This window comes from Lynx rufus, unplaced genomic scaffold (assembly GCF_022079265.1).
Source record: "Lynx rufus isolate CCGP_SWC_20201006 ecotype Redwood Valley unplaced genomic scaffold, mLynRuf1.p SCAF_25, whole genome shotgun sequence".
NCBI lineage: Eukaryota > Metazoa > Chordata > Mammalia > Carnivora > Felidae > Lynx > Lynx rufus.
In genome coordinates this window covers 18,504,076-18,648,254 of record NW_025814840.1, presented here as the reverse complement: position 1 = coordinate 18,648,254, position 144,179 = coordinate 18,504,076, and the positions used below count along the sequence as shown (strand labels likewise).

The 144,179-nt window shown below is 45.1% G+C and overlaps 3 protein-coding genes across 5 annotated transcripts; all 3 read right to left on the bottom strand.

Moving 5' to 3' along the window:
- Window positions 1–31,471: 31,471 nt before the first annotated feature.
- On the bottom strand, window positions 31,472–33,121 carry ACTA1 (actin alpha 1, skeletal muscle). 2 transcript variants are annotated; one of them, XM_047088682.1, is made up of 6 exons: window positions 32,993–33,121; window positions 32,550–32,874; window positions 32,264–32,425; window positions 31,976–32,167; window positions 31,699–31,880; window positions 31,472–31,615 (listed from the first exon to the last, which is right to left on the bottom strand). In XM_047088682.1, the coding sequence occupies exons 1-6, from the start codon at window positions 33,119–33,121 to the stop codon at window positions 31,472–31,474; spliced, it is 1,134 nt and encodes a 377-aa protein (XP_046944638.1). The 2 variants fall into 2 exon arrangements, with proteins under 2 accessions (XP_046944638.1, XP_046944639.1); XM_047088683.1 differs by having other exon boundaries at window positions 32,550–32,745.
- Window positions 33,122–40,445: 7,324 nt separating this feature from the next.
- Window positions 40,446–94,603, bottom strand: NUP133 (nucleoporin 133). Its single transcript, XM_047088699.1, has 26 exons — window positions 94,360–94,603; window positions 91,689–91,807; window positions 89,592–89,695; window positions 87,893–88,000; window positions 86,123–86,257; window positions 85,327–85,497; window positions 83,527–83,682; window positions 83,148–83,218; window positions 77,172–77,319; window positions 75,470–75,617; window positions 74,162–74,319; window positions 70,506–70,597; window positions 68,733–68,896; window positions 67,378–67,472; window positions 61,896–62,120; window positions 59,000–59,122; window positions 58,323–58,419; window positions 57,387–57,638; window positions 56,600–56,733; window positions 53,902–54,060; window positions 52,936–53,071; window positions 48,333–48,451; window positions 47,266–47,346; window positions 45,928–45,992; window positions 44,575–44,663; window positions 40,446–40,717 (listed from the first exon to the last, which is right to left on the bottom strand). The coding sequence occupies exons 1-26, from the start codon at window positions 94,539–94,541 to the stop codon at window positions 40,581–40,583; spliced, it is 3,468 nt and encodes a 1,155-aa protein (XP_046944655.1). The 5' UTR covers window positions 94,542–94,603; the 3' UTR covers window positions 40,446–40,580.
- A 4,353-nt stretch (window positions 94,604–98,956) lies between these two features.
- ABCB10 (ATP binding cassette subfamily B member 10) lies at window positions 98,957–133,128 on the bottom strand. 2 transcript variants are annotated; one of them, XM_047088637.1, is made up of 13 exons: window positions 132,495–133,128; window positions 122,405–122,605; window positions 121,322–121,524; window positions 117,211–117,345; window positions 116,012–116,158; window positions 114,853–114,988; window positions 109,802–109,897; window positions 108,225–108,434; window positions 105,875–105,954; window positions 104,208–104,388; window positions 102,748–102,791; window positions 101,280–101,314; window positions 98,957–100,830 (listed from the first exon to the last, which is right to left on the bottom strand). In XM_047088637.1, the coding sequence occupies exons 1-13, from the start codon at window positions 133,009–133,011 to the stop codon at window positions 100,611–100,613; spliced, it is 2,205 nt and encodes a 734-aa protein (XP_046944593.1). In that variant the 5' UTR covers window positions 133,012–133,128; the 3' UTR covers window positions 98,957–100,610. The 2 variants fall into 2 exon arrangements, with proteins under 2 accessions (XP_046944593.1, XP_046944594.1); XM_047088638.1 differs by having other exon boundaries at window positions 108,225–108,431.
- Window positions 133,129–144,179: the final 11,051 nt, after the last annotated feature.

The following is a 144,179-nucleotide window of genomic DNA, read 5'->3' as shown; positions in this document are numbered from 1 at the left end:
CTACCTCTGGCTCCCTCTCTCTCAAAATAAATAAGTAACCTTAAAAAAAATGCATCAAGTTCCAGCCCCGCGTTGGGCTCCGTGCTGACAGCTCAGAGCCTGGAGCCTGCTTCGGTTCTGGGTCTTCCTCTCTCTCTGCCCCTCCCCCGCTCACGCTGTCTCTCTCCGTCTCTCAAAAATAAATCCACATTAAAAAAAAAAAAAGAATTGTGATAGATGAAAAAAAGCAGTGTTTGTATTTCTTTGTTTACTAGTGACATTGAACTTTACTTTTGGTGGAGTGTGTGTAGAATATGCTTACTTGCTAAATTTGTCCTCTTGGGACTAACCCTTTGCCCGTTTGTTGAACTGCACACCCACTTTTCCTGCGAGCTTGCGAGAACCGTCTCCGTGCCCATTTCTGGGCTGGTTTCTCTGCTGCAATCACGTTTCACGGCCCCTCGTTGCAGGGCGGCTCCTTTCTGAACCGCAAAGTTGAAGTGGATTTGCAATTATTTACACATTATCAGTTAGCGTAGGTGCGTGCCGTTGTCCTTGGCTGGCGTCGAGTTTCGGGTTTCACGCTGGCGGGAGAAGCCCTTGTCACCAGGGATGAGACGCTTGCTTCCCTCAAGTGTCTTTCCGTGACCGGGGCCGAGAGAGAGCACTCGATGGGTTTCCGCAGCTCTTAGGGCACCCTTGCTGGTTGGGCGAGAAGGGAGAAGGGGCCGCAGAGCTCAGAGTGACGTGAACCTAGACGGGAGGACGGAAGCGGTGAGATTTGGGCAAGTAGCGGAATTTCTCTGGGCCTCTGTGACCTCACCTAAAAAGTGAGGGGATGATACGAAGGGGGAACGCTGTGCATTTACAGAGGTTAGCTGGGCGGAGAGAGTGGGGGTGGGGTCTATCACTAACATTTCACTCCACTTTATCAACTACCCATTCCGCTACCCGCCCTTCAGTCCATCTGAGTTTTTTTTTTAATTAATTTTTTTTTATTTGAGAGAGAGAGAGAGACAGCACAGAAGCGCATGAGCAGGGGGGAGGTGCAGAGGGAGACTAAGAGAGAGAACCTTAAGCAGTCTCCACACTCAGCGTGAAGCCCAACGAGGGGTTCGATCCCATGACCCTGGGATCATGACCTGATCTGAAACCAGGAGTCGGACACTCGACTGAGTGAGCCACCCAGGTGCCCCCGATCCATCTGAGTTTTTGATACATTTTTTTTAACGTTTATTTTTTATTTTTGAGACAGAGAGAGACAGAGCACGAATGGGGGAGTGGCAGAGAGAGATGCAGACACAGAATCTGAAACAGGGTCCAGGCTCTGAGCTGTCAGCACAGGGCCCGACGCGGGGCTCGAACTCATGGACCGCGAGATCATGACCTGAGCCGAAGTCGGCCGCTCAACTAACCCAGGCGCCCTGCCTATCTCATTTCTAAAGAGAAAAGTGATCATAACCCCGGTGTGAGAGGCGCCCACACATCTCCACCTGCCCCTTCTCTTCACTTTTTTATCCTTTTCTTCCTTCTGCAGCTAGGGGTTGGCCGCTTACCTGTCTTGAGTCCTCATTTCCTTCCCGTCCCAGGAGACTCCGCAGCCTAATTTGAAACCTCTACTTTGACGCCACAGCCAAAGGGAATTCGTCCACGTTTGGGGACATGCCAGCTGCACATTAGGCCAGTTTGGAGAATTATGTGGCCGGGGAGTTAATTCTACAGGAATTAGCACAAGCATTATTTCCCATTAGAAGGCTTGGTCTAGAAAATATTCAGCTGGAGACGACACGTCCCTTCAGTGAAAGTGCAACCTTCCCACAGTCTTGCCATTTTCGCAGCAAAAAATGCCCCTGGGAAAAAAAAAAAGGAAAAGGAGCTGGTACGAAAATAGGACAGGAGTGACAGGTGTTCTGGCCTACCTTCATCCCATTCAGTACCCCCCCCCATCGCTGAAGTCATGACTGGGAACATTTGTCAAAACATTCGGGAGATCTGACAGCATGTGGGGCAGGACAACATTTTGGAACAGTCAGCAACTGAGAGCAGTCCGTCCAATTAACAGAAAAAATTACAGGGGCGCCTGGGTGGCTCAGTCGGTTAAGCCTCCAACTCTTGATTTCGGCTCAGGTCATGATCTCGTGGTTCATGAGTTCAAGCCCCGCGTTGGGCTCCGCGCTGACCGAATGGAGCCCGCTTGGGATTCTCTCTCTCTCTCCCTCCCTCTCTCTCTGCTCGTCCCCTCTTTGCACGCTACCTCTCTCTCTCAAAAAAAATTATACTTAAAGAGAAAATAATGAAAATAAATAAATAGATAGATAGATGGATGCACCGTTGGGGTATTAGCATAACAGACCTTAAAATTTCAGAGATTGCCCACACCCACACAATCTGATTCATGTATTCATCAATTCACTATTTATTGAGCATCTAAGTTTTACTTTATTTTAGTTGTTTGATTCATTTGATTTGATTTGATTTGATTCGATTTCATAGAGAGAGAGGAGCGCGCGTGGGAGAGAGAAGCAGAAGGAGACAGAGAGAGTCTTACGCAGGCTCCGCGCTCTGGGATCGTGACCTGAGCGGAAATCACGAGTTGGACGCTCGACCAACTGGGCCACCCAGGTGGCCCGGCATCTACTGAGTTTTAGCCACCGGGGATACACGGGGAAAGAAGACAGACATGGCTCCTCCCCCCCCCCCCCACCAGAGCTTCCGTTTTAGCAAAGGAAACAGACCAAACTGGAAGAAAGGTAGGAAATATAATAAGCATTATCATCCTGGGAAGGCTTCCATAGTAACCTTATCTTTTATTTTCTGTGCTCTGATGCTGTCACACCTGGGGCCTTGCTGACCTGGAGGGACTGCCCCTTCCAGGGTCACACAACCCCTGCACACAGTAAACAACGTGCCCCAAGGGGGTGCTTTTCCGATGTGAACCTACTGACCCAGAGCCCACACCTCTGACCTCCTCCTCTATGGGGCTGTCACACTCAGGATCCCTGCCACCTGCTCTACTCACTCCCTGGCAAGACAGCCAGGGACACCCCCGCCCCAGAGTCCACAGACACCATTCAAACCAGCCACTTGCCTTCCCACAGAAACCGTAATAATGGCTCGTGCCCACATTTTCCCCTTTGCTCCCTCTGTGTCCTGTCAAAACCTGGTGCTTCCTGAGTGGCCCTGCAGAGCTTGGGGTGTCTATTTCTGGGAAACTGCCAGAATAAAACCCTTTTTTTTCTCCACAGTCATCCCCATGTCTGCGTGCCTTACCACACCTGATTAACGCAAAGCCTCGGCCCCTTGAGACAGCCTCTCTGCAAGGTGGTGCTTCAGCCGCTCTCCCAAGGATGGGAAGGAGCCAACATTCCCAGACCTTGGGGAAGTTGGGTCCATAGAAAATAGAGACAGCAGGAGCCGAGGCCTCAAGGCGGGAAAGAGATGGGCTTATGTGAGGACCGGAAGTGACCCGGCGGCAGGAACATGGTGGGGGGGACCCGGAAGTGACCCAGTGGCAGGAACATGGTGGCAGGGGGGGGACCCGGAAGTGACCCAGTGGCAGGAACATGGTGGTGGGGGGGGACCCGGAAGTGACCCAGTGGGAGCAAAACGGAGGGGGGGGCAGAAGTGACCCAGTGGCAGGAACATGGTGGCGGGGGGGGGGGGGACCCGGAAGTGACCCAGTGGGAGAAAAACGGGGGGGGGGTATCCAGAAGTGACCCAGTGGCAGGAACATGGTGGCGGGGGGGGGGACCCGGAAATGACCCAGTGGCAGGAACATGGTGGTGGTGGGGGGGACCTGGAAGTGACCCAGTGGGAGAAAAACGGGGGGGGGGGGGCAGAAGTGACCCAGTGGCTGGAACATGGTGGGGGGGACCCGGAAGTGACCCAATGGCAGGAAAATGGGGGGGGAGGGACCTGGAAGTGACCCAGTGGGAGAAAAATGGGGGGGACCCAGATGTGACCCAGTGGCAGGAATATGGTGGGGGGGGACCCAGAAGTGACCCAATGGCAGGAAAATGGGGGGGAGGGGGCTGGAAGTGACCCAGTGGCAGGAACATGGTGGGGGTAGGGAGGTTCCATCCAGCAAGGTGCATCCCCCACATGTGCTTCCTGTACTGAGATACGGAAGCCTGTGCTACCCCGAGCTCCTTCTTAGAGTCTGTGATGACAGGAGCACAGCACAAATCCAAACAGAATGTCCTCCTGGGGCTATAGAGATCGCCACGAATTCCTCCCACACCACGGTGACGGGAGGGCTCTCTGTGCACGAACTCATGCTCACAAACAACCTGGCACAGGACTAGATTCTCTTAGAACTTCCACGAAAATTCCTTTAGAGGATATTTTACAGCAGTTAGCATGGTGTTAATAACCAAGGGCAGAAGGAATCTTTCCAATATTAAACACTCATGTCCATTCTCCCGGCCATCTGTTTTCTTGTAAAATAGTCCCTCAGTAGTATTACCTGTTGCATTCTGCTTTAAGATTCGGCAGTTGAGTCGACTTTCGGAATTTAGTTTTGACTTCTAAGGTCTCTGGTGTGAGCAACGGAACTTTCTTAAGGCCAAATGGGCTACTGGTCACAACATTTCCAGCAATTCAGATGCCTCTAGAGTCCTCTTTCAGGCATTAGATCCCCCAAGAATAGTGACTATCCTAATTTTTCTTTTTTTTTCTCATTTTTCTTATTGAGATGAAATGAACATAACATAAATCAACCATCTTGTTGTATTATTTTTTAAATTTAAATTCAAGTTTAACATACGACCTACAGTGTAGTCTTGGCTTCAGGAGTAGAACCCCGTGATACATCTCTTACATAGGACACCCAGTGCTCATCCTGAAAAGTACCCTCCTTAATGCCCATCACCCATTTAACCCATCCCCCCACCCACCTCCCCTCCAGCAACGCTCAGTTTGTTCTATTTAAGAGTCTCTTATGGATTGCCCCCCTCTCTATTTTTATCTTGGTTTTCCTTCCCTTCCCCTATGTTCACCTGTTGTATTTCTCAAATTCCACATTCTTTCTCAAGAATTCTCAAATTCTTTCTCTGACTAATTTCTCTTAGCATAAAGCCCTCCATCCACGTTGTTGCAAATGGCAAGATTTCATTCTTTTTCATCCCCTAGTAGTATTCCATTGCGTACATGTACCACATCTTCTTTATCCATTCATCAGTCAATGGACATTTGGGCTCTTTCCACATTTGGGCTATTGTTGATAGTGCTGCTGTGAACATTGGGCTGTATGTGCCCCTTCAAATCAGCATTTTTGTGCCCTTTGGATAAATACCTAGTAGTGCAATTGCTGGGTCACAGGGTGGTGCTGGTTTTAATTTTTGAGGAATCTCCATAAAAATCAACCTTTTTAAAAACAATTTTTAATGTTTATTTTTGAGGGAGACAGACAGATCATGAGTGGGGGAGGGGCAGAGAGAGAGGGAGGCACAGAATCCGAAGCAGGCTCCAGGCTCTGAGCTGTCAGCGCGGAGCCTGTTGTGGGGCTCGAACTCAAGAACCATGAGATCATGACCTGAGCCGAAGTCGGATGCTTAACTGAGCCAGCCAGGCGCCCCCAGATCAACCGTTTTAGTGAACAATTCAGTGGCATTTAGTACACTCACAATGCTGTGAGGTCACCACCTCTATCTAGTTCCAAAACATTATCGTTACTCCAAAACCCCATACCTACTCCCCATTACTCTCCATTACTCCCCATTACTCCTCTCCCCACCCCCCCACCCCCCAGCTCCTGGACTCCACCTACTTTCTGTTTTTATGGATTTATTCATCCTGGATATTTTTATATAAATGGGATCATACAATATGTGACCTTTTGGGTCTGGCTTCTTTCGCTTAGAATAAGGTTTTCAAAGTTCAGGTACATTAGAGCATGTGTCCGTGCTACAGTCTTTTTTGTGGCCGAATAATATTCCACGTGTATGGACGGACTACATTTTGTTTATCCATTCATCTGTTAATAGCCAATTGGGTTATTTTCACTCTTTGGCTGTTATGAATGGTGCTGCTATGACCATTCATGCGCACGTATTTGCTTAAGCGCCTGTTCTCAAGTCGTTTGGATGTAAATCAAGGAGCAGAATTTCTGGGTCATCGGACAATGCTATGTTTAACTTTTTGGTGAGCTGCAAAACTGTTTTCCAGAGTGGCTAGCCCATTTTACATTCCTACTGGCCACGCATGAGTTCCCATTTCCCCACGTCTGTGCCAATACTTGATATTGTCTGTCTTTATTCACATCCTAGTGGGTATGCAGTGGTATCTCATTGTGGTTTTGGTTCACATTTCCATAATGACAAACGATGTGGAGGGTCAAGTGCTTACTGGCCGTTGGATTTTGTGTTGTTTTGTTTTCGGGAGAAAAAATCCATTCAAATCCTTTCCCCGTTTTTAATGAGGGGATTTATTTTTTATTGTTGAATTTTAAGTTATTTATCTATTCTGGATACACGTCCCTGCAGCGCAAGCCTTACTTGTTTGTTTCCTTTTTCCCTTTTTGTAATTCAAGTGTTTGACTTTCGCTTTCATGGCTTAAGTATCCATTTCAAAGATGACTCTCTTGAATAAACATGTTGCCAGCCTGAGTAGATGATTAGATTAAAAGCCAGGCCACCTCCCTTCGCTGAGGCTCCATTGTTTCAGACATCTTGGTTAATTTTGGTAACTGGCCATTTGAGTCACTTGTCTCTTCCCTTCCTGTACATGTCCACTCTTATGGTTTAAACTTACCAACAAACAGTGAGCCTGTGAAATCCTAGGCCCCCACCCTTGATCCCAATAAAAGCAGAACTCCTGATTTGTGCACTCTCTCCCCCAACAACCTTTCTATGTGGCCCCAGGTATGCTGTGTAATTTCCAGGTGTTGGAAGTAATAAACTTCTATTTTTTCATCGCTTCCTGCTGGTTGTTGCTGAAGCACATCTTGCAATATTATGAACCATAAAAGCCAGTCCAACCACAACACTGGTTATTGGTAAGCTGAGGCCAAAACTGTCCCTTATCAGATATATAATTGTAAATACTTTCTTCCGTTCTGTGGGTTGTCTTTTTACTTTGTTGATGGTGTCGTTTGAGGCACACATTTTTAACTTTTGGACTTCCAGTTCAAGATGGCAACTCACTTCCTCTCATGAACACACTGCATCTACAGCTGTGAATGGAACAATGCCCTCTGGCAGGGTGGGGACTAGCTGAGTGACCCTTACACAGCAGGTGGATGAGAAAAATCCACAAAGAAACTGGTAGTAGAGTTAATTTTTGTGTATGGTGTGAGGTAGGGGTCCAAATTCATTCTTTCATACATGGATACCCAGTTGTCCCAGAACCATTGTTGACAAGCCTGTTCTTTCCTCCATTGAATTGCCTTGGCCCTTTTGTTGAAAATCAACTGACCATTAGCCAAAGACTACAGATGACACAAGCTAATCCAACCACAGTTCTAGGCCCCAGAGCGAGGCAAATGATACACCTGACGTGGGTTTAGGACACACACCTGCTTCAAAGGGATGCTGTGAGGCCTTCCACCATGGAGGGCACCGTTCTAAGACCCTTACAAACATCATCTCTTGTCAGTCTCATGGGAATCCCCTGAGGGCAAATACAGTTATTCTCTCCTACGGTGGAGGAAACTGAGCCACAGAGGCTAAGCAATGTGGGCAAAGCCATTCAGCTGGTAAAGGGTGAGGGTAAAAGGGGGAAGCTAGGAGTCACATCCAGGGCTCCCAACCACTATACCAGGCAGGAAGCATAGCACAGCCCCTGCCGTGTCTCAAGCTCTCAGAAAAGACCAAAAGAGTAGCGATTATTTATAAAATGAAAATAATAGCATCTACATTACAGGTTTTCGACGATGTGTGCGAGTGCTGTTTTACAGACTCTAAAGTGCCATTTTCCCGGTGTAGGCGACATGTAGCTTTAGGCATTTCCACTGGTTACATCTGTGACATAACACAGGACTTTTTTTTTTTTTAATTTTTTAACGTTTATTTATTATTTTTGAGACAGAGAGAGACAGAGCATGAACAGGGGAGGGGCAGAGAGAGAGGGAGACACAGAATCTGAAGCAGACTCCAGGCTCCGAGCTGTCAGCACAGAGCCCGACACGGGGCTCGAACCCACGGACCGTGAGATCATGACCTGAGCCGAAGTCGGACGCTTAACCAACCAAGCCAGCCAGGCGCCCCAGGACTTTTTTTTTTTTAATGTTTATTTATTTTTGAGAGAGAGAGAGAGAGAAAGCGAACACACGTGGGGGAGGGGCAGAGAGAGAGGGAGACACAGTGTCCGAAGCAGGCTCCAGGCTCTGAGCTGTCAGCACAGAGCCTTACACGGGGCTCGAACTCACAAACTGTGAGATCATGACCTGAGCCAAAGTCAGAGGCTTTACTGACTGAGCCACCCAGGTGCCCGCCCCAGACTTCTTTTTGTGGACGTTCTGCTGGCCGAAGAGCCTCATCTAAAGGGATGTATTTCTGCTCCAATCTTAAACCAGCAATGATGCACAGAGAATAACGTAGGCTTGTTGTTTTGAAAGCTTCTTCAGTCTCATGGAAAGTTTGGTTCGTCTATTTCTGGAGAGGTTTCGAATACACGGAACCCACACCCTCACAGACACGCGCACACACAGACCCGCATGCCCCGGTCGGGGAAGCCTTTCCCTTGAGACACTTTATTATTTAGAAAGGAAAAGCAACGCGTGAAAATAAGTCTTCAGGTTGCAGAGAATTTATCTGCCGACTACTGTTCTCATCCTGATATTCAGGAAATAAAGATGCCCTAAATAGCAAAGGCAGATAATTACTGCCTTCCAAAAAGAAGTTGGCAAGAACTTCAAAGAAAGGAAAGCAAGTTCGCTTCTGTCAAGTACGGTTGCAGGTGATAAATTTGCTGTGGACGTGGAGCGTAAGCGTCAATGTCAATTACCCTCGGCTGTTCCAGACTCCCGGGTCACCTGTACGCAATGCAGGTGTTTGTGATGCCGATCCTAAGGCAAATTTGCCTCCTTTACCACAGGGACCCTTGCTTTTGTGGCAAGTTGGCCTGTGCCAGGAAGAGGGAAGTCAGCCCCAGAAAGGATCACTCTTCTTGACCCTTGTAGTTTCCTATTGTGGCTGCCTAACGTTGTAGTGAGTCACCCCAAACTTAGTGGCGTGAACAATATGAACTTACCGCCTTGCATTTCTGGAGGTCAGAAGTCTAAAGTGGATCTCAAATCAAGGGGTTGGCGGGTCTGCGTTCCTTCTGGAGGCTGTAAGGGAAGATTCCATTTCCTCAGAGGCGTCTTTCCTTGGCTCTTGGTCCCCTTCTGGCCCTGTGGCACTCCCGTCTCTGCCCCCAACCATCACGTCTCCCTCTCTCACTCAGAACCCCTGCCTCCCTCCTGTAAGGACTCTTGTGACTATTTTGGATAATCCAGGATAACCTCCCCATCTCAAGATCCTTACCTTGCTCACATCTGCGAAGGCTCGTTTGGCCATAGAAGCTAACGGGGGGTACGGGTCCTGGGATTGCAAGATCTTTGGGGGCCGTTATTCTGTCCATCACCCCATGATAGGCTCTTGTACTTCCAAGGGAACAGGTAAGGAGCCCAGTTTGCTACAAGTTGAGGCAAGAACAGATGGGCACAAAGTTGTAGTTGCGTTCCCAAGGGAGCAGGCATCCTGGAAGATGACCCAAGGGCACGTGGGAGAGTAGCCAGAGCAGGTGGCCTTGGCCTTGGCCTTCTCTTTTATTTATTTTTTAAAGAAATTTTTGATTTTAGAGTATTTTTTAAGGTTTGTTTCTTTGAGAGACACTTGAAAGAGAGAGAGCACACACAGGAGCTGGGGAGGGATGGAGAGATCAGAGAGAGAGAATCCCAAGCAGGCTCCGAGCTGTCAACGCAGAGTCTGATGTAAGGCTCGATCCCATGAACCGTGAGATCCCGACCTGAGCTGGAATCAAGAATTGGACGCTCAACCAACTAAGCCACCCAGGTGCCCTTAAAGTAGTTTTTGATTTACAGAGAAGTTGTGAAGATAGTATAGAAGGTTCCCATATACTTCATACCCAATACCCCTGTTATTAGCATCTTAAATTAGTGTGGTACATTAGTTACAATGAACTAACATTGATACATTATTATTAACTAAAGTTCATTCTTTATTTAGATTTCCCTAGTTTTTTGTTTTGTTTAAAAATTTTTCTAACGTTTATTCATTTTTGAGAGAGACAGAGCATGAGTGGGGGAGGGGCGGAGAGAGAGGGAGACACAGAATCCGAAGGAGGCTCCAGGCTCCGAGCCGTCACACAGAGCCCGACGCGGGGCTCGAACCCACAAACCCTGAGATCATGACCTGAGCCGAAGTCAGACGCTTAATCCATGGAGCCACCCAGGCGCCCCTAGATTTCCTTAGTTTTTATCCAGTGTCCCTGTTCTGTTCTAGGATCCCGTATTTCCTTTAATTCTTGGGTCTTGGGGCGCCTGGGTGGCTCAGTCGGTTAAGCGTCCGACTTCGGCCCGGGTCACGATCTCGCGGTCCATGAGTTCGAGCCCCGCGTCGGGCTCTGGGCTGATGGCTCAGAGCCTGGAGCCTGCTTCCGATTCTGTGTCTCCCTCTCTCTCTGCCCCTCCCCCGTTCATGCTCTGTCTCAAAAATAAATAAACATTAAAAAAAAAATTAATTCTCAGGTCTTCTTGGGTTCCTCTTAGTTGTGACATTTTCTCAGACTTCCCTCGTTTTTGATAACCTTGACAGTCTTGGGAAGTGCTGGTCAGGTATTTCATAGACTGCCCTTCGGTTGGGATCTCGTCTGACGTCTTTCTCGTAATTATATGGGGGTCGTGCATTTTTTGGAGGAAGAGCACAGATGGAAGGGGCCATTTTCATCACACCAAGGTTACGCACATCAGCATATTATCTTGGTCACTTGGCTGTTCGTCAGGTAACGTACTACAGCTGGAGACACGAACTCGTTTCACGAACGAACTCGTTTCACGCACGAACGCGTTAGGCAACGCGTTTAATATACGTGTTGCCTAATACAGCGATATTTACAGTTGTGTGTATCCACAGGGTGTAGAGTGCATAGTTTCTTGCTCTGCCAGCTGAGAGGCCCTCTAAGCAATGATACCCACGTAGCAATAAGTACAGCCAGCCCCAGAACTCTGCGTCCTAAGACCATTCTCCGATAAAAGGAACCCGAACTCCCTGGAGAAATGGCTGAGTCTAGGACTAGGACAGAAGATACACAAGGGCAGCCTGGAGTATCTCGTCGTGCCAGCAGGTAAAGGAGTGATCAAAAAAATCCCAGTGAGGGCATAGATCAAACTGACACGGGAACCAGTAGCCAAAACGGGGAGAATCTGGCCTTGTCTTTTAAATAGCGGGGATGGCTGCTACCAGGAACCGAATGGTATTTCACAACCAGCCAAGGCTACGCAGACATCACCACGTCAGTCCTCACAATATCCTTGCAAATATTTTTCTGTTTATGGACAAGGAAGCGGAGGCTGGGGATGGTGAAGTGAACCCCCCGCCCCAAGATCACACATCTGGGAAGCGACCTCTAAGACTCATGGCTTCCAGATTCAGGGTCTGCTCCCAAATGTCACTCACTGCCCGCTCCCGCAGCCTCCGGAGAGCCCACAGAGGTCTCATAGGCCAGGACTCCTACCTCTGGTGGGGTTTCTTGTGCATCTCACCTTCTCCAGGGGACAGTGGGCTTGTCGGGGCAAAACAGATGTCTCCCTTTCGCTTGCTCTCTCCCCCAGGCCTGGTGAGGCCTTCTCTAAGAGGTTTAAAGCAGAAGGCAGACTTATCATGCCTTTCTCTGTTTTGCAAGTCACATCTCTAAAGACTCTCTGCGCTTCAGGGGGTGCCCAGGTGGCTCAGTTGGGTAAGCGTCTGACTTCGGCTCAGGTCATGATCTCACGGTTCATGAGTTCGAGCCCCGCGTCGGGCGTATGCTGACAGCTCGGAGCCTGGAGCCTGCTTGGGATTCTGTGTCTCCCTGTCTCACTCTCTCTCTCTCTCTCTCTCTGCCCTTCCCCACTCGTGCTCTGTCTGTCTGTCTCTCTCTCTCAAAAATAAACATTAAAAAAAAAAAGATGCTTGGTGCTTCAAGCCAAGATTCCTTTCCCTTTAATTTAGAAGCTTCCAGAACCTATGAGCCCTGCATGTCCCTCAGATAGGTCCTCTGTCCTGACTTAAAGAGGGAGACAAGAAGCTGGAGCCCTTCGTGCCCCTGCAGAGGAGGGGGAGCTGGTAAGGGGAGCGGGGCTCCTGCAGCCAGCTGCGCCCCACCACCTGCCACAAAGTCCCTTTAAACAGGTCATGGTGGGGGGAGGGGGCCCTAGGTGGCTCAGTCCTGATGTTGGCTCAGGTCATGATCTCATGGTCCGTGGGTTCGAGCCCCCCATCAGGCTCTGCACTGACAGCACAGAGCCTGCTTAGGATTTCCTCCCTCCCTCTTTCTCTCTGCCCCTTCCTCTATACCCCCACCCAAAAATAAATGAATAAACATGAAAAAAAAAAAAGTAAACAGGTCACGGTGGCTGGCAGCCAGTCACCGCCATCTGTCCCAAAGTTGAAGGCAGAGCTCAGCATAACGGTAAAGCCTGGGCCACCTTCAGACTGGGGAACCAGAAAGCCAACCTTGCCTGGTCTGGACTGGCTTTTGCCTAAAGGAGGGAAGACCAGGTTTCTTGTGATCCTTGTGGTGCTTCCCCACCCAGGCAAGGGGGTCTGTGGGCCCTGATGACCTGCCCAGGGTATCCAGAAGTTTCAGAGCAAGGATAGCTTGTCTGCTGAAGGTGCCGGAATCTAAGATTGTTAAGTCCCCCCCAGGCACAGTAGGGGGGAAAGACATGCCCAGAGGACCCACACCCAGCTGCTTGGACAGCACTGTCTTCCTACCCTTAATAGAGCTGGCTCTGGAAGGAGGGAACGTTTCACTTTCTTTACGTGAGGACGTGTCATTTCAGTCTATCTCCATCTGTCTCTATGCGATGGCAGACAACTGGCTGAAAAGTGAACAAAGCAATTAAATGTTCTCTCTGTCAGCTAAATGTCAGCTGGGCTTGTGTGGTCTCCTAAGATTGAACTAAGATAGGCTTGGGGCGCCTGCGTGGCTCAGTCGGTTGAGCGTCCGCCTTCGGCTCAGGTCATGATCTCACAGTCTGTGGGTTCGAGCCCCGCGTCGGGCTCTGTGCTGACCGCTCGGAGCCTGGAGCCGGCTTCAGATTCTGTGTCTTCCTCTCTCTCTACCCCTCCCCTGCTCATGCTCTGTCTCTGTCTCAAAAATAAATAAAATCATTAAAAAAAAATTAAAAAAAAAACACAGAAAGAAGGAAGATAGACTTGAAGCTTCATTCCATCCCGCGCAAAATCCAATATCCTCCCTCCACAGCTCAGGAATAGAGACTCTTGTCTTCATGTCCATACTTTTCTCTGAGCTAGCCAGATTCATTCAAATCCTGCATCATTTAAAACTCCGTTAGAGTCAGAGATACCAGTAAGAAGCCACGTTTAACCTAACACATATGTCACATAGATGCAAACGCATACGTGGAAACAGTTACAGATGTACGTATGTACGTGGGCTAACGTACACACACATCATTATTCCCGAGCGCTGCCTACCCAGAGGGCCTAGACGCGAGAACAAACACCCCAGGAACAACGAGCACCCCAGCGCCAGATCTTGGTTTCTAAAGATCCAGGAAAAGGCACCACGGCTCCTTGGCGAAGTGGTTGATTCTAGAGCCGGTGGGGGCGGGGGGGGGAGGGAATACACCACGTGGCTGGAGCAGATCACGGTAGGAGCAAGCAAGCAAGTGCTTGCTGAACAGCAGTTTGTGACGCCAGAGGAACAGGGGAGCCAGCCCGAAAGAGCACCTGACGGCCAAGGCCGGAATGATTTGACAGCGAAATAAATAACGTGACATTGGATTATAGCCCAAAGCATAAAATACAGATGTCTCCACGCAGATGTAGATTACGACTGAATTCGTGAATAAGGAGTGAAGAGGGGCAGCCCCTCCTTACGAAAGATTCCAAGCAATATATGGGGAGACTCTCCACTCCGGGCTGTGGGTGGAGCTTCATCCCCTCCTCTAAGCTCTAAGCCTGGGTTCCGGAAAACACCGTAGGGAAAGTACAAAACAGCCACTTCGGGTGGAGAAAGCTGGCAGACAGCCCCTTGGCCACGGGAGGAGGGTAAATGCCACCAGGGATAACGTGTGGATCTCATGCGTCCCTCTCTAGGATGGGATGGAAAGGGCACTTGGCCTCTTTCATATTCTTTCCCCATAACGCGTGTCTGATCATGAGAAAAACACGAGAGAAACCCAAATTGAGAGCTCCCCTATGGTGGCCCCTGGGTGGCTCAGTCGGTTAAGCGTCCGACTTCAGCCAGGTCACGATCTCGCGGTCCGTGAGTTCGAGCCCCGCGACGGGCTCTGTGCTGATGGCTCGGAGCCTGGAGCCTGCTTCCTAGTCTGTGTCTCCTTCTCTCTCTGCCCTTCCCCTGCTCATGCTGTCTCTCTCTGTCTCTCAAAAATAAATAAACATTAAAAATTTTTTTCTAAAAAAGAAAAGAAAACATGATAATTAGATGCACCAGGGCTCCCTGGGTGGGGTCCTGGAGCAGAAAGGATATTCATGGGGAAACTGCTAAAACCCAAATAAAGTTCTGGAGTTCAGTTAATAGTAACGCACTTTGTGGGCCTTTCCTAAAGATTTGGAGACATGGAGAGTTTTCCCGGCTCCAAGCTGAGCGTCAGAGGGCTCATCTCCCCCAAGCAGAGCTCCTGCCACTGCCCCCTCTCCTCTTCTCCCCTTCCCTCCCACCCTAGTTCCTGGGCATAGCTCAGGCAGAGGAATTTAACCTCTCTTATTTACTGCCCACCACCCCCGCCCTCGTCTATGTGAGGGGAATTTTTACAATTGGCCTTTCTTCCCCACAGTGCGCAGACTGGCCCGAGACTGGAGTTCTCAGTTGGCAGGGGAACAGCCCCGCACACAAGAAAAGCCCTGCATTAACTCATTTAGAGGTGGGGCAGTGCCAGCCAGGGAGGGCACCGAGCTTCTAGAGGGGAGGCGGGCCGAGGATCTCCCAGGACTACCATGGGCCAAGATGGCATTCGGGAGCCCTGTGTGTCCCAGAGCGGTAACTGTAGGCTGGCTTCAGAGCTTCAGGACAGAAAGGGACCCTGGAGGTGACTATTTTGTCCCTTGTTTTACAGATGCGGAAGATAAAGCCCAAGGTGGGAGCACTGAGTCATAGAGGAATTGTCCCAGAGTGAGGTCGGGGGAACCAGGATAACTCAGCCTGGAAGGAAGGAAGGAAGGAAGGAAGGAAGGAAGGAAGGAAGGAAGGAAAGAAGGAGGGAAGGAAGGAGGGAGGGAGGAAGGGAAGAAGGAAGGGAGGGAGGAAGAAAGGAGGGAGGGAGGGAGGGAGGGAGGGAGGAAAGAAGGAGGGAAGGGAGGGAGGAAGTGAGGGAGGAAGGGAGGAAGGAAGAAAGGAGGGAGGGAGGAAGGAGGGAAGGAAGAAAGGAGGGAGGGAGGAAGGAGGGAAGGGAGAAAGAAAAGAAGGAGGGAAGGAAGGAGGGAGGGAGGAAGGAAGGAAGGAACAAAGGGAGGAAAGAAGGAAGGGAGGAAGTGAGGGAGGAAGGGAGGGAAGAAGGAAGGAAGACAGAAAATCAAAGTGCCCTGCCCATGAGGCCCGACCTTGGCTGTGAGCCCCTGGAGAGGCAGAGGGCAGGCCTCTCTCCCGCTAAACGCAGCCAGTGAAAGGGGCGCGTATCCTCTCCTCCTGTCACCTAAAGACGCCGGTCACTTCTGGTGGCAGAGGTCCACAGCCTGTCTGCTGCCACCAGCCATTGTCAAATAGTCCGGGGGCTGGGGCAGGAAGCAAAACTGTGTGCATCCCTCCATCCCAAAGCTTGGCAGCTCAGGGACCCCCGAGCGGGGGGCCGGGTGGGCTCTGTGCCCTGGGAGGGGCCTCCTCCCGCACCCTCCGGGGCAGTACGGCCCCCATTTCCCAAATTAACTCTCCTTGTAGAGCCATGGCATTAAGCGCCCTAGTAAACATGCCCATATGTTACCAGAGAGAGAAAGCAATTAAGCCCAGATCAGCCACAAACTAGGTCAATTTATATTACAGAAACAAGCCCCGGGGTGGGTGGGGGGCAGAAGGGGGCCGTGGGGCCAGGCAGGCCCACGTGTGAGCTCGGGGGCAGGTGGGGGCACACAGCAAGGGAACGAGGAAAGGCACTGACAGATGTACGAAAGGCACCTTCTTCATTTTGCCCGGAGGCAGCCCCGGGGACCCCCAACCAAGCTCAGGTTCAGGGATAAACTCCCTCCAGGACCGGATCGCACCCCGCCCCCCCCCCCCCCCCCCCCCCCCGCCACTGAGGCTCACCCATGGCCGCCGGAGTCCCTGGGACCTAATAATACACGCAAATCAGAAGGCAGGCTGCAGGCCCTGGCCATGCAAGGAGAGGAAGAAAGCTGACACCTGGCCCAGCCTGTCCCCACTGGCCTTGCCCTAAAGCAGCAGGGTGTCCGGCCCCAGAGCCAGAGGCCCCCTGCCTGGGTGTGCCAGAAGCACCCTATATTGAGAGGATGAGCGCGCCAGGGGGAATGGCAGGCATGTGGCCCGTGGCAGGCATGTGGGGTGAGCTGTCACAGCGAGCCCAGCCCAGGAAGGCTGCCCGCTCCCCACACCCTCCTTCCTGCCCCCAGGCCCCCAAGCCAGCTCCCAGGCTCCCAGAGGATAACAAACCCTGCGACATGGAAAATCAGGCTGTGGAGGGAGCGGAGGCCACCAGGAAGACTGAAAAATTAAAACCCCGCCTAAGGAAGGTGGGCTGAACACTGACTCTGATTGAAGGGATCTAAAAGAGAATGTGTCCTCTTGTCTCTTTCACCAGGAAGCGGCCTGACAGCTCCCCGTTTCCAGGGTTACCCTGGACTCCTCCACAATCTCCACCACGACGTTCTGGGGGGGGGGGGCAGTCCCGTGGCTCAGGGGAAGTGACGGGCCAGTGATGGAGGAAGAACAGCCTGGGACTGTGTGATCGACTCTCGGCCTTGTCTTTCAAACCGGCAGGACGGGACTACGGCTAGCTTTCCTCCTGGGCAGGGTGCTCCTTGGCCACAAGAGAAGGTCCCCTCCCTCTAGTCCACGATGGGCGAGACTCTGTAAGGCCTGCCGCTCGCCCGGCAGCCCCTCACTGAGCCAGCCCTGGAGGGAGGAACCACAGGGGCCCTGGGGCCCCTTTCTGAGGGGGAGAGTGTCTCGAACATTCCAGCCAGGCTGCGATGCCCCCTGGGGCCGCGAACTACACAGGAAAGGGAAAACGACCAGACACAGGATGGGAAAGGGGGGGGGGGGTTCTTGCGGTGGGGTGAGCATGTGGGAGCCAGGCACCTGAGGCTGTGTCTGGGAGAATGGGGCCCTGGGCTCCTGCCACAGTGCTCAGATAGGTAGGGGAAGGGGGAGGGGAGGGCAGGGCAGGAGAGGACAGCGTGTGCGTGGAGCCTGACTGGCAGCATCTGGAGGTTCTGGACTGTTCCCCAGGGCCTACCAGGGCCACTCACGGCCTTAAGGTTTGAGTTCAGGGCTGCCCGCATGGCTCAGTCGACTTCGGCTCAGGTCATGATCTCACAGTTTGTGGGTTCGAGCCCCGCATCAGGCTCTGTGCTGACCGTTAGCTCGGAGCCTGGAGCCTGCTTCAGATTCCGTGTCTCCTTCGCTCTCTGCCCCTCCCCCGCTCACGCTTTGTCTCACTCTGTTTCTCAAAATTAAATAAATGTAAAAAAAAAAAAATTTAAATAAAATAAAGTTTGAGTTTAAATCTGTGCCTAGTTGGACAAGAAGAAAGGGGGAGAAAACAGGCCCCTTGTCAGTGTCCCTGGGCTTCCTTCTAGGGTCAGGCAGTGTATGAAGGAGAGGGCAGCTGCCTGTTCTGGGGGTCCCCAGAAAGGAGAAGACTGTGCCAGCGGCCAGGCGCCTGCTCCTACAGGCATGACTCTCGGGGCACCTGACGCTGCACTGGGTCCGGGGCTCAGCCTACCTGGCCCGCAGCCTCAGGGCACAGGCAGGTCCTGGGCCCCTGGGTCACCAGGATCTTGCTCTGAACGTGGGGATCCTTGCCATGGAGAGACCAGAAATGCTCACGCCTCTTCTCCACCAGGCCCAGGAGCCGGGAAAGAACCGTGGGACCGGCGTCGATCCTGGGGACACAAGGACACACGGACACACGTGAGTTCTAGCTGTGCATTCGGTGCAAAGCATGGCAAAAAGGACGCACGGGTCCCAGCTCCCCCAGCTCTTCCTGGCAAGAGCGAGCTCTAACTCTCCTCTGCCCAGCACCTCTAAAGCACCAGGATTGACGTCACCAAGATTCACCCCACGATCTGACGCAAGCAGGTGAACTTCAGAAGGCAGGGCTCAAACAGACGTCTCTGATCAGGACGCGTCACATAACCGGACGTCAGAGGAGGAATGTCATCCCGGAGAGTCTCCAAATGGAAGAAAATCCAGAGAGGCTCAAAGACACATTGGCAGAGCGCCTCTTGCCCTTGACCCCTGCTCAGAAAGGCTGGTATAACCATCACAGATCCCAGAGAAAGCAGCACTCATTCTCTAGCAGGTGCGGGGAAGCAGAGCTCTTCTGCGGACACCGCCGGAAGAAGCCCCGGGCCCAGCAGCCCCCTGGGCGCACCCGACTCGGACACGGGGTGTCCCTGCAATCCTCCAACCCCACGAGGCTGAGCGCACTACCCGCCCCCCGCCATTTCACAGCTGAGGGAACTGAGGCTCGGGGCCATTGAATTACTTGCACAAGGTGACCTGGCTTGCGGGCCGGTGGCCCCCTCCCCCATGTGACCGCCAGCCCCAGTCTCTCGCATTTGTCTGTGACCATCTGCGGTGCGCTCCCGCTGGCTTGCTGGGTGGGAGGGCACAGCCTTCCCGCTGGCTGCGGACGGGGCCTATTGTGCTGGGTGTCACCGGCAGGTGCGATGGGCGCACCTTCCCCAGCCCCTCCCGCAGCTGCCACCACCCTCTGGGGCCAGAGCCCCGGCTGCTGGGATCCTGGGATCATTCGTGTGGCCGCTGCCCAAGGCCTCGCAGGTCTCCCCTCCCCTGTGCGGCAGCAGCTTAAAGCGCCTGGTTGTTAAAAAGGCGAAGATCTCCTAATAAGAGAGAGGGATCGCTTTATGATTCCTATTTAGACTTCTACATTATTCCCTCGGTCCTCATTCTCTGCCATCAGATTCCCCTCCTCCAGTTGGGAGGCTTATTTAACGAGTCAGATATGAGCAGGCGCTGATATAAAAATAGAGGCAGGCGGTGGGAGCTGGCACCGTGACTCACCGGGTGGCAGGCGGTGGCGCTGGGCAGACAGCTGCGGCCCTCCTCCCCTCCCCTCCTCCTCCTCCCCCTCGGCCCCATCCCTTTTCCCCCTTTCCCTTCTCCCCTTCCTCCCTTTCCTCCTTCCCCCCCACCTCGCCTTTCCCTATCTTGCTCCGCCCCCTCCCTCCCCCTCTCCCCTCTCCCCTCCCCAGTGCACAAAGCACCGTCCTCAGAGCAGACACTGGATAGAGCGGTGCTATTTGAGGCAGGTTCCCCCCAAGGCTCATTTACCATTTAAGATTCCTCTGCATTAGTGCCTGAGGAGGAAACGCCAAAATAGCACGAACTCTCGTTCTCCTGTGCTCTTTCCGGATTTTCTACGGAGAACATTCCAGTTCTAATGACCCTCTGTGCCAGCTCCAAGGTGGGGATAGACGGGGAGGAAGTGAAAAGGCTGCAGCCCAGGGGCACCCCACCTCAGGACCCAGGCCCCGCCCCCACCGCAGGAGCCAGGCCCCGCCCCCACCTCAGGACCCAGGCCCCGCCCCCACCGCAGGAGCCGGGCCCCGCCCCCACCTCAGGAGCCAGGCCCCACCCCCACCGCAGGATCCAGGCCCCGCCCCCACCGCAGGAGCCAGGCCCCGCCCCCACCGCAGGAGCCAGGCCCCGCCCCCACCTCAGGCCCCAGGCCCCACCCCCACCTCAGGACCCAGGCCCCGCCCCCACCTCAGGAGCCGGGCCCCGCCCCCACCTCAGGAGCCAGGCCCCACCCCCACCTCAGGACCCAGGCCCCGCCCCCACCTCAGGACCCAGGCCCCGCCCCCACCTCAGGACCCAGGCCCCGCCCCCACCTCAGGAGCCGGGCCCCGCCCCCACCTCAGGACCCAGGCCCCGCCCCCACCCCAGGACCCAGGACCCGCCCCCACCTCAGCACCCAGGATGTACCCCCATCTCAGGACCCAGGCCCCATCCCCAACTCAGGCCCCAGGATGCACCCGCATCTCAGGCCCCAGTCCCCGCCCCCACCTCAGGCCCCAGGCTCGCCCTGCCCTCCCCACCTGCCGCTCCTGCTCCGGGACCGCCAACTGCCTGGCTGCCGCACCAGCCGCAGCGCACACTGGCTCCCGTGTTCCCATGACTGTGGGTGAATGTGGGTCAGGGGCCGGAGAGCCGCCACGGCGTCTGTCCCGCCGCCTCCGGTGATGCCCGGTTTTCTCTCTGTCTCTGCCTAAAACACGTCAGTGGCTTTCCACTCTTAGATCAAGGAAAAACTACATCCTCCGCAAGGGAGGGTCTGCTCAAGCTGGGGGCGCCTCCCGCTGCACCCTCACCCCGCACCGCCCTACACCCCAGCCTCGCCCGGCCCTCCTGGGGGCTGGGGGCTCCACCCTCCACCCCACCCTGGTCTTGAATGAGCTGCTCCTTCGCCCTTCGCCTGCTAACTTCTCTCGACCCTTCAGACGTACCTCCACCTGCACTTGCTCATTGAACCCTTCTGTGTGGCCCTTGGCTCGCTCTGTATTGTCACACGCCACACCTCTCTTTTGTCGCATGTGCCAGATTTACGGACTTACGTTGATTTGTGTTATGTAACTGACATGTCTCCCTTCACCCTGATACTCTAAGGCCCCTGAGGACTGAGCCCCTGAGTCCTTTGGCTCACCCTTTTATCCCCTAGCACCGTGCCTGGCACACAGGAAGTGCTCAATAAGTGTTTGTTGAATGAATCAGCACATTAATTGCTGACTGGTGGGTAGGCCCCTAAGCAGGCAATAGTCGAGGGACAGCGCTCTAGATCCTTTTGGAAAAGGAGCTAAGGAATGAGCAGGGGGCGCCTCGGTGGCTCAGTCAGTTAAGCGTCCGACTTCAGCTCAGGTCACCATCTCACAATTTGTGAGTTTGGGCCCCTCATGGGGCACCGTGGTTTCAGCTCGGAGCCTGCTTTAGATCCTCTGTCCCGCGCCGCACCCCCCCTCCCCTCTGCCCCTCCCCTGCTCACACTCTCTGTCTCAAAAATAAATAAAACCTTTTGTAAAAAGGCAAGATGCAATTATAAACAACAACAACAACAAAAGAATCAGGACTAGGTTGGGGATGTCTTGATTTCTCAGACTTATGAGGACAGCCCCCACGCCTGTGTCCTTGGACAACCAGGAAGTTGGGTGGAGGAAAAGGATACTTCCCTGGCAGTGGACCATGACCCTGTGTTCTCCCGTGGCCTGGGACAAATCTGTTTGCCTCACAGTGGCCACATTGCCCTTTGGAAAAAATAGAGACATTCGGCTCAGGGCTGGGATGAGGGTGTGGCAAACACAATGCCCCGGGGCTCAGGGACTTGAGGAAGAGCCCGCTCTGAGGACAGTGCTCCCCCTCATCCTGGCCCAGACCAGAGGGTCTTCCTCTGTGAAGTCCCTTGAATTCGAGAGGCCCTGAGACCCTGGCTTTCAGATTCCTGACCTCCAGTGCCCGTGCGGTGCGGGAAGAAACACGGGGCTCCCCTGAGGTGGCAGACGCAGGCCGGCGGATTCAAGCCTCAGTGTCCCTGGTGGTCTGAGCGCACCTGACTCTACACCCACGCCCCCGCACCCCCACCCCGCCATCCCGCTCTCCACCCGTGTGCTCGGCACTACACTCTAGAGTCTAAAAAATTAGAGGCAAATCCAGGTTCCAGAGAAGCTTCCAGAGATAGATGTGAAGCATGTAAGGCATCCCTTTTAAGCATTTGGAACCCGGACTAGAATTCAGTGTCTGGGACCCCAGGGACTCTTTCCTCACTGCTGTCTGCCAAGTTCACCCAGGACTGCTCTGGAGCTCAGCAAGTTTAGCTCCTTTCAGCAGGTGCCGCCTTGGGCTCTTGCATGACACGGTGGCCCTGTGATCCACTGCCCAGCCCAAACCCCAAGGTTCCTCCATCTGTCTCAGGAGCCCAGCCTCTGGTCACCAGCCGGGTTGTGAATGGATCTGCCCAAACTTGTCCCTGCTGCCGAAAATACTATCCAGGGCTACTGGGCAATGGGGGCCTTTTCTCTTCTGTTTGTTTGTTTTGTTTTGTTTCTCATTTTCTTCCTGACTATATTTAATATTGACATAATATGCATTTCCTGAAGAAAAATAAAGTTGGAAGAAATATTGAGGCATAAAAAAGGCAGGGGAAAAAATCGCCCACCAACATCAACCTTGCAGAACCTGCTGCGATGACTTACCACTTTGACCTAGTTCCTTTGTCCCTGTCGCCCTTCATTCATTTTTGTTTTGTTTTGTTTCTCGTGGTTCAGCTGATCCCTGGTGACACATGGCACGTTCTCATAGGGGCTGCAAGGGCTCCAGGCACCTCTGCCTCCCAGCTGGTACCCTGTCATCCCGGGGAATAGTTCAGAGCCAGAGCACTTTTAGGTCCAAGGAAAAAATAACAGCCTTGAAATAAGGCAGCAGAACTTGAGGCAAAATTCCTGAAGCTTGTATATGAGGTTTGTGCTGTTTTTCAGAGGTGGCTAAAGCCAAGCCTGAGAAGTAAGAGACGTTGAGTTCTATTTTTAGAGAACATGGCAGGCTAAATTCTCAGAATGAACACTCCTGTTGAAAACAGCTTTAAAAAAAAAAAAAAAAAAGCCAGATAAAGTATTTAAAAAATCTTACAGGCCCTGAAGAGTTGACAAGATAGTAAAGAATTACTAGGGCCAAAATCCAAGGAAAGCCAGAAACGCAGCAATTCTAGGAACAGCTCTTTCCTGGAGAGGGTTTATCTTGATTACCTTGCACTTGGGGTTTAACAGCTTTGTAAAGCTTGGGGCCCCTAAGGGCTACACCACAGGGTGGGAGTGAAGGAGTTACCCAGAAGTAAACCCTACCCTGCGCTGACACTCAAGTCCCCGGAAGGTAAGTGGCCTTGACACTGAGCATGTGGTGGTAGTGGTGTGGGGTGCGGATTTCGGAGAAATCGTGAACACAGCTGAGCCCTCACGTGTGTCTGTAGTCCCAATCCGTATCGCCTGGGAGGACCAAAAGACCTCAGGCTGTGAATTTTACCATCATTGCAGATTACTAGTAGCCTAGGAGCTCTCTGGCAGAAGCAAATACAAATCGTTTCTGGAGAGAGTCACTTTTATTCTGTTTCCAAGTATTCTACAAGTAATTCTTTCAGGACGGTGAACATGGCGTTGTTAACAAGAAAACACATGGAAACAAGGTAGTATGGACAAGAATCGAAACAACGGATAACAGAAACAAACTCCAAGACTCCAGCTACTGGGATTATTAGGTACACGTTGTGAAAAACCAAAACCAAAAACAAAACGAAACAAAATTATGCGTGCTCCATCAAGGAAGTAGGAGAAAAGCTAACAAATATCCCCTGGGAACAGAAAATATAAAAACATGACCTCGTTGATTTGGAAAAGAACAAAGCAATTTCTAAAAATTTCTATCAGTGAGAAAGTTAATAACAGAGACTTGAAAGTGAACGAAGGAACTTCATGATAGATCAAGTAAGAGGAAGAATTAGTGGGTTGGAAGATCAGTTGGAGGAATTACCCAAAATGCCCTTTGGAAAAAATACAGACACTCAGCACAGGGCTGGGATGAGGGTATGGCAAACACAGTGCCCAGGGGGCAGGGACTTGAGGAAGAGCCCGCTCTGAGGACAGTGCTCACCCTCAATAATTAGAGCAAAATATATATAACATAAAATGTTTTATTTGAACCATCTGTCAGTGTACAGTTTGTGGCATGAAGTTCATTCACCTTATTGTGCAACCCCCACCACCATCCATCTCCAGAACTTTTTCATCTTCCCCAACTGAAACTTGGTGCCCATTAAACACTGACCCTCCCTTCCCTTGTCCCCCCAGTCTCTGGAAACCACCCTTTCACTTTCTTCCTCTGTGCATTTGACTACACTAGGTACATCATATAAGTGGAACCATACGGTATTTGTCTTCACGGGACTGTTTGATTTCACTTAGTGTAATGCTCTCAGAGTTCCTCCATGTTGTAGTATGTGTGAGAATTTCCTTCCCCTTTAAGGGTGAATAATATTCCGTTGTCCGCATATACCATATTTTGTGTATCCAATCATCCATCAATGGACACTTGGGCTGCTTCTATCTCGCGACTCTTGTGAACCACGGCGCTATGAACGCGGTTGTGCAAATATGTCTTTGAGTCCCTGCTTGTATTGCTTTGGGGATGTGCCCAGAAATAGAAATCGCTGGATTCTATCTTTGATTTTTTTTTTAGGAATTGCCATAGCGTTTTCCACAGAGGCTCCACCATTTTGCAGTACTACCAGCAATGATCAAGAGTTCCAGTTTCTCCACATTCTTACCAACACTCGTTATTCTGTTGTAGTTGGTTTTCTGTGTGTTTTTACTATAGCCATCCTAACAAGTATGATCATGCGCTTATCTTATTAGCCATTTACAGATCTTCTTTTGTGAAGTGTCTATTCAAACTATTTTGCCCATTTTATTGCATTTTTATCTGTTTGTTATTGAAGTGTAGGGGTTCTTTCTATAGCCTGGATATCACACCTTTGTCAAATATGTTTTGCAGACGTTTCCTCCCCGTATTAGGTTTGGCTATTCATTTTTTAAATGGTGTCCTTTGATGAACAGGCATTTAAATTTTGGGGAAGCCCAATTGATCAATTCTTCAGAACGAAAGGAGAGAAAAAATGGGACCGGAGCCAGTATTTGAAAAAAATAATGGTTGGTGACTTCCCACACCTGTTGAAAAGACACCAATCCACATATTCAAAAAGCTCATAAATTCTAAGGAAGTAAAAAAATAAATCCACAATTAGGTACATCATAGAGAAACTGCAGAATACCAAAGACAAGGAGAAATCTTAAAAAAAAATGAAGCAAAACAAAATAAAAATACTGAGAGGCAGGGAGAGGGAAATGCAAATTGCCTCAAAGAAACCCCAGGATGACTGTTGACTTCTCGACAGCAAAAATGGCACTCAGAAGATAGAGAAATGTCATTTTCAATATGCTGAAAGAAGTAACTGTCAACCAGGAATTCTGTATTCAGAAAAAAAAAATCTTTCAAGAATGAGGGAGAAACAAACAAAAAGTGAGATATATTGCAACCAACAGAGTCTCATGAAAGACATTGTAAAGACTTCGTGCTTCGGGTAGAAAAAAAACGATCCCACTTGGAAAGGATCCATAAAGAGGAAGAAATGGGCAAAGAAAATTATTAATATACAAGTAAATCTAAACTGACAATTATAATACTTTGAGGAAGTTAAAGCCATGACTGATGTATAACAAATGATAATGTCTGGGGGGTTATAGTTTTTTTTAATCTTTATTTATTTTTGAGAGAGACAGAGTGCAAGCAGGGGAGGAACAGAGAGAGAGGGAGACACAGATTCTGAAGCAGGCTCCAGGCTCCGAGCTGTCAGCACAGGGCTGGGTGTGGGGCTCGAACTCACAAAACACCGGGAGATCATGACCTGAGCGAAACTCTGACGCTTAATGGACTGAGCCACCCAGGCGCGCCTGGGGGTTTAAAAAGATAGAATGAAAATACATGACAAGTCAGGAGGAAGGTAAATTGTTGGAATGACAGTCCTCAGAGGGTCTCATATTGTACCAGGAGGGAGAAGTGATTAATTTTAGACTTTGAACAGCCGAATCTAATGGAACAAAATGAAATGGTAGACTTAACCCAAATATGTCAGCAATTACATCAGATACCACATGGGTCAAGTGTTTCAATTAAAAGACAAATTTGTGAAGCTGGAGAAACTACGTAACCATATGCTGTTTATAAGAAATACCTATAAAACACCAGGTTTTATATATTGAAAATAAAAGAATAGAGTCGAGAGTTCCACGTTCAAGTCTTTACCACATTTCCTAATTTATTTATTTATTTATTCATTTATTTATTCATTTATTTATCTATTTATTTATTGAGAGAACGAGAGAGCAGGGGAGAGGGGCAGAGGGAAAGAGAGAGAGAGAGAAAGAGAGAATCCCAAGAAGGCTCCATACTCACTGCAGAGCCCAACTTGGGGTTGGATCCCATGACCCCGGGATCAGGACCTGAGCTGAAATCAAGAGTCGGACACTCAATCAACTAAGCCACCCAGGCGCCCCTCCCTTTTCCTAATTTATAAACTTAGGCAAGTCATTCAATCTTGAAACCTCACCTTTATCATTTATGAAAGTGGAACCGTACTCTCTACTCTAGCTACCTTATAAACTCAAATGAGTTCATGCATTTGAAGGTGCTTCATATAGCATAAGACACAATATTAGCATAAGGGCTTCAGGACCTATTATAATGAATTACTAATGTAGGGGCACCTGGTTGGCTCCCTCCGTTAAGTGTCCGACTTCGACTCATGTAAGAATCTCCAGTTCATGAGTTCGGGCCCTGCGTCGGGCTCTGTGCCGACAGCTAGGAGCCTGGAGCCTGCTTCGGATTCTGTGTCTCCTTCTCTCCTTCCCCTTCCAATGGCTCTCACTCTGTCTCTCCCTCAAAAATAAACATTAGAAAATTAAAAAAAAATAAAATTAATTATTGGTGTTAATATAAATTAATTGTTATAGGGCCTTTTAGGTACCATAGTGGGTCAAATTGTTGCTCCCTATTTTGGGCTGAATTGTGTATCCTCACTCATTCATATGTTGAAGTCCTAACACACCCAGTACCTCTGAATGTGACTATATTTGGAGATGGTGTCTTTATTTTTATTTTTTTTAATGTTTATTTTTGAGAGAGAGAGAGAGAGAGAGAGAATGTGAGCGGAGGAGGGGCAGCAAGCGAGGGAAACACAGAATCCGAAGCAGCCTCCAGGCTCCGAGCGGTCAGCACAGAGCCCGAGGCGGGGCTCGAACCCATGAACCGTGAGATCATGACCTGAGCTGAAGTCAGACACTTAACGGACTGAGCCACCCACGGGCCCCTGAAGATGGGGGTCTTTAAAGAGATAATTAAATTAAAACGAAGTCATTAGGGTGGACACTAAATCCAACATAACTGGTGTTCTCTAAGAGGAAATTTGGACCCAGACGTGGAAAGAGGGAAGATGAAATGAAGACACAGGGAGAAGATGGCCATCTACAAGCCAAGGAGAGAGAAACCAGTCCCCACCGCCACCTTGACCTCGAACTTGTAGCTTCCAGAACTGTGAAGAAGGCAATTCCTGTTGTTCCAAGTCACCTACTTCGTGGTAATTTGTTACAGCAGCCACAAGAGCCCAACATAGGTACCGTGAAGGAACTAAGTGAGGACACGGTGGGATGAGGATTCAAGGGTGTCACGGCTGTCCCTTGACCCATGCTATAATCTGCCGTTCCTGAGGCCAGCTGTGGTGACCAGCAACTCCGCACAACGATGAGGCTTAAGAAACTCCAATCGTTATCACATAAAAGGCAATCCTGATTCTATTGACACATAGGAGAACCACCAATGTCCTCTTTGCACCTTCCTCCATCTTTTACTCGCTCACTAATCACCCCCAGGACCTGTTGAACGTCAGGATAAGCCATTAAGAAACTGCTAATGGGGGAAGGGTCACTTAGAGGTCTCAGGGCTTATCATCGGCTTACGGTAATTACACAAAAGAACTATGACATCTCCATGGTGCTAAAATGGGTGCCTTCCAAAGGACGGTGCAGGGCAGGAAGGAAATGAAAGTGACAGAAGCGAGACGAAGAGGAGAAGGAGGCAGTCAGGTAGGCAGGCTGACCACACAAATGCCCACATGGCCGTGCCGGTCTGGTGACGTGAGCCCCTCCCCACCTCCCGCCCTCGGGGCTGAGGCACCCCCAGGTAAGGGGCCGTGCTACTCTGTGTCCCCAACACCACAGGCAGGACAACCTGCTTGAGCACCATGAGGGACGTGTATCCCCATAAGCACCATATTTGGAACCCATCGAGCCTTGTCGGAAAACAATGGGAGGGAAGCCGGCCTCATGGTGGCAATTGACTGAACAGGCAACAAAACAGCCACTGTGTCCACAGCATCTGATGGCTCCCAGTGCGGCGTGTGCCGGCCTCCCTCACCGCCCGCAGAGCGGCTCCAACAGCCTTCGTGGTGATCAGAGTCAAGGCATAAGGTGCCTGGCGATCCTGGGGATCAGGGCCCCAAACGCGTAAGGATGGGACCATATCTTAGCCCTCTCTGTACCCCTTGCACATGGTACGTGGGCAAGAAAATATTTTATTAACCTTTGGTGGGTTCTACCACATCTGGGGTGATGGGTCACGGGACAGATGCAGCTGGGAGGGACCCTGATATCCCCCGGTCTAATTCGAGCTTCCAAAGGTTTAAGTGATAGAGCCTAGCATGTGCCGTGGTACTGACTACTTTCAATTCTCCCTCTCAGCCTTAATCTTTTTTTTTTTTAAGTTTATTTATTTATTTTGAGAGAGAGAGACAGAGACAGAGACAGCGTGAATGGGGGAGGGGCAGGAAGAGAGGGAGACAGAGAATCCCAAGCAGGCTCCACACTGTGGACACTGACGGGGGGGCTCGAACCCACAAAACCGTGCCATCGTGACCTGAGCCGAAATCCAGGGTCAGACGCTTAACTGACCGAGCCTCCCAGGCGCCCTCATCCTTCATTTCAATCCCGACACACTCTCTCTGCCCATTTTCTTCCCTATTCCTTCCTTCTTCGACAGAACACTGGTAACATAGATTCAGCGAAAACAAATTGGTGGCAACTTACCAAGGTTTGTGAGAAGGAAATAAGATCCCCGATAAGCCTACTGCCAAGTCTAGGGAAACACACCAAAAGCAACGGGGGGTGGGGTAGGGGGTGGATTCTTTGCTGCTTTCAATTCTCTCACTGCTCCAGCAACGGATTCCCCGAGATGGCTTTTCGGTGGGGAATCAGATGTAACATTATTCACTCTAGCGCTAAGGGTACTGCCACCACACAGGGACTTCTCGACTGTTACTACTACAGACACTCATAGAGCTGCCGGAAATAGTTCTTTCTCCCCTCGCCCGGCACAGACATTTGTATACGCTCTAGATATATATTCTCAACAGACTCATTCTTTATTACACCACACCCACCACTCTCTTTCAGGACAAACATAGGTAATAGACCTGATAGGAAAGTACAGAACGCCAATAAAATGCCTGTTTTTTGTTTGTTTGTTTGTTAGAGGTGTCAGTAAAGGAAAGGTAATTTTTAGATTTGGCACATTCCCAGTGAAACCACGCAATTGATAGTTTTTGCACGTTTTGTCCATAGAAATGTCAGAGGCAATGCATGAGGAAACGTTACCAGATTATATCGAAAACTTCTGTGAATCCTAAAAGATCATGAGCTATGTAATGATTATGATCGCCGGGAAAATGTGTTGTTACCCCCTTACACACCTTACTGAAGTCTTAATTAAGTGATGTTGGCTTTTGGTTAAAAAACACTTAACATGAGCATCGGGCTCTCTGCTGTCAGCACAGAGCCCACTTTGGACCCTCTGTCTCCCTCTGTCTCTGCCTGTCTCACTCGTGCTTACTCTCTCTCTCTCTCTCAGAAACAAATCTTTTTTAAATTAGAAAAACAACAACATGACAATTAGCTAACTCATGTAATTCTGACATTTTTTTTCCAGGCTGCTGGCTACATGATTATTCGGGCTGTGTGTGTGTTTTGTTTGATCATATATGCCTATGTATATTTACTGTTATCAGTAAAACCTAGATTCCTCTGAGAGACTAGGATGTAGCCCATTTTAAACATTTATCCACCCTTGGTGGGCAATAACACATAGTATCATATGCTTGTTTTATTAACGTTTTAAATTCTACTGAATTATTGGTTTTCTTGATCTCTGCATTTGGCAGTCATTCCCACCTTAGAGGCCTCAAGGATTTCAGAACCTTTTCAAAAAGGAAAGGAGAGAATGAATAAACACATGGCTACGTGGCATATAACACTGCATATTGTTAATTCTACTTATAAGCCTATCTCCAAAAGAGTTTGTTACCTGCCTTGAGTCAAAATCGATTTTATTTAGGTACCACTGTCCTTGGTAATCTTGACTAGAAGACATTAAGGTAGTTCTGTTTTTGTTTTAAAGAAGACGGCTGTGCTGTCCCATAGAAATTCCTAGTCTGTTAGTATATTTCGTGCCTTCTGGAACATTGCGAGTGCTGGGAGGGAGGACGGTCGTCTTCCTTCTTCCCTGTTTACTCCTCTTCACTACTCCTGCTCCACTGGCACCAGCGCCAGTGCCAGTCTCAGCTCCACTCCCCGCAGACCCCTCCTTGCTGGGCCGCCCTCCGTGCCCGGCCCAGCCCTGCACGCGCCGCCCTTTCTGGAAAGCGCATGTGTCCCTTACCCTCCTCCCACCTCTGGGCGGCGCTCCTCCCCAGCCCCCACCCTGGAAGAGGCACTTCCGTCGCCTTGGCACGAAGCAAAGGACTTCCCAGTCGGGAAGAGAAGTGACCGCCTTCCCTTGCAGATGAAAGCTGGTTCATTAAATGCAGCGCGCCACTTTTTCAGTTAGGTGTCCAGATGCAGTAGGGAAGGCCGATCCCTTAAGGTGGGACGGAAATGCGCTCTGAGGGGCGGCTCCCGGCGCCAGCACCGTGGACAGCGCCCGCCGCCGGCCGCTGGCCAGAGCCACCCGCCCGCCGGCGGCCACCCCAGAGCCTGCGGTGGGAGAGATGGCCTCACCACCGACCAGAGGGGCGGGCCTGCCAGTGTTTGGGAATGGATCTGATCCAGAGGGGGAGACCGCGAGCAAGGGAAGACTTAACTAAGGCGTCGCAAGGAGCGCGCTCATTCCGAGTATCGTGAAAAGTCACGCAGGAAGGTGGGGGTCCCTCTTCCTCCCTTGCCCCCTGCGACTCCCCCCGCCCCGGCAAATAAACACAACGAACAACTTTACGCAACAGACAGAATGGCTGAGTTTAATGCTTCAAGTTTTCCATTTCCTTCCACAGGGCTTTGTTTTAAAAATAACAAAATGAGGTAAATAAGTTAATGTATGTACACGTTATAAACATTGTGTCGGATTGCGGCTGCGGCAACTCAAGTTGTTAGAGACGAAGTTGCTGCGCGGTGGCTCGAGGTCAGCCACCTGCAACCTGAGCAGATTTGTCGTCCTGAGGAGAATTCGCACGCTGTTGGTGGAATGGGGTCTAGAAGCATTTGCGGTGGACGATGGAGGGGCCAGCCTCGTCGTACTCCTGCTTGGTGATCCACATCTGCTGGAAGGTGGACAGCGAGGCCAGGATGGAGCCGCCGATCCACACCGAGTACTTGCGCTCAGGCGGGGCGATGATCTGTAAGACAGGGAGCGCGTCAGGCCGGCGAGGGCCGCACCCCGGGGCCCACCCGCGGGCAGGGGGCGCGGGCCGCCGCCAACCTTGATCTTCATGGTGCTGGGGGCCAGAGCCGTGATCTCCTTCTGCATGCGGTCAGCGATACCCGGGTACATGGTGGTGCCCCCCGACATGACGTTGTTGGCGTACAGGTCCTTCCTGATGTCGATGTCGCACTTCATGATGCTGTTGTAGGTGGTCTCGTGGATGCCCGCCGACTCCATGCCTGGGGGCCGCAGGGAGGAGCGTGAGCCGGCGGGTGCGAGCCGGGGTCCGGGCGGGGCCCCGGGGCTCCCGGGAAGGCCGGCGAGCGGGACTCACCGATGAAGGAGGGCTGGAAGAGCGTCTCCGGGCAACGGAAGCGCTCGTTACCGATGGTGATGACCTGTCCGTCGGGCAGCTCGTAGCTCTTCTCCAGGGAGGAGGAGGAGGCGGCCGTCGCCATCTCGTTCTCGAAGTCCAGGGCCACGTAGCACAGCTTCTCCTTGATGTCGCGCACGATCTCGCGCTCAGCTGTGGGGGGGCAGGGGCAGGAGAGGCGCCCTCAGCGCAGGGCCCCGCGGCCCGCGCGCCACCCCGCCCGCCCGGGGAGCCCGGAGCGCCGCGCACCTGTGGTCACGAAGGAGTAGCCGCGCTCAGTGAGGATCTTCATCAGGTAGTCGGTGAGGTCGCGGCCGGCCAAGTCCAGGCGCATGATGGCGTGCGGCAGGGCGTAGCCCTCATAGATGGGCACGTTGTGGGTGACGCCGTCGCCGGAGTCGAGCACGATGCCTGCGCGGGGGGCGGGGCGGGGCACACGGCGGCGGTGAGCGCGCGCCCCCGAGGCCGGGCGCGGGCGCGCGCGGCGGGCGGGAGCGGGGGAGCGGGGGAGCGGGGCGGCCCCGCGCGCACTCACCGGTGGTACGGCCGGAGGCGTAGAGGGACAGCACGGCCTGGATGGCCACGTACATGGCGGGCACGTTGAAGGTCTCAAACATGATCTGGGTCATCTTCTCGCGGTTGGCCTTGGGGTTGAGGGGGGCCTCGGTGAGCAGGGTGGGGTGCTCCTCGGGGGCCACGCGGAGCTCGTTGTAGAAGGTGTGGTGCCAGATCTTCTCCATGTCGTCCCAGTTGGTGATGATGCCGTGCTCAATGGGGTACTTCAGGGTCAGGATGCCTCTCTTGCTCTGCGCCTCGTCGCCCACGTAGGAATCTTTCTGACCCATACCCACCATGACGCCCTGCGGAGCGGAGACACCACGCCCACGTTACCGCGGCTCCCGCGACGGCGGCTGGCCTACGCGGGGGGATGGGGGTGGGGACCCCCTCCCGGCTCCCTCCGCGGACGGGAAGCCTGACCTGGTGGCGAGGGCGGCCCACGATGGAAGGGAACACGGCCCTAGGGGCGTCGTCGCCGGCGAAGCCGGCTTTCACCAGGCCGGAGCCATTGTCGCACACGAGGGCGGTGGTCTCGTCTTCGTCACACATGGTGTCTGGTTTCTGTAAAGGACAGGAAGGCCGTGGAGACGCACGACGCGACAGCGCAGGAGTCCCCGACGGCCCGAGCGCCCTCCCTTCCCGGGGACCGACGGACGTCCCCAGCCCCGAGCCGCGCGCCGCCGGCCAGGGGAGCGGCGGAGGGCACCCTGGCGGGCTTCGCTCCCCGGGCTCAGGGCCGCGCTGCGGAGAATCTCGGAGAACTTTCTCCACCCCGGGAACCCCGGCACAGTGTCCGCCGGGACACCTCTGCCTTCGCTGCAGGCTACCTGACGCAGGAGCCGGGCGCTGGCGCCCCAGGCCTCGGCGCCTCGGCGGCCTAGTCTGGGCGGTTGAGGCGGGCGATACCTGCTCGCCGGGCGAGCGCGGGGGCCGAAGGAGATGCCCGTGGGAAGGGCTTTGGTGCGCCGTGCCGAGAGGAGTGGCCCATTCCGGACCCCCACGACATTGCAACCTCAGAACAGAGGCACCGTTTCGCCTGATGGCGACCCCAGAGAATTGCGGCCTTTGCTGCTCCTGGGCTCCGGCCTTCCTCGGGAAGGCATATTGCCCTTGGGACGACTAAAGCAAAACCTCTAATCCACCCGGCACATACGAAACGCCAGGTAAAGGAGCCCAAAGGGGCTGGGGATAAATTTGGAGATGTTTCCCAAAGCTGATGGCCTCGGGCCTCCTCTATAAAGCGCGTGTGGCTCTGAGGACCAAGCCACGGGGTGGGCGGGCAGAAAGCAGGCCTGGGGGCTGATCAGGTGAGTCGGTTGGGTTCTACCCCGGAGTTCTCCAGGCTCCCCTCGGTGGTGCCCTGTCACCTTGTCCCCCTGTCCTATTGTTCTCCTGTCCCCGGCCCCCTGCCCCACTCCCGCCCTACCTGGGCGGGTGGCTACACCTGCTGCTCTCCGACTCGGGCCCTGGTCGCCGCGGGAGGGAAGCGAGGCTTCTCTCGGCGCTGTCCGCTGCGGTGGCCGCTGGTCCTCGCGCTCAGGTTTTATATAGCCCGCGGGCGCTCCCCCCCGCGCCGCCCCGCAGGAATGTCGCTCCCCTTCTCGAGCCATATTTGGGTGTTGGGCACTGGAGCCCCGTCCCCCAGCCGGCTCGCGGCCTGGGTCCCCGCCCGGGTCCCCTGCGCTGACCAAAGAAGGAGCGGCCTGGCCCGAGCCCAGGTAACGCGGGCCGGGCCGTATATGGAGTGTCTCCCCGGCCGGTCGGCCCCTCCCGACCCGGCCCAGTTGCCCGCCCGAGGGGATGGGGTGGGGCGAGGGTCACCGCGAGCGCCAGTGGGTGCGCGTGTGCGCCTGCGCTCCCGGAGCTGCACCTGTCCGCAAGGCCTCCCCACCCTGTCCGCTCTGCTCGCACAGGGCGCTCCGGAGGGTGCCTCCCACATTTCATCCCTTCTTTGGGTTTACTCAGACCCTCAGAGCCCCACGTGCGGCTACAGGGAGGAGGGAGCCGTGTCCCAGTGGTGGGACAAGAGAGGATGGGAGAAGCGGTCCCAGGAAGGGAAGGAAGGCGACCGCCGCTCCCCGGTGAACTTCGCCTCTCCCTTCCCACCCCTGAGCTCCCCGATTCGGAGGGCTGACCCGCCCCCACCGCGGAGAGGGCCACCGGCGGCGGGAGGGCGCGCAGCTGTCGCGGGCCAGACAGCTGGCGGCGGGAGGAGAGGGCGGAGAGGCGGGGAGGAGGAGGAGGAGGGCTCCCGGGGACAGGCCGGGGCGGCGGCCCCGGCCGCGCCAGGCACAACGCCAGGGCAGCCGGAGCTGTTCCTCTCAGTGACACGCAGCGCACTCGGGTGTTCGTGAGGGGAGTGAATTTGGCGGTGCTGGTGGTGGGTGTTCTCTTCCTCCCGGACTGAACCCGCCCCAGGTTGGGTGGGCTGGGCTGAGGCCCCAAACCGCCACCTCCCTGGTGGGACTAAGAGTGTCCCTGTCCTGGGGCTGAAAGGCAGGGGTCACAACTCCCGACCCGGTGGTGGAACGGGCGAAGCGCCCTTACTAAATGAGACCTTGCTCGACCTTCCTCCCAGTAAAGAGGACAAGGACATTGCACTCTAGGATGGGTAGCGATTTTTCCTTCCGCAAAGGCTGAACAAACTCATCTTTCTATTTAGAGGGTGCAGCCTTGCCAAGGCCAGGCTGCTTCCCAGTCCACCTTGGAGCAACTCACCCTCTACCAGAGCCTGCTGAAGCGGTTCTATTTATACCACTGATACATGGGGATATGCCTTTCAGATTTTCTAGAAGGATTTGGATCTACTTATGGTAAGGTGGAGCGAGGGTCAGAAGAGGTTATCCAGTCGGTGCCGGACTCGCATTTTCGGCAGGGGTGGGGGTGGGGGAACAACCGCAGTCCTAACCCTGCCATCGAAGGCAGAAGGAGAGACCGTTTTCTGTGATGAACCCAGTGCCATGCTTGGAGCGGGTACATCGGTGCTGTGGTGCCAGCGCGAATGGAATCATTCATTTTTCTGATGTGCTTAAGTGTTCCCAAAATAGTTGCAATTCGCATTTGGTCGTGGAGCTGGGCAAGGGGGACAGGTGTGGGTTCTCCGGAGGACGGATATAAAGGCACATGTAACCCTCCTCGGTAGCCCACATCATGGCAGCCCTTCCTAAACCATCAAAGTCCATTAAAAAAATGAAGTTTGTTTAGCAGGGGGCCTATGTCGTGAGTATAAAGAGTCAGCTGAAAGCTGCTGTAGTTTCTCTCACATGTAGCTTTTTCAGTTGTTGCAGAGAACGAGTGAGTAACAGACAGAGCTACGTGTCCTTTTTAATACCTTCTGTTCTGCTGTCCGTGGGTAGTGAAGATGCTAGGAAGGAAACAAACAAAAAGACGCCCCCCCCCAAAAAAAAAACAAAACAAAAATCCAAAAAAACCCTGCAAATGCACTGTATGCACAATTTTGAGGGGTAAAGCTTAAATTCTGGCCTGAAAATAGGAAGGATACCTAAGAATTTGTTGCTTTTTTAAAAAGGGGAACTGGGCTGCCACTATCTTCCAAACCTCTTGCTCAGTGTGGTTCCTCTCTCTCCCATAGCAAGCTTTTCTGAGCCCGGAGTCTATCGGTTTCAAAGACACGTGAAAAGCTATGAAGAAAACCCAAGGGAAGGAAACCTCGGGAGCTGGGGCCCGAGAACACAGGGCCGGACATCTGCTCTCTGCCCACGGTTGGGGCTGTTTAAATGGCCTCTTGACGGGTCACCACGGGGCCACCCAATCCCATCCTGGTCTTGTTGAGTTCTCATTGGCCTAGGGAATAGACCTAACGGGTGAGTGCAAAGGCCACCTCCATACATGTACGGTTTTGGGGAACACAGCAGTGCTCTGCTCTCGCCTAGTAAGCGGGTGGCTGCCCGCAGAGCCTTTTGAGAACTATCGCCAAGTAAAGCTCAGCCACGGAGGGAATGCTTGACAGAGCGCGTCGGCTTCTAAGTTTTCCCTGGCTCTTGACACTCTGACGGGGCCTTGGGCTGCCGCTCAGCTGTCTTCTCCACAGCCCTGTCCCCTCGGTTCCTCACTCATCTGTGAGCCACCTTGCTGGGTCTCAGCCTCCCACTGTTATTTCCTACTGATTCAAATATGAATTCATAGAATGCCTTATGTGCTTTCACGTGGCTCCCTCGGATGCTTGTAACTATTCTGAGGGAAATAAGACCCGTACTAGTCATGCCATTCAATGTTAAAACTCAGAATAAGGCTCGGTGAGTCAGACCACAGGGCCCCCGGGGTCCCACAGCTGGGGCTTGGGCGACTCCCCCTCCCACCAGGAGCAGTTGGGGGTGGGACCCCTTTCTCCCTTCCTTCAATCCTCCCCAACACTTGGTTTCGTTCTGGAAACATAAAAGATCCTCAAGGGATCTTTTCCAACAGGAGCCAAGGACATCCAGAAATGAAGTCACGGCTTCCGCCCTGGCCACCTCTAAGGGCCGTCACCTCTCGTTCTGCCCCCACTACCTCCTAATATCTGGCATAAGAACCTGGTGAAAAATCTGCACTTGGCATTTCTGGGTATGCCCCTCACCCCTTCTGAATGGCTGTGTGGCCTTGGGCAGGTCATTTCAAGAAAGACTGTATTCTCAACTGAGGGTACTACCTACTCCTTAAGACCGACTTGGACAGAAGTGCCTGGGACAGAAGTGCTCAATAAATAGTACAATATCTTTCTTCTGAGTGTCTGGAGGAGGTGGGGTGGGGGGTGGTGAGGTGGGTAGGTGAGCAAAGGACATTCAAAATGATTACAACTGTTCACTAAACGTGTATAAGCATCATCACAAACTGAACAGGAAAAGTCATGTAATTTTAAAGGAACTTGGAGCACACAAAGATTTTTGTAGAAAGATTTATTCTATTATTTAAAATGGCAAAAACAAACAAACAAACAAGAAAAACCCAACCCAAACCCAAACCATGAACTCAAATGTTAAGATCATTAAGAAGGGAGAACTGTTAAATAAACCATGGCATAGACATGTGGTAAAGTGTCAGGCACTCATTAGAAAATTTTATCTTGAAAAATCATGCATTCTTAAAGGGGGGAAACTGTTTCTTGGGGGGTGTGAAAAAAACTTAGATATTACAATGATTTGTGGCCTCCAAAGGCATAGTACATTATGTGTGTGTGTGTGTGTGTGTGTGTGTGTGTGTGTGTGTCTGTCTATCTATCTATCTATCTGCAGTATTAAATTTTCATGGAGGGATGGGGGTGGAGTGATTAGGGCAAAAGTGTCTAAAAAGATCCCTTAGGGATGCCAATGGGAAAAAGGCTGGGAAACATTGGATTAAGGATATATGGAGATGCTCATAATATACACTGGGTTATAAAATATGGACAGTCCCAAATAGTCTAAGATACATTTCTTTTTTTTTTTTTTTTTTACGTTTATTTAAGTCATCTCTACACCCAACATGGAGCGCGAACCCATGACGCCGAGATCCAGAGATTCACGCTCTTCCAACAGAGCCAGCCAGGTGCCTCTAAAATGCATTCTAAGCTGGTAACTGAAATGATTTCTGGCTGGTGGTATTACAGGGGTTTATGTTCCACATACTTTAAAAAAAAAATAGGTTTTACATTTTCTACAGCTTTTCATAATTTTAGAATTACACAAAATTATTTTTTAAAGTTGCATTTTTGTATTTAATGAGTGGATTTTACATAGGAGTACGTAAAACTACTTTCTCTTCAGGCATTCTCCAATAAAAGGTCCAGGAATGAAAAGGTGGGACTACCTTTTTTTGTAGTTATCAGCCTCAAGATGTACAAGTGTGATGGATCACAAGAGATCAAGAAGGAGCCTGACGACATTATGACGTGGCTTTCCGTCTGTTCCCGCTACTAGAGAGAGCGATCCACCTGGAAGGGGAAATGTGCCGTGTGCCCTTCGCGCGTGCCTCGTGTGCTTGGTGGGTGACAGACTTCAGCATTTTGATTCAGACCCCGAAGTCAAAGAAAGAATCCAATTTCGAGGGCTTCTTCAAAAACAAAATCCCTGTGACAGAGGGTGTCCGTAGCCTTTTACTTCGCTAAGGGTTTCAAGCAAGTCCCTTACGTGTATCTCAAGTTCTACCTTCATCCTTGATACATTCACAAAGTCTTAAAACAAAACATACCAGAGCACGAAGCTGGCTGCTATCAAAAACTGCGTTGCTTCATTTAATTGAGGCTGCAAACTGTGACTTTCAGAACAGCAAAGACAGGGGTGAAAAAAACCCCTTCCCAAGGCAGTAATGTTCTCTTTCCTTAGAAAACACGCTCACCTTTATAATGTGCCTTTATTACTCAATTTATACAAAAATCAGTAATTCTTTGATAAAGACTACACTGTGAAACAACTTTTTAAAATTTAGAAAAGCTACTTAAAACCTTAGACCTTAATTTTATTAATTTTAAAAAACCCAACCATTTTGGTGCCACGCTAAGAGATAGAGCTAGAAGAGTGAGGCTTCTCCTCCCTCAACATAAGACAACTATGCATTACACCGTGAGAGCAGCAATTTGACATCAGGCAATCAACGGGGCCAGGGTCACCGTCAGACTGGCTTTCCTGTCACATTAGGGATACTTAGATTTGTGGTAGCATGTGAAGGGGGCACAGTCTTATGTTCCCAGAGCACACGAGTATCTAAAAAGGATCATACAGGCAAGAACTGTTAATGTCTATGTAAAAGCAAAGCCTCGGCTTAGAACACAAGAGTTCAACCATTTCTTCCCTGCCACCTGACAAGTTCTTCCTACCTTCCCTTAGCACCGCACCCTTCCATATACTCCTAACTGGGACCCTCATGCTGTCCCAGCACACAAGCTGCAAACAGAAAAAGACAAGACTGCTAGTGTCTTTCCTCTGGTTATTAACGTAACGAGCTCCATTAACCTGTCCCTGCCAACATGTTCAAAGGCTGGATTTGAAGCCTAGAGGGGAAGAGGGCACGGGAAGAGAGGCACGATGGCCGCACTTTGTGAAACCAGGCACCGGACTCTTTACCATATTTAACTTCTGACCTTTTCAGCTGTTGGAGCAAGTTGTTTAGTGAGCATTCAACTAGGCCAGAATCTGAATATGCCAGCAACACCCTGTCCAACCTCTAGTCTTTATTTAAAGCTGAGAAAAACTGAGTAATGACACTAGTCAGAACAATGAAGCTCTGAGAGCCACTACTTTTCAGTAAATCAGATGCCGTGTTAAGAAAACCTATAACGGCTTCTAGCGTAACACATGCTCTATGTTAGCCAGACTGTGGCAAAGCAGGAATTCAGTGTAAATCACCTTGAAAATACAGCTTGAATCCCCATACTGAAAGGCCATAACTAACTTTAATACTACAAATTTACCATATGGTACTTGCAGGTAGGTTACCACTTAAGTGTTTTTACTCACTACTCTAATACTCTATTTACATGGAAATGTATACTATTTTCCCAGTGAATTAAGCAGTTCTCAAACTCACAGGAATTATGCCCACTTGTTTTGTCTTTCGGTCCTACAGCAAGTCACCAAATCTGACATCTGTCTTACTGGACATTTCGCAGCAGCCCTAACCCAAACGGATACCAGACTCCCAATTCTCCTCAGTGCACACACAATCTCCAGAGCGACAGCAATCTCAGAGACAATCAGTGCAATCCTGTCATGTTCAGAGTTATAGGGACTGAGGCCTAGAAGTGCTTTGTGCAAACAAATAGCCACAACTAGAACGAGAACTCCAGAGCCCTTGATGGAATGAGAAGGGTAGCCAGCAGGGAAATAACAAGTGATGAATCGATGGCAAAAGGAGAAAAGATCTTGTAACTAAAAAACAAAAAACTACAGTCACACGGCTGTTTCCAAATAAAGTACCAAAAATTCAGTAATTCATGTTATAAAGCTGTACAAACTTTTCGATATTTAAGGTCTAAGATTTTTCTAAGGACGAGCCTGTACAAATTTTTAGCAGCAGCGACCATTTTCAGAAGAAGTTACACTTGTCCGCGGACATAGTATTCATAGTTTGCTTTCAAAACAAACGCAAAGTAGGGATTAGACTTGAGGCTCCCGAGCTGGTCTGCCTGTAGGAGGTCTTTCGCCTCTGGCAGGTATTCACTGAGCTGAACGCCTACAAACACAAACACAGAAAGTCCTTTTTTACTTTGATAAAACTCTCAAATGAATTAAGATGATTGATGATAACAGCATCTGTGCTTCTATTTAAAATATAATGTCACTCCACTATTGGGAAATACTCTGTTCCAAATTCCTTCCACGGTCAAACATACTTGCAGGTCTAACGACACGACACGCTTTACTCAGAAGAGGTTGCTTGAGTGTTTTTTTCCCCCTAGTGGTCAAAACAGCCAATCTAATTAAAGTCTTTAATAAGACCTGAAATATTTTCATTTTTCTCTACAGTTTAAGTCATTTATTTCTTCAACGTGGGAGTTTTTAACTAACAATCACCTGAGAACAAGTATTTCAAACAATTATATATTCCAACAATTATGTATTCAGGTATTTCAAATATCTTATAGTTACATATTCAAATATTTCGACAGTTATATATATTAAATATGTATCCAATTATATGTATAGGGAAATAATTCAGTAAATGCCATGTCATGAAAGCTAGCTACAGTCTCTCAAAATATATATTATAGTTAAAAGTGAGATAGGTAGAGAACCATTTCATTAGTCCTCTAAAAGCCAGAAAGCCAATGAGCACTGATGAGACAGAACTGCTGAAATCAAGATCTGTGTAGTTACAAAAAGGCATGTACAGTTTTCTCGCTTGATAAAGAAAACTGGAAAAAAAAAATTTTCATATAAGACAGTATTTTATAATCTGTTACATTAGCATAAGGGTCTCAAAAATCAAAGGCCCTCAAAGTGCCTAGCACCGTCTTTTGTACTTAATTGTAATATAATAAAAATCTGGTTAATGAATGTTATGAGGCTAAATTCAAAATATTTATACATCATTTATTATGATTAAAATACTTCCAATAAAGACTTTTTATCTATAAAACAGTATTAAACTTGTGAAAATACATTAGTTTCTAAAAGATCAATTCTCTAAAAAAATGTAACATCTTATTTGGCTTCTATTTTTATGAGGCACGCCCTCTGTTTAGAACTAACATTTGGTGGATTTCTTTTCGTTACAGCTGGGGCCAAAAACTCCGGCAGGTGGTATGAGGAAGGTGGCCTCGGGGACGTTGGTAAACTTAGAGCCAATGCCTCATCCAAAGGGGGCAGTGCTCATCAGATCCAGTTTACTGTTGCCAGATAAATATATCAGTTCAGTTTAGGTAAACAGTTTGATTCTTAAGAGAATTAAGAAAATAAGAATTTTGTGGGGCGCCTGGGTGGCTCAGTCGGTTGAGTGTCCGACTTCGGCTCAGGTCATGATCTCACAGCTCGTGAGTTCGAGCCCCGCGTCGGGCTCTGTGCTGACAGCTCAGAGCCTGGAGGCGGCTTCGGATTCTGTGTCTCCCTCTCTCTCTCTGCCCCTCCCCCGCTCATGCTCTGTCTCTCTGTCAAAAAAAACAAACATTAAAAAAAATTTAAAAAAGAAAAGAAGACTTTTGTAAGAACTCTTCTCAACTATCAAATACTGGTGACTAATTAGAAAAAAATTTAAACTCCATATATAATGATACGTGCATTTTATTTTGTGTGGATAACGTACTTCAATAATATATAAAAACAAACTGAAAAGCTCTGTATGGGTAAGTTAAATATATCTGGAGGATGAATACATTTCCACAAGCTGAAGTAATTGTTGGCTGTCAGAGCTTACGAAATATGAGGCTATCTATAACTCTCTATCTTCAGGATCTGTCTTTAAAAATATTTACCATTGTATATAGTAACTATATTATTAAAAAGGTTCCAAAAATAAATGTCTTTGGCTTCTTGTTGTATATAATACGTATACCTTTAATTTGTACATGTATGTATGTAAATGTGTCTGAATGTACTATATATATATGTATTATATATATTTATATATACTTATATATATTTCTATAATATAATATTTCTACTTGTTTTTGTCCTTTGGTCACAGTGTAATAATTCTTCACAACTTTACGTTCCTGTTGTCCTTATGAGTAAGATCTAAGAATAACAAAAACAGCAAAGTCACCTTTAAAGAGCACCACTTGGGGTACCTGGGTGGCTCAGTCGGTTAAGCGTCCGACTTCGGCTCAAGTCATGATCTCGTGGTTTGTGGTTTCAAGCCCTGCGTCAAGCTCTGTGCTGTCAGCTTAGAGCCAGGAGCCTGCTTCGGATTCAGTGTCTCCCTCTCTCTCTGTCCCTCCCCTGCTCACGCTCTGTCTCTCTCAAAAATAAATAAACATTAAAAAAGAATTAAAACACAGGACTGCAGAATACAATCTATTGCAGAGGAGCTGGGGCTATGAGTCCTATGAATCTGCAAAATACTTCTAGGCATTCAAAGGACAAACGTCTATTGAGTGACTACAATGTATCAGAGACTGGATTTGGCATGTTTTCGTAGATTAAATAATGTACCTTGCATATGTATATATAGAAACCTTTCAAATGTGTGTAAATGTCAGTATGATGGATAGAAGTCCCATCCATTTAGAAGGACTGCTGAATTTACAACTTTTTATCACTGTGTATTTTTTCCATTTGATATAAAAGAGAGTGTCCTTATATTTGAAAAGATTGGTGAACACTAAGTTAGCCTATTTTGCACATTGCCTGAATTTAGTAGCATATGTTTTGATATAATTCTATAATACGAGTCACATAGGTATAAAATGTGCAAAATTGCTCATCTCTACCTAACATTCTCCATATATTAAGCTCCCAGTAATATAAAAAATGGTAAAAGTAAAAATACAGCTGATCCCTGAACAACACGGGTTTGAACTGCAAGGGTCCACTTACGTGCGAATTTTTTTTTTTTTTTAAATACAGTACAGTACTATGCAAGTATTTTCTCTTTATGATTTTCTTAAGAACATTTTCATTTCTCTATGCTTACTTTATGATAAGAATACAGTATATAACACACATATAATATATGTGTTAACTGTGTTACTGGTAAGGCTTCTGGTCAATAGCAGACCACAGCAGTTAGGTTTTTAGGGAGTCAAATGTTATACGTAGATTTTCAACTGTGCTGGGGATCAGTGCCCATCATCGACACACTGTTCAAGGGTCAACTGCATCCTCTAATTCATATACCTCCCTAAGAACAGCATTTTGTCCATAAAAGCTTCTTTACTTAATTTGTGTCTCAATCAGCAAATGAATTTTGCTCACTGCTTTAGTATGGGAGTATGTGCAGAACACATTCCCTTCTTGTTTCTTTTTATTTTGTTCCTAAAATGAATTTTAGAGTATTAACATCCAAAATGGATTTGAAAAAGCATTTGTAATTTATTCTTAAGCATAGTATGGTCAGTTATATAACAAAAAGTTACATCTCATTTATCATATACATTTCTGGTGTCACAACCAACACTTGAATCTATTCCTTGTCCAATCAGCACGGAGACTTTGCCCACTAGAGTCCCCCAGGATCCACGTGGATGGAGACTTCACCTTGACACGTGCTCCCCCAATTGGAGAGGAAAGAAAAAAACCCTTCATTTTAATATTTGTGTATTTTTGAGAGAGAGCGCGTGAGCAGGGGAGGGGCAGGGAGAGAGGGAGACACAGAATCCAAAGCAGGCTCCAGGCTCCGAGCCGTCAGCACAGAGTCTGATGCGGGGCTTGAACTCATGAGCCGTGAGATCATGACCTGAGGAGAGGTCGGACGCTTAACCGACTGAGCCACCCAGGCACCCGAACCCTCCTTCATTTTAAACAAATCGAATTCTGAGTATGGTAGTGTTTAATCTTAAACTGCCCTCGCATTGACACCTTGGCAAATCCTATTCTCAGATTTCTAAAACTGAGGAGCGATACCAGAATTTCTAGTGTTAACAAACTACTTACCATCTTTTAAAAGTTTCTGTAAGATTTTCACAAATATACTGCCTTTAGATACTTCAATTGGATCATCCTTACCATCTGAACTGGACCAGCTAGAAAACAAAATTGCAATGGGAAGAAAATGAAATCGTGAACATATCTGAAATAAAGGACTTCTGTTTGCTACCATAGTCTTGTTCTAATGGTCGTGCTGGGGAGGGGTTGGGGGGTCAGGTGGAGAATCTTAAGTTTTTGTGATACTGTTTCAAATTATTAAAATAAGGGAGCTTTAAATGTTGAACACACTTAGAGTCTTTATAGTAGATACAAGATGTTACACTCAAGTAGCTATCTGCCCAACATAACCATACCTATGCGATGTCAAAACCAAGTAGTGAGGTATCTGTTCCCAAAAAACGCTATAAATATATAACAAATCTAGTAAGGACTCCAAAGTATGATCTTCGGAGCACAATAGTTACAGTATATTGTAACAGATTCTGCTTTTCATAAAAGTAAAAGGGTAACTGGTGTCTAATACAATGTAAGTTTTATCTAGATGAGATTATCTACTGCTGAAATACACACACACAGAACCACTACTCTGTATCATCAATGGATATATCTCACGATACCTTAAAGTTTTTAAACATAAAGCCATGAAAAGAATTCCAGCCAAATGATGGCATACTTTTTTTTAGATTAGGAAGGAGAATCAAGTGGCAGAGCTAGATGCTTCAGAGAGTGACCTCCAAGACCAAGCAGAACAATGTGAACCATTTGGGAGTGATCAGAGGAAGAAATGCTTTAGTAAAAATAGTTCTACTGTAATTTCTCAGCACGATATAAAAAGGAAAGTTGTGGGTAGGGAAGGACGTTAACACTCAAGTCACATTCTCTTTAAAATTCTTTTTCCCCAAAGCAATTTGATTCTCAGTCTTTCACAGCCACCACCTTTCTTTGCCACCATTTCCAGCAGAAATCTCCCCCCTTAAGAAGGAGATAATGTGAGAGGTCTCAATAACTTACAAGACAGTACTGATACTCTAATAAACTTTTTATTTAAAACAACAGCAGCTTGTTTGGCAGAATTGGCCTAACTTGTGTGAAAATCAGGAACACAGGCATTTCTGTGCAAACTGACAGTCTAAATTTTAAAACCAAAAGTAGAGACGTATTATACCAGTGGTCCTAAGTCCTTAAACTCTCCCTTAATTATTGAATGAAAAATTTAGATTACTAACGCAACCATTACAATTTTCATAGTATATGTTATAAAACAATTAGGCTACAAGACCATTTGATGTATGGTATCATAATCTTCCTAAAGAATCCTTTCCCAAAACCGTACCTTAGATTCATGCTATTAGAACTTACTTATCTCTCTGAAGAGCTTTGCAAAGGATTTCCAGTTTTAGATCATTTATATTTACATCTTCCTCCTTTATGGTGAAACAAAAAAATTCTCATTAAGTCCTGATTTTAAGAAATACATGCTTACATTTGAGTTGTATCAGTTTCTAATTCTACATAAATATTGCTTTACTTTTGATTCATAATTTTAAAAAATTTCCTTTTAAGACATTAATACGCAGAAGAGTAAGCCAATTAATAACCCTGTGTGAATCAGTTTCTGATTATTCTGTGATAATCTGATGTTATCAGGAACCCTGAAAAGGTTAAGATTTTAAACAAGGTAACATAAAAGCCAATCCATTACATTTTTTAAATCTACCAAACTACTTTCAATTGCAAGGCCAATTCTTATCCTACAGAATTATCATCATAATCTTTTTTTTCCCCCCAAAGAAGGCTGAGAAACAGCTCCTCTTAGGGTGAATACTATGAAAAATAAATTGATAAAGCAACGTATCAGAATGAAGAATAATGACTTAATAAATGAAAGAAACAAATTACCTCAGGACTCTGAAAAGCCGTGTTTTTTATTCGTGCACAGAAAAAGACACCAGGGAACATGTGAGAATTATCAGGAAAGCGACTCTCCTGACAACTTTTCTAAAGAGCTACACATTCCAAGAGTTAGGAATAGCTGAACCAGAGAGTCTTTTTTAAAATTAAAAAAAAAAAAAAAAAAACATTTATTTATTTTTGAGAGAGAGAGAGACTGAGAGAGAGAGAGAACAAGTGGGGGAGGGGCAGAGAGAGAGGGAAACAGAATCTGAAGCCGGCTCCAGGCTCTGAGCTGTGAGCACAGAGCCTGATGTGGGGCTCGAACTCATGAACTGTGAGATCACGACCTGAGCCAGAGTCGGACGCTTTAACTGACTGAGCCACCCAGGCACCAGGGAGTCTTTTTTATATTTTTTAATTAAAAAAAAAAAAAAAAAAAAAAAAAAAAAAAAAAAATTTTTTTAACGTTTATTCATTTTTTGATAGAGACAGAGTGTGAGGGGGGAGAGGCAAAGAGAGAGGGAGACACAGAATCCGAAGCAAGCTCCAGGCTCTGAACTGACAGCACAGAGCCTGACGCGGGGCTCGAACTCACAGACTGCGAGATCGTGACCTGAGCCGAAGTCGGACGCTTAACAGACTGAGCCACCCAAGCGCCCCACCGGGAGTCTTTTTTAATTAACACATTGTCATGATTGGCTAAAAGAAGTTATCTTTTCTTTTTTAATACGTTTTCAACTCTACAGCAAACCAAATATATAATTGTGATACTTGCCTTTGATCGTCTCCAGGGATTTTACTCACCTCATCGATATATTCCAGCAAGTCCAAAGCTTTCTTGAAATCATATTCATTAGCTCTTCTGTTTTCTTCACAGATATATAGCTATGGGAAATTCAAATAAGGCTGAGGATTATTTTAAGTAATCATACAACTAAGACTAGAGAAATTTAGGGAGAAAATAAGTCATTATGTCTTCCAAGTAAGTCACAGGTATTTGTATTTTATACTAAGAAGACTGTCACATTTGGAAATCACATTCCATCTATCCTCACGATCAACTTTCTTTTAAAACATGCCTACACTCAACAGTACTTAATTTGTGTAATTTGGTATATATACTTTAAAAACATCAGTAAATTCATATTCTTAGGTTCAATATAATGTAACATACTTCAGTATTCTTTTGGGCATATTCTTTGCAATATGCTATATAAAGAGAGGCTGTTGTGGGCTCAATTACAGGAAATCTGTTACCAATAATGACTAAAATACTGAAGTTTTGGAATTGTCTTCTGTTACTACAATTAGAGCGATTCCAAAGTGATCCTACATCACTCTTGTATTGGGATGCTCTGCTGAAGGGCAAAGGGCGAAGCAGAGTTAAGGCTACAAGTACAGTACATAACACTGAGACCGTCTCATGGAGGCTGCAGCCCATAATCTAGGGAATTGTTGTGTTCCTGCCCTCAGGAATGTGTCGTGTTCCAGACAAAAGCGGGAGGACAGTACTCACAGGCTATGTAAATCTAGTTCCTTAAACTATTTTTCTTATGGAAGAGCCGGAACTGTACCTCCTGGTATGTATATGTCCTATGCTAGAAAAGAAAATCCAAGTACTTCCTTCTGGTCACCTGGATAAGCATCTCTAGGAACAGCTGGAGATCTACGGGAGGCAGAGGCTGATCCGCTTCCTGCCAACTGGCATCCTGTTCTCAAGCAGCTTCTAACAACTTATTTTAGAGGAAGGGGAAAGTTACCGGAAAAATAGAAACGGAAAGAGACTACTCTTAGGAACTGTCCATCTGACTCAAGAGACACTGGCGCTGTTTTGAGACTGAGGAGTGGCGCGAGGATTCGCGAAGACGTACGCTGATGAGCTGTGGTGCAGTCAGCACCGGCATCGCACTGAGACTCAGCTCTTTCTCTGCCAGCAGTTGCTCCGGCAGGGTCTCCTGGTGCAGCAGAAAGCGCTCCTGCTCAGCCATTTCTAGAATTCAAAATGAGAGGCAGGGAGGGGAGTAAACTTCTGCTCTGTCATAAAACAAATCTGAATTAAAAAAAAAAAAAAAAAAAAGGAACACCTCTAATGGTAATCTCATCGTTATTTGAGGATCTTAACATGTTATTAATTCTGCTTGCCTTTGATTCCTGATTATGTTAAAACATATTCATGATTTGATCCAAGTCATATAAACAGTCACAGTAACCAGAGTTAGGAGAGAAGAGAAGAGCTATGAAAATACACCTACTGCCTGGAGAACAGATGGCTATTTCACAAGACACAAGTCCCCCAGATCTGGGGCCACCCGGTCCCATTTTACGTTAACTCAAGAAAGTGCTTCTTCCCACCAGTTTCCAGTAGAATCTTGCACTAAGGGAAATGATCTATTTAAAAGCCGCCATGGGTTATTACAAGAAAAAAAGGCTGGAAGATTATGCACCAAACCTATTAATTAGCAATGGTGAGCTCTACTGGATGAGGTGACATCAGCCATCCAGGCTGCAGCCCAATTCCCCAGTTTTGCCCAGGAAGATGTGGACTGCAGGAGACAAGGACTGAGAACTGCTATGTATTCTCATAAACACAGTTGTCACCGCCAGGTACAATGACCAAAGCATAAATATGCTCATTCAAATACTGACATCCCTCCTCGTGATCCTAATTTTGTAAAAATTAAATAATTTTTGTGCGATTTCCATACATAGAGAAGCAGACTGGGAGGGTACACGAAACAGTGACTATAGTTCTCTCTGGGGCAGTGAGATTATATAGACTATTTGTTTGTTATGTTTTTTCCTGGTAATTTACAAATTTCAGTAAGGAATTATTTATATAACCAGAAAATTAAAAAAAAAATCTACTCCCTAGGATTAGATACACTGTGATGATAGTCTGCAGGTAATTACTGACACCCAAAAACATTCCCACTGTGTTAAGAAAGCAAAAGTTACAAAGTGATCAAATGTAAAATGGTGACCACAGTTCCAATGATTTCTGGTGAGCGGGTTGTGGGGGGAGCAAGAAATAAAACCTTGATTTGAGGGACACTTGGGTGGCTCAGTCAGTTAAGTGTCCGACTCTTGATTTCAGCTCAGGTCATCTCACGGTTTGTGGGATTGAGCCCCGTGTCAGGCTCTGAGCTGAGCACAAAGCCTGCTTAAGATTCTTTTGCTCTTTCCCTCTGCCCCTCTCCCCAGCTCGTACAAGCACGCTCTCTCTCTCTCTCTCAAATATAAATAAATAGATAAAACAACCATCTGGATTTGAATAACATGGTCTATCTCTGGTGACTAGGCTAAAATATGGCTTCCCATGTCAGACTATCAGCCAATCTTGCAGAATATATACACACTTCTCTAGAACAATAAACACTACTAGTGCTTAAAAATAAGATTGAAAATCTCCTTTATAAACAGTGAAAAATAGTTTTAATAATAAAAGTTAAATGCTAACCCTACACTTTATTGGGGACTTAATACGTATAACACATTTTTTTCAAAGAACACAGTGTCTCCACTCCTTACAACTACCCATTTTATAGCTGAGGAAACTGAGGCTCAGAGGGTATCCAAGGTCACAAAGCTAGTAAGCCAGAGAAAACATATGAAACCAGATCTGTCCAATTTCTGTCAAGATTCTTTCCATTGTTCCCATTCCTTGAAGAAAAAAAGACGGTAGTATAAATAGAACCCATACCTCAAAGGCTGGCCTCTGTGGATAAGCCCTGCAACCAAATACAAGTATCTATGTTTGTATACCCTTCACCCCTGATCACAGAGCTAAGATCCCCTTCCAATTTTTACTTTGAGAAATTCCAAACTTGGGGCACCTGGGTGCTCAGTTGGTTAAGTGTACGACTCTTGATCTATGGGTCGTGAGTTCAAGTCCACAATGGGCTCCATGCTGGGCATGCAGCCTATTTAGAAAAGAATTCTAGGGGGGCCTGGGTGGCTCAGTTGGTTAAGTAGCCTACTTCAGCTCAGGTCATGATCTTGTGGTTTGTGAGTCTGAGCCCTGAGTCAGGCTCTGCTTTGGATTCTGTGTCTCCCTCTCTCTCTGCCCCTCCCCTGCTTGCACTCTGTCTCTCTGTCAAAAATAAACAAACAGGGGCACCTGGGTGGCTCAGTCGGTTAAGCATCCGACTTCAGTTCAGGTCATGATCTCTCAGTTCATGAGTTCGAGCCTGGCGTCAGGCTCTGTGCTGACAGCTCGGAGCCTGGAGCCTGCTTCAAATTCTGTGTCTCCCCCTCCCCTGCTTGTACTCTGTCTCTCTCTCTCAAAAATAAAGCATTAAAAAAATTTTTTTTAATAAATAAACATTAGAAAAATAAAAATAAATTCTAACACCACAGAAAATTAAAACAATTTTTCTTAACATTTTTTTATTTTTGAGAGAAAGAGAGAGTGCGAGCAGGGGAGGGACAGAGAGACAGGGAGACAGAATCCAAAGCAGGCTCCAGGCTCTGAGCTGTCAGCACAGAGCCTGACGCAGGGCTCGAACTCACGAACCATGAGATCATGACCTGAGCTGAAGTCAGACGCTCAACCGACTGAGCCACCCAGGCGCCCCTAGAGAAAATATTAAAGAACAATACAGTGCACCCCTGTATACCTACGGTTACCTGTTATCATTCTGCCATCTTGGCTTTATCTACCTATTTACCAATCTACCTATTTGCTTTTCCTCCTAAATCAAATGAAAGCTGCAAACCTCAGGACATTTCTAAATACTTTAGGATGTACCTCCTAAGGGCATTCAATCACAATATCATTATCAGGTCTGAAAAATTTAACATAAATACAGAAATACCATCTAATGTTAATTATGTTCACATCCCCTCAGTTGTCCCCAAAACGTGCGTCATGGTTGGTTATTTGGGGGATGATCGAGGAGCTGAGCCAGCCTCTCTCCCTACATTTGGTTGTCATGGCTCTCAGGTTACTTTAATCTAAAACAGCCTCCTGTTTTGTTGTTTTTTTAAATTTTGTCTTTTTTTTTTTTTCAACGTTTATTTATTTTTGGGACAGAGAGAGACAGAGCATGAACGGGGAAGGGGCAGAGAGAGAGGGAGACACAGAATCGGAAACAGGCTCCAGGCTCTGAGCCATCAGCCCAGAGCCCGACGCAGGGCTCGAACTCACGGACCGCGAGATCGTGACCTGGCTGAAGTCGGATGCTTAACCGACTGCGCCACCCAGGCGCCCCTAAATTTTTTGTCTTTCATGCTGCTGAATTAGGGAGTCGGAGCCAATTATATTGCAAAATGCCCCAAAACAGGATCTATCTAATCACTTCCCTGTGGTTAGATTCAGGTTGAACATTTCTGACACGACAATAGCACAAGGTGGTATTCCACACTGCTACATGACATCACCCTGGGAAGTATTTACGGTGAGCCTGTCTCAGTGCTGATGATGGTACCTGTCAGGTCTATGTCATGATACTCTGAAAACATGAGGCCATCCTTTTCCCCTAACCCCTAAACTCAATGGCTTTAGCGTCCTTGGATGACACATTAGTCACCATGGTTGCAGGTGGTGATCTGCCAAGTCCCATTCTACACTTATTAGTTGGTATTCTTTTTTTTTCTAAAGGAAACTCTCACTGACCCCTCCCCTTATGGGTCTCACTGTAGATTTATGGATTTTTTTGTTTTTAAACTGTGAAATAAAATGTTTTACTATCATTCTTTTTGGTGTTTAGATTATCCCCAAACTTGGCCAGTGGTGGCTGTCGTATTGTTTGACATCTCTACATTAAGCTTGCTTTCTGGCCCAACAAGACTCCCCAGGATCATTTCCTCAATAACCCTCATCTCCTTTTACTGAGAAATAGTAGTTAGAAGCCATGATACAGGACTAGGTACGCTCCTGCCACTGGGGTGTCACTGCTTTTAGGCCTTTTCAGTGGACAGAGCCCAAGAAATACTTTAATTTTGAACAATCGTGATTCCATCTGAAATCTCCAATTCAAGTACAGTCCAGGGCCCTTCCTCATCCTCCTCCTAGATTTCCATCTCCCTCTTCCCCTTGGTTCTCAAAAATAAGAATATATCCAAACATTTTCTTAACTGACAACATAACAAAAGTCTCACAATTATGACACCAAAAAGCTTTGAATTCTGAAACCAGTAGCTTTAACAAACTACTAGCTACAACAAACCCACTGAATAAAGATTTCTTTGCAGCTCTTCCTGTTCTTAGAATGTGAGTCACTAAGGGTGTAATCAAAGCACAGGTCAAATCATTTACTTTCATTCTTTAGGAATTCTTATTTAACATACAAACTGTCTCTAAAAAATAGAATCCCAAATATGTACTTATGTAGTTGTCTAAAGCCACTGAACAGAAAGCATTCCTCTTAAAGAAGAGATGGGTCCTATGTCTAATGAATACCATTTGAACAATACTAGGAATGCATTATAAAAGTTCACTGATAGCATGCTTGATGCTCAAATTCTTTCTTTTACCTTCAATTTTTTCTTGCAGTACATCCTCTGAAAAGTCTGAAGCCAATGCAGCCAATTTACTCAAGCCAAGAAGGGTTTTTTTCTTTGCAAAGTAATGTGTTTCCATGTTTGCTAGACCCAGAAGTGTTGCATGAGCCTACAACAAAACATGAAAAGTGATAAGACCCTGCGTACTAATTCAAGTTGAAATACAGGCTAATGCACGACCTAAACTTGTTTTCCCCCCTAATTTATATCAATGAAAGATCAAGTCAGTACTAGCAAACCTAAAAACTAATTGGTTCTATACACCAAGAGTAATTACACAATAAAATACCAACCAGCGACACTAATTATTGGGAAAAGAAACATGTATAAGACATTTGCTCTGTAACAATTACAGAGTCACTTCAACGACCTGTCAAGGACAAATTTTAAAATTAATTCGTGTATTGTTTTTACTCATAATTTGAACATTTTAATACTCATTGCAAATAAAGGTCAACGGTTATTTACATGTTAATACAATTTTTGTGCTTTATTTTACTCTAATAGTAGTCAAAACACAACGGGCTACATTTTTTCGAGACATTAAAAATACGAGCAATGCCATCATAAATAAACAAGAATACTTTATTCAAATTATGTCAGAGAAAGGAGACATATGCTTAAAATAATTTCTAAATAGCATTTTAATCACTATAAACTAAACTAATTAGAACTAAAGGGGCACCTGAGTGGCTCAGTCATTTGAGCATCTGACTCCTGACTTCAACTCAGGTCATGATCCCAGGGTCATGGGATGGAGCCCCACATTGGGCTTTGTGCTGAGCATGGAGCCTGTTTGGGATTCTCCCTCTCTCTCTCTCTCTGAACTTCTGCCCCTCTCCCCTGCTTGTGCTCTTTCCCTATAAAATAAAAACTAGTTAAAAAAAAAAAACTAAGTAAAAAACTGCTTAAACCTGCTCCATGTAACTCAATTCTTACCTTTTCTAACTCTTGGCTGTTAATTTCATGTAACCAGCTGAGATGTTCATGAGCTTGCAAAAAATTTGCCAACTCTCCATGCTGAGAAATGGGTTGAGATAATAATTTGCCTCGCTTTCCTTTCTCCAGATACCAACGGAAGAGAAAGTCTGAAAAATTCTACAAATAAAAGAGCAAAGAATCCAATAATATTTATTAATACAGTTTTAAAAAGTATATTTCTGATAATAAAACGTTAATATTTTTTTCAAAGGTCTTAGATTCCAGAACAGAGATCCTGTTTAAACATTTATTTTCTATATACGAGGATCCTCAAAAAAAAACCCTTAACTTAGTTTAACAAAAGAGGAATGCAGATTCAGAAAGGGGATCTTGCTTAAGATCATGTAAACTCTAGATGTGCGTGGTATGGTTTGACAGCCATTAGCTATGTACAGCTGTTTAAACCTAGTTAAAATGTTAAAATTCAGTTCCTCAGTCACACTAATCACATCAGGTGCTCAACGTGCCCCATGTCCTATCTTAGAAAACACACAGGGAAGTTCTATGCAACAGTGCAGAATGGAAGATTCCCAGGGGTCAAATTCTTTTTTTAATGTTTATTCATTTTTTTTGAGAGAGAGAAAAAGACACAGAGCATGAGCAGGGGAGGGGCAGAAAGAGAGGGAGACACAGAATCCGAAGCAGGCTCCAGGCTCTGAGCTGTCAGCATAGAACCCGACGCAGGGCTCAAACCCACGAACTTGTGAGATCATGACCTGAGCCCAAGTTGGACATTTAACTGACTGAGCCACCCAGGCGCTGCCTCCACACCTCCAGGGGTTCAATTCTGTGCCAGAAGGCCATGTGCACTGGAATGATAAACAGGATTCTAGAGAGGGTCTAAATGCCTAGCCAGTTTTCCCCACCTGATGTTTGCCGGATGCTGGGGTAGCACGGAAGGCTAGGCTGGAAGGGAAGATTAAAATGTCCTACAGTCACACAGTATTTAAGAGGTATTTCCACTAAAGGAAATTCTGCCATGAACACACCAGTCCCACAAGACTTTGAAACCAGAAATGAAATGAATGTAACAAAAGCCTCAACCAAATCTTGGCCCACCTCTGTTCTTGATGAACTGAGTGACCTACCTCTCACTTTATCTGCCTCTCAGGAGAAAAAAAAAACAAACATTATTTTCATCTTTAAGGTTCCTTTACACACAATATCCAAAATACAACAAGAAATTCGTAAGACATACTAAGCAGAAAAACATGACCAAGAAGTAGGCAAGAGAAACAAATCTGAGGATGATCAGATTTTAGAGGTAGTACAGAAGGATTTTTTAAAGAACCACTGAACATATTAAAGAAAATGAAAGAAAGAAAATGTCAACAAAGAACTAGAATCCACAAAAGAATAGAAATCATGATGGACGCAGAAATATTTACTTTAGTGCTATCGTGAAATACTAAATAAGCCATGTCGAACAATCAGGCCCTGACCAAATAAGGCAAGTTACATCCAGGCCATGAAATACCACGATACCATCAAAACATTGTGAAATATTTAATGATATCAGGACAAATGTTTGTGATTAGCAACTGGCAAAACATATTTGTCCACAATAATATGGCGTGAAAAGATTAGAACAACATGAACCAAATGTTACAAAGGGTTCTTCCTCTCTGGGTAGTGAAATTTTGAATGATTCTTAAAATCTTTCTGGTTTATAGGGGCTTTCTGAATTTTATACTATGTTCACTTTTATAGTAAGAAAAAAGTCAGTGCTTACTTGACAATCAACTAGCTTAAATTCACCTAGAGAGTGTCATAATGAAAAGTTTTTTGAAAAATTAAAAGCAGGGGCGCCTGGGTGGCTCAGTCGGTTAAGCATCCGACTTCGGCTCAGGTCATGATCTCATGGTTCATGAGTTCAAGCCCCGCATCAGGCTGTGTGCTGACAGCTCAGAGCCTGAAGCCTGCTTCAGATTCTGTGTCTCCTTCTCTCTCTCTGCCCCTTCTCTGCTCATGCTCTTTCTCTCTCTCTCCCTCAAAAATAAATAAACATTTAAAAAAAAAAATTAGAAAAAAAATAAGAAGCATGATGTCAAAGAAGGAGAGCACAAATCTTTGGTGTATGGAAAGCTGAGCTCTCTAAAAGCTGCAGCATCCTGTGCTCCTAAGATCTTCTTTTCAAATTTTAAAAATTCTCTCAATTTTCATATACCTAAGTACTTTTAATTATGACTGAAATATATGAATAGAAATGAAAATTTTAACTTATTCGTCAAAGGTCACAGAGCCTTTCAACAATATTTGGAATCATCTGCCAATTTACAAAGAAACCTAATGCACAAATTAGTATATAAGGTAACTACAAAACGACTATATATCATCTTCCAACAAAACACCCAAGTAAGATTTGAAACGAGGGCGCCTGGGTGGCTCAGTCAGTTAAGTGTCTGACTCTTGATTTCTGCTCATGTCATGATCTCGCGGTTCACGAATTCAAGCCCTGCCTGCATCAGGCTCTGCACTGACAGTTCCGAGCCTGCTTGGACTTCTCTCTCTCCTTCTCTCTCTACCCCTCTCCCCACACGTGCTCTCTCTCTCTCTCTCTCTCTCTCTCGAATAAACATAACAAAAAAAAAAAAAAGATATGAAATGGTAAAACCTTACAACAGCATCAATTTCCTACGTCCCCAACACTCGTTACCTGATCAGCAAACTGGGTCATGTAGCGCTGGAGTCTGGTCTGGTTGTCAGTCTGCTCACACATTTGCACTAAGATATCAAAGTCACAGTACTTTTCTGCTAACGAAGCAGCCCACGGGTATTGGCCTAGTGTGACTGTAGAAATGAGAACAGATGGAAAAATTTCTGTTAGTGAAAACTTATTATGTGATAAAAAGTATTACTTGAAACTTTACCTTTAATTCATATTATATTCTAAAAAATAACGGAATAGAAACCTTTCCACTTACTGGCATTTAGTTTCATAATCCTTATAAACTCATTAGAGAGGCAAATTTAATCCCCTGCTTCATCACTGCCTACCCATGATGCTAGTCCCTTCCTTGGTATACTAGCAAAACGAGCTACTTCTCCTAACTCTAGCTATGAAAATAATGTGTCCTTTGCCGAACAGCCACACTGTTCCATCTGTACCCTCTAACCGCCCTCATCGTGCTCTACTGTGCAGTCGACTTATTCATGTAAAAGTCTGAGATAAGCTCTTTGAGCACAGTCTCCAGTTGTTTTTAATTTATTCATTTTCAAATCATCTTCAGCACCATCTATGGTACTCGTACCTGGAAAGGTGTGAAGACAAGGTCGAACAAATGAATGAATGCAGAAAGCTGTACATACATGCTTTGCTTTACGTTCTTGGTTACAGTTGGATTAATGATATTACACTGAATATGCTACATTAATGATTGGACTCCGTCACCCGTTCCGCAATGTCAAAGACCCATAGCCATTGCTAAATATCGTGCACTTACGAAGTGGAGATAGGAGATCTGATCTTTTCTGTAGGTATTCCATTTCCAGACTGCTGTATCTTTCTTGATCACCAGATCTGTCCAGAGACTTAAGCTGGGAAACGTAACCATCCAGGAAGCAATCAATCAGTGCTACCAGCTGCTCTGTCAGAATGTTTCGGAGGTTGCTGTCTGCCTGAGGATATACCACTTTCAGGACAATCCCATGCTGGCGCACGATTACTGTTCGGATGCCCCCAGGACCACTCGTTGCTATGAAATCACATAAAGTAATATGGTAAGTAAGGGTTCTACAATGGCTAGGGGAAAGACCAACTGCCTAAGAACTATCATGTCACCGCTGCTGGAAAAATAAACCAAATAGGGGTTCAGCTGACCCCTCTCTATGTCCTGCTTAAATCCCATCTTCTCTATGGAGACTTCAACACAGCCAGGTGAACATGATCCTCTCCCTTCTAAATTCCTTCAGTGCTAACTCCACTTACTTTCTTGTATTAAATCAACATTAACTATTGTCAATACCTCTAGGGCCAGGACCTCCTTCTTTGAATAACCATATGCACTAAAATCTAGTAGACAAAGGGCGCCTGGCTGGCTTAGTAGAGCATGTGACTCTTGATCTCAGGATCGTGAATTCAAGCACCACGTCGGGGGTAGAGATTACTTAAATTTTTTTTTTTTTTTTTTTAAATCTAGTGGACGCATAATAAGTATCAGTTACATAAATTACAGAGAAATCTACAAATTATTCTAAGAGAATAAGGCAATTTTCACAAGAATTACTCATTCTGGAGGTGGCACTTATTTTTCATTTCACTCACAAACCCACACTAATGGAATAATACAGCTTCCAGAAACGATAGGCCATTAGAAATATATTTTGAACGACTGCTAATAATAAACCAGTACATTTGCGCTCAGAGCCTGCAATCTCACCTGTCCAAGGAACGTACTCAGGTTCTTGTTCTACTGGCTCTTTTCTATATAAGGAGTTTCTATTCTGTCGATAATGACAGGCAGCTTGTAGCATGTCCTAGAAAAAAATGCATCAGCATATGCAGAAAGTGATGAGTCCCAGTATTTTTAAAGATAATTTGAAACATCAAAGTCTATTAATACTAAAAAAATACTCAGCTCAAGTCTGTAAGAATTACTCTTTTGGTTCTTTCTGCATTTGAAATTTGTTTTACTCCATAACTTAACTTTAATTTTGGAAAACTATACTAACCAAAGTAGGAAAACCATTGCTGTAAAGAACATTAGCTAAGATTAAATGGAACATTTTAACAATAATGTAACTATTAAGTTCTTGAGTAATTAAGACACTTAGTTACTATAACATTAATACATTTGCCATGATACATGTATCTTTCTCCAGATAAAAGGTTATTATTTTATTATAATCCAGAACCCAGCATTATAGAAACTTTTAATATGCATAAGACATTCAAAATGCTTGATAAATAAAACGACTGTACTTTTCTAAATTTTTTGAATTAAATGCTAAACACTTTTAAATTACTGGCAATACAGAGTTGGAATATGGAAACCACTTTCCCTTCCAGCCACACTCTGGTCTTTGATTTGCTGAAATCTTCACCGTGGTTTTGTACCTTGAGAATACTGTTGACGTTGATCACCACTTCAGCCCATTCAACAGATTCCAAAGATGTTTCCTTTAAGACCTGCTCCTCATGCTCCAGTAAACACTCGCAAATGGTGTCTACCTGCGACACCTGAGGGAGTACAGAGAAGGGCAACTACTCTTAACAAAAACCATGGCGATGGGTAATAATCACAACTGCCCAGAATCTACTCAACGGGCTTTTCTCATAAAGTCATATTCTTAGCTCATTACTCAGAATGAAACAGTTGATGGCAAAAAATACATTTAAAAAGAAGTAGGGAGAGAAAATACTGTGCAAGGGATCCTTGAGCAACACAGGTTTGAAATGCGTGGGTCTGCTTACATGTAGATGTTTTTCGATACCTTACAGTACTGTAAATTTATTTTGTCTTCTTCAGGATTTTTTTTAAAACATTTTGACTGCATGGGGGGTCGGGCACCCTTAACCCTCACATTGTTCAAGGGTCAATTATATAATTTCTAACTGTTCTTTTCTAATTTTTGTCATTACTAACACACGGAGGTAACGGTGCAAAACTGTTCTTAAAGCACTGAAACCCTTGTTTCCAGTTTCAGCCCACAGTTAAACTTTCCCTACCTTACTACTTAATACACCTAGAGTTTGCATAGCATTGGGCACTCAGAGATAAGGAAAAACAGAAATCAGGTTTGCTGCCCTTAAGTATACAAACTAGTTGAAGGAGCAAGACCTATATACAAACCGTGGCCCAAACAGAATCATTGTCTTTTAAACCCTGTTCTGCCTTCTCAGATGTTACTCAAAGGCACATTAACAGCCCTAGCAAGAGACTTTTGGCTCGTTTCATTTAAAAGATTAAGTGTAAGAATTTTTTTTTTAGGGTGCAATATTTACTTATTTATTTAATTCATGTTTGTTTGCTTATTTATTTTGAGAGAGAGAGAGAGAGCAAGCAGGACAGAGAGAGAATCCCAAGTAAGCTCTGCACTGCCAGGGCAGAGCCCGATGCGGGGCTCAAAGTCATGAACTGTGAGATCATGACCTGAGCTGAAATCAAGAGTCAGATGCTTAACTGACTAAGCCACCCAGGTGCCCCAAACTTAAGAATTTTTTTTAATACTGTTAACGTGAAAACGATAGGGAAAGCATATATGATATGACATATGATACGATATATGATATGATATGACAGCAGAAAATTATTGTCAAAACATTTGCTCAACACCTTTATGATAGGAGTTACATACTCAGCGGTCTCAAATTCTGTTCATATGCTAACCTGAAAGTCTGACCCTTAAACAGTTACCTCTGCTTTAATGGAACCCTGGGATTCAGAACTACACCCAAAGGAAGCTTAAGGCCAGTAAACGTCATAGTCTTAAACATTACCATTTCCCATATGGAGTGTTCTTTTGAAAAACCTATCACATTTTTGGTTTTGTCCTATGCTATTCCTAACGTACTATTCCTGAATTATGTATCCAACTGATAATCCTTTCTGATTTCCAAATCATTCCTTTTTTTTCCAGTTATCTGGAAAATATATACTGAATTAACTAGTATGCTTTCCACTTTGATCCGAATGCAGAAAAAAGAACACGACTCTTAATTCTTTCAAATAATTTGTGAATTTTTTAAAAAAAACTTTGTTTTGCTGTATAAAATTAAGTATGAACAAAGACAAAAAAAAAAAGACACAAAAGTTACAGCAAACACTTTGATTGTGAAAGCAACCTATATGCCTTAAGGGTCCTATCTTTTTCCCTTCAAAACCCCAACATCCTCTCAAAGCTGAGGCCTTGCGAGGCTTACGACCCATTTCCGAATTTCCTTCCTCAAATGTATTAAAACCTACTAACTCTCCTTACAATACTCCAGTCCCTCCATTCCAAAAGCCGGATGGTTCTTACAGACTAGTTCAGGATCTCAGAATTACCTGAGGCCGCTGGCCCCAATCCACATACCCCCCTCTCCACCACGCCACCCTCCACCACGTACTTCACGGACTGGGATCTTAAGAACACATTCTTCACTATTCCCCTCTCCTCAGAATTCCAAGACCTTTTCACCTCCACCTAGACTGACCCCAACACCCAACACTCCCAACAGTTAACTTGGACAGCTCTCCAGCAGGGTTTTAGGGATAGACCCCAACTCTTTGGACAAGCTCTGGCATCAGATCTAACCTCTCCCTCCCAAAAAGTACTCTTTTTCACAATGGCCAGCTGACCAGCATCTCCCTCTTTTCTCCCGCCAAAGTTTACAGCAGGTTTTTCTTTTCCTTTGAAAGTAAATTGATTTTAACAGCAAGGTAGATAGTAGGGTCCTAGCAGGCGCCTGAGGAGAGTTTAGTGAAGGGACGGTTGGCAGAGGAAGGGGATCTGCAGAGGAGGGGCGGCACCCAGGGCTAGCGACAGGGAAGCCACCACTAAGCCCAGGTGTGAAGGGGCACTGGGAAGCAGCAGTAACTGGGAACGCGGAGAGCAGCCAGAGGGAAGCCGCAGACTCTGACAGAAGGCACAGCAAACTGCAGCGGAAGCAGGGAGGGAATGAGGCTGGGGGGAGGGGGGCATGACAGAACAGAGAACACCTGTGCCTCACCTCTGTTACAGGCAACAAGAAGCCACAGGGCAAAGGAACCCACTGGCGAAGGTGCCCTCTGAGGCAGAGTCAAGAGTGGATTTGGAGAGACAAAAGGAAAACACCCAGCAGACAGTAGGGAAGACTTCTTAGTCAAGTTTGCAAGCTCTGATTTGTAGGGAAAGTGACGAATAAATATGGAGTCCTATTTAAAATTTCAATGAGATTTTTTTTGGCCTCAAGCTTTTTCTCTGTTGGGGGCACGATCGGCCAACGGCCCAGCTCTACAAAGCCACATTAAGGGCAAAATAACAACTCTTACTTCTCTAAAAAAGACGTCTGCGGGGGTCAGGTTGGATGGGATTTCGCAGTCCCTCTTATTTAAAGCAATCATTATTGCTGTGTTCACGAGCTCAGAGAGCCTCGAGTGGTAGTTCTTGAGAACGATGGCGGCTGATAACTTTTCGGCATGCTCACAGAGCAACAGGCGAGTTGCCATGGGCATCCCTCGAACTGCAAAAGTGCCAAGACGTCCAAATAAGCCAACCTGGTGAAAACACAAACACATGTTCTTAGAAAGCATTTACAGTGACGTACAAAGTAATGCAGTCTTATCTCCTCCAGAAGCACACTGGGTGCAGAGCCACTGGCCTCATCTGCCCCCAAAAAAGTACCTCAGCTACCTCTCCTTTTTGCTGTTTTGAACACGAACACACACACACACACACACACACACCCTTCAGCCAGAGCTGTGAGCACCTATAAGAAAGGGCAGATGGTTCCTCTTCTGAGATTAGGGCCATTCCATCACTCCATCTTATTTCTTACTTATGGTTATGAAAATCGTAAAATTGTTCTTTTCTACATAACTTCCCTTCATTCAAGATCCTCAGGAACTAGACACTCAGCAGTTTCCATCTTCAGCACCTGATTCCCAGAACCTTAAAGCCATGGGGAGGGTGGGAGAGTCTTTAATCCTTTGCACTATCTACCTCTGGTCTGCCTGATGCCTGGTTCAGGCGTTGCTAGGTTCCAGGACTTCTAAGCTTTCTCATTTGACGAAGCGTTACATCCCAACTAGGAAGCCAAGAGACATCTAAATACTGAATACTCTTCCACATTTTAAGTGTGATCTATTTCATTAACAAAGTGACTTGGTTTTTATATGCTGAGGTTTATTTTATTTTATTTATTTAAAAAAATTTTTTTTTAACGTTAATATTTATTTTTGAGACAGAGAGAGACAGAGCATGAAGGGGGGAGGGGCAGAGAGAGAAGGAGACACAGAATCAGAAGCAGGCTCCAGGCTCTGAGCCATCAGCCCAGAGCCTGACGCGGGGCTCGAACTCACGGACCGCAAGATCGTGACCTGAGCTGAAGTCAGACGCTTAACCGACTGCGCCACCCAGGCGCCCCAAGGTTTATTTTTTTTTTTTCCCAAGGTTTATTTTAAATAAAGTACAGAGAGAACAAAAATAAACAGCAACCCAAATCCCCAGGGAATTCCTATGGCCAGAAGCGATGCATGCACATGGTTAAGAAAAAAAAAATTTTGGGGGGTGCCTGGGTGGCTCAGTCGGTTAAGTGTCCAACTTCGGTTCAGGTCATGATCTCATGGCTTGTGAGTTCGAGCCCCGTGTCAGGCTCTGTGCTGACAGCTCAGAGCCTGGAGCCTCTTCAGATTCTGTGTCTTTCTCTCTCTCTCTCTCTCTGCCCCTCCCCCGCTCACACTCTGCCTCTCAAAAATAAACATTAAAAAAAATTTTTGTTTTAAGAAAAAAAAAATTAAGAAAAAAAAATGTTTTTCTGAATTAGATTTATTACAATGAGCTCAAAAAAACAATGAGGAATCTACCTTTTGCTAAATGGTTTTCTGCAAATACCCCATGAGGTTAGTCTTCTTCTTTTTTTTTTTTTTTTTAAAGTATAAAGACAGCCCCGCAGTGTGTAAAAGGAAACCCAGGGCGGAAGGCTGCTTCCCACAAAATAGAATCATTTAGGAACATCAGCAGTCAAGACAAGAAGAACAAGAGGTAATTACAGTGAAAAGCCAAAACAACTTGTGTCTTGGCAAGACTTGGTTTTGTAAACAAACTTGGTTTACAAGTGCATGTCAAGGGGTGCCTGGGTGGCTCAGTCAGTTAAGCATCGGACTTCAGTTCAGGTCATGATCTCGCCGATCCGGAGTTTGAGCCCCGCATCAGGCTCTGTGCTGACAGCTCAGAGCCTGGAACCTGTTTCAGATTCTATGCCTCTCTCTGTCCGCCCCTCCCGTGCTTGCACTCTGTCTCTGTCTCTCTCTCTCTCAAAAATAAACATTAAAAACACAAAAAACAAGCACACGTCAAGAACAAACACTCCAACATCAGCCAACTGAAAACAAAAGATAAAAGATGACATTCACGTGTCTTTTTCCTTTTTCTCTGTGTAAAAATGCTCTTTCCCTTTTTCTAAATGAGAGAAGATGGTTTCTACACTGGGAATGACCATGGAAATGCTGTGTGTCCAGGGTGCTGCCGGCACCTCTCACTGCCTGCCTCTGCGAGCAGAGAACCTGGGCAACAAGAGGACGAACATGACCTCTCTTGGCTGGAGAACCATTTCTTGCCACTTTGCTGCCAAATTCACTCATTAAACTGCTTAAAGAAAAGCTACACCCTGACTTCTGAGAACGTACAGCAATCATACATAAAGACACATCGACTAAGAGGACAGCACACAAGAACCCTTCCTTCAGAGAATACAACCAAAAGAGAGTGGGTGTGATAAACCAGGGCCATAAGGAAGGATAATACTGTAGGTTGGACCTCAAGGCTCTCAGGAACATTCTCTACCATCCCAAATGAATAGCAAAGTCAGGAAAGAGGGCGTGAAGCTCTAACCCCTGGAAGAGAACAATACAAAATATTTAACAAAGGGTTCTCTTCCCAACACGCTCCTCCCCTTGAGGCTCAGCTAACAGCGCAGGTGTGGGTCACCACTCCGGAAATCTCTCCACCACACTGTCCATGGTGAAAGCAGAGAGCCTGACTTGCACATGGTTAGGAAACTTAATAGTGTGGAGAGGTACAAGTCCCCCGCCCGTTCCCTACTGGACCTGCAGCTGTTTCCTTCAAATCTTTATATGCTTTTGTGGCATTTCTACACTGGAAGACATTTTGGTTTCTGTAACACAAAGGAGTCACATTATATATGTTGTTCAGCACCTTGTTTTGCTTTTTAGTTTTTTTAAAATGTTTATTTTTGAGAGACACACAAGAGTACAAGTGGGGGAGGGGCAGACAGAGAGGGAGACACAGAATCTGAAGCAGGCTCCCGGCTCTGAGCTGTCGGTACAGAGCCCGATGTGGGGCTCGAACCCGCGAATGGGGAGATCGTGACATGAGCTGAAGTCGGACGCTTAACCAACCGAGCCTCCCAGGGGCCCCTGTACCTTGTTTTGATGGCATCTTATTTTTCACAACACACTTAGATATTCATTTTTTTTCTTTTTACCCATTATTTTTAGTGACCGTGGAACAGGTCACTGAATCAATCTGTCTTAATTTATTCAACCTGCTCACCTGGCTATTTTAAAATAAGAGTTCCATTGTCCTTTCTGATTTGAATTCCCTTCTTGGCTCCCTCACAAATACCGCAAATGTAGTTTTTACATGAGGGCGTTCTGCTCGTCTGCTTCTATTTGCCTCAGTGCGGCAGCACGGCCAGTGAAGTGGTAACGACACAGTAACGTCACTCAAGCCACACAGCAAAGAGGAGCACATTAACTCCCCGCTTCTAAGGTTCTCTGCGCTATGTGTGAGGATATATGCTTCCCTCAACACCGGAAACCCAGAGGCAAAGATACTGTCCTGAGGCCCGGATACTAATTCTCCTCCCCTTTGGAATGAGATATGGCCTCGTTGGTGTTGAATCTGGCCCGAGGAGGAGAGCCTTATGTTCAGGATTATTTCCTTAGATACAAGTATCTGGTTACACGTTTTTCCTGATTATTAATATAAATTAATAATAAGCGTTAATAAGGTAACGCAAGTATAAACACATAGCCGGAATGGGATTTTTAGATCCAGCTAGACACTACCTTGCAATGCACACTGCTTCCAAGAGCGCAGTGACTCCAGCAGGAGTCTGAAGCCCAGGGAGGCTGCGCCAAAAGAGGCGGTAACTGCTCCTGCCCCCTGGCTCCCTCCCCCTCTGATCAGTCAGTGTGTCCTCGGTGTGGCATGTTAAGGCATGAACTCCTTCCATCCCAGTATGACACCTTCCTGCCACGTGACCGCCACTCCTCCCGTCAAGAGGTACAATCCACTTCTCAATCCTTTTCATCTGGGCTGGCCTGGTGACTTGCTTTGACCAATGTCACTTTGGTGGAAGTAACACGATGTGACATCTAAGGTAAGACCTGAGCAAGACCACAGCTTCTAAGTTCATCCCCGGTGAGTGCTGCCCCGAGACCACAGGAAGCCAGTCCAGACGAAAGGAGGACTGGAGACTAAGTGGAGAAGAACCAAGTGGCCCAACTGACGGCCAACTGTCCGTCAGGCGAGAGAAGCCTGGGGACCTTCCAGCCCAGCCTACCCTAAGTGCAGTTCAAGGAGCGGTACCGGCCAAAATCAACAGAAATGTCGCCCAGGTACCCTAAAGAACTGTTTTAATCCACCACACGTTGAGGATTTGGGGGTGGTTTGTTAGGTACTAACAGTTAACTCATAGTTAATTAGTACACTTGACTAAACAATTATATCAGGAGAAAATGTTGTATTTTCCCCATTAATCTGCAGTCCACCTAAACCCCTAAAAAAAAAAAAAAGAGAGAGAGAGACAGAGAGAGAGAGAGAGCGACTTAAATGGAGTTCTCTTGCCAAGACAATAAAAGTAGTCAGGAGCCAAACCATGCATTATAATGAAGCAGAATGTGGAATTAAGAACAATCAAGCTATTTCTGGAATCATAAGAGAGCCACTCTCCACCAAATGGTGATTTAAATTTAAGTTAATTAAAATTAAATTAAAAACAAATGTAGTTCCTCAGTTGTATCAGTCATATTTCAAGTGCTCGGCAGCTGCCTGTGACTAGTGACTACAGAAGACCACAGATACAGAACATTCCCGTCACCACAGGAAGTTCTACTGAGACGGCATCAGAATCTCTTTAATGTCAAGGCATTACTGATTTTGGAAAAAGTAAGCAAAAGTGGGATTGAATTTCTTCATGTGGATATGTAATATGCGTGGAAGCCACTACTGATCAACAAAGCAGAGGTGGATGATTCTGCCTAACAATTCTGTCTAGCAGCAAATTTTAATATTCTAATTTTAGACCCAATATAAACGGGAATACTCCTGAAAGAAAACACTTTAAACAGGGAATTGATTCTAATGGCACTTCAAAATTAAAAGCCCATGTATCAAAATCTGTCATCACCTTAGTATGGTTCACTCTTTTTAACAACACAAAGTCAATTCGTGAAAACCTAAGTTTACATAAAAGCACACAACAGATCGGAATGAAAAGCGGGACATCACAGAAAGTGATAAGAAAAACTGAAACATTTCTGCTGAAAGACACTATTTTTCTTCTTTTCACCCTGTTTTCAATGCACTATTTATACTTGAATACCTTGCCCCCGTCACCCCCACCAGCCCTGGAATTACTTACTTTTAAGTCAGCAAAGAAAATGAGAACACTGATCATGTCCCCACCCAATGAAACATCTCACAATAAGCAAGGATCTCCCAGTGCCTTAGAGCTGACAAAAGACACAGGGTCCTGGCCATCCCTGTTCACAGCGACTAGATGCTTACTTGGTGAATAAAGTCCATAAGGAAAGAATGGGCTTTCATTTTGTCTTCTAGCTGGTGAAGAATAATCAGCGATGTATTGCTAAACCCAGGTGCTTCTGTTGAAACACAATAACAAAATTTAAACACATAATATACTGGGTTTACAATAACTACTGCTATTAAAATAAAATCTATACAAAATAAACTTATACAAAATCTATACAAAAAAATCTATACAAAATAAAACCAAAAAAAAAATCTATACAAAAGGAAACCACCAACCTTTCAATGCAATCATTTGTAACATTACCCAAGAATTTAAAAAATTTAGAGGGAAATTTTGGGAGTTTGATACATTTCATAGTGTATTTATTCAAAACACAAAAACATTAAGCTAACAATAGTTTAATCATTTATATCATTCTAAGCTTGACAGATCAAAATAAAGTCAAAGAAAAAAGGTAAGCACTGACGTTTCCTTCCTAAACCTCTAATAAGGCTTAGCAAACTTGCTAAGTAAGAAATAAGGGAGAGAAATGGAGGTTTGGACAGTTTGCTGGGACGCTGCAGTAGAAGTCTAAGAGGGACAGTCCCCCAGGGCAGGGAGGAAAACCCTGGACCGAATGTCAAGACACGCCCACTCCTATACACTGAGATTTGCTCAATGCAGCTCTTAGGAAAATGTATACCTTCTATTAGGCAAATACAGTGATTATGCCAGAATTATCATTTAATTTGGGGGCTAACAAGCAGGTGTCAAAGGGGCACCTGCGTGGCTCAGTCGGTTAAGTGTCCAACTTCAGGTCAGGTCACGATCTGGCAGTTCGTGAGTCTGAGCTCCGCATCAGGCTCTGCACTGACAGAGTGAAGCCTGCTCGGAATTCTCTCTCTCTCTGCCCCTGTCCTGCTTGCGCACGCTCTTTCAAAATAAATGAATAAACTTTAAAAAATATATACGTATATAAAAAAAATATATATGTATACAAAATATACATATACATGTATATATATATACACACATATATACATATATATACACATATATACATATATATATACATATACACACACACAGATGCCAAATGCTTACCTATGCTACCAATTTTTTAGCAATAAAATGTGAGAGGAAGCTAAGTAGGGCTAATCTGCTTCAGGCAGAACAAGCAAGATTTGCTCCAATATTCCTTCAGTTTTTATTAGGCAGATTTGTTCTGAGCCCTTTCCAAAATCTACTATAAGGTAAATTACAACCTTTTAAAACATAATAAATAACTGATTTAAAAACTAAAAAAGACATGCTTCAAGAGATGCTTAAAAAAGGAACCAGAATATTCTCAAAACAGATCACTCGTAATATGAAAAGTAGAAGTTGTCACCCTCAGGGACAGACTCAGCCCATCGTGGGTCTGAGGCCGGGTAGTCATCCACCAGGTCCACACTGATTTGGGTAACAGCTCTGTCTAGTTCACAGTCAGAATCCAAGTCAGAGTGGGAGGAAAAGAGCTCATCAACCATCATTTGAGCATGACTTAGATCTTTTCTGAAATAAAATGGGAACATAGAAGTATTAAAGGAGGCAAACATTTTCAAAATTCACCACATAAACATTAATTGGGAAACTCCCGTATTTTAGCCCAAAGTTAATAACGTTATTAAAACGTTAAAACAACATTATTAAAAGTCAGCAACATTTCTTTAAAAGGGACACGAGGGGCGCCTGGCTGGCTCTGTCGGTTATATGTCTGGCTCTTGATTTTGGATCAGGTCATGGCCTCATGGGTCGTGAGTTTGAGCCCCACGTCTGGCTCTGCCCTGGCAGTGCAGAGCCTGCTTGAGATTCTCTGTCTCCCTCTCTCTCTCCTCCTCTCCGCTTGCTATCTCTTTCTCTCTCTAAACAAACATTAAAAACATAAATAAAAGAGAGACACCTGTTATGCATTTATTAGTTCAACAAATATATGTCGAGTACTTACAACACACCAGGGACTGGAGGCAGAAGGACAGGACACTGAGAACACACTCCAAGGCTTCACAAAGGATACGGTGTCATAAGGAGCCAGAGAGTTAAACAAGCAGTCACACGTACCCCGTGACAAGGAAAGGGGAGCGCTACAGAACACACCGAAGGGAAACCAAAACCGTCCAAGGGGCAGGGAAAACCTCCCGGAGGAAGACACGGATAAGCAGAGGCCTGTAGTCAAGGAAGAAGAGCAGCGAGGCCGAGGGACTATGAGGAAGGGCACACGGTGGCAGAGAGAGCACACCTCACCCCCATGAGCAGGAATGTCTGCATCTTAGGAAAGAACTGAGGCCACGGGGAGGAGGAGAACACCCAGGGGGGAGAGCCTGCTAGATGATGAGAGGGCACACGAGCAGAGACATGACCAGCCAGAGACCCTAAATGTGGGCAAGTCTAGCCTGGGTGGCAGGCAGCTGATCACAGACAGCGAGTCCACATGAGCCCAACCCCTGAACAGCCAGACTGCAGAATCATGAGCTGTGTTAAATAAGCTGCTAAGTTCTTGGGTGATTTTGTACAGAACAAAACCCAATGAATAGGCCAAGTCTCACTTCTTTATAACATTGCTAAACCTCTGTATGCAACTTATTTGCCTTCACAGTATACATAAAACATGTTTGCAAGAGGTCTTTCATGATCACCATTTTTTTTTAAATTTTTTTCTAAATATTTATTTAGTTTTGAGAGTGAGAGAGACAGAGCATGAGCAGGGGAGGGGCAGAGAGAGAGGGAGACACAGAACCCGAAGCACGCTCCAGGCTCTGAGCTGTCAGAACAGAGCCCGACGTGGGGCTCCAACTCACAAACCGCGAGATCGTCACCTGAGCTGAAGTCACTCAGCCGACTGAGCCACCCAGGCACCCCCCACGATCACCATTTTTAATAGCACGTTGTTATCCATTAAGCGGAGAGGCTTTGTCACACCATGTTTTTTCCTAGACCAGCTGGAAGCCTCTTGTGCCTACCAAGTGCAGAGTAAGTTTGGTAAAGCACCGAAGCTCAGAAAAACATCTGCTCCTTGGTGGCAGCATTCTTCCAACTTGCTCACCAGTCAACAAATAAGGAACGCACGTCAGTAAAATGTGTGCTCAGACATCAACTAAGCCATAATTTAAAAAACTTTTCATACCTGCAGTATTGCAGAAAAGCAGCTTTTAACACTTTAGTTTTATCTTCCTGGGCTATGGTTTCATTCTTTGTAGAAGCCTCAAAAACCATACTCTGTCAAATAAAAAACTGTAATTTAGAGGTAAAGGTATCAGAATATTCTAAATTACTGGAATTTAGAATAGAACTGGACCCACCTATGACAGCAACAACACAGATGCACAAACTGTTTACCATACACTTTATACCAGTGGTTTATATACTTAAGACATTGAAACAAGATAAAATGGACCAAATGGTATATATAACCAAAGCAGTCTTGGAAAAGAAAATATTGGAACTATCACAATCCTAGTTATCAAGTTATGCTACAAAGCTGTAGTAATCAGGGGCGCCTGGGTGGCTCAGTCGGTTGAGTGTCCAACTTTAGCTCAGGCCATGATCTCACAGTTAGTGGCTTTGAGCCCTGCATTGGGCTCAGTGCTGACAGCTAGAAGCCTGGAGCCTGGAGCCTGCTTCAGATTCTGTGTCCCCCCACCCCTCTCTCTCTCTGCCCCTCCCCTGCTCACACTCTGTCTCTCTCTCAAAAATAAACATTAAAAAAAATTACAAAGCTGTAGTAATCAAAACAGTATGGTACTGGCACAAAAACAGGCACACAGATCAATGGAACAGAACAGACAGCCCAGAAGTAAACGCACAATTATATGATCAATTTATCTTTGACAAAGGAGGCAAGAATATGCATGGGAAAAAGTCTCTTTAACAAATGGTGATGGGAAAACTGGACAGCTACATGCAAAAGAATGAAACTGGACTACTTTCTTACACTAAACACAAAAATAAACTCAAAATTTGATTAAGGACCTAAACGTGAGACCTGAAACAATAAAAATCCTAGAAGAGAGCACAGGCAGTAATTTCTCTGACATCCACATTTCTCTAGATGTGTACGCTGAGGCCAAGGTAACAAAAGCAAAAATAAACTATTGGGACTAACTCAAAAAGCTTCTGCACAACAAATGAAACAACAAAACTAAAAGACAACCTACTAAATGGAAGACATTTGCAAATGACGTATCTGACAAAGGGTTACTAGTCACAGTACATAAAGAACTGATATAACACCCAAAAAACCAAACAACTCAATTAAAAAATGAGCAGAAGACATGAACAGACATTTCTTCAAAGACACACAGATGGCCAACAGACGCATGAAAAGATGCTCAACATCACTCATCATCAGAGAAATACTAATCAAAACCACACTGAGATATAACCTCACCCCTGTCAGAATGGCTAAAATCAAAAACAAGAAACGACAAGTGTTGGCAAGAATGTGGGCAAAAAAGGGACCCCCGTGCCCTGTTGGTAGGGATGCAAACTGGTGCAGCCACTGTGGAAAATAGTATGGAGATTCCTCAAAAAGTTAAAAGTACAACTACCCTGGAGTGCCTGGGTGGCTCAGTTAAGTGTCTGACTCTCAATTTAGGCTCAGGTCGTGATCTCACGGTTCGTGGGATGGAGCCCTGAGTCTGGCTCTGTACTGGGTGTGGAGCCTGCTGAAGATCTGCCTCTCCTTCTGCCCCTCTCCCACTCACACGCACACTTGGAGATGTACCCTTCAATCCAGCAATCACACTACTGGACATTTACCAAAAGAATACAAAACACTAATTCAAAAACGTATATGAACTCCTATGTTTAGTTCAGCATTACTTAAAAGAGCCAAATTATGGGAGCAGCCCAAGTGTCCATCAACAGATGAATGGATAAAGAAGATGTATACACACACACACACACACACACACACACACACACACACAATGGGATATTACTCAGCCATAAAAATGAATGAATATTTGCAATTTACAACAACATGGATGGATCTAGGAAGTATAATGCTAAATGAATTCAGTCAGAAAAACAAATACCATATGATTTCACTCACGTGGAGGAAACAAAACAAACGAACAAAGAAAAAAAGGAGACAAAGTGAAAAATAGACTCGACAACTACAGAGAACAAACTGGTGGTAACCAGAGGAGAGGTGAGTGGGGGGACGGGTAAAACAGGTGAAAACAGGTGAAGGGGATTAAGAGCACATTTATCATAAGGAGCGCTGAGTAATGTATAGAATTACTGAATCACTACATTGTATACCTGGAACTAACGTAACACTTTATGTTAACTATCCTGGAATAAAAATAAAAATAGAGAATATGAATCGACTCATACAATTTTTTTTTTTTAAAAAAGATATATATAACTCAGGGATTATATTGTGAGTAAAACTATCTGGGGTTTCATCATAAGCCACACAACCTTTTTCATAGGTTTGCTCTTACACAGTTCACCACAATGTATATTACTAACAATAACGGTTGATTTCAGGCTTAAACAGGGATTTAGAAAAATTTTAAAGAAGTAGAATGCTCTAAGATAGCTTCAGAACATAAGGCAGTATTACAAAACCACAAGGCTACAAAAGAATAAAAGTAAAAAATTGTTACTTTCCGTTGAAACTACCAAGTCATTCCAATTTCGAATTACAGAAATAGTCTATATATTTCACATTCTATTCAAATGGAAATTGCCCCACGATATTAATTTAGTCTTCTGTAGAAGAATGATACAAATCTACAGATCAGGGTATTCCATGTTTCAAGACAGAAAAAAACTGATGGTTTGTATCCCACTCTCCCTTTCAAAATAATCCCACAATAGCAGGAAGCACAACCACCCAAACATCTGTGATTCCGACTACAACGCATGGCGATGGAAAAACCAGAAGAAGGAAAGGCAGATGAAAGAGCAGAGAGGACACAAAGCAAATCGGTGTGGGTGGTGCAGGGACAGATCCTGGTGGGGATTTGTGGACAATGAAAAGAAAAATTCCAAGATGATCATAGACGTAGAATTTCTAGAGATTTGACTATGGGGAAAACCATATGGAAAGGCACTTAAACCGCTGCTGGAGGCTGTTAGAAGATGGGCCAGATACTAAAGAATGAAAGCAAATACAAAATTAGTCCATTAAAAACTCCAAGAATCACATAAAATTGAATAACGAAGGAAACGTAATCAGTACATTACTTGACTCAGTGAGCCATAAATATTCACATTGTCATTAAAGGAAAAAAATTTATACTGGGACAATATAGGCAGAGGAAGGAGTGTAAGTTACCCTAAATCCTTAACTTCTATAATAGGAAATCAAGAGATGTCTAAAACTGGTAAATTAAGAGATAGCAACATACGATGTTACTTAGAAATATGGAAAAAAACACCAGAAGACACGGCTCAAAGACCTAAAAGGAGTTGCTTCTGGAAAGGAGGACAGAGGAGATGAGGGAGATAAAAGAATTATGTTTCATCACAACTCTTTTAAACTGTTCAACTAAAACATTTGTGGGAAATATCTAGGGGCACCTGGGTGGCTCAGTCGGTTAAGCGTCTGACTTCGGCTCAGGTCATGATCTCGTGGTTCATGAGTTTGAGCCCCGCGTCTGGCTCTGTGCTGACAGCTCAGAGCCTGGAGCCTGCTTCGGATTCTGTCTCTCCCTCTCTCTCTGCCCCTTCCCTGCTCACACTCTGTCTCTCAAAAATAAACATTAAAACAATTTTTTTAAAGGAATACTCTAATAAAAACTAAAAAGTCTTATGGAACTGCATTACCTCATTACTGGGTCCAGCAACTGAAGATGCTAGGGATTCTTCAAGGTCTTCTGCTAATATGGATGCATTTTCCCTTGATGTAATAGACACCAACCCACTGTTTCTAGAAAAAAGAATAGGAAGACCACCACAGGAACCAGCTCCTAAAATACTATCTCCTAAAAGAAAGAAAAATATACAAAAATATGTAACAAAACAAAAAAAAAAATGTTTTCTAAAATCTACCACTCTAGGGGCACCTGGATGGCTCAGTTGAGTATCTGACTCTTGTTTTCAGCTCAGGTCATGATCCCAGGGGTGTGGGATTGAGCCCTGACAGCACAGAGCCTGCTTGAGATTCACTCTCTCTCTGCCCCTCCCCTCCACACACACTCTCTCTCTAAAAAAATAAAATATAAATATAATCTACCACCTTAAGCAAAAAATCATTTTGCTATAATAAAAACAATTTTTTCCTTTACAATATTCCTACTTAGAACTCAGCTTTTTAAAAACTTTATTTGAGAGAGCGAGCGAGCGAGTGAGCAGGGGGAAAGGGCAGAGGGAGAGAGAGAATCCCAGGCGGGCTCCACACCAAGTGTGGAGCCTGATCTAGGGCTCGATGCCACGACTGAGAGATCATGACCTGAGCCAATATCAAGAGTCAGATGCTCAACTGACTGAGCCACCTAGGTGCCCTGTATTTTTACTTACTAAGTAAGCCAAAGGGGAAGGAAAAAAAGTCTACGCTTGCTCAATGCCTTAATAACAATCTCCCTACCCAAAGTCAAGGCTCTTGTGTTTAAACTAGAAAATCTATGTTCCATCTTACTGCCCAACTTGGATTTTGCACTATGCCCAATCTCTTTAGATTAAAATTCCTAATGAGACTACCTGCTTGGCTGTTTTTTTTTTTTCCTCCACTCTTGGCTGGCTCCCCTCGCCCCCATTCCAGTCCCCCTACATGAGTCCAGCACCTGGGATTCTTCTTATCCAGAGATCTGGACAAACTTCCTTAAAGAACAGCAACTCAGGATAAGTTATTATAACTAGGAATAAGCAATTACTTCTCTTACCATTGGTTCTTTCCTTCCTGGCTTCTTCTGGAGAAAATGTTACTATTTTTTGCCCAAAACACTTTGGGAATTTACTACCCTTTTGGTTTTTCAGTAGCGTTAGGACTTCAGCTACCACTGGTATCGTACAGAATGAATGTCTCAATAACACTTGGAGGTATCATGCTTAAAATAACACTTATGGAAAGACAATAAAAACTGCTAGGAATGACTAATGAGTCGTTAATCATCCTTTCTAAAGCTGATACTATACCTTGTGTATTAAAGACAATTTTTTCCCGAGGAAGAGAAAACTTCCCAGTTCCAGTGGAGCACACATAGACGGCACTCTCAGTATACAGATAAGCAGTCTGGTTTGAAAAGTTTGGGACCATCAGCCGACACATAATCAAGTCTTCAGACTGAAAATGAAAGATTATATTTAATGAGAATTAGAACAGAAATACTTGTTTGTATAATTTTGTTCTTTACATTTTTGTTTACTATCTCATAAAAATGATAACATAATTCAGATTGTCCTTATGAAAACCTAAACACTACCCTTCGGATGATTTACAAAATAAGTTTACAAACATCAATTGGAGAAATCATTTGTAGAGCTGTAAATAATTAGCTAATTTTGAAAATAATTCCACGGTGATTTTAACTAAAAGCCTATAACGAATGTGAGAAAAGAAATAAAATATTTAAGAAACAAAACAGATGAACATAGGGGAAGAGAAGCAAAAATAAGATAACAGAGAGGGAACTAAACCGTAAGAGACTCTTAAATACAGAAAATAAACTGAGGGTTGCTGGGGGGGGGGGGATGGGCTAAATGGGTGTTGGCCATTAAGGAGGGTACTCATGGGGATGAGCACCGGCTGTAGTATGGAAATGATGGGTCACTAAAATCTACTGAAGCCATTATTACACTATATGTTAACTAACTTGGATTTAAAATAATTTATTAATTAAAAAATGAAAAAAAAAACCCCAAAACAAAAATAAACATTAAAAAAAAAGACATAAAAAAATTAATTATATTATTGATTTAGAATTGGCAAATACTTTATAAATGATCCCCGGTAAACATTTAGGCTCTTACTTCACTGTGAAGATATCAAGCACAAGAAAATAGAGTTGATTTGTTCATACATAAAGTCAGAAGCAAAAATAGAAATACGACCTAATTAAATGAAATCAGCAAATATATACTGTTATTAAAGAAGTAATTTTATAAATAAAACATTAAAAGGGGTATCCTGTGATTTCATTCTGAAATTGTTTGCTTTATACCTCTTTTGCACGGCCTAAAAACTCTTAACAATGAGCATGTTTTTCCTGCATAATCAGAACTATGAGGTTTATTTGGAATAAAAGAACAAATTAAATGATTTCCTTACAGTATTTAGTTACAGTCATATTAAGAATAAGAATTTAACAAAATTTGATACTATACCACGTAAGGTCAAATGAAATGAATTTACAGTTAAGACATCATTGTTTTTTTAAATTTTTTAAATCTTTATTTTTGAGAGAGAGACAGCATGAGCGGGGGAGGGGCAGAGAGAGAGAGGGAGACACAGAATCTGAAGCAGGCTCCAGGCCCTGAGCTGTCAGCACAGAGTCTGACGCGGGGCTCAAACCCATGAATCTGAGCCGAAGTCGGATGCTCAACCACCTGAGCCACCCCTGTTAAGGTATCATTATTAAACAATACTTACAATATTAAACAACTGCTTCCTGTCAGCTGCTTCCACTCTCATTTAGCTAAGGTAGCGCAAAGGAACGAATCTAAGATGGCAAACAAAATGCAATGCCTAAACACTGGCTATTTAAAAATATTTCCAAGCCCCGCAGATCAATCTCCTAAAAAGATTTGACCCTGCAATGGTTAAGACAAACAACTCGAATGAGTTGAGTTACTCTGATGTTACTGTCATCTGTAATTTAATTTATGATAGAAATCTTACCTGAAAAGGTGGATTATACTGAGTGACTTCTACAGTTACTACATCAGACATTTGGTGGCCATTATCTTCTACTGTTATCAGAGAGTAATAGATGAGACATGGACTGTCCGCTGGGTGCCATGCAGCTGCCAAAATCAGGAGCCCATCACTAATCAATGAGAAAGAAAGATCTATAGCTCTTTGGAAAACAGCTTGTCTTCTCATATAGTTAAATATACATTGACCATATGACCTAGGAATCCCACTCCTAGATATTTACCCAAGATAAACAGAAACTTAAGTTCACACAAAAACCTGTGTGCCAATAGGCAGAGTAGCTTTATTCGTAACTGCCTAAAACCGGAAGCTCAAGATCCTTCAGCTGCTGAACTGATGAGCCCTGGTAATTCTACACAGTGTGCCAATACTCAGCAGTAAAAAGGAAGAAACTACTGAATGAATGTCAAATGCATTATGCCAGTCTCAAAAGGCTCTATACTATATAATCCCACTTATATGGCATTCTGAAAAAGGTAAAACTCCAGGGACTGAAAACACATCAATAGTTGCCAGGGGCTGAAAGAAGAGGAGGAGTTGATTACAAAGGGGCACAAAGGAATTTTTGGGGTGACGGAACTACTCCTCTTCTTGACTCTATCCCAAATGAGTGTGCATTTGTCAAAACTCATTGAATTATACACTAAAATGGGTGAATTTTACTGTATATAAAATAAGCTCAATAAATCTGACTTAAGAAAACATCAAATTGGGGCATCTGGGTGGGTCAGTCGGTTAAGCGTCCGACTTCCAGCTCAGGTCATGATCTCACGGTCTTTGAGTTCGAGCCCTGTGTCAGGCTTTGTGCTGACAGCTCAGAGCCTGGAGCCTGCTTCGGATTCTGTGTCTCCCTCTCTTTCTGTCCCTCCCCCGCTTACGCTGTCTCTCTCTCTCAAAAATAAACATTACAAAAAAATTTAAAAAAATATCAAATCATCAAATTCAGGGGTTGGCAAAGCATAACCCTCAAGCCTCACTGTGCCCAAGTGAGTTTTTATAAATGAAGTTTTACTGGAATACAGCCAGGTCCACCTATTTCTATACTGTCCATGGATGCTTTTGTGCTATCACTGATTGAGTACAATAATTGCAGTGAAGGCCACAATGGCCCCCAAAGCCTAAAATAGCCAGTCTGGGGCCCTTCACAGAAAAGGTTGCCAAACCCTGGCCTAATCTGTTCTTTGAAGTTTACTTTGGTCCAGAAGAACATTTGGTTTTTAATAGTCAGTGACAGAAATCTCCATGTGAAGACAAACCTTTTCCTCTCTTAAAGCTTCTATGTTCCTCTCAAGTCTATCAAAATTGTTGCCCTCAAAAAGAATTAAATGGTCTCTACCCTTAACCCCTCCGGAACTTTGAGTAGTGTTAATTATTAGCCACTTCCATTCAAGTCTCAGAAATATTAACAGGGTGGTAAGCGCCCTCTACTGACAACTAAAAACAAGAAACGGAGGGTGGGGAGGGGGGGTGGGGAACCAAACGTAAAAACCAAGAAAGTGGGAGCCAGGGACTCAGTGACACACCACTCCAAACCAAGCAGTCCTAACGTGGCTCTTACTCCTTTTCCACTGTTTTCTTCACCCAATTCCTGAACCTTTATCACTTCTACTTGGACTCTTGAAAGAAATCTAAAAATATTGGTCCAAATTTGTAACATACGGGCAATGACCTGGAGAGCTAATACAGGACATAGAAGAATGTTACGCATAAAAAGGAACTAATGGATTAACGACCCAAATGTGAGACCTGAAATCATAAAACTCCTAAAAGAAAACAGGCAGTAATCTCTCGGGCAGCAGCTTTAGCAACATATTTATGAGTATGCCTCTTCAGGGAAGGGAAACAAAAGCAAAATAAAGTTATTGAGGCTACAACAAAATAAAAAGCTTTTGCATGATAAAAGAAATGATCAACAAAACAAAAAGGCAACTCACTGAATGGAATTTTGCAAATAATATATCGGATAAAGGGTCAATACCTAAAATATGTGGAGACATACAACTCAACACCAAAAACCCAAAAACCCAATTTAAAAATGGGTAGAGGCCCTGAATAGACATTTTTTTAAATGTTTATTATTTATTTTTGAGGAAGACACAGTGTGGGAGGGAGAGAGGCAGAGAGAGAGGGAGACACAGAATCCGAAGCAGGCTCTAGGCTCCAAGCTTTCAGCACAGAGCCCAACACAGGGCTCGAACCCACGAACCATGAGATCATGACGTGAGCCAAAGTTGGATGCTTAACCAACTGAGCCACCCAAGTGCCCCTGAATAGACATTTTTCTAAAGAAGACATACAGATGGCCAACAGCCATATAAAAAGATGTTCAACATTAGTAATCATCAGGGAAATGCATATCAAAACCACAATGAGATAACACCTTACACCTATCAGAATGGCTAAAATCAAAAAGACAAGCATTAACAAGTGTTGGTGAGGATGTGGAGAAAAAGGAGCCCTCAAACTCTGTTGGTGGGAATGCAAACCTGGTGCAGCCACTATGGAAAATAGTATAGAAGTTTCCTGAAAAATTAAAAATTGAAATACTATATGATCCAATAATTCCACTATTGCGTATTTATCCAAACAAAACGAAACCCTAATTCAAAAAATATATGCACCCCTATGTTTATTTTACTTTGAGACAGAGAGAGAGAGAGAGCAAGCAGGGGAGGGGCAGAGAGAAAGGAGGACAAAGGATCTGAAGCGGGCTCTGTGCTGACAGCAGCGAGCCCGATGTGGGGCTCGAACCCACGAACCGTGAGATCATGACCTAAGCCAAAGTCGGATGCTTAACTGACTGAGCCACCTAGGCGCCCCACCCCTATGTTTAATTCAGCATTGTTTACAACAGCTGAGATATGGAATCAACCCCAGTGCCCATTAACAAATGAATGGATAAAGAAGACGGAATATTACCCAGCCATAAAAAAGAATGAGATCCTGCCATCTGTGACAACATGAATGGAACTAGAGGGTATCATGCTAAGTGAAATAAGTCAGACACAGAAAGACAAATACCATACAATTTCACTTACATGTGGAATCTTAAAAACAAAACAAATGAACAAAAACAAAAGAAGACTCCCCAGAAGGGAGGTGGGTGAGGGAATGGGTGAAATAAAGCGGGCTAAGAAGTACAAACTTTCAGTTATACGATAAACAAGTCACAGAGATGAAAAGTATTGCCAAAACACAACACGAAAAAGGAACCGAGCGAGCTCCTGGAGAATGCAGTCTTAAAAATACCAAGGACGGAGGTACAGTTGGTTACACCGATAAGACTCTACGTTGAAGTTACTTTAAAGACTGCATCAGGGCACCTCAGTGGTTCAGTCAGTTAAGTGTCGAACTCTTGGTTTCTGCTCATGTCATGATCTCACAGTTCGTGAGTTCGAGCCCCATGTTGGGCTCTGCACTGACAGTGTGGAACCTGCTTGGGATTCTCTCTTTCCCTCTCTCTCCACCTCTCCTTCTCTCTAAAAATTAACATTAAAAAATAAATAAATAAAAATAAAATAAAGACTACATCGAGTGATAAGGAGCGCCCACTGAGTCATGGAGACACATCTAACAGAATTCCTTAGAGAGTGGTGCTAGGCTAGGTTTGACATCTTTAGAAAAACACTGTCACATTCTAAAAAACATGAAGCTGTTTTAGGTAGTAGAGATGACAGAACAATAGATAATGAAAATTTTGCAAACCAGCAAAAATTTAACAAATTTTTATGTGAGTATATACATAATACATTTATGATTTAAAAAATCCAACTTCATATCTAGAATGAAGCTATCTGAGGGGCGCCTAGGTGGCTCAGTCAGTTAAGCATCCGACTTTGGCTGAAATCATGATCTTGTGGTTCGGTTCATGAGTTTGAGCCCCACGTTGGGCTCTGGGCTGACAGCTCAGGGCCTGGAGCCTGCTTTGATTCTGTGTCTCCCTCTCTCTGCTACTCTCCCACTCGCATTCTGTGTCTCTCTCTCTCTCTCTCTCAAAGATAAACATTAAAAAAAAAATTAAAATGAATGGAATGGAATGGAATGGAATGGAATGAAATGAAGCTATCTGAGGGGAGCCTAGGTGGCTCAATCAGTTAAGGGTCCGACTTCGGCTCAGGTCATGATCTCATGGTTTGTGAGTTCGAGCGCCGCACTGGGCTCTGTGCTGACAGCTCAGAGCCTGGAGCCTGTTACAGATTCTGTGTCTCCCTCTCTCTCTGCCCCTCCCCAACTTGTGCCTCTCTCTCAAAAATAAATTAGCTTAAAAAATATAAAATAAATAAAATAAAATAAAATAAAATAAAATAAAATAAAATAAATAAAATAAAATAAAATAAAATGAATCTGAGTTGTATCAGTAATAATCTAGTAAAAGAACTTATAAGCCTGCTCACTGAAAATATAAGCCTCGGTTGCAAACCTGGCCAAAATGAGCAACAGATCAAGGAGCATCCATAAGCATTGGGAAGGCAAACACTATTCTTTTTTTTTTTTTTTTAAGTTTTTTTGATGTTTTTATTTATTTTTGAGAGAGAAAAAGAGAGAGAGCGTGAGCGGGGGAGGGGCAGAGAGAGGGACACACAGAATCCGAAGCAGGCTCCAGGCTCTGAGCTGTCAGCACAGAGCCCTACAGGGGGCTCGAACTCACAAACCGTGAGATCATGACCTGAGCCGAAGTCAGACACTTAACCGACTGAGCCACCCAGGTGCCTCAACAAACACTATTCTTAAGTGAAGAAACATATGCAGACACGGACACTCCATATGGATCACTAGAGGGTCCAGAAGGAGAACAAGAGCCGTGTCTTGCAAACCCCACAAGCATCTTGTTAGCATGACAAAAATGGGGGAAAGGAGCTTGGGGTTTGGCCCAGTACAGCAATTCCTAAGTATGTTTCTCTTTTCTGTTTTCAGCCCACGTCTCCATTCTGAAAAGTGTATGTGGAAAAATGTCTGCATCGTATGCCCATGTGGGTTGCGTCCTACCAGCAGTTCTAAATCTCTGAAAGTCTGGTAAAGATAAAGGAAAACAGATAAACTATATTTAATTAAACCATACATGAGAATTCAGTATATACTATTGTTTATACCTCTTTAATAGTTTATATAAGGTTTTCAGAAACTATAAAGAAGGATCTTACTGACATTCTCAAGAGCCTGAGAGAGAAAAATGATACAGCAAAACTATAATATCCTTCCAAGAAATAAGAATTTGTTCTACTAAATTAAATTACCCTAAAACACATAAAAACTGCCTTTAACTTCTGGTAAGTTGTGTTTTGAAGGATTCCAAGTCATACACTCGCACTGATTACGAACTTTCTCATGGAAGCCATGTTACGAATGATTTTTAAGTTCCATATGACCTTTGGTATTAAAACTAAGTAAGACAGGATATATTAACTTTATCAGACTAACCTGGGATCTTAAGCACCACTTAGAGCCTTGTTTCTAAGAGGAAATTCACCGGGACTATAAACTCTGAGTTCTAACGTGTATTGCCAAGACAAAACCTCACCCCACCTTCCTTTCTCCAATACAGCCACAAACACAGGCTTACTAAAGCAAAAGATGTGGACAAGTATGCCTGGTATCTCCACTGAGAAGAGAAGGAGGACAGCACGGAGCACCCACAGCAGCAGGGAGGGCATTTCTTAGCACGAAGAAAGAGAAGCTCCAGCCATGAGAGCAGGAAAGATGAGTCTTGAACTAGGGCAGGCAAGTAATATAAGAACACACAGCTGAAGGCTGAGAACTGCCTACATTTGTCAAATGAACCAGCATCTCTAGATAAAGAACATAAAATCATTGAGTGAGGTATAACAGTATGAAAGGATTAGCATTAGAAGAACAAATAGCAAGACTGCTCATCATTTTATAATAAACATTATTTTCCCAAACAACAATCTATATTCTTTATGAGACAAACTAACTGCTTACCAGTTCTGCTTCAAATCCAAGTACCGAATGTTGACCCCCTCTTTAATAGCTTCGTAGTTACTCTCAGATCCCTATGTGAAAACATCAATAACGTAAGTTCCTGGAGTGTAAGGATTTCTTTTCAACTTTGTATTCCCAGCACCTACTAAAATAATTTGAACTACGGTTCAAATAGTTATTAAATAAAAATAATGGATGCATTTTAAAAATTATTAGGTAAATCAGTGAGTTCCACCATTTCTAGAGATTGAATGCGCCCTCTCTGTTTATCTGATGGCTAAAAACAGTGCATTGCAATGTCATCTAAATAATGAGAGAAACTAGCATTCTCATATAACCATAAATGTGAATTACAGAAATGAATATTATTGTTCCTTACCCAAATAGCATCAGTAATGTTTTCCTTCAGAGCTCTGTTTATATCCCAACTATGTGCTTGTTTTTCTGAAGAATCATCTAATTCCCATTTACCGATGTTTGAACTTGTCAGGCTATAAAAACTTGCTCTGTCTCTATCCCAAAGGACACTTGAAAGCTGTATGGAGAGAAGAAAAAGGTTAAGTTTATAGATATTTTTTTTAGTTCTAATGTTAATGAACTATTTTTCTGAAATCTAAATTTTATATATTTTGTGAGTATTCTATTAGTAATCTTAGCAGAATTCCTCATTTAGGATTCAAAGAAAGGAGTGATCCTAAAATGGACCTTGAAAGCCAGGTCAGATTTTCATAGGCAGAAATATAAAAGCAGACAGCCCACAAAGAGCACAGTTGGGAGTTAGGAAAGTTATAAGGTCTTTCAAAGAGCAACCAGTAGTCCTGTTACATTGGAAATAATGCTCAATGTTACAAGTAGAAATAATGCTCAAATGAAACATGAGGGACACATGGCAGAGAGTCGGGAATATGAGTTTGTAAACCTAGTAAGCAAGGGAGATATTCTCAATGGCTTTTGAACTCAAGAGCTGTGTTACAGGAAAGTGAATGTGGCAGGGATGTGTATAGTTAGTTACATGTAGGCAGATTATTTTGCCTTTTCAAGTATACACTTGGTTATGAAGTACGTGTTTTGTTTTTTTTTTTAAGGTGGGCACACGGCTGTTTTGAGCTGAAGCCCTAATTTTCTCCGTTTCTCTTGTCACCATGATTCTGGCCACTAATAGGTAAGGAGGCTGACGGTGAGTGAATGGAACTGGCACCAAGAGCTTAGGGGAAATTTATCAAGAGTATAGATTAGGGCATAACAATGGAAGCAGAAGACAGGGATGAAAATGAGACATGACAGAAATCAAATCTACAGTATCTGGTAAGTAAGAAGGAGACAGAGACACACACACACACACACACAATCAAGGTTTATACCTGGGTCACTGAAAAAACAGGGTCATGGACAGAAATAAACAGGTCAAAAGAGAAGTAAGTTTTATATACACTTTTGGTGTAGAAAATGGGAGAGAAAAAGGAATATGGGCCATTTGTTTTCAGACAGGTCAGGTTTTAGGTTCAAAGAGCATCAAGAAAGCAGATGATGAGAGCAACCTGAAATTAGAAGGAAAGAGCACAGTAGAAAGAAAATGTGCTTTCCATTCTAACGTGCCTGGGCACGGAGTCATTCCATAACCTCAGGCAGTTTACATGACATCCCTGAGGCCGTATTCTCATTGGCAAACTGGGGAGAAAGCTCTCTACCTCATAGGTGATTGTAACTGTTACTTGAGATAACGAATACAGAGCACCCAGCAGAGGGTACATGCTCCATAAGTGTGAGCTCCCATCCGCCTCCCTTCACTAGTCCAGAGCCTGAGGCACAAGCCCAACCAACAGACCCAGATTTGAGGCATCCACACAAACAGCTGCAGTAATGGGAGTGAACACACTTTTGGTTAAGTCTAAAAAGCAAAACTGGTCCTTAAGCACATTTATAATTTTACAAAACAGTTTTAATTCGAAGATTCAAAAGAATCCATATGATTTATTTAAGAATATTACAGTTACACAGTGTGAGAGGGTTAGTATGGCATCTCATTTGATCACAATAAATATGCATCATTGAAAAGATCAAAGGTTTTATTTCATATACACTAGTGTTCATACGGAGGCAATATCAACTTCATAGGAAACTTCCAACTTAATGATTTCATGAAGAAACAGGCTCATAAAACGTCATTTCATCAACTTACGATGAGATCAGTACTTGGAGACAAAATTCCCAAAAGAGAAGAAACCTTCCGACCAATTCCTGAAAGCATGCCTTGTCCTTGAGGCAGGATATGTTGATGAATCTTTCCTAAACTTTCAGGTATCAGTCGAATCAGCTGGCTTCCCGATGAGGACAAAATAAAACTTTCTCCCTATGAACAAATATTGTGAAATTCGTTAAGTAAGCTTCTATAACTAAGATGAAGAACATTAACAAAAAATGCTTTGATACAGAGATAAATGATCTAGCATCTCCCTTAAAACAGACTTAAAAGAATAAAAAAAGAAAACTTTATGAAAATGATTTACTTATGAATCCATTCACATAATACTACTAATTCTACATAGGAAACCTTCAGTTGCAATTCTGTTTTTTTCATTGAGTGTCTGAATTCTGATTTTTAAATTACAGGTTCATCACATTACAGGTTCAACAAATCAAGTACCACATTTTATTCTTTGGTCGACCTACAGAGTGTATTTTAGCAAACCAGACTCCATAACGTCTAAGGGCTTCAAAGTCACCATCAGAAAATATTTCTGAAAGAAATGAATACCGCTGGCTACTATCTGATACTGGTATTTCAGAGTCCTAGGAGAAGGGCCTTCCTTTGTCCAACTGTTCAAATCCTAGACCCTTACATTCTTCTCTTGGCTCCTGAATTCCTCTCTGGCCTGAATGGTCTATTCAAAACCCTGTATTTTTAGTTGTTCACATCTCACTTCCAAGTCAAATTACAGCTTTCCAATACATATAAAAGAATATCTATTGTATACCTGCACTGCTGTTAGGAAACTGTAAGTCTTATCACCTCCTAAATCCACGAAGGTCTCTGTGTAGATGTCTTCACTGGCAAGGCTTGGCCAATAGCGGATGGATCCTTCTCTGGTGGCAACCATGACAGCCACAGCCTTGAAACAAGATCATAACACTCAGCAATCACAGTAAAAAGAAGGACCCTAAAGCTAGCAATTTGGTGACACTGATAAAAAGAAAACAGGGCAATTTATTATTTAATAGAAATTAGGGGGAAAAAAACCACCTCTTTTTTTGTATTTTAAAAATTATCACACTATAAAATTGACTTTCTTTTCCTTTTGTTGTGCAGTTCTATAAATTTTAACACACGCAAAGATCCACATAACTACCACCACAATAAGAATACAGCACAGTTCCATTAACACCCAAAACTCCCTAGTGCTATCTATCCCTTTATGATCAGACCTTTCCCCTATCCTAACCCTGGCAACCACTATTTCCATCATCATAGTTTCATCTTTCTGAGAATGTCCAGCAAATGAAACCATACAGAATGTAACCTTTAAGCACTAGTTGATCTCACTCAGCATGTCTCTGAGATACATCCAGGTTGTCACTTGTATCAAGAGTTCATTCCTTTTTACTGCTGAGTACTATTCCATTCTATGGATGAAACCATTCGTTTATTCATTCACTCGCTAAAGGACATTTGGGTTGTTTCCACCTTTGGCTATCATAAATAATGTGATATGAATACTGTAACATTCATGTACTGTTTTTCGTGTAAACGTAAGTTTTAATTTCTCTGAGGTAAACAGCCAAGAATGGAATTGTTGGGTCAAAACAGCAAGTGTATTTTAACTACTAGAAAGTGAAAGTCAAGTAGCTGTACCATTTTGCATTCCCACCAGCAATGTACAATTTCCAGTTGCTCTACATCCTTGTCAGCACTTGCCAGTTCAAGTACTTTGTATTTCAGCCACTGTAATAGGTAGTACTGTGATACCTCACTCTAGTTTTGATTTGCATTTCTCTAATGACTAATGACGTGAACATCTCTGTGACATCCTTACATCCTCTTTGATAAAGTGTCTGTTCAAGTCCTGTGCCCTGTTTTTAAATTGGGTTGTTTGTTTTCTTATTAAGCTTTCAGAGTTTGTTTTACATTCTAGATATAAGTCCTCTGTTGGATATATAACTTGGAAAGATTCTCTCCCAGTCTGTAGCTTGTCTCTTCATTTTCTTGTCAGTGTCTCTGACACCAAGTTTCTAATTTTGATGAAGTCCGACATCTATTTTTTTCTTTTATGAATCATGCTTTCGGTGATTTCCCAAAACTCTTTGTCTAACGCCACGTCATGATGATTTTCTCCTGTTTTCTTCTAAACATTTTACATCTAGACCTATGATCCATTTTGAGTTAACCTTTGTATACGGTATGAGGTGTTTTTTTGTTTTGTTTTTTGCATAAGGATGCCCAATGGTCCCAGCACCATTTACTGCAAAGACTACCCTGACTTCACTGAATTGCTACTGCAGCTCTGTTAAAGACCAAAGAGGCACCTCTTTGTTGATCTGTATCTGCACTCCCTATTCCGTTCAGTTGCCCTTAGGTGTCTACCTCTTTGCCAATACTAGTATCTTGATTCCTGTAGCTTTACAGTTATGTCACTGAATCAACTTGGATAATGTTGATTGGAGAATTCCTCCAATGTTACAACTTCCCTTATTTAAATTAAAAAAAAAAAAATACACACACACACACATCAAGCATTTAAGTCACCTACCTGAGTAGAATGTGCTTCACCTGAGGTAGCAGAATAAGAGAGAGCCACCAAGTCAGCACTCCAGTGGAAGTCACTTGGTGGCAGCTGAAGCTCTTTGCAAACAGATAACTAAAGAACAAACCCAAACAAAAAAAAAATCTTTCACATCAAATCCGATTCTTTGCATATGCACCCCGACTTCACGATTTCCCTTCCCTGTACATTTCAGAATCTGAGTCATTGCTGGAAATACCATTCTACAAACGTACTTTTTTCTCACATCTTTTTGATCAGGTTTTCATCAGGCCCTTCAGTCATTTTACAACAAAATATTTTAAGAGATATAGAATCAGAAAAACTTAAGAGCTAGACCAGACTCTGAACATCAACTAGCCCAGTATCTTTCTAGACTAAAAAAAGTCTGCAAGACTTAAGAGAAGTCATACTTCCCTTAAAGAAGTATGCAGGCTTCCTATGGAATTTTCCCAGTCTAGTCTTGATTTATTTGACATCTAAAATCAGCATGACTACAGAGCAATTAATTATACCAAGGTGTCTAGAAAATATTTCTTAGCCTCAGCCAAATTATCAGGCTCCTTCTGCTAACTCTTCATGGCCCCAAGAACTTTCCCTCACCTATGCTCTTAACTACAAATACTATCTTCTAGGCAGAAGTACAGAGGCCAGCAGACATGAAGAGTTTAAGTAAGCAAGAATCCCCAGGTCCAACAGAACAATGGCCCAGTAACAGTGACCAGTGAGTGGTTGCAAGAGAGTATGCCTCATCTGGAACAGACAGGAAAATAGGTTGCTGAGGATAAGTTCCTAGAAACGCAAATGATAACCCCATGTGAGAAACCGACAACTGAAAGTTAAACTAGCGATTGCTAAAATTGGCATCATTTTTTTCCCATTAAACACCATTCAGTAGATTCAGTGAATCATAGTCCTATCTTAGAAATATATAACCTCAGGGGCGCCTGGGTGGCTCAGTCAGTTAGGCATCTGACTCTTTTTTTTTTTTTTTTTTTAATTTTTTTTTTTCAACGTTTATTTATTTTTGGGACAGAGAGAGACAGAGCATGAACGGGGGAGGCGCAGAGAGAGAGGGAGACACAGAATCGGAAGCAGGCTCCAGGCTCTGAGCCATCAGCCCAGAGCCCGACGTGGGGCTCGAACTCACGGACCGCGAGATCGTGACCTGGCTGAAGTCGGACGCTTAACCGACTGCGCCACCCAGGCGCCCCAAGGCATCCGACTCTTGATATCAGCACAGATCATGACACCAGGGTCATGGGACTGAGCCCAGCATCAATCACGTGGGATTGAGCTCAGCACTCAGCATGGAGCCTGCTTAAGATTCTCCCTCACTCTCTCTCTCAAAAGAAAAAAATTAAAAAAAGAAATAAGCTCAGTTCATTAGCTAATGTGGGCAGCATTTATTCTTAAACTTCATTAGGCAGACCGGTATGGCATTCATAACACTCACTAAAAATTTTAATAACACGGATCCTATTTAAAATTATGAAAGGGGAGCAACTTTTTTTCCCAACATAAAAATGTGAATGTATGCTCTGTAATTCATACCACTACGAAAATGCAAATCTAATGAGTAAATTCAGATCGTGTCCTCCAACAACTCTAAAAATTTAGAGTAAAAATTAAGAGCCAACTGGCAATCCTTTCCTCTTCTCCTTCTAGCTCTCTCAAGAGCCATTACCTTAGTAATAGGTGACAGAGCAATCTTCCAAATAATGAGTTTCTCTTTGCAGACCAGACAAGCCCATCCACCTTCATCTATGTGAACAGTCAGCTGATCATCAACTAAAAAAAAAAAGTACATAACTTACATATTTAACCTCAAAGAACGAGTAAGAAAAACTATAACAAAAAAAAAAAGAAACAGAAAAGAAAAACTGTTAAAATTCCTTATACCAAGATCTTCTTTATGGATACATTCTTTATTAAAAAAAAAAGTAATTACCACAGATAAAAAAGATTCATTCATATCAAAAAAATGCCCTTGAGTAATTCAAGAGTTAGAGTTATTAATATCCGAAACAAGAGAGCCATTTAACTTTGATAACCACTTTAAGAAATGTATCTGAAGGCAAAGGTATATTTTGGCCTTAGGTTTACTATCTTTTAATATTGGCCATAAACAAGTATCTTACTTTCTACAATATTTAGTAACATTCATAATTTTATTTTGATACAGCAATGCAAATAATAATCTCTCTCATTAAATATATAAAGAATTTCAAGAAAAAATTATTCCTTCAAAAGAACATGAGTTTCAAATACCTTCTTTAAAAGTTTGATAAATCACTTCATTATACGTAGACATCAAGGGTTGCATTCCATAGTAAGTGACAAAACTAAATTAGTATATTGCTGTCATACTGGTGGTGGTAAACCTCAGTTAAGTGTGTTAGCCCTGGAAACTTAATTAATTTGAGCTCTGCTCTTTGCCTAAAGCAGGGTAGAAGGGCAAAATAAAAGGCATCAATAATCTACAAGGTAAAATACTAAATCATGCCTAGGCTAAGTGTGGGCTTTTGCTGAATTAGAATATCTGTTCAATATTTTCATTTCCTGAAAGCAATATAGCAGCTCCAAATACTCTACTGGTAAACCTGTGAGGTCCCTGAGTTAACACACAGCACTTGGTAGGTTTCCATATTCGGAAAAGTTCTTCAAGTTTACACACCCTTAAGTTTACACATCCTGATTTTGAGGGACTCTCTCCTCTGAGGCTGTGTACTATTTGTTATAAACAGTCTGGTGGCATGAACCAGGAGTATGTTAAAAGGCTTAAAAACTATTTGAGCTGAAATTTTTAGAGGACTAAAGAAAAATATAATACATGCTATATATAATTAAAACAAGAAAAGTACATGATGGAGGTTACAGTGGAAGTTTAGTTGTCTGAAAACCTCTGTACCTGAGTTCCCAAGGACTCACAGGCAAGATACGTAGTTCAAGTTGATGAGAAATATTGCTTCTAGAATGGAGTACTTTAAACTTATCTGACCATCATTCACAATATGAAATATATTTTATATCATGATGCGTTCACACGTAATTTAAGTAAAACACACAAAACTTATGTAACATTATGACATAAAATGCACTCTGATGTTTTGCTTTCAATTTTTTTAAGTGCTGGCCATGAACCACTAAACTGATTTCAGTCACTACCTACAGTTTGAAAAACAACGTTCCAACAAAATCATAGAAATCTAGAATTGAATCATAAATAAAAATGACTTGGGCAGATCATGGAGGATGCTGTGAACTTTGTTCTGCCAGTCACCCAACCCCTTATCCTTACTGTTGCCTTTCTGACGCTTGCGTGACTGCATCTTCCAAACTCCCACTCCAATTCTCTGCCAACAGAATCTTCTGAAGGTACTTTACACTGATAACATAAATGTGTACATATAGCCTCTGGGATACTACAAAGGATCCAGAAATGGAGGTAAGACTTGATCTTATAATAACGTTATTATACCCATACTCATAACATGACGGAGTGGTCTTTTAAGCTAAGCTTCACACTCGCAATCAAATTTTGAAATTGGACTGAGTTTTGCATATGCAGTGTTTACGGCCATTGAAGAAGTAATCTGTGCTAAAAATGAACTCATTCTGCTTCTCAAATTATTATATTTTGCAATTCATGGAAAACCAAATGTTACCTGTTTCTACCCCATTTAAGTGAAGGTATACCAGAAAAAGCACAAATTTCAATCTCGGACCCGGGGACAGGCTTCATTTTGAATTGCTAATATAGGCAAATGGAAATGACACTCACCTTCAGCCAATGTTAGGGCTTCCATTACTTTAACAGGGAGAGAAGATCCAAATGTTTTCACATCATAGTTCATAGACTCAGTTACACAGTGGTGTGGCAGTATTCGTGTAGGTGTTCCTCTAAAGAAAAGAGACCATACAACTTGCATCATATTTAAAATTTTCCGTTATGCTTACTTTTATGTACTATTTTCATATAAAGAAAAGATCTTTGATAAACAAGAAAAAAAATGAGCTGTAGCAGTAAAAGGAAACTCTGGCTCATGTGTACTGTGTAAATATATTTTACATTAAAAAAAGACTGACAGGATATAGGAAAATTTGGCTTCTGACTCTTATGCTCTAGTAATCAGATGTGTGCTCCGTTCACTTAAACTCTTTATATAACTGTATCCTTCACTATGTAATACAAAGGTTGGACTAGATCAGCATTTTCCAAATTGTGGGTCATTGTGAGGGTCTCAATTAACATTTCTGAAAAATAAAATAGAATATAAACTAGAATTTATCCTACACTGTGGCCAAAAAGTTTTACAAACATTGGATTAGATTATCTTTTAGCTCTCATCAGCTCTGGAATTTTTTTTTTTAATGTTTATTTATTTTTGAGAGAGAGAGAGAGAGAGAGAGGCAGAGCACAAGTGGGGGAGGGCAGGGAGAGAGGGAGACAAAGAATCCAAAGCAGGCTCCAAGCTCCGAGCTGTCAGCACAGAGCCTGACGCAGGGCTTGAACTCACAGACCATGACATCGTGACCTGAGCCGAAGTCGGATGCTTAACCACCTGAGCCACCCAGGTGCCCCTAGAATTTTTTTAATTGAAGTATAACTGACACACAACGTTACTTTAGTTTCAGATGTACAACATGGTGATTCGAAACTCTATGCTATGCTCACAAGGACAGTTACCATCTGTCACCACGCAACCCTATTACAGTACTGTTGACTATATTCCCTAGGCTGTACTTTTCATCACCATTATTTACCCATTTCCTAACTGGAAGCCTGTACCTCTCACTTCCCTTCACCCATTTGGCCCTCATCAGCTCTAGGATTACATGAAATCTACCAAATTTCTATAACTAAGAAATTAAATAGGGTCATGAGTATCTGCTGTTACGTGTTCTTTAAGAGCAGATACAGTGTAGAAATTAGATCTTTTCACCTTGTCAACATTCAAAAAATAATGTAAAGTTACCAGTATAAAATTTATTCCATCTCTTAACATGAGTATTAAGTGAGCTTTGTTTCTTGAGAGTATTACAACAAAGATTTTTCTTTAAATGATCACTGGAAAGTAAAAAGAGATTTGAAACAAAACGCATTAAATAAAGTACAGCTTTACTTTTCTCAAAGGTAGTAAAAAAAAAAACACTGACAAGATCACCACTTTGAAGAGCACTTTCGAGATGTAAAAGTCAAAGATGCAGTGAATTCTTTAAAAATCATGTCTCCGGGCGCCTGGGTGGCTCAGTCGGTTAAGCGTCCGATTTCGGCTCAGGTCATGATCTCACGGTCCGTGAGTTCAAGCCCAGCATCGGGCTCTGTGCTGACCGCTCAGAGCCTGGAACCTGTTTCAGATTCTGTGTCTCCCTCTCTCTCTCTGACCCTAACCCGTTCATGTTCTGTCTCTCTCTGTCTCAAAAATGAATAAACGTTAAAAAAAAATTTTTTTTTTTTAAAAATCATGTCTCCTTGGAGCACCAGGGTGGCTCAGTGGGTTAAACAACCGAATCCTCTTTTCTGCTCAGGTCATGATCTCATGGTTGGTGAGTTTGAGCCCCACATCGGGCTCCGAGATGACAGTGTGGAGCCTTGGGATTCTCTCTCTCTCTGTCCCTCCTGTGCACACTCTCTCTCAAAGTAAGTAAAATAAACTTAAAAAAATTAAAGACCATTTCTCCTTTAAAGTATTGCAAGTATCTATAGATAAATTTTAACTATAAGCTCAAGACCCAATATTACACTTTTCTTGCAAAGGAAAATTCTTTTTTCGTAGATGAATTCGGAGGAAACTACTCAGAAACATGTTACCTTCTAAAGTTCTAGATTAATTATGAAAGGGGGATGCAGAGTATGGTTTAAGGAATGATGTGGACTGATGTGCCACACTTTTATTTGGGAGCAAAACTACTATTCTTATCTCACTGCTAGGAAAGACTTTCCCCTATTAATTTAGCTGCAAAGATAACTTCTCTTGCTAAAAGTCATGTAATTATCAGTCAGCAGATATTAATAGCAGTAACTATGTTAGGCATAACATGACTTTCCAGAATTGGAGATCCTCATTCCCACCGTCGTCGATTCATTTGGCCTTAAGAGAAGCAGGCTCAGGTCGCCTATTATTGCCATTTCACCAAATGAATCATGACTCACTTACAATGGAAGACGGGGGTAGTAAGGAGGCAGGTCACCACCGACTGAAATCCAATTTGTTCACTTCTACACAGAGGTAATTCCATGAAAAGTGCAAACTGAAGGCTTAAGAGATGAATTAAACTGAGGCTGAAGTAACTACTCGCAAAGATGGCGATGGTCTAGTTCCCCCAGCCTTGGCATTACCTCCCCGCCCCCTCCTCCGCGTTCCGAAGGCGTCTGGAGACACTACCCCATCAGGTCCACTGAAGCCCGTAAGCCTATTGTTCACCAGACCCAACCGGGGACGATCACCTACCGCGAGCTCAGCGAGCTACGCCGGCCGACCGGCGAAAAGAGCGCCGGGGAGCTGACTGCAGACCCCAGGGATAGACCTTTCCTGCTTGTCGCCCGGGGCGTGGAGCCCGGCCCGACTCCGGCCAGCGGGCCCCTTCGAGTCCCGGGCCCCGGTGTCCGCGGAGAGGAGACGGCCGGGAACATGACGGAAAGGAGAGGCGACAGATAATCCGCCTGTGGGGCTGAAACTCGGCTCGCGCGCGGGGCTTGAACACCCGGGAGAGGGAGGGCGCGCGCTGATGACGTAAAAGCACGGCGCCGAGCCGCGGGGCGTGGTCGAGGTGGCGGGGGAGAGCGCGCGGTCAGACGTCAAAGGGCCGCGCCGAGGCGCCGGGCGTGGTGGGGGCGGTTTGGAAGGGGGCGCGCCGTAATGACGTCAGAGGGTAGTGTCCCGCCGCGAGGCGTGATCACAGAGGTCACTAGTGTGGAGGGTTCTAGGCAACTGGCGGGTGTCTCTAGCCTCCGGAGAAGTGAAACTGGAAAGCCAGGTGCCCTTCTCGACTCCGGTGGGTGGGGCTGGCCGGCTAGCAGCCTGAAGGCAAAGCCTCTCTGCACGCTGGTCTTTTCTGAGCCTCTTGGGGAACTGGAAAGTGTCCGTCGCTGAGAAGGGAGAAAAACCGAAAAGCTGTCACTGGTTTCACTCTTAGCGTTGTATTTGTTGGTCTCTAGGTTTGTCATTCCCCATTCAGCCCCGCACTGTCTCATCCACGCTAGTAACACCCCAAGTCCACCTCTATCCCGGATCTTGGTCAAAAACTGCGGGCTCCTAACACTTTGCCCTGCATGTCCTGCAGACTCCTCACAATACACCTGCTAAATTCTTGTTTTCCTTTTGGACCCCTCTCCTACCACCTCTGCCCTACTTGGTGAAATCGGCCGATCACCCAAGTCAAAAATAAGAGCGCTACCCTAGAGTCATTCTTCACACTTCCCGCCACTGCAACAGGCTGGTACACTGTGGCTCCTGAGTACAGTCCATGGATGTCAGCCTCCCGCAGTGTATGGTGGGGACCGCGAGTGAAACAGTAGATACTCGGGACTATGCCTTGGGGCAGCGGAGTGCTTCTTTATCACCACCGAGGATGCGACATTTTCCTAGTGGCTGCCATTTCCTAACGAAAAAAAAATTCATTTCCTTACTTTGGGCCTCATTTTAAATAGTATAGTCTCTCATACGGGGAAATCAAAAAGAAGGGGATAGCGTAGTGCGGTGGCTCTCACACTCAAGGGTGCTTCATCACCTGGAGGGCTTGTTAAGCCGCATTGCTGCCCACCCACAGCGTCTGAGTCCTAGGTCTGGGCTAAGGCTTGCGTGTTTACATTTCTAACAAGTTTCCAGGTGTTGGTGATGCTGCTGTCTGGGGACATTTTGATAACGACTGGTGTAGTAATTGAGTGCATAGACTCGAATCAAATGGGACTTGCTTCAAGTCTCACCTCTGCTATTTGCTATCTGTGTCACCTTTCTGAGCCTTTATTAGATTACGAATAGTACTCACTTGTGAGAATTAGATAATATAGATATGACTATATTTGTGGATGTCAAAAAACACAAACATAGTGAGGGCAAACAAGCTGAAAACCAGCATTTCCAATAAATAATACTCCTTAAAGAAAATCAGTAAGAGAAAGCAAGCTACCCCAATAGGAAAAGATGGAAATGTACGAAGGGCACGAGCTAGCATTAACTCAAAGACTACAAATGACCAAAAACAATGAAAAGGTCTTCAACTTCACTAGTAATTATTAAGAAATGTAAATCAAACCACCCACCAGTATTAGTTGTCAGTTGAATTAGCTGGAAGGTTTTAAAAAATGGAAAGAGCTCATGTTGAAAGGCTGCGGGGGGAAGAGGCGCCGATGTATACACTTCTGGTGAGATTTTTATAAGTTAGTACAGTCTTTTAAGCAGACAGTCTATCAAAAAGCCTTATAACTTGTATGTGCTCCTTAAACTTGGCAATTAGAAATTTATCTGAAGTTTTAGAAGTTTATCTGAACAAAACAAATCATAACAAAGATAGTATTGTTTATAATAGCAAGGAATATAGAAGGATACCCGATGATAGATTTATAGTATATTCGCATTATAGAATTCTATATGGTTAAAAAGACTACATGTAGATATGTGTAATGAATACTTAAAGGATATAGGAAAATATCAAATTTTAAAAAGCAGATTGGTCAAAAAATAGTATGTCCAATATGAGCCCATTTTTTTTAAACTGAAATAAAGTACCTCCTAAGTATAGACATGTAAGTACAAGTGTGAGATGCTCAACCTCAACACGTGCCTCCCTTCTGTACGCCCTTCCTAAAGTACTGCCCTTTCAGTTAAGACCAAACTTTGATTTATGTGGTAGTAATCACAATGAACAATAGGATAGTTGCAATGAACAAGAGGATAGTAGCCAGAACTACATCCTGTGACTGTGGCGGAATTGTTAGACTTCCATTATCACCAACATAATGGTGATAATATTAAAATGGAAAGGCAGGGAAACAATGGAGAACTCATCATGGAAATCATCCGTGCCCCAGCCAGTGTCCAAGGTATTCATTCAATTGCCCTCTAATGCCAGTGGAACTTTTTGAGATAATGCTAAATTTCGTTGCAGCTTTCAAAGTCCTTCGAGCGGGGAAGCACGCATATTGTTTCCATTAGTTCTGCAGTCAGCAAGCTGTCAAGGGCCAGAGAGCACCTGCTTGCAGGCCGTACGGTCTGTTGCAACTGCTCACAAGTTGGCTGTGGTCCAATAAAACTCTGTTTATGGACACCGAAGTTTGAACTTCAGAGAACTTTGATGTGTTATGAGATATTTTTCTTTTGATTTTTTAAAAACCACTTAAAACTGTAAAAACCATCCTTAGCTTGCAGGCCTTACAAATCAGGCAGCAGGCTGCACTTTGGTGACCCACAGGTTAGTTTCAGGAGGGAGGCACTGGTCCTTTATTAGCATAGGACCTAACAAAATAGAGGATGATCAATGTTTCTCGAATGAGTTGAATGAATAGATTACCATGATGCCTCAGATGTATAAATCACGGAGAACACCCCCAAAGGAACATTTACAAGGTAGTTGTCCTATACTCCTTTCATTAATATACTTAATGTTTTATAACATTTACGTTTGTTTTATTTTCTAGCCACTTTGGCATTTTTATGGAATAAAATGGATTTCCCAAAATAGAGCCCTAATTTATAAAACTGTATTTGCAAGGGTTTAGCCTATAATGGTTTATTTAGCTTGTGATTATTCCCTGAGAAGCAGTCAGGTCCGTGGTCAGAGAAGGCCTTGCACATAGAGATGAGCCTGGGAGGGCGGACAATAAAATGTTAAGCTCATTAACGTGAAATTTTATCTTCACGTGTAAAATTTCAGGTGATTAAAATGTCCTTTTTTTGCTTATTTTCTAAATTGCCCCTATGAATATACACATCCTTCAATGGCTCTCCATACATGTAGGATGAAAACTAAGATTTTCAGCATGATATTGAAGGTTTCCCCCCCCCGCCATGATCCGGCTATTTCTCTAATTTTTTCTTGTATACGGCATCAACGCTGAATGAATTACAACTTGCCTATTCTTATTTCCTCTTCTGTGAAAAGGGGATGATAGGTATTTATTTAAATTATAGGACCGTCAAAGTATCAAACGTGGTAACTCGTGCAAACACTCAGGAAACAAAGTGGTAGGAACCACGGTAAGGGCAGCGACACCTCTGTGATATTTAGCTATCTTCTTGTAATTAATTTTTATCTGCCTCATCCCTCCTTCTGAACAGAAGCCCCTTGAGGGCAGGTGCTAATCTGTCCACTCCATAGCACAGTTCCTTGTCCGTGGTAGGGGCAGGGGATACTTATTTCTTGCACGGAAGCAACTAATTACAATGTTTCTGTGGGACTACGGACAATACTGATTCCACCTTTAGCCCTCCATCTTGTCCACGTTTGCTCCATGACCTCCCTTGTGTTCCGGGCCCCTTGAAGATTAACATACATACCTTAGAAATGACCGCCAAGGCTGGGAGGGACGGAGGCTTGCTTTGGCCTCCCATAAATCTTGTAGAGATAACATAGTCTTTCCCCTGCGCGATGCCTGGATGGTGCCACGAGATCTAATTACAGGTTCGCGGTCAGGTGCATGCAAGCCCTTTGATCTCCCTATAGCGCCCTATAAAATCTCTAGACTAAGGTCTCAACTCTGCGGAGAATATTTGTGCAGCTGCCTGGATGGTCGTCCGCCCGAACTCCCATCAGTAAGTTACCTTGAATAAAACCGTGTGTAAACTGAATGGAGTCACCTGCTTCGTTTTCCAGTCTTTCAATGCTGTCTCAGTTTGGGGGATACTTTACTATCCCTCCCTCACCTTCTAACAGTTTATAAATAGAAAATAAAAAAGACAGTAACAATCTTAGGTAAGGAGGAAATGAAGGGAACTTGTAATTACTACTTAATTTGTAATGTCAGTTTTTTCCTTATTTCTGAATCTCCAAAGCCAAATTCTAGTGAGACACTGAATGTAATAAAGTTCTATAAGAAGTGACAGATGCAGATAAAGTTCACTATAAATTTTAATCCAGGATATAAAATGTTCCCTAAAGACACAATTGAACATTTTTGTGTTAGAGAATAAAATGTAATGATGAAATTCAATTTTGTCAATACTTCTATGGCACAAAGAGATCCACCCTTGTCGTTGTGTTTTGTCTGCTTTCTGAGAACCACACCATAACAGCAAATTGTATAAAGAATGCAAGTAAAGGTGGTGAAAATGATTGTCACAGATGTACTGCTTCCTAATTCAAAGAACATGGAGTTCGTTCATTCACTGAGTTCACTTTATTCAATAATAAACTCCTTTATGTAGAATGAAATCTAACACTCTGCTTATCATGAAATAGTGATCTCTCCTTCCAGTATAATCAGTGAACTAATAAATATGTAGAACAAGGGAAAACCTCTATTTTCATGACATCAACATAGTTATTTCTTAGATTCTGGCATCGTCAATGTAAAAACAACCCACTTTTTCTTGAGGCAACAGCAAATTAACAGCACTGGTTTGAAATATGGCAAATCTAACAGCTCTCAGCATTGCTTTATGAGTTCCAAGGCATTTGGGTGCATAAAACTATAACCATAAATAAAAATGACTATTGTCCTCTTTTTAGAAGAGTGACAAGTTCTTAACGTTTCATGACGTTGTACAGAATAGAAAGAACTAAGCTTTTTTCAAATGTTTTAAGGTTGAAAATTATTTAGGTTTTTGCCTCATTGAGTGAAATTTCAAATGTATTTAACTGATGAAAAGTAACATTTGGTTAGGAATTATACATTTTTTAAAGATAATTGTCAAAATACATGCCTTTGGGTAACTTCAATGTAGAATTCATTTTTACCTCTTAATAATACCTGGCAGTTCATGCCTCACTTCCCACAGTAACAAATGCGTGAATAATGAAAACAGAAGTTTTCTTATTCAAAGGATGGGCTTCTTAACCCTTTTTAAAACTCATCAGGCTTTCGCGTGCTAAGGATTTTGAAAGCTACACACATTCAAACAGTCTCATCCCAGAGGGACACATATTCCTAAACTCTCATACCTCTGAAAATACAGGAATTATGGAATGTAAACGTTCCCATCTTGTCATGTGATGTTTATGATTTCTGTAGGTCTGTATGTGAGGTTCACTTCATGAGATTACCAGAATTAAAAAAAAAAGGGAAGATTTTCATCTTCTAGTAAAATTAGACACAAAGGAGGTAGAATACTACCGAGAGGATTACACAGTGATTGGAAAACTCACCTAAAATAATTAAGCCTTTTATTTAAAATCCCCTTTTAAAAATTGTCATGTGACAATAGTTTCAATCTGTAATGGCAGGTAAGAAAAAACAAATGAGGTGCCACGTTATATTAACTAAAGTATTCCAAGATAAAAGAAAGTAAAACACCTGAAAATAATCTCAGTGCTAGAGACATTTAGAAAGTTACCGTGATTAAAACTCTGAATAAAAAGGTCTTGAGAACAGGTGCATCTCAAAACAATATTTTACCCACCCTGGGAAAAAACAGGCATACTTAAGATAACTTGCAGCGTGACTCCCAGATTTCACATCCTCTCTAAGTTCGTTTATTCCTGTGACCATGTTTCGCCCTAAAGTCTCTCGCGTTCACTTCATCGGTAACTACTTCTTTATGCGGACTCAACTTTGCTTGTTCATTAATCTTCTGTATATCCCGTTGGGTTTTGAAAGAAGTTCTTCATGTCTCCCACGTTCTGTGATCTTTCCTTGGTCAAGAACAGCCACCGTATTCGCATTCTTAATGGTGGACAGACGGTGGGCAATAATCAACACCGTCCTACCTTCCATGAGTCGGTCTAGAGCTTCTTGCACAAGGTACTCGTTTTCAGCATCCAGGGCACTTAAACAGGAAACCCACATGAGAAAGCAAAGCTGTCAGTGCCACCCATACTGCGTATTTACGTGCTTCCTGTTGCACACACAGCTGTCCTGAACCGGCAGTGAATTTTCACTGCGATCAAAATGACAACCTCTTGGGTTTACTATCTACTTCTTATAGCGTAAAGATACTACAAAGGAAGCTCGGAACCCTTGATTTCCACACAACTTGCGGGACCGCTGCTGAGTAGAGTGACTCGGGGCTCATCACAAACGTGTCTAGGTTGAGACTAGAACGCTCAACTTACGACTCAGCCTGTCCACTGGCCTCGTTAAGTCACACTCGGGCACTTTAAAGTGGAAGGGGGGAAAACGGCATTTTTCAGCTGTATCGCTTTGAAGTAAGGAGTCATATTTGGGAAAGGAAGGATGTGGCTTATACAATCATACATATGATTAAGATATCCTCACCTGGTTGCTTCGTCTAGGAGAAGGATTTTGGGATTCTGAAGAAAGAAAAACGTTAAAAAGAAAAGGAACACAATTTTATTAGGAAAACACAAACTCTCAGGAATAAAAAAAAAAAAAGTACTGATACGTGACACAACGGGGATGAACCTTGAAAACATTCTGCCAAGTGAAAGAAGCCAAACCCAAAATTCTACAAACTGTAGGACTCCATTGATCTCAAATGTCCAGAAAGGCAAATCCAGACAGATAGAAATTACAGTGGTGATGGCCTGGGACTAGAGGTGGGGAGGAGAAAAGCTACAAGTGTGTATAAGGGAATCTGGGGTGATAGAAATGTTCTAAAATTGGACCATGTGACAGTTGAACAATTGTAAATTTCCTAAAGGTCGCTGAAAAGTACATTTAAAACTGGTGAATTTTATGGTATGCTTCAATATAGCTGTTTTTTAAAACCTTACCTAAGAGGGCGCCGGGGTGGCTCAGTCAGTTAAGTGTCTGACTCGATTTTGGCTCAGGTCATGACCTCACGACTCGTGGGATCGAGCCCCACATCAGGTTCTGAGCTCACAGCTGGAGCCCGCTTGTGATTCTCTCTCTCTGCCCCTCCCTCACTCTCTCTCTCTCTGTCTCCACCCCTCCCTCACTCACACACACTCTCTCTCTCTCTCAAAATAAGTAACCATTTAAAAAAAGTTTTAGGGGCACCTGGGTGGCTCAGTTGGTTAGATGTTGGACTCTTGATTTTGGCTCAGGTCATCTCATGGTTTGTGAGTTCAAGCCCTGCATTGAGCTCACTGCTGTCAGCACAGAGCCCTCTTACAAATCTCTCTCTTTCCCTCAGTCTTTGCCCCCTCCCTCATTCATGCACTCTCACTCTCTCTCAAAAAATAAATGATAAATAAACTTAAACAAAATTTTTTTTCATAAAAAAGTTTTATAGTAAAACCTCACCTATAACCCTGAGGAGAACAGTTATACAACAAAGGGGAAGGCTATCATTTGCTAAGAAATACAATGTCTGGGGCCTTAAGCTAAAATGGCTTTCCCTCTCTTCTTAGGAGTCCTGTATAAGTATTTCCAGTCTGTACTACTATTAAGTTGAGCAGGTGACTATAGACGATACAAGGAATCATACTTGTATTGTTTGATATTTTGAATTAATCACTGTTTCACTCATTAGACTGTATACTTCAGGATGGAAGGTTCATGTGCCAAACTTCTCTCCCTCCAACAACTCTAGCATACTCCTGGGCTCCTCATACCCAAGAAATACTTGTTAAATTGGGATGAGACGTACCGGGTGGAACACTCCCCACCCATCTTTCACCAGAACTCTCAACCACGTACCTCGCCTCCCCCTCCAAAAAAACAAAAGGAAGAAGAGTAGTAAATTACAAATGATAAGCTCCCTAATTAAAAATGATAACAAGAACAACAAAAAACCCCGGCCAAGTGGCTTGAAGCTTACCTTAAGCAGAGCACGGGCAATTGCAATCCGCTGTTTCTGTCCACCTGACAATGATAATGTTTTTTTTTTTTAAAAACTTGAAAGCCTTAACAAAAATTCTTGGTAATAGGATTTTCTGATCAGCTACGCGGCAGTTTGAAGACAGCTTCTTCCAGTTAGTCGCAGCTGAGGTGGGTCGGGGGACAGAGACCTCTGTTTAAAATATACTGTCGCCTCACCAACCTCAAAATTAGTAACAAACATTATTATCGTAGCTAACATTTACTGAGGAGTTCCGCTGTGCCGGGCATTGTCTGAATGTGTTACGATGTTATCTCGCTCAATCTTGACAAAATCCTATGAAGTGGATTCTGTAATCATTCCCTTTTCACGGATGAAAAACCAAGGCAGAAAATAATCAGTCTGAGGTCTATAAGTTGGTAGGTGGCAGAGCGGAGGTCTGAACCAACAGCGAAGGCCTATGCTCTTAACCGCTACACGCACCGCCTCCCTTGCGGAACATCCCATGTGGCAAGGAAACCAGAAACTCAAGACATCAAGGGGTCTCTGCACAGTATGTGAAGGGGATGGGAGCCGATGCGGGAGCAGAGGGCATCCGTGGTGCTGGGGCCTGTCATTCTGCTGCTCTACCTCAGGGCGCTACTCCCGACACTTTCCGTCCTCATTCTGTCCTCTTGTCTTTCCTTTCCTGGGGGACAACAGGGCACAGGGAGCAGTCTGTGTGTGTGCACAGAACAGGAGAAAACCAAGAGAATAAACCACCGGGGCGCCTGGGTGGCTCAGTCGGTTAAGTGTCCAGCTTCAGCTCAGGTCATGATTTCACAGTTTGTGAGTTCGAGCCCCCTGCACCAGGCTCTGTGCTGATGGCTCAGAGCCTGGAGCCTGTTTCGGATTCTGTGTCTCCCTCTCTCTCTCTCTGCTCCTCCCCCACTTGCACTTTGTCTGTCTGTCTGTCTCTCTCTCTCTCTCTCCCCGTCCAAATTAAATAAACATTAAAAAATCTTTTTTAAAAATATTTACTCTCTGGCCCTTTAATGAAACTCCTGGTCTAAGGGGCAAAGTACAGAGTGGGGAATAAAGAATTCTTCAATTTCAGTTCTGTTCCTGATTCACAGCCTCTGCTTCCCTGGACAGATCATCTTGCTACCCTGTGTTTGTCTTCTTTTCTGCAAAATTCAAGGATTTCAAGTTGCAAAACACATTTTTTCTCAGGTGAGAAAAAAGCTGCTGTGGCTATTACTCAGTGGGACACTGCGTGGGAATCTGGGAACACCTTTCGGGTGGAAAGTGAAGGACACTGGGGAGCAGTCCACATACAGAAGAAATTTTAGAAAATGGAAAGGCAAATTGCATAAACTCTAAGGACAAGAGCCTAATTAGAAATTAATACTGCCATACGAAATGCTGGAGAGTTCTCTGGAACAGCAAGTTTTCGCTACAAAGCAGTAACAAAAAGGTACCTGAGAGGAGAACGCCCTTTTCTCCGACCACAGTGTTGAATCCTTGGGGGAAATTCCGGATGAAAGCACCTGCATTGGCTACATCAGCCACTTTTTCTATCTGCTCGGCAGTCACCGAGGAGGGGTCGTCCGCACCATAAGCAATGTTCTCAGCAATTGAGCAAGAAAACAAAACTGGTTCCTGCACATTGGAAATACAACATATTTATTGCGAATTTCAACACAGACTTCAAACATATCTAGTAAATGTAGTGAAGCTTAATACAGTACTTATATCTAAGAAACTATTAAATTGCTCCCCAAGAACACACAGTCGGCCGCTGAGTAACATGAGGGTTAGACGGGTGCTGATCCCCGTGCAGTCAAAAATCTGAGTATAACTTTCGACTCCCCAAAAACCTAGCCACTAATAGTCTACTGCTGACTGGAAGCCTTACTGATAACATAAAGCAGGTGATTACTGTGTATCTTGTATGTTCTATGTATTCCATACCGTATTCTTCCAATAAAGCAAGCTAAAGAAAATGTTATTAGGAAATCATAAGGAAGAGAAAGCACATTCACAGTACTGCACTATAAAAATCCACATATGAGTGGCCCCATGCAGTTCAAACCCATGTTGTTCAAGGGTCAGCTGTATACTGTTTTCTCAGTTCTACTCCCTCATTCTCCATCAATTCGCCCAGCCGACTTCTAAAAAATCCATGTTGTTCCATGAACAGGATTGATTTCATCATTATACTGCAGGAAATGAGATTCCACAGCAGGTGCCTGGCACACGGTAGATACTTCATAAATGCAAGCTCCTCCCCTTAGGAATTGTCAGGTATGGAAGATGCCGAGTCCACCTGAATTTTCCAGCTGTGGGCTTCCCACTGAGGATCAAGGGGGGGAGTCCATCTCTATTCATTACTTTTAGAAATATACACAAACCAGGGTGGGGACATGACATTTTCACAGAACCCTGTGGAACAGTCCTGAGAAGCAAATAAACCTCCAGCTTCTTTTCTTCATCCCTAAACAATATGCACTACTGGTATACTTATACAACCAAGCAACCCCCCGCCCCTGCTCCTCGCCTAGGGGAGGGGGGGGCAGGGGTAAGGTCTGAGGGGAGGCTCAGATATGTCTGCTGTGCACATAGCCTGGTAATAAAAATATAAACAACCGCGTCAAAAATTCCCTGCACCAAAGGGTCTCGTGAAAACAGCCCCATCAAAGTCGCCGTGTTACACTAACATTTTGCTTCGAAATCCGCGACCTCTTTGCAAGGAGACGCTGGCTCTTGCCTGAATCTTGGCTTGCTTACTATCCCTGAAGCCCATTGTGGAAAACCATAGAGTGTGCTGGTGACCAAGATGGGAACTGTGGAGGAGTCAGTAAAATGTAGAAAAGTTCTATTGTTTTCTCCTCACCCTCTAGACTATCTGCTCTACAAAGTAACATGAGTCCCCAGCTTTTGATAAAAATCGGTTTCGATTGGATCAAGTGTTTAAGGTCTGCAGGATACAGCTCTGTTTCCAAATCTACAAAACCTGTGGGTGAGATCAGTTCGGTACATCTGGAAAACTTCCTTCTCTTTTGGGAGGGTCAGTCTAAGGCAAAAATAAATAATAAAAGCAAAGTGAAAGGACAAGTACAATAAAAATAGAAACCCCTCTTCCTACCTGACTCACTGTCCCAATCTTGGATCTCAGCCAGACTGGATTTAGCTGACGGATATCATGGCCATCGAGACTGATAGTTCCTTGTAGAGAGGAGAGGAAAGTCACGGAGTGTCACGGGGCCAATGACTCATGAAAACAGAGAAAGGATCTGGTGGAAAAATTCCACACTTGGTTCTTTTAAAGATTACAAGTACATTCAAAATCTCCAAACGGAATCTAAAATCAACATGTTTCATGGAACTTCCGTGTCTCCCGTCTCCCTGCAGCGGGTAGCTGACCAGCCCGTCTCCTCGCTCATCCATGCAGCTCACTTTGCTGCAATGGCTTCCTTTCTGGAATGACTCAGGGCCCCACAAGAAGATGCACCTGTGCGAAACTGACTCAGGAGAGAGTTACACGGAAGGGGGCAAGCAGCGAGGTGTCCATTGGCTGTCACAGACGCTGGCGGTGGTGGCACAGCTCTGAAGCTGGCACCTGTGACAGTGGCTGCCTCATCCTGGAGCTTGCGGGCCACGTCAGCATCAGCAACCACCTCGAAAGCCTGGTTCTGCAGTGAAGTTACGAGACGTGTCCTGGGAGTTTAACCCCGCCAGTGATTTTTTTTTTTTTTAGCTCTTTTATTCTTCCTTAAAAAATCTCTTCCTGCATAAATGCAGTTGGAAGAGAATCATTATCCGCCACCGAGAATCTGGTACCAGAGCAGAACATCTAAATAATCAGATGTAACCCTGCGACCCTCGCTAACAGAATTAATTCTACGACGCTCAGTAATGCTTGGTGATGACGATGATGGTGACTCAGAAATGCCATTCCTTCTCAGTGGTGTGGGATTCTACAAGCCAGCTGTAAACGTTTGCCAACTGGCAAACATCTGAGGTCTTTGGCTTAAAAAGTACAAGTGTATATATATTTATATATAGTCTACCCAAGGCTGGAATTTATGATAAGGCAGTTTATGATAAAGAAACCACAGGCTTAATATTCTGACTTGCTTTGCATTCACTTCACTAGGACTTTTCTCAATTCAGAATTGTATAGCAAGTAGAGTGAATCAAAACGGGATTCCAGAGGCAAACAGTGGAGCTAACACCCATTTTAATGCAGTTGGCTATTCTGCGGGTCAGGATCCACAAGTCAAATACTTATCTGGCACAGAGCCAGCTCTCTCGTTGTTTTAACCAAAAAGCACAGCTACAAAAGCCACGAGACGTATTCCTTTTAAATTAATGATGTGGGGGCGCCTGGGTGGCGCAGTCGGTTAAGCGTCCGACTTCAGCCAGGTCACGATCTCGCGGTCCGGGAGTTCGAGCCCCGCGTCGGGCTCTGGGCTGATGGCTCAGAGCCTGGAGCCTGTTTCCGATTCTGTGTCTCCCTCTCTCTCTGCCCCTCCCCCGTTCATGCTCTGTCTCTCTCTGTCCCCAAAATAAATAAACGTTGAAAAAAAAATTAAAAAAAAAATTAATGATGTGGTTCTTTACTAACAAGCAGTTGTTTTCTTGTTGAGAAACATCCTTGTTGTCTCAATCCAGAATGAAAGCCATACATAAGGACTATCTACTTCAGTCTCTGATATAAAGAAGGATATAGGCTTTATAATTATGTGTGGTGATGGATGTTAACTAGACCTTCCATAAGATATACATACAGCAAATCAGGCTGTACACCCGGAACTAATACTATATGTCAATTACATCTTAATTGACAAAGGACATAAGGAAGTAAAATAACATGTTCTCTGCTCTAAAAGATGCTGTGATCCGGTTAAAAACAAAATAAAAACCAGAGCGAGAAAAATCCATTAAAAAAATTCCTACTACCTCAAAATGACTTCAAGAAAGCAGTCACAAACTAGAAGTGAACCACGGACTGCCAAATCACCGGTCTGCACGCTGGCCACGGGGCAGTTCACGGGCGGATGCAGCCCGAAGGCTTCCAGAGAAGCTTTACAAGCTGAGCGGCTGGCACAGAGAGGCACTTACTCCGCGGCTGCTGGGCAGTGATGCTCTGCCACACGTGGGGCACCTTCCCGTAGCCGCGGGGCAGCCCTGCCTGTCCTCTCCCAGGATGGGGGCGTCAGAAGGAGACACCGGCACGGGAGAGGAGGCAGAATTCAGGAAGTCGCTCGGGACTTGAAAAGGCCAGACAGGAACTCTACAAACTGCCTGATGGGGCTTCTGTGTACTCTTAAGAGGGACCCCTTTGTATAGCGGCTTCCTTTCCTCGGAACAAACTCTCTGGCATCCAGAAGTCTCACACTACAAGTCGTTGCATAATTTGGTCCTCTCCCAGAATACAGGGGTTGGGGGGCTCTGGAGAGGCCTCCCACCCTACCAGGCGATGACCCACTCACCAGAAATGGGGTCATACAACCTCAGCAGGAGGGACAGCACCGTTGATTTGCCAGAACCACTTGGGCCAACCAGCGCCGTGACCGACGCTGACGGGATAGAAAGGCTGAAATCCTGGAATATAGGCACCTCCGGGCGAGCAGGGTAGGCGAAATGCACGTTCCGAAACTCCAGAGTGCCCTGGAAACTTTCCTGGTTTAAAACGACCCCTTCTGAAACAAGACAGAATACGAGTTACTTAACGCAAAGATCGAACGGACAGCGGAACTCCATTCTCCCACTCGTCTGACTCCAGGCGGTGCCGGGCCACGGCCACCACACTCCCCCGGACTGTGAGTCCTTCCCGGGCAAGCCAGGAAGAGGCCTCCGTCTAACGCTCACCCGGAGCCTGCTCTGCACGCACTCTGTGCGAGGCACGATACCTCTGCGTTCGTCTGAGCCCCATGGCCTTGATGGGCAGAGGTGACTGTCCCAGTTTTACTGACGGGACACGGAGTCTCAGAGACAACCGCCTGCCCAAGCCAACGGGCAGCGGCGCGACCGTCCACCCGGAGGGCAGTCTGGTTTCGAAGCCGATTGCCTCCCCGCTCTGTGCCGCCACCTCGAGTTCCTCGGGTGCGGGGTTTATCTTCTCTTCTCTAAATGTCTTGAGAGAAGGATGACAGAGCATTGTACACCAGCCGCAGAGCCAGAGGGATCCGAGGGCTGCTCTGTCCTCGTACTCCTCACCCTGCCGATGACTCGGGAGAAGCCACTCCATCTCCCTCAGCCGGGCTTACTTCCTCCAGCCTGTCACACTGGAGAATACTGGGGCTGAGCAGCAATCAGTGTCCTGGGAGTCAGCGAGTGACGGAGTGGCCACTGCTTCTAGGTCACGTAGCTCCCCGGAGCGCTAGCTTCTAGGGAAGGAGTTGACGAAGGAGATGGCTCTAGCCAATTAACACCAGCATCCGCTAGCCCACCCCCCTCCCCAAGCCAAGAAATTTGGAGGCTTTTAATGTGTGACCTGCCTTCCTTTCCCCCCGCCCCGCCCTCGCCCCAACACAAACATCAAAAGCACCACAGAAGACAAATCTGGCGGACTGGCCAGGGCCCTTCCCATCTGTACCCCCAGGTGGTACTCGCTTCCTTCCTGCTGCTGGTGGTAACAAATCACCGGCAGGACTGACACACTGCATGGTCAGCCCCCACGCTTCCTTTGTCCTTCCCCTCCCACCACCTGCCCCTCTGATCACCCTTTCCGTAACGTGGCAAGGACAACACCCTTGTCATGCTCAGCCTTCACAGGTAGAGCTGGTCTAACTGTCCCAAGCCACATTTTTTTTTTTAACTGTTTAGTTATTTATTTTGAGAGAGAGAAAGAGAGAGAGCGCAAGCGAGCAAGGGAGAAGCAGAGAATCCCAAGCGGGCTCTGAGCCGCCAGCACAGAGGGGAAGGGAGGGGGTTCAAACTCATGAACTGCGAGATCATGACCTGAGCTGAAATCAGAAGTTGGATGCTCAGCCAACTGAGCCGCCCAGGCACCCCCAAAGCAACATTTGTCTAATCCCAGCAAAGAACAAACCCGTGGGATACCCACCGTCAAAAGGCAGCTCAGGCTTTCTCTCGAGGAGCTCCCAAAGGCGTCCCCCGGCACCCAGCCCTTTCATCAGCTCCGAGTAGAAAGAGCTCAGCCCTAAGGACAAGAAGCAAACATACTCATCACCAATGCCAGGAAACAACCATCTGCTACAGCCCTCTGCAAACAGTAACGGTAACTTGCTTTTAATATAACATCTGTTCACTTTCAAACAGGATTTGAGGCAACTGCCTGGGAATCTGTACTCAAAATTCCCTCTGTCTCATACCCTTGTTTGCCTTCAGCTTCTCCTCCTCCGATTTCACTGATTTCTAATACAGATTTCATGTTTGATTGGGAATTTACAAATGCATATAGCCACAGTAATCAACCACTGAATTAAAATCACAACGTTACAGAGAAAAGCTACCTAGTGAAAAAACAGAGCAATACAAATAGAATATAAGGCTTACTTACAAGGAATATAAAGCATCCCAATATTCATTTTAAATTCATATCTGCAAAATCAAACCCCATTTCAAGCACTCGACAAATACAACTTTTACTAGGCTAAAAACTGAAAAGGAATTTAGAAGTGTTAAATTTTCCAACAATCTCTTTTTAAAGTCACCTTTGTTTTTGTTTGTTTGTTTTAATGTTCATTTATTTTTGAGAGAGAGAGAGAGACAGAGCATGAATGGGGGAGGGCCAGAGAGAGAGGGAGACACAGAATCTGAAGCAGGCTCCAGGCTCTGAGCTGTGAGCACAGAGCCCGACGCGGGGCTCGAACTCACGGACCGTGAGATCATGACCCGAGCCAAGGTCGGACGCTTAACCGACTGAGCCACCCAGGCGCCCCGTGTTTATTTGTTTTTTAAATAAGCTCCCCACGCAGCGCGGAACCCAACATGGGGCCCGAACTCAGACCCCGAGATCAATACCTGAGCTGAGATCAAGAACCGGATGCTTTACCGACTGAGACACCTAGGTACCCCAAAGTCACCTTTGAACTGTGAATGAATGAATGACTTAAAGCAAACAAACTCCAAGTACGCTAGGCCATGCCAACCGCAAGAACATATACTTGTAACATGCGGTAACGATGCCACAAAAATGCAATTCAGCTATTCTTTCTAAGGTATTTTGGTGCATTTTTTGTGGAAATCTGTGCAAGGTACAGTGGATTAAACTCTTCGTGTGGAATTAAAAGTGCACCGGGCAGAAATAGATCCAGATAAATATCGTCCACTGATCTTTGACAAATGAGCAAAGGCAATTCAATAAAGAAAGGATGGTCTTCTCAACAAGTGGTGCTGGAAATACTGGACATCCACATGCAAAAAAAAAAAAAAGAAAAGAAAAGAATCTAGACACAGACCTCATGCCCTTCACAAAAATTACTCAAAATGGATCACAGACTTCAATGTAAAAAACAAAACTGTAAAACTCTTAGAAGTTAACATAGGACAAATCCTAGATGACTCTGGGCTTGGTGATGACTTTGTAGATACAACACCAAACACATGATCCATGAAAGAAAGAACTGACAAATTAGACTTCATTAAAATTAAAAACTTGTGCTCTCCAGAGAGAATGAGAAGACAAGCCACAGACTGGGAGAAAATATTTGTAAAAGACCCAGCTGACAAAGGTATCCACGATGTACCAAGAACTCTTCACACTCGACAGTAAGAAAACAACCCGATCAAAAAATGGGCAGAAGACCTGAACCCAAAGACCTCACTAAAGATCTACAGGTGACATCACATGTCATCGGGGAAATGCAAATAGAACGAGATACTTCTGCACACCTAACGGAAGGATGAAAACCCAAGATTCTGACAACACCTAAAGCTGGTGAGGACGAAGAGCATTGGGAACTCTCATTCACTGCTGGTGGGAATGCAAGATGGCACAGCCACTTTGGAAGGCAGTTCCTTACACCGAACATACTCTTGCCTACGACCCAGCAATCTCACTCCTTTGGGTTTACCCACAGAGGGGGAAAACTCACGTCGGCACAAAAACCTGCCTGTGGCTCTTTAGAGCATCTTTATTCATAATTGCCAAAACCTGGAAGCAATCGAGATGTCGTTCAGAATGTGGGTGGGTAAAGAAACCGTGGTACGTCGGACGATGCAATATTAGTCCGTGCTAAAACCCAACGAGCCATCGAGTCCTAAAAGGACACAGAGGAACACTAAATGCCACCTACGAAATGAAAGATGCCTATCTGAACTAGATGACGCTCTGGAAGAGGTGAAAGTGTGGAGACAATAAAAAGATCAGTGGTCACCAGGGGTTAAGGGAAGGGAGGAATAGGCAGAGCACAGAGGACTTTTAGGGCGGTGAAACTATTCTGTATGATACTGTAATGATAGATGCATGTTCCAACCCATGGGATATACAACACCAGTGAACGTAATGTAAACGATGGACTTTGGACTTTGGGTGATAATCACCTGTCAGTGTTGCTTTGTCAATGATAACAAATGTGCCACTCTGGTGGGGGATGCTGATGGGGAGGCTGTGCTCGCATAGAGGCAGGGAACATGTGGGAACTCCCTATACTCTCTGCTTAATCTTGTTGTGAACCTAAAATTCCTCTAACAAATTTTCTATTAATAAAAAAGAAAAAAAAAAAAAGAAAAAAGGAGGGAAGGAGTTGGAGGTAGTTCAACATAGTGAAAATAAAAACAAAGCAAAATGGCCCCGGATACACAACACGCGGTCCACCCATACAACGGAGTATTATTCAGCCGTGAAAAGGAAGGAAGGACCAAAGCACGCTACAATGTGAGCGAATTGGGAAAACGTGCTGAGTGAAACAAGCCAAATATACAAGGCCGCATATTGTGTGATTCCTTTTATGCGAACTCCAGTAAAGACGGGAAGACACAAAGCAAACTGTGGGTGCCAGGGGCTGGGGGAGGGAGGGATATGGAAACCGACTGCTTAACGAGTATGGGATTTTCTTTTTGGGCTGGGGGTGTGGGGGGTGACGAAGATATTTCGGAACCAAGGGGAGGCGGTGGTTGCACAACACTGTGAATGTACAAAATACCACCGGACTGTAGACTTTAAAACGGCTCACGTTACGTTAGGTGAATTTCACCTCGATAGAAATAAATAAGAAATGAGATATTGGGGTTCGCTAGGTAGATGTAAGGGCATTCTCTGGCACAAAATGAACAAGCATGCTTTTCTTCAAACAGCCCTTCTGATCCTCTCTCGAATATACGTAGAATTTGCTGTATTTGTTTTTCAGTATGCTATTCTAAGCAGAAAACATCTAAACATTCTTTAACATTTAATTATTAAATACATTCTAACAAACAAAATAGGATTTCTTGCTTACAGATTCATCATGCGATTATTTTCAACAGTGAGCTTCACAAAAACCTTTAAAATCTGTTTCAGCTTCTTGAATCAAGTTCCTACAGCCTTAAGTACCTATCTAGGTTGTAAATGTGGGGACACCGTGTGGTCACAGATCCCCACCCATCTACCCGCACCTTTTCTCCCCCCTCCAGCCCCACATGGCACGTATTGTACCAGGCAGTGACCAGAGTCATGGGACAGCCTGTGGTTCAGAAAGCAAAGTTACCCTCAAACCTCGAGCACAGACAAAGCCTCAGCAGCAGCTTCCGTAACTGGGGGAGGGAATTAACTCCCGTCAGTCACCCAGTACACCTTGTTTCCCACCTACTCCTGTACAAGACACAGCTGCGAACTTGTCCGGACAAAAAGGAAGGCAGTGAACACCCCAAAACAGAGGTAGCTTCTGTCGGGTCAAGAATTTTGGAGAAAAGCAGGTGTGAGGAGCGGAGGGACTAAGAAAGATCAAAGCAGCTTGTGGCAGAAAACAGAAGATTGGGGGAGGCTGGGGAGGACAGCAGACTGTGGTCAAGCGTGGGATGCGAAAGAAAGGCCGCAGAGAGGGTAAGTGGTAGAAGGTAAATCCACTGTCGGGCAGGACAGAAGACTGAAGGAACACGACCACCCAGGTGTGAGACCCTGTGGCCCAGCAGGCTCATCCCAGGGGTGGAGAGGAGAGCGACCCCACCTCACCGGGTCCTCGAGAACTGACCCTCTCACTTCCCAAGTCACTTAGCACCCTGACCGGTCTGAATCAGGGTTTTCTTCCAGAGCAGCCCGCAGAACTAACATGCTCTTTTCAGGGATCTCTCAAAATCTCAGTCCAGAAAATATCCTCACTTGCCTGCCAACGTCTAAGGAAAAGCCTCTAGCTTTAACCCTGAAAATAAAGGTCTTGGGTTGAGATGCCATGGTGGGATACCAGAGTTCCGCTGGCCAGACCTCAAGCTATTTATCTAACCTTTCTATCTCAGTTTTCGGGGAAGGAGGAAAACAAAAGGCAGGAAATCATTTGTCCCCTGTTGGCTGGGCATGCAGGCGAGGTACAGGAAAGAAAACTTTCATAGACTTCACACGGCTCTGTCTCCAAGAACTTGCTTCCCCTTGGCCAGGATTCAACAACAGAAGCTGAACTTCGAGAGATTCTTGACCAAGGCAAGCGACTCTGCTTTACGCACTTTCTGATTTATACTTAACGACTGTTCATCGGTTTTGAATGTGGTTGACTTGGTACAAAAGGAATTTTATTTCACAGTGATTTGTCGGTCGGGTAACTACCAGAGCCACAGGAACCGTGGGTTTTGTGTGCACACCTGTTCAGCACTGTCCTTCCTTCCACCTCCTAGGTCCCAGAGCCCCCACCTGCTGGTCCCACCTCCTAGGACCAGAGCCAGCAAGCTGTGTTAACATGCAAGTTGGAAAATACGGCTCCAGTATGACCCTGAGCTCAATGAGCCACGAGAGGCCTATGAAAATCCTCACCTTCCCAGCCAAGGAACTGCTCACCTACATGGCAAGATCGCATTCGTATCTTTACATCTTTCAGAGGCAATTTGGACTAACATTCTAGGAAATGTTTTTTTCAGCTGAAGTTAACTGACGAGAGGTGGTGCAATGGCAAAGTTAAATTGTTACCGCAGAGACAATAAGCTGAGTTTTAATTTGTAACTCCCAAGCCTATTTAAATTATATACCTCCAATGCTTAATCCAACCCAGAAAGCATACATTAGGAAGGAAGAGAGTTCACCCACGGTCATGTGGGCACTGCCCATCAGCAGCCCTCCTTTGTACAGGACAGAAAGCACAATCAGGTTCCCGGAGAGCCCCGTCTGTCAAATGAAGAAAATGAAGACACCTCAGGTAGGAGCCAGAAACCTAAATACAAAAAGCATAAACATCGCCTATAGTTTCTTTTTTGCATTTAACTATCACAACAAGGTTTTCCCAGAACACTAAGTTTTAATCTGAATTTCAAATAAAAAACTACTTTGGAAAGATCACAGTATTGAAGGAAATGATCTCATCAATGTGAAAACCTAGAAGCTAAGTCACCCATCAGATTCCTATTTTACTCAATGGACTCGGTTTGCAAAGGAAAACACAATATTAAGGACTCCCTCCCTAACAACAAGACGAATGCACAGCAAGCATATGCATTTATGTATCTTAATGTGATGCCCTGAGCAAAGGCTAGACAAGAAGTTGGAGTCCTGTCTCTGATCTGCCTTGAGCTTTGTTAGGTACATGGTCTTTGGTAATGCTGCCTCATCTGGGCCTGTTTCCTCTGTGTCCCTAAATCATGACCATTATTGAATCGCCTCTGAAGTTCTTTCCCATTTGAACATGGTATAGATTTCCCGCTCGTGGTGATTTTCTAGTTCAGTGTTGTATTTGAGTTCATTGTGATCAATGCGATCATTTCTGTCATACTTTTTTCTTGAAACACACTGAAGTTATTTTGGTTAATCCCCAGCGGGTCTCAAACTGCCTGCATCAGAAGCGACCTGGAGGCCTGTTAAAACAGATTGTTGCTGGGCGCAGCCCCAGAGCATTGGATTTGTAGGCCTGGGGTGCAGCTGAGGGTCTACACTTCTAGACAGTTCCCCGGTGAGGCGGACGTGGCTGGGCTGGGCCATGTTGGGGATCTGCCTGCCCCCACGCGTGTTGGTCTCATCACCCACCGCCGCTTAGTCACATGCAGTGGTTTCCTCTTCTTTCACAAAAATGAACTCTCAGACCTAATCTTGAAGTGGAGTAGAATTATTTTCTATTTACGGCAAAGTCAAGGGAATACAAATCTGTTTCAGTCGTAACATCTGTCCTTTGCACTCTTTTCAAAATGATCTACTTACTGCTCCAAAGAAGCCAGCCCGAGCAAACGCCTCTTTCCTTGCTAACTGCATCACGTGGTCCACTTTGCTGGTGTATTTCTCTATTTCTGTTATTTCTTTCCCAAAAGCTCGAACAGTTCTTATATTTCCAATACTTTCCTCAGCTAGCTGGGAGAACAATAAATACATTTCAGGGGAGGAAAGTCACATTTCAAGATTTCTAGAGCAAAGTTAAAATGGGGCTCTCATTTTTAAGACATTAAAAACAGATTACAAAGCAGAGTATATGAACAATTTTATTTTTGGAAACAAATATATTTTTGTTATATTTACACATTTACACACCATATATATGTAGATAGAAAGGCAAACGGGGGCTAATGGATACTGAAATATATATATATTTTTAAAGTTGACTTATTTTGAGAGAGACAGAGAGAGTACGAGCAGGGTAGGGGCAGAGAGAAAGAGAAAGAGAGAGAGAGAGAGGGAGAGAGAGAGAGAGTAGATACAGAAAGAATCCCAAGTAGGCTGTGTGTGGTCAGTGCAGAGACCAGCGCGGGGCTCGAACTCACGAAACTGTGAGATTGTGAGTCGAAATCGAGAGTTGGATGCTTAACCGACTGAGCCACCCAGGTGCCCTGTGAAATATATTTTTATACAGAGAAAAAGATAGGTAAAAAGGATAGACTCCAAAAATGTTAATACCATTCATTCTGAGAGGTAGGGTTATATGTGTTATTTTTTTCTCTTGATATTTTCAAGTTCTCAATTACAAACACCCATGTTTTTTGTAACATGAAAATGTACCAGCTATGTTTAGTTTTTAAAAAATGCAATACTGGATAGCACTGCACAGCTTCACTTCTCAATTAACGAAGGACAAAGCATCACCCAGACACTATTTTCAAAATATAATGAGCTTTGCGATCCTATGAGAAACAGTGATGGTAAAGAACTAAAGAGTTCACACAATGTTTAGTCAAGTGGGATCTACTTCAAGGTGTGGGTAGTAATCTAGTCTAGAAGGCAGAGTATTTTAGGTTTCTAGGATTCTAGCCTATTCTAGAAGGATAGAATCTATAGGATTCTAGCCCATAGAAACCCATTCTAGGTTTCTAGCCTTCTTGAGGGCTCCCTTAAGGAAAAGTGAAGTACTTTTTTGAAAAGCAGAAGCACATCTCCTCCAAGCGGAGACCACGTAAGGGAGGGGCTTTTACCTGAGTGGTCTGTGCCAGGGAATCCTGCATAACTTTGGTTAGCTTCTGTAGGTAACGTCCATAAATCACAGCAAGGATGGATATTGGAGGCACCACACTCAAAACAAAAGTGGCCAGTTGAGGTGAGACATAAAACTGTCAAAAACAAAAGCCAAAAGGTGTTAGGTGTTTGTTACATAGAGCAGCAAGACACTCTCATTACCTACTACAGGTGTGTGTGTGTGTGTGTGTGTGTGTGTGTGTGTGTGTGTGTTATTCAGACACCTTCAAGCTTCATAAAACCCCCTGAGTACTGAGCACACCACACAGGGGTAATACGGACAAAGCTGCTGAAGAAAGGATGGAAATATTTTACCGTCCAGTGCTGGACCACAGCCGGTACAGTGCTGTGTGCACATTAGACCATGCTGTCCCACGAGAGAGGTGGGGGGGAAGGCAGGACAGGAGTGAGGGAAGGAGGCCCGGGCTGCTCCACGCTGGCCAGACCACACCAGGAATTCTGTATTCAAGTCTGGGTCCCCTCTAAGGCACTGAATGACCAGAGCAACGTCGCGCTGAAATGGCCAAGACGGCAAAGACACCACAAAACCCCGTATCAATCGACGATCAGGTGAAAGCAGGACTAACAAGTGGAAGAAGAGTTGGAGCTGTTTCCAGGGCTCAGAGGACCGAAGTCTCGGCAGGAGGGATGTGGACTCAACATAAGAAGTTTCTAGCAACTGGAGCTGCTCAAGGAGGAAATAATCAACTTCTAGAGACATAACATAATGGGGCTCCTGCCAACCCTGCAGTTCGGTGATTGGATTTTCAATGGTACCAGCGTCTCTTCAACAAATGGTTAAAATCCGCCAAATCTCATCTGCACGGGAAATAGTATAGTCGGCATGAGGCTTTCTTAAAACGCTGAGGAAAAGTCGCAGACCGAAACGTAACAGTGATAAACGGATCAGCCAATCGTTCATTCAACAGCCCGTTACTGAACGCCTACAGACAGCTCACACTATTCCAGGCACCTGGGAGACAGCTGATCCATGTGGAGTTTTATCAGAGTGACAGCTAGATAGCAGATGGGTAAAAGAGAGAGACACACAGAGGATAACTGCAGGTGTAATAGGGTCTTACGAGGGCAAGTGCCCAAAGGCCCTGAGGCAGGAAGGTGGTTGGCACCTTTGACCACTTATGGACCGATCCACCCTGAGCACACAGGCCGTGCAGTCCAGCAGGTCACCTGCAGGCCACGTGCAGGGGCAGGGATGGAATCAAGGCAGGCCTCACAGTTCCGGGGCCTGAATCCGACAGAGCTCAAGCAAACCAACTGCATGGGGCGTCCTCTGCGGTGGGGCCGGAATAGCCATCAGAATGTCTCGGCACCACCCACCTCTCTCTGCTCGGGTTCCGTGCTTGGTAATAAGTCTTTGAAGCCTAATGCAGGGTCCTGTCACCAAAAAGGAGCATTTGGAAGAGCAGGAACACACATTTTTTTTTTTTAACGTTTATTCATTTTTGAGAGACAGAGAGAGACAGAGCACGAGTGGGGAAGGGGCAGAGAGAGGGAGACACAGACTCTGAAGCAGGCTCCAGGCTCTCAGCTGTCGGCACAGAGCCCGACACGGGGCTCGAACTCACAAACTGCGAGGCCCTGACCTGAGCCGAAGTCGGACACTCAACCGACTGAGCCACCCAGGCGCCCCAGGAACACACATCTTACTGTAGGAAGGAAGATCCCGTAATGTAAACTACTAAACTTGCAGTCTGGTATAGACATTACTAGGTTCTTGTCAGCAGACTTATCAGAGGTCAGGTCCAGGGAGCTTGTGAGAAACTAAGGCTACTTTTGTTCCTCCAGGGCTAAAAACCAGGTCCCAGGTGATGCCAACTCATGAGGCTGAATGTTGGTGCCCCCCCCAAAATTTATATGCTGAAGCCTTAACCCTAGTGTGGCTATATTTGGAGATGGGGCTTCTAAGGAAGTAATTAAAGTGAAATGAGGTCATAAGGGTGGGGCCCTGATGAGATCAGGGTCCTTAAGAAAAGAGACCCCTAAGAACCTGCACGCAAGCACTGAGGAAAGGCCATGTGAGCACACGTCAAGATGGCGGCCACCTACAAGCCAAGCCAATAGAAGAGACTCACAACGAACCAACTTGGCCAGCACCTTGACCTTGGACTCCAACCTCTAGAACTGTAAGAAGTAAATCTGTCGGTTATGTCACCCGCTCTGTGGTACTTTGTTAAGACAGCCTGAGCAGACTAAGGCCCCTTCTGATTAGCCATCGGACTTATTCTGAACTGTCTGAAACTGTTACAGGAAGAGGTTCCCAACTTTTCCTGAGCCCCAGCACTATCGATATTTAGGAATGATGCGTTAGTGCAGGATGGGTCTTCTTGAGAAAACACGGGATTTCACAGCGGCTTTTCATTTCGGAAACCAGATCTTACCGGCTCAGGTTGGCAGTACGTCCTTCTGCTCTGGATTGAGCGCTGCGTGGACGCAAAGAGGACAAAACCCCAAGCTGCTCCACTTGGGAGATGGGATCAATTAGAATCTTCACTCTGGGGATCTAGGACTGCACTGCTCACAATGATAGGGCCACATGGCCACTGATCACTGCAAATGCAGCCAGTGTGACTGAGAAACTGAATCCCTAAATTTTCACTAAAATTTAAACTTAAAAACCAATATTTCATTTCTAGTCAGTTATTGGTCAAGTTTAGGTCAAGTTCTGGCATGTCAATCTACCTTTTCAGTGGCAAACGTTATGAAATCTAAATACAGCTGAAATATTTCCAGTGAAAATTTAGCATCCGGATTGAGATGCTCCGTGAGTATAAAATACACATTGGATTTTGAAATCTTAACACGAAAAAATAATATTAAATATCAGATTAATGATTGTTACAAAAATTACATGTGGAACTGATGCTTTGTTATACTGGATTAAGTAAAATACGTTATTAAAATTAATCTCATCTTGGGGGCATCTGGGTGGCCCAGTCAGTTAAGCATCTGACTTCGGCGCACAGTTTGTGAGCTCGAACCCCACGTCGGGTTCTGCGCGGACAGTGGAAAGTCTGCTTCCGATTCTCTGTCTCCCTCTCTCTCTGCCCCTCCCCTGCTTGCTCTCACCCTCGCCCTCTCTTAAGAATAACAAATAAACATTTAAAAAATCATTTCTTTCTGCTTTTTAAAATGTGTCTACTAGAGGGGCGCCTGGGTGGCTCGATCAGTTAAGTGTCAGAGTCTTGACTTCAGCTCGGGTCAGGATCTCACGGTGCGTGAGATCGAGCCTTGTTTTGGGGTCTGCGCTGACAGCACAGAGCCTGCTTGGGATTCTCTCTCCCTCTCTCTCTGCCTCTCCCCTGCTCGCACTCTCTCTCTCTCTCTCTCTCTCTCAAAATAAATAAATAACATTTAAAAATAATAATAAAATGTGGCTACTAGAAAGTTTAAAATGACCTATGTAGTTTGCTTTACATTCTAGTGGCCAGCAGCACAGGTCTGAACAGAAACAGGGTTTGAAGAAATGAGGCAAACAGACGACGGTGCTCAAGCCACCCGGTTAAGGCAGGAAAAGGGGCTGCGGGAGTAGAGAGAGCTCACTTCAGTGGAGTACAGACCCACTTGTGTACAGGATAGAATTTATCGTCTTCCTTACGAAGAGGAAAGGAAACCATCCCTTGGTCTTACCAAGACAGCAATAGCAGCTCTACTGCATTTTTTGGTGTGGGCCGGGGGGAGGCGGGTGGAATGTAACTTACTTACCTTTCCTCTAACACACAGCTTGGCACTCAAAGCGCTCCCTCCACCTGTTGCTTTTTTCAGCAACATTCTTTCACACATTCTTAGAAAACCCAGGCAATAATGCAATCTTTCCTAAATGTTAATGGTGCACGCTCCAGATAAGAAGTCATCCTGGAGAAATGAAGGGTGCAGGAGGCCGCACAGGAGGAAGCAAGCCCCACATCCCCCGTGCCTCTGTGGCAGCACTCCTGGCTAAGTGGCTTACGGGGCGATGAGAACAGCTCAGCTAGAGCTCATCCCCTGACTGAGAGGCCCGGCACAGGCCAAAGCCCTGACCAGAAGGCGCCGGTGCCAGCCAGGCCGACGTACCATCATGCCAATGCCAATGGAAGCCTGGGCCCCGGCCCTGAGCCCATCCGACAGGTTTTCAGTAATTGAGCGCCCCAGGAGTGCGGTGTCCGAGGAGAGGCGGTTAATCAATTCTCCAGTGCGAGTCTTGTCGAAGAAAGCAACCTCCTGCCTCAGAAGAGAGGAGAATAACGAAGCCCTCAACCTATTCACAATGCGCTGACCTGCAAAAGCAAACAAGAACGGCATCAGCTTGGGTCGAGCCAGCTAACAGGCAGCGGCTCGGGCGGCTGTCGTCAACCTCCTCGCAGCACGTCTGGGGCCCTGCGTCCACCTGCCGGCAACAGGCCCCCCTGAGCCCCGGCACGCTGACACGCACACACAGGTAACGAGCACTCTTTCTGCCTCAGGAACCGTGCGGAGACCGTGGATGCGCAGGAGGGGTCCGGGGATAAAACAGAGGATCGCTGATCGCTGAGAGACATTTTAAACAGTACCATTTACAAATGAGGCTTCCTACGCTAACTTCCCCAAAGCTGATTCTGTTCCCCCTTGGCAATCCTTTTCTGTACCGAGCTCGGCAACGGCAAGGGCCGGTTAATCATCCGCAGAGCGTTTTATGAGCTAAGTGGCGGGCAGCCGGCGGAAGAGTCGGGCACCCCGGGCTCTGTGATTTCTGTGGTTGTCACCGGCCTGTTAACAGCCAGGCCTCGTCACGGAAAGGCTGTAAAACACCATCGCCCCAGTGCCCACTGGAGGGGAAACACAAACACGGAGCATGCAAGATTTCCACAGCTCCCTGGAGAAGGCTCAGAACTCCAGCCTCCTGCCCACGGGCCGTGCCTCCCGTAAGACAGGCGGCTTCCCTCCCTTCCACCCACGTACCAGGGGAGCTGAGAAGTGAGCGCAGGATCGAAAAATATTTGTAGCTCCCACGTCTGGCCAGACGTGGGGCTTTGTCCCCGCTGGATGGGACTGTGGGAAAAGAGGAACAGGGGGCCCGGAGCGCACGAAACCCTACGGCCCGGAGCGCACGAAACCCCACGTGAGCCCCAGTGCGAATCCTCTGGAACGCCTTGCTCGGCAAGGTGAGGGCCCTTTTACCTGAAGTCTGCATGAGGTAGACGCGAACAGTGTTTGCAGCAGCACCGCACAGGAACACGCCGCTGAGCGCCAGGCAGAGGCGGGTCAGGGTATAGCTGTAGTCCACGGTGGGGTTTGTGTAAATGACATCGATGATCCTCCCCAGGAAGAAGGGAGCGGACATGGTGATGACACTGGACATGGCCAGAAACCCAACTGCGGCTAGAAAACACAGGAAGTTCTCAGGCCCGGGGGTGCTTCGGCGAGGGGCGGGGCGCCGAATTCACCAAGCGTCTTGCCCGCAGCAGCTGTTCAGAGCGTGCGCTGCTCAGAGCTTGCGCAGAGCAGGTGCTGCGGGTTTCCTTCTTTCAGCTCCCGGACCCTTGACTAAAGGCAAGAACCGAGGAGCTTCCAGGGACAGAGTGAGGAGGGTGACCGAGCATACCCAAGTAGCCAGAGAAGATGACTTTTGCTTTTACCCAGGTTTGATCGTGTCTTCCTTGCCAGGAATATCCAAGAGCTGACTGTGGAAAATCTGAAAATCCGTTCTGGCCTCCCTCCCTGCCGCTTGATCTTGGTGTTTATCTCAGATGAGATTTTTTCCTACATTCATGCTACACGTGGTTATTCCCTGGCATCTGAACTGTATCTTCGCTTGAAGATCAAGCAACGCAAGTAGATCTCTGAATTATGTATAGAATTTCAAAACTTTAAATAACCTTTGGAAAGCAGTTGCTGTCATCCATGACACATGTGGTACGTTTCCTCTTAATCTTACTGCTTTGGGGAATAAAGCACCAGAGTACTGGCATGATAGGACAATAGATAATAACACAATTGTTCATCCGTCTAAAAAACAGTGGGATAGAGTCTTAACAGAAAGGAAGATACTGAGAAAACCCAACCAGGAACAACACATAAAACAGGTGAGTGCATTCATAATAAGGGAGTGCAAATCTACACTACAAAGGTATTCCAGTTTTCATCTACTGGATTGGCAAAAATCAGAGATCGATAACACACCGTGCTGGAAGAAGCTGTAGGAAAAGGGGCATTTGCACTGTTAGTGGGTGTGCAAAGTGGTACAAATGCAACGGAGAGTGATGCGATCATATCGGTTAAAATGTGAATGTACATTCCCTTTGATCCAGCAATTCTGCCTCTAAGATTCTAACTTCTGTGTATACTCCCCTAAGTGTATGCAAAACATGTACCCTCACGGATGTTCGTTACAGCATCACTTATACCAGCGGAACATCCACAAATGGGGAACAAGTTAGATCAATAAAGGAGCATTTATTTTCTGAGTGTTACACAGTTATTAAAAAGAGTGGGGCAACTCTCTAGGTATTGACGTCACCAAGCTACAATGTTAGTGAAAACAGCCCAGGACCTGGATGTTAACGTTTTCTCGTTGGTTTCGAAGTTTACGTACACACAGGACAACTCCAGGAGAGTAATCAGACGCAGGCAACAAAAGTTCCTTCTGAAGACCAGGGTGACTGGGGGGCAGGGTATGTGCTACTGCGTACTTTTGAGCTTGGTCCTATTAGGAACCCACCTAGTACCACCACCATAAAGTCAATGGCGAGGCTCCTAGATGAACACGGCATGGACGGAACCCCAGGAGATGGGAGCTCTCACACCCTGCAAGTAGCAATTGCTTCTCTTGGTGTTTTGTCTAATGCTAACCACTGCAGTTAAAGGTATTACTTTCACGTAACCTCAATAAAAAGAATATAGATTGTATTATTTACAATACCAAGTGTCCATCCACAGATGAATGGATAGTGTGGTATACGCACGTGCGCGCGCGCGCGCGCACACACACACACACACACACACACACAGTGGAATATTACTCAGCCATAAAAAAGCAGGAGGGCTTGCCATTTCCTCTAATATGGATGGACCGAGTGGGTATTAGGCTGAGTAAGGTAAGTCAGACAAAGAAAGACAAACAGCACGTGACTTCACTTACATTTGGAGCATAAAAAACAAAACAAATGGACAAACAAAATATTTTAGACTCTTAAATACAGAGAACTGGAGATTACCAGAGGAAAGGTGGGAGAGAGTATTAAGAGACAGATACAGGGGTGCCTGGGTGGCTCAGTCGGTTGAGCGTCCGCCTTCGGCTCAGGTCATGATCTCGCGGTTCGTGAGTTCGAGCCCCGTGTCGGGCTCTGTGCTGACAGCTCAGAGCCTGGAGCCGGCTTCAGATTCTGTGTCCTCTCTCTCTGCCCCTTCCCCGCTCATACTCTGTCTCTGTCTGTCTCTCAAAAATGAATAAACGTTAAACAAAAAATTAAAAAAAAAAAGAGAAATAGATATAGGAGAAGAACTGGAACAAGCTTCCAGTTATAAAATAAATAAGCCACAGAGATGCAGAGTACAGTCTGGGGAATACAGTCAATAATACAGTACTAAATGCTGTTTGGTGACAGATGGCGACTACATTTATCGTGGTGGGCACGGAGCAAAGGGCAGAATTGATGATTCAATATATTATACCTGGAACGAATACAACTTTGCACATCAACTAGACTTCAATCAAAAATATTTGTTTAGATTTAAAAAAGAGCAAAGAGCAGACTCCGTGCCAACGGTTAGTTGGCTGGCAGAGCGCTAGGAGAAAGGGGAGGCATTTAGGGAGGGAACATTTCCCACGATGGCTCTCTTCCTTCCTCGAGGCCTCCTGACATCCTGTTCTGGAGAAGACCTTAGCGGACAACCTTCTGACAACCTTTGTTAAAATACAAATACCCAAACACTGCCTGCATCACTCCCTCTTCCTTCTTCTCCTAGCACTTGCCACCTTCTGGCATTCTAAACCAAAAGTGTCACTTGTTTACTGTCTACTCTCCACTAGGACCTGAAAGATTTTTGTCTGTTTCGTTCACTGCTATACTCCCACCGCCTACGGGGACAGAGACACAGGAGAAGTTCAATAAACATCTGCTGGATGAATAAAAAAACTGAACTGGGGCAAAGAAGGCATAAAAGTCTATCACATCAAAGTGCCTCAGTGAGCCTAACTAGGAACGGAATATCTGGTGCCTCGGAAAGTCCACATGGAAATGATTCTTTGCACAGAGCCAGAAAGTTCCTGTGTCTGGCTTCATACCGCACAACCACAGTTTAACTGAATAATGTGAACCTGGTCAAGGGCCGTTTCATTTTGATGCAAGACCTGGGGTCTTGTTTCAAAATGCCACGCTCCCGACGACAAGAGCCCAGAGGGACTGAAAGCCCACCAGGCACAGAGAATGTTTACTCGGGATTCTGCCCAGCACAACCTCAGGGAGCTGGTGTGCTCCGGAGAGAGGCGTCCTGAGGAACGAGGGATTAACCCGAGAGGCCTGTCTGTTTCATCTGTCATCAGTAGCTAGCTAGTCTCTCCAGTCTGCTCTTTCGCTCTGGCAAACGCCTCCACTTTAATTCAAATTGACGATTCCAAATCAGAATCTGGAGTTCGTGAATGAAATGCCCCACGATTTAGATTCTGAACCCTAGTTCTGACACAGTCATAATAACGATTACAAAGAGGAAAGAATTTAGTTGAATCGAAACTCATTCCAGGATATCCCCTTTTTCCTTTTAATTAAAAAAAAAAAAAAAGAGGGGCGCCTGGGTGGCGCAGTCGGTTAAGCGTCCGACTTCAACCAGGTCACGATCTCGCGGTCCGGGAGTTCGAGCCCCGCGTCAGGCTCTGGGCTGATGGCTCAGAGCCTGGAGCCTGTTTCTGATTCTGTGTCTCCCTCTCTCTCTGCCCCTCCCCCGTTCATGCTCTGTCTCTCTCTGTCCCAAAAATAAATGAACGTTTAAAAAAAAAAAAAAAAAAGATTATCAGCCTGTTTTATTGCCATTTGTGTCCTTCTCCTACAATGCAGGACACAAAAGTAAAATAGACAAAAGTAAATGAACGTAGACAAAAGTAAAATAAAAGATTTTTTCAGCTTTCAGTTAGATGGATTCTTTTTAATGGACGTCTTCCCTACATACCACTGTCTTTGACATTAATGAATAATTTAGATTTGAACCAGAACTATCGTTCCAGATTCCTCCCTAAACCCAACATGCCAAGGACACTGCAACCCTTCTGAAATTCTTCACCTGTTTTCCATGGTTAAGCCTCTTGCCTGATGGGACCCAGCAACTGTTATGTATCTCTTGACAGATTTCTTCAGGTATCTTCCTGAAGGTTATCCTCGTTCTACTGAACCACGGCATCCAAAAAGTGAAATATTCTTCAAAGGGAGGAGGGAAGAAATCCTAAAATGCAGAGTTTACTCATGAAAGCACAGAGGTTTTGGGGTGGGTGGAAGAACCTGTACAGCATGACCCCCAGCTGCTGGACATAGAACCAATCTTTTAGCGACGCATCTGACCATCGGGCCGGTACAGCTATCCCCAGTGTCGTTCCAGGACTAAAGACGAAGCACAAAAACGAGCCCCCACCACGATCTGAAGCCTCTGATAGGCATTAGCTCCTTGAATCTTCCCAGCACCCCTCTTATCCTCATTATTTTAGAGGCAACTCCAGCAAAGAGGTGAGGGCGCTTGCCCAAGGTCACCCGGTTCATATAGTACAGAACCCTGTTCTGACACAAAGCCTTCCTCTTCTTCCTACATTCCAAGCAGAGAAATCGGCATGAGCCTGGGGTCGGGGCAGGCCAGGAAGCAGCAGAATGGCTGCAGGACAGAGCTGGAATAGGGACCTCGTGACACAAAGGCAGCCCTGAGAAATAAAGTGGAGAGGCGGGGGGCTCCAGATTGTGAAGCGGAACAGGGAATTTGCAGTGTGGCAGGCTGTCAGAGGGCTTTAGGCGGGCGAGTGCTACAGGCAGCTTTGCATTTTAAATGTCCCGCTCTGGCTGCAGAGTGAAAGGAGAGAACTGGAGGCCAGCATGACCGCAGACGGAGACCGCTTACGGTGTGGTGTTCCAGGGTTTCAGGCAAGGGGGCCTGGGGGAACTAGGGTGGGGACAGAGGGGACAAGGAAGGTGACAAGGACTGCAGATGTTTTTAGGAACGAGGCTCCAGAGGACCCGAGAATTGCCTGGATTTGGGAAGCGTGTTAGGAGGGTAGGTTCTAAACTGAGACCTAGCTCTAGCCGTCTAGCTGTTGGACCTTCAGTGAGTCACTCAACCTCTCTGTGCCTCAGTTTCTTCATCTGTAAAACGGCAATAAAAATAATACCTCTTTCATAGAGATACCACAAGGAGAAAATTCAGTGCATACATGTAAAGCATCTGGTACGGTGCCCGATATCTAGCAAACAATACATAGTAAGTAGACAGCGCTTCCGTTGTCCCCATCACAAGGAGTCAAGAATGTCTGTGGCTTTGGCAAAGGGGTTCACGCAGCAGCCCACTCTCTGAGAGAAGTGGCAGCAGAAAAGGCAGTTTGGGGGAGGAAGGCAACTTTGGGTTTTGGACATGTTGAGTTTTCAGGCATCTGGGAGACATTTCCGTGGATGCAAGGTGGGTACCATGGGGAACAAAGGAGTAGAAGATACTCCAGGTTCGAGGGTGAGGTGAAGACGCCTGGCATCTAAACTGGACAGGGAAGGAAGTGAAGACGCGAGGGGCTGGCGGACTAGCAGGAAGCAGAGCATTTAGGAAACTTCTTAGGTTCACGCAGAACAAAGACCTTCCAGACCGTCAGCACGCGCTGAAGACTGAGGCATCTGGGTCATATTTGCAATTGGGGGGCGGGGGGGCTGCCTTTGCCTCCAGTACTCTCTGCTCAGGGGACATGACGGCCACCCATGTAATTTTATTATTTTTTTAATGTTTATTTTTGAGAGAGAGAGACAGAGAGACAGAGACAGAGCACGAGTGGGGGAGGGGCAGAGAGAGAGGGAGACCCAGAATCCGAAGCAGGTGCTCCAGGCTCCGAGCTGTCGGCACGAAGCCCGACATGGGGCTCGAACTCGTGGACCGCGAGATCACGACCTGAGCTGAAGTCGGACGCTTAACCGACTGAGCCGCCTATGTAATTTTAAATCTTCTAATCGCCACATTAAAAGAGTAAAAGGGAGTGGGTAAGATTAATTTTAACAACACACTTGATCCAATATATCCAAGTTATTAAGCAACATGTAATCTACATAAAAATAATAGCGAACCCTACAATGATACTTCACTTTTTTTTTTCTTCATACCAAGTTCTTTTAAAATCTGGTATGCACTTTCCACTTAAATCAATGCTAACACGTTTCATAGCACAGCTACAGAACGTTAAGGCGTTCTCTGATATATGGTGTCTCCAGAGCAAACAAACATCCCCCGCTTGCTGGAGCAGTCCCCATTTCAAAGGTGCAGCCTCATGTGCCAGTTAGTACTGTCCTTGTCAGAGCCTCTGTCCTGACTGGGGACTTCAGGGAATAGTCGCTCTCAGCACTGCTCATCCGCTCCTTGTTTACCGTATTCACTGGCTTTATCACTTCATTGTTTTTGGTCACTTCATAAAATATAACTTATACATTCAGCAAAAGCTCCCGGTGGGCATGGGGTTCTCAGAATGGCCCTAATCTCAAAGCACACAGCCCTTATCAGTATTTTAAGCGAGAGGCACCCTCCCAGGTCCTCCACAGAGGCCTCAACTGAACAGTGTGGGTGGAGGGGTGTGGTGTATCTTGCACAGTGTAACCGGGAACCTGCCTGGCAAGGTGTCTCTGTGTGCACCTCCAGGTTGGCACTGTGGTCACGACCCCACAGGACCCCAACGGCCCACACACCTCACTGCTGAGATCAGCTCACGCAGTGCTCCCTGCCCCTAACTCAATGGGACGGTCAGAGCCCTCCACCGTCCCCCTCTATCTGCCAGGCACAGCAAGGGGCTCTGACAAATGACTTCTTATCCCAGCAGTCCACTAGGGGCTCCTCGGTGAGCTCCTGTATCTTTGAAGACTCCTTCTGGCCAAGGGGATAAGAGGAAGAGTTATCAGTGAGACCGGAGAGCACCACTGTGGGCCACAGCTGTAGGAAGATGGGCTGCGGATTCCTCTAGCAAGTGGGTAGCAGGGGAGGGGGCACAGGGGCGGGTGAGGGGCTGCAGTGCCTCTAGAAGACCCGGGGGGGAGGGGGGGGGTGTGGGTGACGCTAAGACCGCTCTCTGCACACACACATCTGGAAACAGTTCAAATGGCAGACCCTGATTTTACAGTTTCTGACACAAATTACTTAAGATCCAACTTTCCCGGTCACGCACTTCAGGTGGCATACTCAGCAAATTGCTGAAGACAGAGGAAAATGTCGTTAATCAGATGTATGGCTGAATTGTTAAAAAAGGATGTTTGCGTTTGTTTTCCTAAAAACCAGCACGTTAACATTGGAATTCCTTCTCTGCAACTCGGGTTTTTTTTTTTTTTTTTTGGTCTCTTGATTGTAACACACACATGCGCGCACACACACGCACACAGCTCTTTATCTGTAGCATTTCGAAGAGCTGTGCCAACATCTGAGGCTGCCCTTATGATGATAAGTTACAAATTAATGACGACATGACACCCCACTTCCTTTTGATCCCACAAATGCCAACATCCAGATTGGCTTCAATATATCATACACAATGACTTTTAAGGAAACCGTATGTCCTAGTAAGGGTTTTTCATCAGATTTCCTTATAAGGTACAACACGTGCTGATTGTCTGTTTAGAAGAATTAGTGAACCAACCTCAGCCTTTCTCGGATTAAATGTTCACAATTATTCAGCGAGGCAGATCAAAACAGCTCTTCTTTTTTTTTTTTTAAATTTTTAAATGTTTTATTTATTTTTGAGACAGAGAGAGACAGAGCATGAGCAGGAGAGGGTCAGAGAGAGAGGGAGACACAGAATCTGAAGCAGGGTCCAGGCTCTGAGCTGTCAGCACAGAGCGCGACGTGGGGCTTGAACTCACGAACTGTGAGATCATGACCCGAGCTGAAGTCGGACGCTCAACCGACTGAGCCACCCAGGCGCCCCAAACCAGCTCTTCTTATAATAAAAGGCGGTGCAGCTCTTGCTTTACTGCTCCACATACCAGCGTGGTGGGACATGTGGGAACAGAGTAAGAAGGTACAGGGATGATGGGCACGCGAGATGCGGGGCTAGGCTACCCATGGTGCCGAGCCCATGTGGGCACCAGCAAAGCCTGACACCTAAAAAACCTTCTCAGCGCCTAATATCTCAGAAATAAAACAAAACTGGGCACCCCGGTGACTCAGCTGGTTACGTGTCCAACTCTTGGTTCCGGCGCAGGTCGTCTCACGGTTTGTGAGATCGAGCCCCACGTGGGGCTCTGTGCTGACAGCGTGGAGCCTGCTGGGGCTTCTCTCTCTCCCTCGCTCTCTGCCCTTCCCCCACTCCCTCGCACGCTCTCTCTCTCTCTCTCTCTTAATAGATAAATAAACTTTAAAAACCCCTGGTTTTCCTGGCACTCACTCTGAGTTGCATATGGGAATGGCAGACACACCCTGTAGGGTTCAGGGTCTCTACGTTTGGGCCTCAATCTGGGCCTGGTTGTACCATTATTTATTCTTCCACCTCAGGCACTCGGAGCCCCTGCTCTAGGCAGCACACATGCTAAGAACTAGACAGAATTAGACCCAGCGCCATTCTCAAGCAGCTCACAGTCCAGTGGGGTCTTCCGGTCTCAAAATGTTCTTTTAATAGAGTAAAAGATCTTTATTTCCATCAAAATCTACGTACAATCAAGTGAGCCATGACATAAATTCTTTCTACCTCAGCGATACCAAGAATTCCCCTAAGCTTCAACAGTAAGAAGAGAAACATTCTCTCCCTATCTGCCCTCCTCCGTAGCACCAACCTGCCCTACATTGCAAATGACTCTCTTGGAAAATCTTTTCTAAAGCAGGGGATTTGCGGCAAAGCGTGTGGGATTCTCACTGTTTCAAGGGCTGCATCTGACAACCTCACAGGCCTCGATCCCAAGCCCTCATCACGGTTGCAGTTTTCTCTCCAGTCATATGATTATTTCATTTATGTTTCTTCCCCACTAAGCTGAAAGCCCTAGGAGGAACAGGAACTGTGTTTCTTTCTGCTCACCCATGCAACCCATGGCCCACCAGACACTGAGGGGGCTCAATAAATATTTATTAAAGAAATGAAGATTTAGGGGAATCTCAGAAACTTTTAAATCTTAAAAGGCCAACATTTCCCGAATTATGGTTAAAAACGAGGAGCTATAGAAAACTGTTCTGAAACATTCATTTTGGGGCGCCTGGATGGCTCAGTCGGCTGAGTGTCTGACTTTGGCTCAGGTCGTGATCCCTCGGTTAGTGGGTTCAGCCCCAAGTCAGGCTCTGTGCAGACAGCAAGAAGCCTGCTTCAGTTCCCCCTCTGCTTCTGTCCCCCTCTCTGTCCCTCCCCCGGCTCACGCTCTCTCTCTCAAAAAAAATACACATTTAAAAACATTCACTTTTATTTCTTTAAAAAATTACTCAATTATGATTTAGTTGGGGTTTGGTCTATAGTTTGCTCAAAGTTTCTGGAGTTTACAGATCACTGATGGTAGGCAGTGTTTGATTTTTTTTGAAGAGCTAGTAACTTCCTGCTTACCATTGAGGGAGGCAAAAAGCACATGAGACAAATCTGAAAGGTTTAGATTGTTTTACTTCACATAGCAAAAAAAAAAAAATGCTGTTTAATAAACTTGTCTAAGGCAAAAAATGTTTTTAAGTAGTATCAGTGTATAATACAAAATAGGTATATTTTTGGCTAGAATAAATTTTACAATGAAGGGGGGGGGGAGGGACGCGGCCCGTTCTGAGAATACTGGCAATGCCAAAGCAGAACAGACCCAAAGGTTCCAATAATGAAATACTGCTCCACTCGTATCATGTGTCAAGCTGAGAAACATAAAACACAACTCGGCCAACCTGAACGCTCGACAGTGCTACCGGGAGGTGAGCGCTCCACCCAGCCCTTCTTGGTGGAGATCCCCAGGTAAGAAGCCAGCCCGTCCCTACACCCAGTGTTACAAGTGGCCCAGGGTCTCTCTGCGGCCCCCGCGGTGTCCCCTCTCGGCGGTCGCGGGACCACGCGCTTTGTAAGGGGTGCTGACCAGCGTTGGGAAGAGAACGGACGGAGAAAAAGCCCTACCTGCCAGCCTCCCGCGCTCCGGATACGCCAGCCCCAGAAGTTTCCGGGCATCCGAACGCCTGGCCGCCGGGGAGCGCATTCGCGAGTCGTCTCTGGGAGTCGCCGCGGCCGCAGGCAAAGCCGGCCCGCGCTGCCTGGCCTCGTCCCCGACCCGGGCGGCCACTGCTGGGCCGCCCGGGAGCCCGGCGCGCGGGAGCCGCGCAGCGCCGGGCCCGGCGAGCCCCCAGCACCTGCAGGCGCCGGGGGGCCGCGCCCACAGCCCCAGGAGCCGCGCGAGGCCTGCTCCGCCCCCGGGGCCGCGGGGACCCCCGCCCGGGTAGCCGCTAGTCCAGCGGCGCGGGCCTCGCGCGGCTCCGGCATCCCCGAGGAGCCGCGGCCCCGCGCCCCAAGGCCGCGCCGGCCAAAGGCCCGTCAACTGCGGCCGGGGCCCCGGGACACGGGCGCCCGGGGCCCACGTTCTGGCGGCCGGGCTTCGCCACACGAGCAGCCGCAGCGGCCAAGCAGGGGGGCCGTGCATGGCGCCGCGTCCGCCCCGTGCGCCTCAGCCTGCCCGGCCCGGCGCGCACAGAGGCCGAGGACCCTCCCGGCCCGGCCGAGCAGAGGGCGTGAACGCGGCGCCGCCCGCAGCCCCGCCCGTTGTCACCCGCCGTCACCCTTCTCCTCGGGCCCCCGGCCCCCGCGCACGCCCCGGGTCGCGCCCGCCCCATGCCCGTCCTAGCCGCGGCCCTCCGCCCGCACGGGTCCCCGCCCCTGAGGGCGGCGACCCGGGCGCCGCACCACACCCCCTCCAAGGAGCCCCCTCCCGCCTCGGGGGATCCTTCCCCGCAGCGCCCCCCACCGGGCTGCCGAGCGCGGGGCGCGGAGCCGGCGGCGCCAAAGACGGGGCTGAAGAAAGCGTCCGGCGCTGCTGCGCCTGCGCACTACCGTGCGGGGAGCTTTTTCGCGCTTCTCAGTCCCTTCCCGTAAAAACCTGCGAGCCCTTTCTCACGCCGGACGACTCGGCGGAGCGCGCAGACCGGATCACACGATGACCGGTGAAGGGATGCGGCGGCCCGACAGCGAGCTGGTCTGGGCTCGGGGAGGGTCCGCCGCCCCGGCGACCCTGGCTGGGCCGGTCCTGTCACCCTACGTCCCAGGGCCGAGCACGGACTGAAACGCAGAACGTTGCTGGAGAGGACACCGCTGCGGGTCAGCGCGGTTATGGAAGGCGTGGTGGTTGGAGGAGGTGGTTGGCGAGCCGTGAAATTGGATAACTTTGAGGAAAGGAAGAGATCATTTCCTAACCTGAGCCGAAGTGCAAAAACACATGGTCGAGACACCCCGGCTGCTGAGAGTGCAGAAGACCAATCTAAATGCAATGTAGTATTTTAATGCACCTGCAAGGAAAGCCAGAGGAGAGGATCTTAAAACCCACCGGGACGCAAGGAGACTTCAAGGTGCAGGCATCTGTACGCTGGGGGATTAGGGATGGGACCAGCCTGATTCTCTAACATGTATGAGGCGTGGCTGAAGAAGGTGGATTGAGTTTTTGTTGACTCGTAATTTTACAAAGCCGATACGAGGGTAAGGCTAGTGAGAGACACGTGCTTCAATCGCAAAATGTATGGATTCGAGAAAAAAAACCCTAAACCCCCATAATCAAGATAAATATTTTAATGCAATATTTTTTAAAATCAAAATTAATGCAAAAAAATCCATCATGAGCAATGTATCAAAATTTCAAATGCATTTCTTCATTTGCACAATCCTGCCTCTCTCCTCCCACCTTAATCCCATTCCTAAAAACCTTATTTACAAAATTAGGCAGTTAGCAGCTGGCCTACTTTGCCAATTATTCTTTCTATTTTTGCATGAAAGTGTTATTTATCTTGATTACGGACACTTTTTAGGCCCCTTTAAGTTTCACCCCCAGGAGAGTGCCTCACTTACCTCACCCTACTTGGGGCCCTGGTAGGTAAGGAGTGTAGGACTTTTGAGAGGAAGTACTGATCATAGAAAGGTGGTGTGGAATTAAATAGTGCTTCAAATGCCCTGATGAGCAGGAAGTGAGCAGGAAGCATGCCTTCCTCTAAATGCCAACCTCTTAGACCCAGGGGAGCATGGAATCCCCACCCAAGTTAACCATGACTTAGGTTAGCCTCTCATCGGTGTCTAAATTCTAGGATGCAGGGTATAGTATAAAACACCATAGAAAAGCAAGAAAAGCCTGTGCATTAATCCTGAGACAACAAACAAAAGTCCAAATCCTGACCAATGACAGACAGAAAGCGCTCTTGGTAGAGGTGTGGTTGAACCAAGCAGTAAAATCTGGCCTTCCGTGAATAGACTCTTAATAGGTTTAGTGGGCAACAGGTGTTGAATTCAAAAAGGATGTCTTTTGACGGAAACTTGAGAGCAGTGGAATTACTTGGAGAACAGTTCCACCTGTGGGTTCCTGTACCTCTCAAAGGGCGAACAGGGAGCTCATGTGGACAGCAGGACCCCTGCCCTGCCCCGCCCCCATGGGCAGTACAAGAAGCAAACAAAAATCTTCCTGGTGTGAGGTCTCTGATCTGATAAGGATGGAGGTGGGGCTGTCATTTGACCTTTCTTTGTACATTTCTTTTTCTCTTAATTCAAGCCTGCAGGTTATCCAGTCAAGGACCGGAGTGGCGAGGCAATGGCTGAAAGATGAGCCTACATACAGTTCCCTCAAGCATGAACCAGGAAGGGGTGCAGAAGTGGGGCAGAAGTGTTTTGTAAATTCCTCCGAAGTCCAGATTGAAGTTTTTGGTAACTCATCTGCATTGTGTGCTTAGAGTGAAGGCTGAGGCTGTCACTATCTCAGCAATATGACTCAGGCAGGCTGAATGCAGTGTAAGCAGAAGGTTTCGGCATCTTTCGCTTTTACGTTCTCTCTCACCCCCTCCCCAAAGACTCTAGAGGAAGGTTGTTATGGGTTGAATTGTGTTCCTCCAAAAAAGATATGTTGAAATCCTAACTCCTGGTATCTCAGAATGTGACCTTATTTGGAAACAGAGTGGTCGCAGATATAGTAAATTAAAGTAAGATGAAGCCATATTGGAGGAGTAGGGTATCAATTTTTAAAAAATATTTATTTTTGAGAGAGAGAGAGAGAGAGAGCGCACGAGCAGGGGAGGGGCAGAGAGAGAGGGAGACACAGAATCCGAAGCAGGCTCCAGACTCTGAGCTGTCAGCCCAGACCCGACACGGGGCTCGAACTCATCAACCCTGAGATCGTGACCTGAGCTGAAACCCAAGAGTTGGACGCTTAACCAACTCAGCCACCCAGGTGTCCCTATCTGATTTATAATAGAAGACATGAAAACTAAAATGACAAGCAGATACCATGATTCTCCTCAATCATTTGAATAAAGATCAAAAAGTTTTACTGCATTGCCTTGATGAGGGTGAGGTGTCCACATGTTGGTGAAAAATGTCAATTGCTCCACGAAAGCACTTGCTATATCTATTAACAATGTAAATACATATATCCTTTGATCGCACAATGTCACTTCCAGGATTTTTAACAATAGACTATTTTTCAGAGCAGTTTTAGGTTCACAACAAAATTGAAAGGAAGATACAGAATTTCCCACCTGCCCCGTGCCTTGACACAAGCACAGCCTCCCCCCCCCCCCCACTAACAACACCCCCACCAGAGTCCACTGATGGATGTCCATAGTTAACATTAGGGTTCACTCTTGGTGTTGTACATTTGAATGAATGTATAATGACATGTATCCACCATTACAACATCATACAGAATTGTTTCACTGCCTAAAAATCCTCTGCTTTGCCTATCCATCCCTCCTTCCCCCTCGCCCCAGGAACCACTGATCTTTTTTACTGTCTTCATAGTTTTGCCTTTTTCCAGAATGTCCTATGTACAGTATGTAGCCTTTCAGATTGGCTCCTTTCAGTTAGTAATGGCCTTTGAGTTTCTTCCATGTCATTCCATGGCTTGATAGCTTATTTCTTTCCAGCCCTGAATAATAATCCCTCGTCTGTACTGAAGTTTATCCAGTTACCTACAGAAGGAAGTCTTGGTTCCTTCCGAGTTTTGGCAATTATGAAGAAAGATGCTATAAACATCCACATGCAGGTTTTTATACAAACAAAAGTTTTTACCTCTTCTTGGTAAACACAAAGGAGAGAGAGATCGCTGGATTGTACGTTCAGTGTTGTAAGAAACTGCCAAACTGTCTTCCAAAGTGGCTGCATTGTTTCACATCCCCACCAGCAATGAATGAGAGCTTCGGTTCCTCCACATCCTTGCCAGAATTTGGTGTTATCACTGTTTGGAATTTTAGCCATTCCAATGGGTGTGTCACTTCTAGGAATTTAAATTCTATATACACTCTCACATGTATGGAATGATAAATTTATACAAAGATTCATTGCAGTATTGTTTATAATATCACAAGACTGGAAAAGTAATTTAAAGAAGGGGGGGCGCCTGGGTGGCTCAATGGGTTAAGCTTCCGACTTCAACTCAGGTCGTGATCTTATAGCTCATGGGTTCAAGCCCCACATCGGGCTCTGTGTTGACAGCTCAGAGCCTGGAGCCTGCTTCAGATTCTGTGTCTCCCTCTCTCTCTCTCCCTCTCCCCTATCTTCTCCCTCTCTCTCTCTCAAAAAAATAAACATTAAAAAAATTTTTTTTAAAAAGCCTGGAAACTATAGTCTAGCATTAGGCATCAGTGAAATAAATTGGGGTATATCCAGGCAGTGGAAGGCCATGCAATCTTTAGAAAGGATGAGGCAACTCTACATACGCCAGTTTGGAACCATACCGTAAGACATACAATGAAAAAAACAAGGTGCAGAGCTGCATGTATAGTATGCTCTATTTAAGTAAAAAATAAAAATATATATACTCACACACACACTCATGTATTAACAGAGTATCTTTGCAAGGATACACAAGGAACAGTGGTTTTCTCTATGGAGAAGTGAATGGCCAGGGTATTAGGGTATGTGTCTTTTTGGATTTTCCAACATCTATTAAAAAATATGTGGGGGCACCTGGGTGGCTCAGTCGCATAAGCATCCAGCTTTGGCTCAGGTCATGATCTCACGGTCTGTGGCTTCGAGTCCTGAATCAGGCTCTGTGCTGACAGGTCAGAGCCTGGAGCCTGCTTTGTATTCTGTGTCTCCTCTCTCTCTGCCCCTCCCCTGCTCACGCTCTCTCTCTCTCTCTCTCTCTCTCAAAAACAAAACAAAACAAAACAAAAAAAACCAAAACACACATTCAAAGCTTTTTAAAAAATATGCTAAAAGTATTTATTAAAAAATTAAGAAAACAATAAAAGATAGCCTCCTATGTAGAAAAAAGAGGAAAACTTAAAAATTTTTTTTTCTTATCTTTACAAACTCTTGTGTTGAGGGCTATTTATTTTTATTTTTTATTTTTGCTTAGTTTTACAAATACTTGTGTCGAGGGCTTCTTTCAAATTTTTCAAGAATAAATGTTTCCCCTGGTATATAAACTATTCGAAAGCATAAGAAAAAGATAGACTTCTTAACCCATTTTATGAAATTCATTAGCCTTAATATTTACATCTAACAAAGATCACCACCAAAAGCAAAACACAGGGAAATATCAACATATAAATCCTTAATAAAACCACAGCAAATCATATCCGACAGAATATTAAAAGACTTAGAAAAAACACATTATTACTAAACTAACATGATAAGAATAGAACTGCCACATTGCACAATCAGTGCCCTGAGAAAAAGCATCTCGATCAAGCCATTAGGTAACATCATACCTACTAGTGAACGATCAGAGACCATCTTATCTAAACCAGAAATAAAGCACAGATGCCACTTATCACCGCTATTGTGAAACGTGGTGCTGGAGGTCCTACCCAATGCAAGAGACAAAAATAAGCAAGGTGTAGTTATGGACAAGAGAAAGGTGAAATTGTCATTACAGGCAAATTATATCCTTCTTTACTTAAAAAAAACCAAAGAGAGTCAACTGAAAATATAATGAAGCGACAAGAGAATTCTACAAGACAGTTGAACCCAACATTGGCAAAAAATAGGTTTTCCTGGGTGTGAAGGTAGAGAATTCACTGCCGGAAAATGGCATTCATAATTGCAATAAAAAGGTAAAACACCTAAGAAATTAAAAAGAATGTACAAGACAAATGTGAAGGCAATAATAAAGCTGTGCTTAGGTAGAAATAAGACTTAAATAAAATGAAGAAATGCAATATTTTCCTGGATATACAGACTGAATACTACTCGATATGTACCAGGTGCTATGTTAAGCAATTTATACACATAATCGCACTACATTTTTAGGGGGTGGGTCTTTTTTTTTTTTTTTCAATGTTTGCTTATTTAGTTTAAGGGAAAGGGGATGAGAGAGAGGAAGAGAGAATCCCAAGCAGGCTCCCTGCAATGCAGAGCCCAACACGGGGCTCGAGCTCATGATCCATGAGATCCTGACCTGAGCCGAAATCAGGAGTTGGATGCTTAACCGACTGAGCCACCCAGGCATCCCTTGTTTTGTTTTCTTTTGTTTTTAAACAAATGAAGAAGCTGTGGCCCCCAGAGGCGAGGCATTTCACCCCAAATCACACAAATAGTAGATGGCAGGGTAGGAGTTGAATTCTGGCAATCAGTTTCCAAAGCACATGCCTAGCAGCCAAGTTGGTTTTCTCACGTTAATTTATAGATCTAACATAATTCCAACTAAACCCACGAAAAGCAATTTCTAAACTTGCTGAAGTGAATCTAGGATATAAAAAAAATAAAGCAGCCAGGGGAAACGTCTGGTAATTGAAGCCGATTAAATATGAAGCTTCTCATACCTGCTCCCCAAAACTCTATGGAGTAACAAAAAGAACAAATAAAGACACACAAATCTCACACCTATAATGTAATTACAGACCTCATATTGCCATTACATAGAAAAATCAACACCAGTTTCTACCAGAGCTATCTGTCCAGGTCTGTCACAAGGCTTTGAACATACCTGGGGCAGGAGGACTCCTAAAAAACTGTGAAAACAAGAGAAGAGGGTGATGTAAGGGTCTCAAATTGGCCTAAGGTCATGAGAGCGAAGGAGAATTTAAAGATGAAAATATGGAGCGGGGCAGCGGCGTGGGGAGAAAGTTCTTGTGGGCCAAACCAGTGACCAAAAGAAAAGAACTAAAAAATGAGCCAGATTCTGGGGCACCTGGGTGGTTCAGTTGGTTAAGCGTCTGACTTCAGTTCAGGTCGTTATCTCACATTTCGTGAGTTCAAGCCCTGTGTTGGGCTCTCTACTGTCAGCACAGAGACCACTTTGGATCGTCTTCCCCGTCCCCTGGAGCTGTCTTAAATATTTATTATTTATTTATTTTTAAGTATTTTTAATGTTTATTTATTTTTGAGAGAGCGCGCCAGTGGGGGAAGGACAGAGAGAGAGAGGGAGACACAGAATCTGAAGCAGGCTCTAGGCTCTGAGCTGTCAGCACAGAGCCTGACGCGGGGCTCGAACTCATGAACCACAAGATCATGACCTGAGCTGCAGTCAGACGCTTCACTGACTGAGCCACCCAGGCGGCTCTCAAAAATAAATATTAAAAAATAAATTTTATGAAGGGGGCGCCTGGGTGGCTCAGTCGGTTAAGCGTCCAATTCTTGGTTTTGGCTCAGGTCACGAACTCATGGTTCATGAGTTTGAGCCCCACATCAGGCTCCCCACTGACAGCACAGATCCTGCTTGGGATTCTCTCTCTTCCTCTGTCTGCGCCTCCCCTTTTCATCCTGTCTCTTAAAATAAATAAAACTTAAAAAAATTTTTTTTAATTAAAAAAAAAAAAAGAATTGACTAAATGGTTAAGTACCCAAGGAAAAATGTTTTAAATAAAAAATCTAAAGAGCAGCATTGGAAAGAAGCAGCAAAACAATCAAAAGAAAAGGGAACAAATAGCTGAGATGATAGGTGAAGAAGGTCCAAGATCCTTATAATGGAGAAGCAAATCAAAACAATAGACCGGAACTAACATTAAAACCTATACTCTAAGAACACATTCCAAAAATAAAAGTAATCTGAGTCTACTGTTTAAAAAGCCCACAGCCACTGGAGAAAATGGACACTGAACAATCAATTCTCAGACATAGGATAGCAAAACGGTTAAACGTTACAAATAAAAACATGTTTTCAAAGCTTCCAGGCAAAAGGATCCAATGACTTGTAAGGGCAAGAGAATGAGACAGCTTTTCAGCCTCCAGACTCTTCAAAAGTAATACGCCAAGTAGGCAGCTATGGAGCAGCGTTTTTAAAAGAAAGAAAGGAAACTCGACGGAAGAAAGCATGAACTAGAGATTTTATAACCAGCCAAGCTGTCTATGTTCGCTTCGCAGGGCTATCATAATGAATTACCAGGAATTCGGTGGCTTAAAACAAATGGACGTCTATTCTTTCAGAGTTCTGGAGGCCAGAAATCTGAACTCAAGGTGATGGCAGCATTGGGCCTTGGGTGGTGGCTCTGAGGGATCATCTGTCCCATGGCTGGCCTTGAACTGTTGGTGGCTTCTGACCAAACTGGCATCCCTTGCTTTGGGGGCTGTGTAACTCCAGTCTTTACCTTTGTCTTCACATGGCATTCCCCTAGGTTCCTCTGTGTTTTAAATTTCACCTTCTTTCCTCTATAAGGGAAGGTCATTGGACCTAGGGCCTATGCCAAATCCAGGAGAGTCTCATCCCTAGATCCTTGACTGTATCTGCAAATATACTTGAGTATCAAGAGTATAGGAAAATTGTTTGAACATGGAAAAGCTTGGGAAATATGGAACTTATGAATCTTTCTTGAGGAGTCTATGAGAGGGTGACCTTCAACTGAGAGATGATTGAGAGATTGTTAGCAAACGAGCTGATGATGAGCATGTAATAAAAATTAACTTAAATTTAAGGCCAAAACAGGGGCGCCTGGGTGGCTCGGTCGGTTAAGCGTCCGACTTCAGCTCAGGTCATGATCTCACGGTCCGTGGGTTCGAGCCCCACGTCGGGCTCTGTGCTGACAGCTCAGAGCCTGGAGCCTGTTTCAGATTCTGTATCACCTCTCTCTCTGCCCCTCCCCTGTTCATGCTCTGTCTCTCTCTGTCTCAAAAATAAATAAACATTAAAAAAAATTTTTTTAAGGCCAAAACAAAGTTGGGAATGAGAATAAAATAGTAATATATAAATGTGATATGTACTAAGTAAAAACTTAAGCAACTAAAATAGGAGGGGAAGGAAGAGAGAAAGAAAAAGCAAAACAAACTCATTGTCTAGACAACAGATGGGAACGGTGGATATGAATACAAATGGACAAATCAGAAAGTAAAAGGGGACTGGCATCCGAAAAGAGAGAATTCCATGGATGGAACTGGAGGGTATGATGCTAAGTGAAATTAGTGGGAGAAAGGCAAATATCATATGACTTCACTCATATGTGTAATTTAAGATACAAAATAGATGAACATAAATGAAGGGAAGCAAAAATCATATAAGAACAGGGAGGGTACAAAACATAAGAAACTCTTAAATACAGAGAACAGACGGAGGGTTGCTGGGGGGCTCTGGGATGGGGGAATGGGCTGATTGGATAAGGGGCATGGAGGAGGGCACTGGTCGGGATGAGCACTGGGTGTTATATGCAGGGGATGAAACACTAGATTCTACTCCTGAAATCATGATTGCATTATATGCCAACTCACTCGCATGTAAATTAAAAAATAATAATAAAATAAAAACAAGAACATAAAGGAGAGAATTCCAAAACTAAGCATTAGTATAAAATTACAAAGTTTCCTAAATATCAAAAGAAAATTTAAGGGCACCTGGGTGGCTCAGTCAGTTAAGCATCTGACTCTTGATTTCGGCTCAGGTCATGATCTCATGTTTCATGAGATCAAGCCTTGTGTCTGACTCTGCACTGACAGCTTGGAGCCTGATTGAGTCTCTCTCTCTCTCTCTCTCTCTCTCTCTCTCTCTCTCTGTCCTTCCCCTGCTCTCTCTCTTTCAAAATAAATAAACAAGCATGAAAACATTTTAAGTAAAAAAAGAAAATTAAAAAATAAAACAGCGTGGGTGCCTGGGTGGCTCAGTCGTCAGCTCAGATCATGTCTCACGGTTTGTGGGTTCGAGCCCCGCATCGGGCTCTGTGCTGACAGCTCGGAGTCTGGAGCCTGCTTCAGATTCTGTGTCTCCCTCTCTCTCTCTGCCCCTTAGCCGCTCACACTCTGTCTGTCTTTCTCTCTCTCTCAAAGATGAGTAAACATTAAAAAAAGAATAAAAATAAAACTAAAACAGCAAAGAAAACACATGTAGAGAAGCATTTCAACTAATTATACATATACAAAGCAATTTTAACGCAAGATGGATAAAAAAATGTGAATGGATAAGGTTGATCTATGAAACAGAAAGGTTTCCAATGTGTCTAATAAAGCAAGATCAACTGTAGTCTGTATATAAAAGAAAGGTGAGAAAAAAGGGGACAGAAAAATGGAAACAAACAAAAAAGCAAGTTCTGTGATCTTGATGGCAGACAAAATAGAATTCAAGCCAAAAAAAGCACTGACTGTGAAGAAAGATACATTTTATTTTCTTTCTTTCTTTCTTTCTTTCTTTCTTTCTTTCTTTCTTTCTTTCTTTCTTTCTCTCTTTTTTTTAAGTTTGTTTAATTATTTAGAGAGAACCTCGCGTTGCACAAGCAGGGGAGGGGCAGACAAAGAGGGAGAGAGAGAAAGAATCCCAAGCAGGCTGCGTGCTGCCAGCGCAGAGTCTGGGTGTAGGGATCAAACTCACGAACCATGAGATTGTGACCCGATCTCGTGACCTGACCTGAAGTCAAGAGTCAGACACCTAAGCGACGGAGCCACCCAGGTACCCCCCAACATCTTTCTTAAAGAGGAATCACGAGGGGCATTTCTGTTAAGATCAGGTATCAGAAAGCATGCCCGCTATCTACATGATTTCACTTCCTGCTAGAGGTTTTAGTCAATGCAAACTCTGAAAAGAAATCTGTTAGACAGGAGAATTGGTAACAGAAGTAAAACGATCTCTATTGCAGATGATAGTATCCCTAGAAAGTCTCAGAGAATCAATGGTAAAGCTAACTGAAACAACAGTTTCATTATGATAGCAAAATATAATATCCACATACAAAAATTAAAAGCCTTCAGATACGCAACAATTATATAATATAGAAAATACATTTAGGAATAAACATAAACATATATGTTCAAAGTTTATAGGAGGATACTTTAAAACACTTCTGAAAGATTAAAACAGATGGAAATATATCCAGTATTCTTAGGTAAAACATCTCAGTATCATAAATTCTCTGGTCAGTTTCTAAATTTAACACAATCTCGATAAAAATACCAAAAATCTTTTCTTTTTTTTAAAAAAATTTTTTTTTTCAACGTTTTTATTTATTTTGGGACAGAGACAGAGCATGAACGGGGGAGGGGCAGAGAGAGAGGGAGACACAGAATCGGAAACAGGCTCCAGGCTCCGAGCCATCTGCCCAGAGCCTGACGCGGGGCTCGAACTCACGGACCGCGAGATCGTGACCTGGCTGAAGTCGGACGCTTAACCGACTGCGCCACCCAGGCGCCCCCCAAAAATCTTTTCCATAGAACTAAAATTCCTAGGAAAAATAAACACACACCTAGAAAAACAGGGCCAAAAAA

Excerpts from the sequence above, each read along its gene's own strand:
- NUP133 (XM_047088699.1), bottom strand. The coding sequence starts at position 94,541 with ATGTTCCCGGCCGTCTCCTCTCCGCGGACACCGGGGCCCGGGACTCGA. Across the intron at positions 91,808-94,359 it reads CGTAGCTCGCTGAGCTCGCG|AGGAACACCTACACGAATAC; the intron begins GTAGGTGATCGT and ends TCTTTTCTTTAG. Across the intron at positions 83,683-85,326 it reads CTCCAAGTACTGATCTCATC|CTTTCAAGTGTCCTTTGGGA; the intron begins GTAAGTTGATGA and ends CTCTCCATACAG.
- ABCB10 (XM_047088637.1), bottom strand. The coding sequence starts at position 133,011 with ATGCACGGCCCCCCTGCTTGGCCGCTGCGGCTGCTCGTGTGGCGAAGC. Across the intron at positions 122,606-132,494 it reads GGAGCGCGGGAGGCTGGCAG|CCGCAGTTGGGTTTCTGGCC; the intron begins GTAGGGCTTTTT and ends TGTGTTTTCTAG. Across the intron at positions 109,898-114,852 it reads GGTTGGATTAAGCATTGGAG|GGCTGAGCTCTTTCTACTCG; the intron begins GTATATAATTTA and ends TCTTGTCCTTAG.
- ACTA1 (XM_047088682.1), bottom strand. The coding sequence starts at position 33,121 with ATGTGTGACGAAGACGAGACCACCGCCCTCGTGTGCGACAATGGCTCC. Across the intron at positions 31,881-31,975 it reads CTTCCAGCCCTCCTTCATCG|GCATGGAGTCGGCGGGCATC; the intron begins GTGAGTCCCGCT and ends TGCGGCCCCCAG. Across the intron at positions 31,616-31,698 it reads CCAGCACCATGAAGATCAAG|ATCATCGCCCCGCCTGAGCG; the intron begins GTTGGCGGCGGC and ends CCTGTCTTACAG.